General features: G+C 41.7%; 1 protein-coding gene and 1 long non-coding RNA gene across 3 annotated transcripts; one reads left to right on the top strand and one right to left on the bottom strand.

The window, feature by feature from the left end:
* The first annotated feature begins 15720 nt into the window (after nt 1-15720).
* On the top strand, nt 15721-28695 carry LOC101125473 (uncharacterized). Its single transcript, XR_002004210.3, has 3 exons — nt 15721-15939; nt 16299-16374; nt 28196-28695. It is a non-coding gene; the product is annotated as an uncharacterized lncRNA (long non-coding RNA).
* A 23772-nt stretch (nt 28696-52467) lies between these two features.
* MXRA5 (matrix remodeling associated 5) lies at nt 52468-90999 on the bottom strand. Of its 2 annotated transcripts, none has more exons than XM_004063743.5 (7): nt 90297-90999; nt 87453-87668; nt 74389-74518; nt 73753-74143; nt 64009-68970; nt 61104-62004; nt 52468-55526 (listed from the first exon to the last, which is right to left on the bottom strand). In XM_004063743.5, the coding sequence occupies exons 1-7, from the start codon at nt 90341-90343 to the stop codon at nt 53618-53620; spliced, it is 8556 nt and encodes a 2851-aa protein (XP_004063791.4). In that variant the 5' UTR covers nt 90344-90999; the 3' UTR covers nt 52468-53617. The 2 variants fall into 2 exon arrangements, with proteins under 2 accessions (XP_004063791.4, XP_063559230.1); XM_063703160.1 differs by lacking the exon at nt 90297-90999 and adding an exon at nt 89543-89677.
* Between the last annotated feature and the right edge of the window lie 53180 nt (nt 91000-144179).

Here is a 144179-nt window from a genome sequence, read left to right on the forward strand (position 1 = left end):
AGAGCAGCACAGAAAAGCGAGTCCCCGCACTAAGACAAAGAGTGAAGACTGGGTGGCCAGCATGGTGGAGCTGAGGTGGGTAGGGGGACGATCAAATTGATGAGATGAATGTCAGGTCAGAGCAGCTTTGTGGGACATCAAGGGAAGGCTCAGAGTTAGGGTGTGTTTCTATGTGGGAAGGTGTTGACTGGGTGTGCTGAGGTGGGAGTTTCAGATCATCTCCATGTTGTGGATGATGTAACAGATGTAGAGGACAGAGACAGAGAAAGAGAGAGAGAGAGAAAGAAAGAAAGAGAGAAAGAGAAAGAGAGACAGAGAGAAAGAGATGATAGAGACAGAGACAGAGAGAAAGATAGAGAGACACAGAAAGAAGAAAGAGAGAGAGAAAGACTGAGGACAAAAGAGAGAAAGACTGAGAGAGAAAGAAAAAGAGGGAGAGCAAGAGAAAGAAAGAAAGACAGAGAGAAGTCAGAAGGCATATGTGTGTGAGAAAAAGAGAGAGAGACAGAGTCAGTGCCAGAGAGAAAGAATGAGGAAAACAAATAGAAAGGGAGAAAGAAAGAAAAACAGAAAGAAACAGTGAGAGACAGAGAGAGAGAGAGGGAAAGAAAAAAGACAGAAAAAGACAGAAACAGTGAGTGTGTATGTGAGACAGAGAGAGAGAGAGAGAGAGAGAGAGAGAGAGAGAGAAACAGAGACAGACGGAGTTATAGGGCATTGGGGCACTAGCTGTCTGGAAGCTATTACAAGCTATTTATTCTTTCTTTATTTTTCCAGAATGACCAGCATGTTATTGATGAGATTGACATTATGTAAGGGAATTCTTTGTCTGTTCATTCTTTTTATTTTTTTTGTGACAGAGTCTCGGTCTGTTGCCCAGGCTGGAGTGCAGTGGTGTGATCTCTGTTCACTGCAACCTCTGCCTCCTGGGTTCATGCCATTCTCCTGCCTCAGCCTCCCGAGTAGCTGGGATTACAGGCACCTGCCATCACACCTGGCTAATTTTTGTATTTTTAGTAGAGATGGGGTTTCACCATGTTGGCCAGGCTGGTCTCAAACTCCTGGCCTTAGGCAATCTGCCCACCTCGGCCTCCCAGAGTGCTGGGATTACAGGTGTGAGCCACCACGCTGTCTGTTCATTCCTATGTCTTTTACTATCTCCTTCTAAAATGCAAGTGTCTGCAATTTCCTCACCTTTTTTTACACACGTAAACATCAAATTTACTATTGGAATCATTTTAAAATGGCATTAAGTCCATCCAGAAATTTGTCCAAGCATCAGCACTCTCTAGTTCCCGACTTTTTCATCATCTCAAATACATAGCCGCTGTATTTACAATAGCCAGAAAGTGAAAACCATCCAGATGTCTATCAGCAGAGGAGTGAATTAAGAAAAGATGGTCCGTCTATAGAATGAAATCTTATTCAGCCTATATTAGGCTGTTCTCCCACTGCTATAAAGAAATATCTGAGACTGGGTAATTTATAATGAAAAGAGGTTGAATTGGCTCACGGTTCTGCAGGCTGCACAGGAAGCATGATGGCTTCTGCTTGGCTTCTGGGGAGTCCCCAGGAAAATTTCAATCGTTGTAAAAGGTGAAGGGGAAGCAGGAACTCTTGAACGTCTTACACGGCTGGGGCAGGAGCAAGAGAGAGAGCAGGGTAGTGCCACACACTTTTAAACAACCAGATCTTGTGAGAACTCATTCACTACACAGTACCAAGGGGGATAGTGTTAGACCATTCATGAAAGATTCACTCCCATGATCCAGCCATCTCCCATTGAGGATTACAATTCAACATGAGATTTGGGTGGGAACACAGATCCAAAGCATATCACAGCCATAAAAAGAAATGCAATTCTCACATGGCTACAATATGGATGAGTCTTGCAAATATCCTGCTCAGTAAAAGAACCGCATCTCCTATGACTTCACTTATATTAAAAGTCCTCCATTATTTTCTATGACTATCTATACATTGATTGGAGCTTTTATACATATTGATCTATACGTTGGTAGTTGCAGAGATAATTGAACAAAGATGCAAAAAACTGTCCAGGTGCGGTGGCTCACACCTGTAATCCCAGTACTTTGGGAGGCTGATGGGGGAAGATCACTTGAGGTCAGGAGTTCGAGACCAACCTGGCCAACATGGTGAAACCCCATCTCTACTAAAAATACAAAAATTAGCCAGGCATGATGGTGCACGCCTGTATTCCCAGCTACCCAGGAGGGTGAGGCAGGAGAATCGTTTGAACCCGGGAGGTGAAATCGCACCACTGCACTCCAGCCTGGGTGACAGAGCAAGACTGTCTCAAAATAAAAGGTGCAAAGAACCAAGGAGATCTCTGAGGAGTACATTTCCTACAGAGGGAAATGTACGACCTTCCCTTTAATGGCTGAATTCTCTTCCACTTTAGGTTGAAGTCTTCAGAGTGTTCCTGTTTCCTTTCGCCTTTGAAATGGCAGTGTCTGGGATAGATGATGTCCGACTTGCTATGCCAAATGGGGTAAGCATTATTTTTCAGGAGGGTAGATTAGGCAACTCTATTAAAGAGGCTGCACTACATTCTGTAAATGATGTGAGGCTAAGAGGACATGTCCTTTGGGCACCATCCAAGCCAGAATAGAAGCCAATTCCACCATCGCCTTCACTCTGGTCTTTCTTTCTCCTGCCTATTCAATAGTCTCCCCAAGCTCTTCTTTTTCATAGAACTCAATTATTTTCCTTTGATGAACTTATACAAATTTTAAGTACAAATTTTCTATGGTTTTCTTAAACAAATCTCTCTTTTGCTGCTCTGTAAAATCCATAAGGTCTCTGTTGTTATGACCAAGTGACCAGGAAAATGCTGGGCATGTGAAGACCTTTGGGTAGGCATCTGTTGAATGGGTGAATTGATGAATGAATGAATGAATGAATGATGTAATTAATTGCTAATAAGACCCAAGCACACAGTATCAATCATCTATAAAGCTGGCATATCAGAACTTTGTTATATCCCAAAAGAGTTAACCCAGCACACAAGGAGGGAAACACAACATTTTATTTCATTTTATTTCACCTGTGCCAATTATTCAGCTAACCTCTAAAAACTGTTTAACATTCACAATGTAGCCAAATAAACAGATGCTGGTAAACTTAACTCCATAAACAGTTTCACTCAGGAGACAGAGGCACATTGTTTTATCAGAGTTTCAGGATACGCGTTGGGAATCACTGAATCCTAGAGCGGCCAAGGGCTGTGTGTCTCAGCCCTTTCAGATGTGGGGTGCTCTGTCTCTGGAGACCCCTGGCTTCCACAGTCCTGGGACTTGTAGCTGACTGAGCCTTGGCTGATTTCTCTGGTAGTTCTTCCTGGATGTGGCCAAATGACCCCTGTATAGATGGATTAGTCAGGGTTTGCTGCAGAGACAGAACTAATAGGATAGATATACATATGAAAGGGAGTTTATTAAGGAGTACTGACTTACACAATCACAAAATGAAGTCCCACAACAGGTCTTCTGCAAGCTGAGGAGCAAGGAAACCAGTCTGAGTCCCAAAACCTCAGAAGTAGGGAAGCCAACAGTGCAGCTGTCTGTCTGTGGCCGAAGGCCCGAGAGGCTCTGGCAAACCACTGGTGTAAGTCCAAGAACTTGGAGTCTGATGTTCGAGGGCAGGAAGCATTCAGCACAGGAGAAAGATAAAGGCCAGAAGACTAAGCAAGTCTGCTTTTCCATCTTCTCCTACCTGCTTTATCCTACCTGTGCTGGCAGCTGATGAGACAGTGCCCACTCAGATTGAGGGTGGGTCTGCCTCTCCCAGTTCACTGACTCAAATGTTCATCTCCTTTGGCAACACCCTCACGGGCACACCCAGGAACAGTACTTTGCATCCTTCAATCAGTCCAGTTGACACTCAGTGTTAACCATCACAGTAGATTTTGTTTGTGCCCAAGTTCCTGAAGGCTGTGTGTATCCAGACCCGCACATAGATCAGCAGGATACTTGATGATCTCAACTGGATAATGGAATCTTTTCACGCCTCCTCCACTTTCTTTTGAAACCCATTTTTAAGACACCTCAAATTCTTCTATTTGAAACACTTTTCTCAAAATCCCATCACCAACAGTGAAAAGGATTCTGGCACCAACAACACTGGAATTTGAATTGTTTGTGCTAAGTGGCTGTCTTTTTGGAATGTCCCCTCTCTTTAACCACTTCCCCTCTCTGTGGCTTTCTGTCTGCTTTCTTAAACCCTGGGTTTTGGAATTTGATCATTTTGCTCAGGACATCTGAGCAGTTTCCTTCTACGAAGAATCTGAGGATGAAAGGAGACCACAGACTCCTCCAGAAGAAAGAAATAAGGCATTGCATTAATTCTTAAAACTGGTTTCAAAGACAAACTGGTATTTATAATCATCTCCGGTAGGGTTCATCTCCCATCCCGCGTCCCATATAAAAATTAGTGAGACTGCCAAAGTCCTTATCTTTCATGTTCCTTCTTTTCCTGTGAAAAAGACAAGTGCCAAATCTTGTTAACTCAGCACGCTATATATGCCTCTTTTCTCCCTGGGACTTCGTGTGCCTACGTCCCTTCTGATTCAGGGATAAGAGATTCTGCTTTCAGGGTGAAGTGCAACTGAACGTGTTTTTGGTGTCTCGTGAGCAAAGCCCTAGTGAGCATGCTTTGTAAGCTGAAATATGCCTTTGATATATGACAGTGTTTATATGTATAGTTAAGCTTTTTCAGCTTTAACAACTCTGAGAGTAGTCTTTGAGAAGTTTTAGGGGTTATATAATGAAGACAAAGAAGTTACTTTATGAAAGCCACGTACTAAAATAATTCATGTTGGTTTGCATGAACTATTTATGTCTGGTGTGCATTGGAAATGCTTTCTTTTTCAGCGAGAATCAGTTTTCTTAGCCTTGGCTCCTCAGAAAAGAAGATCACTCCTTATGTTACAGTTCTGTGCCCATTGTAAGGTATTGCTGTGGCGTTTTATCAACTGAGGAGGGTCTCCCACGGGTCTGCGAAGCCTCTGAGTACTTTTCTGTGCTTTTTGCTTCCTCTGTGTCTACAAGGCATGTGTGCAAGTCTCCATCTTGTTGGAAGAATAATCCCCTTCCTCTCCCATGAGAGGTATATGGAAGTTACTGTAGGAGCACACACACAGAGTGTTGTGTTTGAGTTTTCTGGGGCTGCTGTAGCAAAAGTGCCACAGACCGGGAGGCTTAAACAACAGAAATTTATTCTCTACCATTTCTGGGCACCAGAAATCTGAAATCAAGGTGTCTCCGGGTGGTGCTCCCTTTGGAGGCTCTAGGGGAGAGTTCTTCCTGCCTCTCCCAGTTTCTGGTGGACTTCAGGCTTCCCTGGGCTTGTGGCCGCATCACTCCAGTCCTGCCTCCATCTCCATGAGGACTTCTCTTCTTTATCTGTGTCTCCTCTTCTGTCTCTTACAGGAACACCTGTCATTGGATTTAAGAGACCCCTCTAAATCTAGCCATAATCTCATCAATAGATTAATTTAATTGCAGCTGCAAAAGTCCTATTTCCAAATAAGGTCCCATCCCTCTATACCTGGTGTTAGGATGTGGACATATATTTTGGGGGCCACTGTGCCACCCACTACCATATGGACACTTCCTAACTGATGTCAGAATACATGCACTTCCCAATAGTTATATGCTGCCCGGTGGTTTGATGAACTGTTGACTTTTGGTTTGGAGAAAACCCACATGTCTAGAGCTCTAGCTATTCCACAGAACTTAACTCTTACTGGGCTCTCTCCTTTTATGTTCTTGTAAGACATGCTTAAACTGCTTGAGTGTTATGGTTCATGTTTCTTTTCTTTTTCTTACAGTGTAAAGCCTGTTAATTCACGGCCAGTTCACCAAGAAGTATCAAATTCAATTATATTAACACTGCTTTTTCCCCAAACAAATGCCCTTGCGTTAAAACCACACACAGCAATAGCAATGGCAACTGCAACAATTGCCCCCAGCTCTACTTAAATCACTTGCATCCCCCTATTACCAATGTCAATCACCTATGGCCACTGGAAGGCTAAGGCAGTGCATGCATAGCTATTAATAAAAGTTTTTGCTAAGGATTGACACATTGGTAGTACCAGCTATGAGCTCACAGTACAACACAGTTCAAACAAGACCATGGATCTAAATTTCAGAGCTTGAAAGAAGCAAATCTTTGCCCAGTTAACATTAGGAGTCTTAACTTTTTCCAAGGTAAGAAAGAGAGAAAAATTTTGGCTCATATGGACACTGTTCACTGGATGTACTATGTTCAGTGAGCAGATGTGTTTGTGTATGCATGAGCTTTGGTGGGGTTGTAATGTTACTTCTTAATAATAATTCTGCCCTCATCCATTTCCTAGGAGACAGAAGAAAAATGAACCTTACACTTTTGCTGGAGCACAACATCTAGATTTAGTTGCCTTGGATGTGAAGGTTCTATGTCCTATTTATCCACACCTCTCAGCGGTGCCCAGAATGGCACCGGCATATCATGAATACATTGTCAACATCTGTTAAGTGAATGAATTGGTCAATGAATGAATGCGTTTGGCGTCATGTAAATAAGATTCTTCAGGGCATCAGAAAGCTACCTCCTTGCCTTCTGTCATGACACCTTTTGCATGGTGACTATGTAGTATTAATGAAGCCAGTCTCCTCCTTACTCACCTGATGTATAAATCTAATGTTAATCAAATGCCTGTTATTAGCCCAGCATTGGAACAGTCATCAGCAATGCAGCAATGAGAAAACCCAACAGGCTCCTGGGTTGATTGAGGTAATCTTTCAGCAGAAATAAAGATTGAAATTACATTCAATTCTCTGTATTTGTGATAGTTGTGTTCTATAAAGTCAACATAAACACTGAATTAGCAAATTGTAAACTATTGCTCCCAGGGGAAATACAAGATTAGGATTCTATGATGTCTGGTCACAACATTTTCATCAACCAGTCAATACATAATCTTGTTTTATGCATGTTTCTGTTTAAGAAAATCTTTCTGAGTAGATATTTTTGACTCATTCACACTGAACTCATGTCCAGCAGCACCATGACTCATGCCTGAGTAATGCTTCTCTAACACAGAGATTTTCTCTGTGAGGCACATTGCAGTCCTTTTGTACTAGGGACCCCAGACAGCACTTCAGCTCTGTTCTTCAGGCCGTTTTAAACAGCAAAATCACCAACGAAAAGCACAAACATGCAAAACACATGGTACTCAATGGACCGCAATAATTCTACTTGTTTAAAGTATGAGAGCTGAAACAAGAAGGTAGGGCATGGCCTTGTTCCACTGTAGCTGGGAATGTGCACTTTGAGCAATTTACATTTTTTCCAGCTTTGTGTGTGTGTCTGCAAATGACTGCAAAAGTGCTGTATTGATTTCAAGGTTACAAAGTTTTAGTGAGCAGGCAAGTTCAGAAAGACAAAATTTATAAATAAGGAAAATCAACTATACTTAGAAAACAAACAGAATATTCATAAATCTCAAGTGTGTAAACTTTTATAATTACACATGGCTAACTCTCCAGGCCATTAGTCAACTCCATGCCTTCAAATTTTTGTTGTATTTGGCTATTTTCTAATGAGCATTTTGGATGATAGCCATTGGACTAAGCATTTTTTTTTTTAAAGCATGGTTTTTTTGAGTTTACTCCATGCACACTACTCTGAATAGTTGCTACTTTTGTGCAAACAACTGTAAAAACAAACAACAAAAATAAATAAAAGATGAGACTTAAGATGAATTGAGAAAGTTGCCCAAGCTTGAAAGTGGTTGCTCTGGAACTTGATCCCAGGCCAGACAAACACAAAGATTTATTAACAAAGTTATAGAGAGGTCAATGACCTCTGCTTTTCCAAGTTCCCTTCTCCTCTAGACTCAGTTCTGCTTTCCCTTTTGGTTCTATCCTTTTGCTTTCCTTATCTCCTCCCATCCTCTCTGACCTCACTCTCATTTTCCTCCCTGGCCCCATCTCTATATGCTGAATGGCCACACATTGGAAGTCCCAGCTCAAAAGTCATTTTGTTCCTGAAACCTCACCAAGTTCCTTTAACTGAATTAACACCTCCTCTCCTTTTTCTTTCTATATGATTTATTCACTTTTTTTTTCTTTTTGAGACAGAATCTCACTCTGTCGCCTAGGCTGGAGTGCAGTGGCACGATCTCAGCTGACTGCAATCTCCACCTCCCGGATTCAAGCGGTTTTCCTGCCTCAGCCTCCTGAGTAGCTGGGACTAGAGGTGCGTGCCACCACGCCCGGCTAATTTTTGTATTTTTAGTATAGATGGGGTTTCACCATGTTGGCCAGGATGGTCTCAATAATCTCCTGACCTCGTGATCCAACCGCCTCGGCCTCCCAAAGTGCTGGGATTACAGGTGTGAGCCACTGTGCCCAGCCTTTTTTTTTTTTTTTTTTTTTTTTTTTTGGTGTCTCGCTTTGTTGCTCAGGCTGGAGTGTAGTGGCTGGATCTTGGCTCATTGTAACCTCCGCCTCCCGGGCTCAAGTGATTCTCCTGCTCAGCCTCCTGAGTAGCTGGGACCACAGGCACGTGCCACCATGCCCGACCAAGTTTTGTATTTTTAGTAGAGACGGGGTTTCACCATGTTAATGAGGCTGGTCTTGAACTCCTGACCTCAAGCGATCTGCCCACTTCAGCCTCCCAAAGTGCTGGGATTACAGGTGTGAGCCACTGCACCCAGCCTCACTAATTTTTTATATTGTTCTTCTGCTATGGTGTGAATGTTTGTGTTCCTCCAAAATTTCTGTGTGAAAATCTTAACACCCAAGGTGATGGTGTTGGGAGGTGGAGCCTTTGAGAGATAATGAGGTCGTGAAGGTGTAGCCTCATGAATGGGATCAGTGCCCTTATAAAAGGGACCCCAGAGAGCTCCCTTGCCCCTTCCACCGTGTGAGGACACAGCAAGAAAGCACCGTCTATGAATCAGGAAGCAGGTTATCACCAGATTATTGCATCTGACACGCTTTGATCTTGGACTTCCAGCTCCCAGAACTGTGAGACATAAATGCCTGCTGTTGAGAAGCCTCGAGTCTATGGTGTTTTGTTATAGCAGCCCCAATGAAAGAAGACAACTTCCCAAACTCCCTTTGTTTCCATTACCTGTATATCTTTGTCTACAGTAGCTTCATTTCCCTCCACAAAGTTTAGTCCGCGCAGGCAGTAACAGTGTTGTCTACATGTCTATAGCCTTGACATGCACAATGATGTGTTTTAAGTCAATACATAGGTATTGGATTGATTTAAATGTAATGTGATAAAGACAGAAATACATAAGATGGGCTCAAAAATACGTAACTCCAGGTTGCACATGTGTGAAATCATCTAATACATGAGGAAGAAGAGTGTGATAATGCATCCTGTGAAGACACCAAGAAATGGCTGTTTTTCACCTGTGCAGAGACCAGGAAGCTGGCAAGAGTTTTTAGGCACTTGTGGCAAGCTAATTGGGTTTGAATCCTGAAGGCACATTTTCTAACTGGGTGACCAGTGGCTAGTACCAGACACCTAGGCTGTAAAACAGAGATAACAATGGACCGTTACCAATACTGATGGTGCAGATTAAATACAAATACGTAGACCTCAAACTCCCAAGACTCCCATCTACATTCAGAGGGCTCCACCCACATTGGCCGATGCAATTGTTAGTAATATATCCAAGACTTGCTTGCCTGGGGTCACATATCTTAAAGCCTTCCTTTTGAGAAAGCGTGTTCCTTCGACTTAAACTGCTAGGTAAAAAGAAATGACCATGGTTTTTAAGAATGGATTTCTGGCCAGGCACGGTGGCTCATGCCTGTAATCCCAGCACTTTGGGAGGCTGAGGCGGGTGGATCACGAGGTCAGGAGATCAAGACCATCCCGGCTAACACGGTGAAACCTTGTCTCTACTAAAAAGACAAAAAATTAGCCAGGCATGGTGGCAGGCACCTGTAGTCCCAGCTACTCGGGAGGCTGAGGCAGGAGAATGGCGTGAACCCGGGAGGCAGAGCTTGCAGTGAGCCAAGATTGCGCCACTGCACTCCAGCCTGGGCAACAGAGCAAGACTCCATCTCAAAAAAAAAAAAAAAAAAAAAAAGAATGGATTTCTGCTAACGTCTCTTTAATAGAACATCCATGGTGACAGGTAAATGGGTAAATGAGATCTAGGTGTGGCCTTCTCCTTGGCATGGCCTGTGATATCAATCAGCTACAGTCTGCATCTCCTCTACTTTGATATAGGCACGTGGTTATTTTCTTCGCTTCTCATTGAACCAGCAGGAGGGACTTGAAATCATTTAGCAAGCCATCTTGCAAGCGACTTTAGAGTAAAATGTATGCATTGACGTATGTCTACCATTACCCTGAGAGGAGGAAATAACCATTTTTTTGGTACTGTATGTTTTAAAAATTGTGTGAAAATACACCTAACACGAAAGTTATCACCTTCACCATTAAGTGTACCCTGAAGTAGTGTTAAATACATTCGCATTATTGTGCAACCATAACCATCCATCTTCAGAACTTGTTTTCGTCTTGCAAAACTAAAACTTTCTACCCATATGTGCCATTTGTTTTAAAATTAGTGTTTGGTGCACCCATCACCCAAGCAGTATACACTGTACCCAATTTGTGATCTTTCACCCCTCACCCCTTCCCACCCTTTCCCTCAGTCCCCAAAGTCCACTGTATCATTCTTATGCCTTTGCATCCTCATAGCTTAGCTCCCACTTATGAGTGAGAACATACGATGTTTGGTTTTCCATTCCTGAGTTACTTCACTTAGAATAATGGTCTCCAGTTCCATCCAGGCTGCTGCAAATGACATTATTTTGTTCCTTTTTATGGGTGAGTAGTATTGCTGAGTAGTATTCCATATATATCTCACATTTCCTTTATCCATTCATTGTTTGATGGGTATTTAGGCTGGTTTCATAGTTTGCAATTGTAAATATACACTCATTTTGAGGTGCTTAAAATCACCATAAACACTGAATTAATGAATATTGAACCCTGAAACTCATGGCCAACAGTGCTATAATTCATGCCTGAATGAAGCTTCCCTAACAAAAGTATTTTCCGTGTAAGGCACATCATAGCTTTCTTTCTTGCACTTAGGAAGACTGGACAACACTCAGCACTATGCTTGGAAGCCATTTTATTTTCATTTTGTTTATTTATTTATTTTTTTCCAGAGATGGGTTCTCACTCTGTCACCTAGGCTGAAGTGCAGTGGTGTGACCATAGCTCACTCTAACCTCAGCTGACTGTAACCTCAGCTTACTGGGAACCTCAAACTCCTAGGTTCAAGTGATCTTCGTTCCTTAGCCTCCCAAGTAGCTGAGACTACAGGCACATGCCACCACACCTGGCCCATTTTTAAAAACTTTTTGTGGTGATAAGATCTCAATATATGGCCCAGGCTGGTCTCAAACTCCTGACTTCAAGCGATCCTCCTGCCTCAGCCCCCCAAAGTGCTGGAATTAAAGGCATGAGCCACCGCACCCAGCCAGGGTCCATTTTAAACAGTAAAAGTCACAGACAAAAAGCACAAAAATGCAAAAAAACATAGCACTAAAAAGATCATGATAACGGCACTATCTCCCTGTGTGCGTGTGTGTGTGTGTGTGTGTGTGTGCACGCACGCATATGTGTGTGTGTTGTGTACTTTCTGGGAAGAAGAGTCTGGCTTTCATTAGATTCTCAGAGAGGCTTATCACCTTCTAAAGGCTAGGAACTGCTGATAAGCCACCCCCCTTGTTTTAAAGGCTAGAAAATCAATTCCTGAAATCTGAAATAATTTTGCAATGTCACAGACGGATACAATTTTGCAATGTCACACAGCTTGGGACAAAGCGAGGCCCCCAGGTTTCCTCACTCTATTTTATCAGAGCACTGAGAGTGGAAACCTGAAATATTCAAGCTAGCATTCTCTCTCTTCCATGTTTTCTAATTTACCACTGCATTTATAACGTGGGAAGCTAACCTCATATGATAGAATTACTCTCCATCCTCATATTTTTTTCCCAATCCATATAAATAAGAAAGAGTCAGTATAGGAGCTAGGATATTGAGATACGGTGAACAAAAAGTCACTGGGGACTGTCCTATAAATTGGAGGCGTCTGCAGCTGCTGGTAGAACATGCTTTGAAAAGTCAGGAAAGACCTTTTTCACTATAAATAGCTCCACAAAGATTTTTCATTGTCAATATGAGAGTTTTCTTTAAGGATCTTATGCAGACAATGGATAAGAATCATACTGGCAGACAATGAGAATTAAGTGAAATAATGTATATGAAACAGCAAAGGCTTAATAGATTTCCATTGACTCTCCCTCTCTCTCTCTTTCACTAATTTCCATGGAGTTTGTCATTAATCATAAAATCTATTTGTGATTAGCATTTTTCCTCCTTAAACCAAAATTACTTATTGAACCTGCTGAATAATGTTAAGAACATCTAAGGTTACATATTTGTTTAACTGAGCCAAAATTCACCAAAAAGCTCACCATTTTAAGGGTACGATTCGGTTATGTTCAAGACCTTTGCAAGGTTGTACAACCATCATCTCTATTCAGTTCGAAAAATTTTCACTTGATCTTAGCCAAAAGGCCTAGAAGCGATAGATCAAAACATTTTCATCACTCCAAATGGAAATCTGTCAAGCAGTTATGCTTCATCCTGCTTCCCTGCAGCAGCCCCTCCCTGCAGGGAAAGCAACTGAAAATCTGCTTTCTGTCTCTGTGGATTTCTCTATCTGTACATTTCATATAAACGAAATCATGGAGTATGTGACCTTCTGTGTCTGGCTTCTTTCACCTACAGTATAATGTTTTCAAGGCTCATCTCTGTCATTGCATACATCATTACTATTTATCCTTATAGCTGAATAATATCCCATTGTATGGATGTACCACATTTTATTTATTTATTCTCACTGGTTGATGGACATTTTGATTGTTTCCACATTGTAGATTTTGTGAATCATGCTGCCATAAACATGCATGTGCAAGTATTTGTTGAATACTTATTCGTTCTATTTTCAAGCCTGACTCATCTTCTGAATTCCAGAACTGTCATCCCAACATGTTTTATATTTTTCTTTGGCCTTCCTCTGCACTTGAATATAATTCAAACTCCTTGGATATCCAATGAGTTTCTGCATTTTCAGGCTTCTGCCCCCAAAATGCGGCTGCTCCTTGTGCCTGTAATGTAATTGGCCAACAGGTCAACTGCTTTTCAAACTCTGGGTCTCTGCTCTTGCAGATTCCTCTCCCGGGAATCATTTCAACTGGTTCTTGTCATGTTTACCTGATTCTCAGCCTTCAAAGATCAGCTCAGATATCACCTTCTTAGAGACACCTTCCTATGGGACCCACGTGGCAGGACAGTTTCTCTTCCTGATTCCTCCATTTACTTATTTCATAACTCCCATAACATCTGTGATTTTCTACATAGATTCTTTATTTACTGTCTGCCTCTCCTCAAAAGAGTGTTAGCTTCATGAAAGCAGAGATGTGGCTTTGCACCTTGCCTGGTACATAGTATATGTTCAACAAATGTTAGTGAAATAAATAATTCTCTTACGGTTACTCTAACTTCAACACTTCCATGTCTAGACTCGATAGTTTCTCTCCAAAAGTCATGTAGTTAATACCAATGGGTAGAAACCAATTGAACTGATTCCTGAAGAAATAGAGCACTCGTCAATTAGCTTTAGATGCATACGCTTGGGGTTTTGAGAGATGCAGATAGAGCATCTCAGCTTGGACCCTGACTCATGAGGGTGCTTCGTGCATAATTTAGGAGGTCCGAAATGATGATGAAGATGAGGAAGGAAAAAGTAAAGAAAGAACAACATAAGAAGGATTGAGAAGCTCCTATAATTACCTAACAAGTCTGAGAAGATCAAATTTTAATATTTTCCCCAATGCAGTATGTTTTCCAATATGACAGATACACAGAGCGGAATCTGCACAGTAGAACAAATCTTTACTTTAGCAGATGTACTAATTGGATCTGTTTACGTGATTCCTCCTCCTCCTTCTTCTTCCTCTTCCTCCTCCTCCTCTTCTTCCTCCTCCTTCTTCTTTCTTCAAGACAGGGTCTTGCTCTGTCACCCAGGCTGAAGTGCAGTGGCAAGATGATAGCTCACTGCACTGTCGACCTTCTGAACAAAAGCGATCCTCCCACCTCAGTCTCCCAAATAGAATGTATGTCTTTTTTTTTTCATTTTCATAAAAAAAATAGAGATGAAGTCTCACTATGTTGCCCAGGCTGGTCTTGAACTCCTGGGCTCAAGCAATCCTTCCACCTCAGCCTCCCAAGTAGCTAGGACCACAGGCATGTGCCACCACACCTGGATAATTTTTTTTTTTTTTTTTTTGTAGAGATGGGGCCTTGCTATGTTGCCCAAGCTGGTCTTGAACTCCTAGGTTCAAGGGATCCTCCCACCTTGGCTTCCAAAACTATTGGGATTACAGGCATGAACCGAACCACTGTGCCTAGCCAGTTTGTGTGATTTTTACGTCTGTTTAGCATCGCAGAGTCCTGCAAACTGCAAACAGACTAGTTCTATAAGAACAAAGACTCCTTGTCCTCATTCAAAATATCAGATTCTATGGTAGCTTCGGGAGATGTGGGGCCTGTCGTACTCACAGTTCCCCTCCCAACTTGTCTAAAAGCACAGCATTAAAGTAACAGGGTCTTTGCATCAGAGCACTTTCCTTTTTAGGATGGAAATTCCTCTTTAGATGTAACAGCCAAGTTCATCTCTGCGCCTGAACTCAGGCTTTTAGGATACACTGTATATTTTCTTCTTTTATTCATTGTGATGCTTTTGTACCAAACAGAGTCTGTTTCATGAAAACAAATGGATAAATTAAATAATCAATTGAGTCGTCTTATTTTCCACCAAATAAACATGTAGATCGACTCTGCAGTCGCAAATATTACCATAATACCTTCTGAGCAGTAAAGAAAGAGTGCGTGAGCTGCCCCTTTTCAAACTTTGTAACCCCCAGTCTCTGCAGTGCCAACATTTTGCAGAGACAACTTTCTTTTTACTAGGTCTTTCATTCGTGCCAGTAGCAGTGGGCTTATACTGGAAGCCCAGAGAGATCACATTTCTAATAGAACTGTTCGTGCCGAAAGAGAAATTATCCTTGTCACTTAGAGCTTGCTAGAGTAGCAGTAAAACCCCCGAGATGAATTACAGATCTAATAATGAGCTTACTCTTCCTGTCCCAGTCTGTCTGGGGAATGGGGGGAGTTGACAATGTCCGCTGTGCCTACAGACATCCCTCGCATTGATAAATCTGCTTCCCCCTGCAGCTCTTTCCAACATAGCATGTCTTTAATTTATTACCCCTTTGGCTTAGCTCAGGGATCACTGAGTTCTGCCAGCTAGCATGATGTTAAATCCATGCCAAGTTTATGCGTCCAGTATTTCCAGGTGGCTTTTGAGAGGGGTCGTGGAGACAGGCAAGAAAACACACAAGGCAGCATTGTGCAAATTCAGTGTCAACTCCTTACATCTGCCCCACATGCCTTTCTAATTCAAGGCCACTCAGCTGATTCCTGCAGAGACTTTCGTTCCACGGTGGCTTTCCACCATCCAGTGGTACCTCTGTAGCTGCCCTGAATCACTGCGCCATCAAAAATCTCCTTCAATCAAACCAGCCTCTGAACGCACTCGACAAGGTCCTGCATGTTGAAGCCTGCAATCTGCAAATCTGCACCATCTTTCTAAAGCTGCCTGGTGCTTACATTTTGAGAGGAGGATGAGGTTAATTATTGGAGGTGGAAAATAAATATCACAGAGCAGCTGGACATGGGGGAGCTTGCAGCGTCAGCAAACCATGGACACTCACCCTGCTACCCAAAGAGAAAAGAGACCCCTGGAGACTTGAGCAAAAGGTTGAGTATTTATAAGAAATGCCTGTGTGGCACTCCGGGGCCACCGGTAAATATTTCAGAGGCAGGCATATTTTCCATAACGGATGTCTGTTTGGGTGGGCAGGAAGTGGAGTTGCTATGAGTAGTCAGAATAACATTCCAGGACTGTAAATGCTTAATGAGCGTGTGTGTGTGTGTGCACGCACACACACACACAGACACAGAAAGCACCACCTCCCTCAAAGAGAGGAAGTCCTTCATTGTTGAAGAAACCAAAATAAAATGACTTGTGGTTTTCCCCATGTCCTCTTGCGTTGTAAGTAAACACCTTCATAGAGATTCCATTTCTCCAAACCCTATTTATTCCCCATTCTTTGCAGAAAAATGCTGGTACATTTTTACCCCAGAAGGCACAGCCACCCCAGAGCCACACAGCAATGGATACTTAAGAATAAGGTAAGGTTGAGTATTTTTACTTTTATTTTTATTTTTTGAGACAGGTTCTCCCTCTGTTGCCCAGGCTGAAGTGCAGTGGTGTGATCTTGGCTCACTGCATCGATCTCCTGGGTACAAGAAATACTCCCACCTCAGGCTCCCAAGTAGCTGGGACTACAGGCATGCACCACCTGCCTGGCTAATCTTTTTGTATTTTTTTGTAGAGATGGGGTTTTGCCGTGTTACCTGGGCTGCTCTCGAACTCCTGAACTCAAGCAATCCACTAGCCTCAGCCTCCCAAAGTGCTGGGGTTACAGGCATGAGCCACCACACCTGGCCTCTTATTTGTAATTTTTAAACTTTTTTTATTTTTATAGATTTAGGGGATACCAGTGCAGTTTTGTTACATAGAGAGATTGCAGAGTGCTGAAGTCTGGGCTTTTACTGTAACTATCACTCAAATAGTGTACATTGTATCCACTGGCTAATTTCTCATCCCTCACCTTCCTCTCCCCTCCCTCCTTTCCCAGTCTCCAATGTCTCTTATTCCACTGTCTATGTCCATGTCTACACAGTGTTTAGCTCCCACTTATAAGTGAGAACATGGGGTGTTTGTCTTCCTGTTTTGGAGTTGTTTCACTTAGGATAATGTCCTCCAGTTCTATCCATGTTTCTGCAAAAGTCATGATTTCATTCTTTTGGGGGGCTGTGTAATATTCCATGGTGACATGGTTTGGCTGTGTCCCCACACAAATATCATCTTGAATTGCAGCTTCCATAATTCCCACGTGTTGTGGGAGGGACCCAGTGGGAGATAACTGAATCATGGGGGCGGTCTCCGTCATAATGTTCATATGGTAGTGAATAAGTCTCACGAGATCTGATTTTTTTTAAATTATACTTTAAGTTCTAGGGTACATGTGCACAATGTGCAGGCTTGATACATAGGTATACATGTGCAGGTTTGATACATAGGTATACATGTTGGTTTGCTGCATCCATCAACTCATCATTTACATTAGGTATTTCTCCTAATGCTATCCCCCTGCCAGACCCCCACCCCCCGACAGGTCCCGGTATGTGATGTTCCCCGCCCTGTATCCAAGTGTTCTTATTGTTCAATTCCCACCTATGAGTGAGAACATGTGCTGTTTGGTTTTCTGTCCTTGTGATAGCTTGCTGAGAGTGATGGTTTCTAGCTTCATCCATGTCCCTGCAAAGGACATGAACTCATTCTTTTTTATGGCTGCATAGTGTTCCATGGTGTACATGTGCCACATTTTCTTAATCCAGTCTATCACTGATGGACGTTTGGGTTGGTTCCAAGTCTTTGCTGTTGTGAATAGTGCCACAATAAACATACTTGCGCATGTGTCTTTATAGTAGCATGATTTATAATCCTTTGGATATATACCCAGTAATGGGATTGCTGAGTCAAACAGTTATTTTAGTTCTAGATCTTTGAGGAATCACCACACTGTCTTCCACAATGGTTGAACTAATTTACACTCCCACCAACAGGGTAAAAGCATTCCTATTTCTCCACATCCTCTCCAGCATCTGTTGTTTCCTGACTTTTTAATGATTACCAGTCTAACTGGTGTGAGATGGTATCTCATTGTGGTTTTGATTTGCATTTCTCTGATGACCAGTGATGATGAGCATTTTTTCATGTGTCTGTTGGCTGCATTGATGTCTTCTTTTGAGAAGTGTCTGTTCATATCCTTTGCCCAGTTTTTGATGGGGTTGTTTTTTTCTCATAAATTTGTTTGAGTTCTTTGTAGATTCCGGATATTAGCCCTTTGTCAGATGGGTAGATTGCAAAAATTTTCTCCCATTCGGTAGGTTGCCTGTTCACTCTGACGGTAGTTTCTTTTGCCGTGCCAAAGCTCTTTAGTTTAGTTAGATCCCATTTGTCTATTTTGGCTTTTGTTGCCATTGCTTTTGGTATTTTAGTCTTGAAGTCCTTGCCCATGCCTATGACCTGAATGGTATTGCCTAGGTTTTCTTCTAGGGTTTTTATGGTTTTAGGTATAACATTTAAGTCTTTAATCCATCTTGAATTAATTTTCATATAAGGTGTAAGGAAGGGATCGAGTTTCAGCTTTCTACATATGGCTAGCCAGTTTTCCCAGCACCATTTATTAAATAGGGAATCCCTTCCCCATTGCTTGTTTTTCTCAGGTTTGTCAAAGATCAGATGGTTGTAGATGTGTGGTGTTATTTCTGGGGTCTCTGTTCTGTTCCATTGGTCTATATCTCAGTTTTGGTACCAGTACCATGCTGTTTTGGTTACTGTAGCCTTGTAGTATAGTTTGAAGTCAGGTAGTGTGATGTCTCCAGCTTTGTTCTTTTTACTTAGGATTGTCTTAGCAATGCGAGCTCTTTTTTGGTTCCATGTGAACTTTAAAGTAGTTTTTTCCAATTCTGTGAAGAAAGTCATTGGTAGCTTGATGGGGGTGGCATTGAATCTATAAATGACTTTGGGCGGTATGGCCATTTTCACGATATTGATTCTTCCTATCCACGAGCATGGAATATTCTTCCATTTGTTTGTGTCCTCTTTTATTTCCTTGAGCAGTGGTTTGTAGTTCTCCTTGAAGAGGTCCTTCACATCCCTTGTAAGTTGGATTCCTAGGCATTTTATTCTCTTAGTAGCAATTGTGAATGGGAGTTCACTCATGATTTACCTCTCTGTTTGTTAAAGGTGTATAGGAATGCTTGTGATTTTTGCAGAATTGATTTTGTATCCTGAGACTTTGACAAAAACTGGAAGCATTCCCTTTGAAAACCAGCACAAGACAATGATGCCCTCTCTCCTATTCAACATAGTGTTGGAAGTTCTGGCCAGGGCGATCAGGCAAGAGAAAGAAATAAAGGGTATTCAGTTAGGAAATGAGGAAATCAAATTGTCCCTGTTTGCAGATGACATGATTGTATATTTAGAAAACCCCATCGTCTCAGCCCAAAATCTCCTTAAGCTGATAAGCAACTTCAGCAAGATCTGATGGTTTTATAAGGGGTTTCACCTTTTGCTTGGTTCTCATTCTCTTCTTGTCTGCCACCATGTAAGATGTGCCCTGCTCTTCTGCCATGATTGTGAGGCCTCCCCAGCCACATGGAACTGTGAGTCCATTAAAACCTCTTTTATAAATTACCGAGTCTTGGGTTTGTCTTTATCAGCAGCATGAGAACAGATTAATACACATGGTGTATATATATACCACATTTTCTTTATCCATTCATGTGCTGATGGACACTTAGGTTGATTCCATATCTTTGCTATTGTGAATAGTGCTACAATAAGCATATGAGTGCAGGTATCTTTTTGATAGAATGATTTGTTTTCCTTTGGGTAGATATCCAGTAAGTGGGATTGCCGGATGAGATGGTAGTTCTGATGAGCAGACTTTCTAAACCCAATAAAACCAAGTTTTTCCCAAGAAAGCAGTCCCATTGCTACAGATGGCAGGATCCCCCCCTTCCTGTGTACATGGCCCAGTTCTGGTCTTCTTTCCAAATATCTGAGAGATGGAAAGCTTTTCTCTACCCACTCAGTGATGTCGAGAGTCAAATCCCTAGGTAAAATGAGCTGCCAGTGAATTGTGTTGATGAGCATTGTAGGAATCTGCAATGGTGCAGTGGCATCAGGAGCCTGCCAAATGGGGAATGAGAAGGTTTCTTCCCAGAAGAATTTCCAATCAGCTGGGTATTGACAGGCCAGAGAATTTAGTCCCATGGATGGCTTGAGTTGCTTCATCCAAAGAAATGTTGGAGAGAAGTTCATTCTCATCTGTTGTGTAGAAGATCACTCTCCACCTCCAAGTCTCTGGTTGTCATTAAAGACTCATTAAGTCTGCTGTGTGCCTCAGAGCCAGATTCCAAAATGCCCTCAAGCTGTCTTCAAGCTTTCTGCCCACAGCTCTGTAGCCAATTTGGGGCACTTGTACCGTCCACACCCAGCAAGTGAAAATGCCAGTTAAATAGGCAGGCGTCTGAATTCAATAGGCATGCATTCTCTTTCCACAAGGCAGATAGGGGATGCAGTGGAATGAATGTCTATGTCACCTTCCCCAAATTTATGTGTTTTGGAATCCCAATCTTCACTATCATGGTGCTATGATCTGAACGTCTGTGTCTTCCAAATTTCTTGTGTTGAAATGTTCACCTCCAAGGTGATGGTGTTAGGAGGTGGTGCCTTTGGGAGGTAATGAGGTCATGAGGGTGGAGCCTCATGAATGGGATGAGCACGCTTATAAAAGGGGACCCAGAGAGCTCCCTTGCCCCTTCTACCATGTGAGGGCACAGCAAGAACATAGTGTCGTCTATGAACCGAGATGGGCATAGTACCATGTATGAACCAGGAAGCCGGTCCTCACCAGACACTAAATCTGCCACAACTTGATCTTGGACTTCCAGCCTCCAGAACTGGAAGGAATAAATTTATGTTGTTTATAAGCAACCCACTTTACTGTGTATTCATTATAGCAGCCTGTAGGGCTAAGACAGATGGTATTTGAAGATGGGGACTTTGAAAAACAGGTCATGAGAATGGAGCCCTCATGATGGGATTAGTGCCCTTATAATTAGAGACACAAGAGAGCTCATTCCCCACCCTCTCTCTCTCACCACCATTTGCAGACACAAGAAGGTAGCCACCTGCAAACCAAAAGGAGAGTCCTTTCCAGACCCTGGTTCTGCTGGCACCCAGATCTTGGACTTCCAGCCTCCAGAAACATGAGAAATTGATTATCATTGCTTTAGCCACTCAGTGTATGCTGTTTTATTATAGAATCCCAAGTGGACAAAGGTAGGGAGGAATATTATCCTGTTTCTCCAATGGTTGTCATTAAAGACCCATCAAGCCTGCTGTGTGCCTCAGAGCCAGATTCCAAAATGCCCTCAAGTTGACTTCAAGTTTTCTGCCCACAGCTCTGTAGCCAATTTGGGGCATGTGTACCGTCCACACCATTCCATGCCCTGGAAGTTGGCATGGAAAACAAAAATTGCATAATCTCCCTCATACGTGGAATCTAAAAAAGTCAAACTCATAGAAATAGAGAGTAGAATGGTGGGTGCCGGAGGATGGGGGCATGCGGTGTATGTTGGTCAAAGGGTACAAAGTTTCGGTTAGACAGGAAGGATAAGTTCTGGTGATCTATTGCATAACAAGGTGAGTGTATTTGTTTGTTCTGGCATTGCTATAAAGAACTATGTGAGACTGGGTAATTTATAAAGAAAAGAGGTGTAATTGGCTCATGGTTCTGCAGGCTGTACAGGAGGCATGGCTGGGGAGGCCTCAGGAAACATACAATCATGATAGAAGATGAAGGAGAAGCAAGCATATCTTACCATGGTGATGGAGGAGAGAAAGAAGGAGCGAGTGGGGAGGTGCCACACACTTTTAAACCATCAGATCTCATGAGAACTCCCTGATTATCACAAGAGGAGCAAGAAGGAAGTCCACTCCCATGATTTAATCACCTCTCACCAGGCCCCTCCTCCAACACTGGGGATTACAATTTGACATGATATTTGGGTGGAGACACAGAGCCAAACCATATCAGTGACTGTAGTTAATAATATATTGTATATTTTTAAATTGCTCTAAAAATTGGATTTCAAATGTTCTCACCATAAAGACATGACAAATATGTGAAGAGATGATTATTTTAATTAGCCTGATTTGTTAATGCCACAATGTATAAATGTATAAAAATCACGTTTTAACCCATAAATACATGTAATTGTTATTTGTCAATTAAAAATAAAAAGAAACTGAAAACTAAAAATAGTAAAGGGAGTTCCCTCCATGAAGGATCAATGAGTACATGCCATAGATTTAATTTTGACAGCAAGAAACAAGAAGGTTGCAACAGTCCAAACATTGTGTGATAAATGGTTTCTCTTAAAAATATTTTTATAGTTTGCCTCAATAAGCTAGGACATAAGTTATAATATAATATAAGTTATATTAGGTAGGAGTATATTCATTCAGTGGCTTACTGTTATACTCATAAACAGCTTCATTCTACTTACCCAAGGTTAGTTTTCATGAAGACTGCTCATCTGAATAAATTTGGTTGCAAATACTAATTATTGAAATTAATGGATACCTACTGTGGATATCTATTGTTCTACTACTGTGGATATCTATTGTTCTAAGTATTCAACACATATTCAAGTGGGTTTCATCAATGACTAAAGCAAGGCTCTATTAATCTATTTACAATCAAGATGGCAGCCCACTGTGAGACTCATGATGGTGGCCCACTGTGAGACTTCTCTCCCCAGCCTCTGGTAACCATCATTCTACACTGTATCTCCGTGAGATCCACTTTTTTGAGTTCCCACACAGGAGTGAGAATATGCACTGTCTTCCAGTGGCTGGCTTACTTCACTTAACATCATGACCTCCAGTTTCATCCACGTTTGAACAGTTTTAATCAACATGAAATTCACAAGAAAGCAAAACAGTGGAAACAGAGGACTGCAGTCAATTGCCTTGATCAGAACCTGATCAAGAACTAGTCACCACTTTGGAAAACACCGTCTATGGAAATCCTCCTGCTGCTATTTGAGTTGCCAACACAACACACCAGTGTTGGCAGTTCTGGTATCTATCTCAATGATTACATCTAGAGCAAACCTGTGGGTCTTTTGTTCCATCCCTACCTTATCATTTACCTATTAAAATGCCATGGTGTTTTAAAATAAGAGTTGCTTTCCTGTTACATTTCTGTTTTACATTGCAGTTACAGCCTCAAATACATGTTTGAAAATTATTTGTGCAGGTGTGTTCATTATCAGTGGTTTTCATTACATTTTTGTAAAAGGAATGCTATAAAACATTCACCATGAAAGAGAGTCCAAGTCTGAGAAAATGATCCTTGGAGGCATTAACCTATTTACAACCAAGATGGCGGCCCACTGTGAGACTCATGAGACTCAAAGTGGGCTGCTTCCTTGGTTGTAAATAGGTTAATGGAGCCTTGCTTTAGTCATTGATGCAACTCCCTTGACTCTGATTTACAGGTGTATGTTGTTATTTGCAGCTTGCTGAATGGGAAGACATACAGAGGTTTAGAAAGTAGTCTGTGGACTATTACCTCTTCTTTATATAGTTATAGCTTGCCCAAGTTATATTCTGATACCATTCTTTCAATTTTCTTAGATCTTCCCTTTCGTTCTTTTTAAAATTTTATTATTATTATTATTATTATTATTATTATTTTAGAGACAGGATCTTGCTCTGTTCCTCTAGCTGGAGAGCAGTTGTGCAATCATGGCTCACTACAGCCTCAAACTCCTGGGCTCAAGTCATCCTCCTGCCTCAGCCTCCCAAGTAGCTGGGACTAGAGGCACATGCCATCACACCTAGCTAAATGTTTTAGTTTTTTTGTAGACACAGGGTTGCACTATGTTGCCCAGGCTAGCCTCAAACTCCTGGCCTCATGCAATCCTTCCACCTTAGCCTCCCAAAGTGCTAGGATTTATAGGCATGAGCCACTGTGTTCAGCCTTAGATTTTCTTAAAGCCTGGAAATGTTTGATATCTGTGTCTTATATTGTAATGTTTCAATTTTTTTAAGTCCCTGTGTGGATTTAATCTGCAACCCCACCATAATATGTTAAATCTTCACAGTGTCCTCATAAACTGGCTGCTCCTTTCTGAATTCCACCCATTTAGTCAGCTGAAACAGAAAGTTTTAGTATATATAAAGAAAAAAAGGCAGGTTGGTCCAGGAATGACTCACAGTCTTGTTTGCTAATTAGGTCATGATCTGAATGAGATTTGATGAGAGAGATTGCAGTCCTAACCAGTGGTTCTCAATGTCGAGGGAGCATTAGAAGGTTATGGAGGGCTTGTCAAAACACAGAATGCTAGGTCCCACTCCTTCTCATTTGGTGGGTCTAGGGAAGGATTCTAGAATTTGCATTTCTAACAAATTCCCAGGTGATGAGGCTGGTCCAGGTACCACACTTTGAGAACCACTGGGAAGACTGAAGAAAGAAACATGGGAGTTTTTCTAAGACATTTTATTTGTAGCCAATGAAGAAATCTTATAGCCTTCTCCCTTTTGAAACTTTGTGTGCAGGCAAGCAGGGCCTGAAAGACTTACCCAACAACAGCTGTCTTGGACTATGTGTTATAGGACCACTGAGTCTGTATGCCCACTGTGCAGTAACAAACCAATACACTGAGACAGCAGGGTTTGCAGCAGAGAAAGAGCTTAATTATTGCAGCACACTGAGTGAGAAAACACTGACTCCACTCTCCCTGTGGAGTCCTGAGCTGTAGTTTTTAAAGGGATTGCAGAGGATAAGGGGCTGGAAAATTGGGGTCATTGACTGCTTTGGGTAAGGAGGATGAAGTCATCAGGATATGGAAACTGCATTCTTTGGTGAGTTAGCTTCTTGTGGTGTCCTTCAGACCAGCTGGCATCAGTAGTTTCATCAGTATGCAGGACCTGAAAGAATATCTCAAAGGGAAAACTTGTTTCATAATGTTGAAGTTGTTATCTAGAAAGCAGTTAAGGGAACTCTAATCTAGGGTCTATATGATTCTAGGACAAGAGGCACCAAACAACTATGACAAAGCAGGACAGGGAGCAAGCTGACCTCAGGATGAGTGTTGAGTGTGCTGTGAGCTTGGTTTATTTTCATTTCTCCCCTTTGTTTTTCCCCTGCTAAATTTTATGAAGTTTATAGGGATGATTTCACATGTGTGTTGATAGTTCAAGATGTAGCTCTGCCCTCCTATGAAAAGTGCAGAAATCCTTCTCACAAAGATCATAGAATAAGTAAAGGTTTGGAAAAGTAGTTTCAAGGGAAGTTATCTTTCAAGAATAAAACTAGGTGGTCAGCAAGACAAGACCATATAACAGGTCCATATAACCACATGTGGGCTAAGGAACATGATATATTACCTGTTCTTGATTCTTGTATCACCAGGACATAATTTAGGGACCAAGCTTTAGAAAACTTAGCACAAAAATTCATGGAGGGAGGAAGGGAGTAATATATTAACAAATTGGAAATAAACTGAAATTTTATCTTTCAGAGAGATGTGCAGAAATGATGGATTCCAGGGTAGAGACCAGATATGGCCAACAATTTGGGAGTGAGCACATGAAGAGAGCACATTAGTTAATTATGAGAAAATTGCTATTAATTGCACACAGAATGCTGAGCTAAAATGATGGTAACCTGTGTTTAAAATGTATAAAAATTAGTGTACAGGCACTGATTTGAAGCATGCTAAATGAAACTTTCCTTCCCTACAACTTGGCCTGAGATCCCACCTTGCTTGATTTTTGTTTCCCCCCTCCCCTGCCCCGGATTGTTCCACCAACATTCCTACAGGTTTCCTGGGAGCCCTTCCTCTCAAGGTCTACTTCTGAGGAATCAGACATAAATTACATGGATATAACAAGGCTTACAAATAAAATGAGAGGGAATCTGAGTATTTAAAAAAATATAATTGTGTTTTTAATTCTTTTAAAGAATGAAATTTAAAACTGATGAAAATTGGGTTTTGCTTTTTCTTTTAAGATGGATGTATTGAATACCCAGATTCCTGTTTTTCTCTGGGAATTTTACCCGTGGCAGGCATCTAATGCTGGCCATGCACCAGCAAGAACTGCACATTTGTTCTAATTTTAGTCCAGGATCTGCAGAAGCACAAGCCTTGCCATGGTGCTTCCTCAGAGGATGTCAACTGAATAAACAGAAAAGTTTGACTCAACATTGCACCTTTCCACTGTACAAAGCATTTTTCACTCCACCATGGCTCCAATAGCAGGAGAAAGAACTGATACTCAATTCAAGAACCTTGCTCTTTCTTTTGTCCAGCCACATGGCCCATTGATGGAGGAAGCCAGGCACCCAAAGTTCTGCTTATACAGAAGGAACAGACAAAGAAGTTTTAGAGACCTAAAGAGGAGAGTCTTCATACCCATACTTCTTAGGAAATAATTAATGTTTCCCCTTTGTCTCAGCAAAGGAGATAACATTATACTTTTTTTTTAAGAAATGAAATATTTTGGATTTGACAAAATTTAGTTTTTCATAGTTTAGCTTGATTAGTGCATATTTTTTAATAGACTTTATTTTCTAGAGCAGTTTTAAGTTCATAGCAAAACTGAACACGAGGTACAGAGAGTTCCCCAGACCCCCTGTCCCTATAAATGTATAGCCTTCCTCAACATCAATTTATCAACAATGGAATATTATTCAGTGCTAAAAATAAATGAACTATTGAGCCATGAAAAGTTATGTATCTTTGTTGTACCAGTATCTGTATCTATCTTGAAACATATGAAACATATCTAGAAATATGTTGAAGTTATATATATATAATATTAGAATGGAATATATATTGGAATGAAATATTTTCTATATATTTATGTATAAATATATAAAATATATGCATATAAATGTTTACATAAATATATATTTACATATAATATAAATTTATATGAATATATAATATAAATATCATATATAACCTATATTTGTATATTTTGTATAATATATTTACTTACTAAATATGAATATCATATAAATATATATATGTATAACCTATATTTGCCTAATGGAATACATGAATATAGGTTTAAAAAGTTTGTTATGAGTATCTGCTATGGTTTAAATGTGTCTGCTAAAAAGCATGTGTTGGAAACTTAATTCTTAATGCAACAGTGTTGGGAGGTGGAGTCTTTTGGGAGGTGTTTAGGTGATGAGAACCCCACTTTCATGAATGGATTATAAAAGGCTTTGAGGTTGTGAGTTTGATCTCCTGTTGTCTCTCACCATGTGATGCCTTCCCCATGTGAGGAGACAGCAAGAAGGCCCTCACCAGATGCAGCCCCTTGATTTTGGACTTCCCAGACTCCAGAACCATGACTGAAATAAATTTCTGTTCATTTTCAATTATCCAGTCTGTGGTATTCTGTTATAGCAGCACAGAACAGACAAAAATGTTATCTCTTGGTTGACATACCCCTTAATCATGGTTCTCCTCTTTTCCAGCCAGGCAAAATGACACTTTCAGCCATGAAGAAATGTTCCCTATCTTTTCATTTTCTCAATTCAAGGACCTCACTTTTCCTGCTAATTATTCTAGTAGATTTTCAATGCCTTCTCAGCAAAAGCAATACATTTTGTGGCCCTATATTTTGCAGAAATCACCTCATAAATTGTTCAATGCACAATTAAACAAAAACTTTATTTCTGCATTGCTCAATATATATATATGTATATATTGAGCCAGTTAAAATTGTGCAGAGTACATTGTCTGGAAGGCCATCATGTTGTTGCTTTTCATTATGACTGACACGCCAGGAACCACATCAGAAATCCTAAATGTGATAATAATTATCATTCACTATGCAACAAACCCAAAACATCGTTGAGATTTGTTGTTTACAGGCAAGAGTGCAAAACTCAGCTTCATCTCTTCCTAGAAGTGCCACATAAAACTAGTTCTCTTCTCTCCCTCAACTTGGGCTTGAGGCCAAGTAGTGCATGCACACCTCTGGGGATTTCTGAAAGACTGTAGACTTCAGTGCAAAATGCCCAGCCCAGTGCCTAGCTCAAGATACTCAGTCAAGAGTCATTGATATTGTAAGTAACGTTAAGGAAAATATCAGAAAATACACATTAAAATATGGTTATTAAGGAAAATTCCAGAATGGAGCCACTTTATGTGACCCAACAGAGACATGGCATGTTTAGAAGCCTTCTGTTTGCATGAACTATTGGGAAAGCAGCTACAAGTTGATGTTAGATCCCGGTTAAATGCTGAAGTACATATACTAATTCTCCTGTTTCTGTGTCAGACTCTCTGCAGGAGGATCAAGGAGTAATAAAAAAAGCAGAATATCTGCAGCTGCCAAGACCTCGGCTCTAATTCTAGATTTGCAGCCCATGGCTGCAAAATAGGCACAAGAATGAACCAATGTCACCACCAAGGAAAGTGGCACAGCTGAGCTGCACCCACGTCTGACTCCAAGGGACCAGCTATTGACAGCTATTCACCATTTGGTTTCCGTGTGTCCCAGTCCGCACGTGGAAAATGGGCAAATATTATCTGCTTCATCAGGTATTCCTGGGAACCTAGAGGAAGCACTAGCCAATATCATTCACTTAGCATACCGGAGTTATCTTTCCATTTTCTTAATTCAAGAGCCTTGCTCTTTTTGCCAATTATCTTAGTAGTTTTTCAGTGACCTCTCAGTAAAAGCAATGTATTTTGTAGCCTTGTCTTTTGCAGAAATCGCCTTATAAATTGTTTGATATACAATTAAACAAAAACTTTATTTCTGCATTGCTCAAAGAATATATATTTCTTTTGTCATAAAATATTATAGCATTCAGCTAAGTCTCATACATTTATTTATTTATTTTTATTTACTTTTTCTCTCCAACTTCTATTTTATGTTCAGAGAGTTCATGTACAGGTTTGTTAAATGGATAAATTGCACATCATGGGGGTTTGGTGTACAGATTATTTCATCACCCAGGTAATAAGTGTAGTATCCCACAGGTAGTTTTTTGATCCCCACCCTCCACCCTCAAGTAGGCGTTGGTGTATATTGTTCTCACCTTTGTGTCCATGTGTACTCAATGCTTAGCTCCCACTGATAAGTGAGAACTTGTGGTATTTTGTTTTCTGTTCCGTTCCTCTGTTAATTCGCTTAGAATAATGGCTTCCAGCTCCATCCATGTAGTCGCAAAGAACATAATCTCATTCTTTTTATGGCTTCATAGTATTCCATGGTGTATATGCACCACATTTTCTTTATTCAGTCTGCTCTTAATAGGCATCTAAGTTGATTCCTTACCTTTGCTATTGTGAATAGTGCTGCCATGAACATACACGTGCATGTGTCTTTATGGTAGAACAATGTATATTCCTTCGAGCATATACTGAGTAATGGGATTGATGGGTCGAATGGTAGCTCTGTTTTTGTTTTTTGAGAAATCTCCAAACTGCTTTCCACAGTAGCTGGTCTAATTTACATTTCCACTAACCGTGTATAAGTGTTCCCTTTTCTCTGCAATCTTGGGAGCATCTGTTGTTTTTGACTTTTTAATCATAGCCATTCTGACTGGTGTGAGATGGTATCTCATTGTGATTTTAATTTGCATTTCTCTGATGATTAGTAATATGGAGTATTTTTTCATGTTTGTTGGCTGTGTGTTATGTCTTTTTTTTAGATATGTCTGTTCACATCCTTTGCCCATTTTTTCTTTTTCTTTTTTTTCTTTTTTTTTTCGGAAACAGTATCTTGCTCTGTTACTCAGTCTGGAGTGCAGAGGCATGATATTAGCTCACTGGAACCTCTGCCTCCCGGATTCAAGCAATTCTCCTGCCTTAGCCTCCCATGTAGCTGGGATTACAGGCATGTGTCACCATGCCTGGCTAATTTTTGTATTTTTAATAGAGACAGGGTCTCGCCACGTTGGCCAGGCTGGTCTCAAACTGCTGGCCTCAAGTGATCTGTCTGCCTCAGCCTCCCAAAGTGCTGGGATTACAGGCATGAGCCACTGTGCCTGGCTGTTTGCCCATTTTTTAATGTGGTTGTCCAACATTTCTTTGACATCAACACTGTACACTGCAACAATATTGGTAAGTGTTTATATATATTATTTTGATTATTTTTTGCCTTAATAATGCTCTATTATCACTTCCATCGTAGGATTCCCTTCTGTCTGTCTGAATGTTTTCTTATCTAGGCTTCATCTGGTCCTGTGTTGTTGCATGACTTTTGTTAAATCTTTTAGTATCCTTGGTCTACGTGGCTTCCGTTATTACACATCTTCTAATAAAATGAGAAAATTATAATGAAGGGTTTTTCAAATCTTATGGCAGTACTTCTTGTTCTGCCTGACCTTCCTTTGTGCTCCCATGGTTACAGTTACCGAAAAATAAAATAAAAAATCTGATGGACTGCAACGGCATACAAGTATATAATTCATCTCGACCTCTTACTTTACTAGTGCACTTACTAGAGATTTCAGCTCCAGCATGATTCATTCTATAGGCATGTGGAAAGAGCTTTAAAGAGATTTGGGAGACGTGCAAGCTTTTGTGAGCTCCACCCTTAACACTGAAGCCATGCACCAGGCTTGAACGAGCCCAGCTTGCTTTATTTATCCTGGCAAATTAACTGGCAGTGGGCGGTTGTTTTGTGGGCATAAGGCTGCACCAAGATCAATTAAACCTTTCAACTAATGAGAATTTCCTTCATCTTATTGAACGTATACCATTTGTGATGATGAAAACTGAACACATTGAGTCTCCCCTCTCTTGCAAAGCAAATGTGATTTTCTTCAACCCTTCCTAATTTTTCTTATGCTGATTTTGTGGCTGACAGCGGGAGAAGCAGAGTCTGAGTCATGTCCACGGACTCAGCAAAAGCTGCACCCTGAGGTTGTCTCCATCCCTCTGTGAGTCTTTGTCGTGAATACCCGCAGGGAGCCATGATTTCTGGGCTTTCCTTGCAGTGGGCTGTGGTGCCCCCAATTCCTGCTGGATGACCCCATGGGCCATGAATCACAGTGGGGTCTCAGCAGTAAAGTGTGCAGTTCTGCAGACCAGCTAGGACTGTTCCTCCAGCCTGTGGTTCTCTAAGCTGATTTGAGTGCACTTTTTGACAAAGGCAGATTTTCTTGTTTGAAGCTGCATTGCCTCAGTTGGGGCTAATTAAGGAAGGTTTTATAGGAAGCTAATAAACCTTTCAGCAATCTGCAATCAGTTCACACTTGGGATTATAATAATTGGATCTCAAAACCCAAATAAAAATTCCCAGTGTACTTCCTTCAACACTTTGCTCTGTGTCTCCAAATCCTTTTTGTACCTGGCTACAGTTTCATTTTTGTCCTCGTAGTCTAAGCTTTCTTCTCTTTGTGTCTTTGGCTTCAAACATACTAATAAATATTGAACAGTCAAAGAAACTGAACTTTAAAATAATGGAAAAGAAAAAACCTCTTAATGTGATTGTTTCTGGATCTGGTGATGTTGAATGGATATCTGTCTTTTGTTATTTTTAATTATTTGCATGATACCCTCAATTCATTATCTAGAAAAACAGTCCCCCTTTCAATCTCCCCACCCTGGTTGAATGAGACACGTTACTCATAGTCACTCAGGTTCAAACATTTTTTTGAAACTTATATTTCCTTTTTTACATGCAGACAATCACCAAATTCTAGAGGAGCTCGCTTATATTTTGCAACTATTTTTCCTAATTTCTGTTTTCTCTAGAACCACTTTATATCAAACTTTCATTAATCCTTGTCTAAATCATGACAATCACCTCCTAACTAATTTTGACCAGGTGGTCAATTAATTTTGCCTAATGGAAATCAATCCAACACAATCTCCTATTAATTTTCCTGAAATTTCTCACTGATCTGACAATCACAGCCTAACTAATTTTTACGAGGAAGCCAATTAATTTTTTTCTAATGCAAATCAACCTAAGTTGCCATGCCTCTTTTAATGTTGTTTAAATTACTTACTGATTACATACTCCAAAGTATCTCGCTAAACCAAACAAAAATCCCACAACTGTTCCATATTGACTATCCAATTCATTCCAATACGGAACATGCTTTAAAATGCAGTACAGGGGCTGGGAACAGTGGCTGACAGCTATAATGCCAGCCCTTTGGGAAGCCAAGGTGGGAGAATCTCTTGAGGCTAGGAGTTTGAGACCAGTCTGGGCAACATAGTAAAACCCTGTATCTACAAAAAATTTAAAAAGTTAGCCAAGCATGGTGGTGTGCACCTGTAGTCCCAACTACTTGGGAGGCTGAGATTGGAGGATCACTAGAGCCAAGGAGGTCAAGGATGCAGTGAGCTATGATCACACCACTGAACTCCAGCCTGAGTGAGAGCGAGAGTCTGTCTCTAAAAATAAATAAGTAAAATAAAAGAGTAAATAAAATGCAGCACAAGACGTCCAGCATTTTCTTCCACCCCAAACCCCATACAACCCATCTTTAAGCCAAACTAAACCACTCATTCTTTCCCAAAATAACCCTAAAGAACCACATCCCTGGGTCTGGCTCAAGCTGACAATTCTCTGCTAAAGGGGCTTGTACAAATCATAGCCATCCTTGACTGACTTTTCTTCTAAGACCTCGTTTCTAACTCAAATTTATTCCCTTTATAGTTCCCTCATCTACCTTTGCTAATGAGCATATAGGAGGTCATCTAGCCTGTCAACACTCACTGAGGCGTCTGTCTCATTTCTTCCATCAAATGGTGAATCATGTTCAATGGTAGGTATTCAGTCAATATGGAAAAGTGTAAATGACTGAAGCTAAAATATATGGAACAACACTGAATTATCACATTCCTTTTTGTTCTAACTGTCATGCAAGGTCAACTATACTTGGAATTCTGTCGCTAAGAACTAAAGTTTGAGTTCAATTAAAAAACAACTCATTCATAAACATGTTGTCCTGATATTTCATCAGCTATCTTAACAGCAAATACAATAGAAAAATGGTGCTTCTATTGCATAAAGGTAACATAAATAATGCTTTGTAAAGTAAACCCTGTTGGCACCTTGAGTTATTGACAAACTCAAAGCAAAAAAGGCAGTCGTGGAGGGGGGAAAATTCCAAGAATCTACTTAAATATGTATGTAGAATTTGGCTGGGAAGTTAGAGAATATGAATTACTCCAAGTTATACTTTTATTTCATTTCTTTTCAAACCATGTGAAATTCATTAATTTTTTTAACTTGTATTTTAGGTTTGAGGGTACATGTGAAGGTTTATTGCAATAGTAAACTTGTGTCAGGGGTACATGTTGTGCAGATTATTTCATTACTCACATATTAAACCCAGTACCCAAGAGCTATCTTTTCTGCTCCTCTCCCTCCCTCCCTCCCTCCCTCTCTCATCTCCTTCCTCCTACCCTCCCCGCTCAAGTATACCCCAGTGTCTGTTGTTTCTTTCTTTGTGTTCATAATTTCTTATCATTTACCTCCCATTTGTAAGTGAGAACATGCAGTATTTGGTTTTCTGTTCCTGTGTTAGTTTGCTAAGGATAATAGCCTCCAGCTCCATCCATGTTCCTGCAAAAGACATGATCTCATTCTTTTTTATGGCTGCATAGTAAGCAGAAATTCCCTTTGACCCAGCAATCCCATTACTGGGTATATACCCAGAGGAATATAAATCATTCTTACATAAAAACACATGCATGTGAATGTTCACTGCAGCACTATTTACAATGGCAAAGTCATGGAATCAACCTAAATGCCCATCAATGACAGATTGGATAAAGCAAATGTGGTCCACATACACAATGGAATTCATTCTTTTTATTTTCTGGGGAGCAGTCTGCCACACAGAGAGAATTATGTATCTGAACACCAAATGGCCAGACTTGGTGGTCACTTTATTTGTGAGAAAGCAAACCTGGGAAGTCTTGAAATAGCAAACCTTTCAGAAGAGATGGCAGAGACTCTCCTACACATTCTACTCTCAATGCTCTATCTTGTTCTTTCCATCCCAGATCTCCCTCCCGTCAGTCTTTTACTACTCAATCCTGAGGCCTGGACGTACCCACAGAAGTGAGTTCTATTGATTGTGGAAAGCTGTTAAAATAAAATATGCTTTCCCTGAATGTGATGCAGGTAAATCCAGTTAGGAAACAACTGTTTATGTATTTATGGGATAGACCAAGAGTCTTGCAAAGTGGCCTGGTCAAAGTCGACACATCATTTCCTTGGGGAAATCTTGCATCAGATTTCACCACACATCTGTTTTATAAACTCTGACAGCATCTGACATTTATAGTACTGATCATAACTGTTTTATCAATTGGTTATTGGGATAATTATTCATTGAAACTTTGCCTTCATTACTGAAATTTTTATTAACTCTTTTTACCTTGTTTGGCATATAGAATATGCACCTTATTAAATAAAGGCATGGATGAGATTATCTATATAATAGGTGGTGTGCTAAGCAAACCATCTCTCAAAATACACACACACACTTGTTAGTGGTGTTTGCCAATTCCCATGGTGTAAATTCTCCCACTACGGTTCATTTCAAGCTACATACGGTTGGACAGATGGCTCACACAATTCCTGGATGTTTCATGGTTAGCTCCCGAAAGTCAGAATGAGCCCATTCCAGAGCATTGCTCATGCATAAAGGTGTGAGGATGCCTTTGCTCAATTTCAACAACCTTTCTCAAAAACAGAGTACACTTAGTAATCTAGACTTGGGAAGATTCTTCTTAAATGTGATGGACATTTTCTTTTGGCTCTGGGGTGCATATTTTCTTGAACAGAGAAGTCCTTTTTTAGACAATCTGATAAAATCAGAACCAGAGTTCTGAGCATTACCTACAAAAGGCTGTCCTAGGGACATTTTTCTTCTCTAAAAATCAGAAACATTGCCAACCACAGCTTTGGAAAGTGGCCAGTAAAATAAAACAAGAAAAAGAAGCCAGAGATATAACTATGGGAAGAGAGGGAAAGCTATATTTTTCCACAGGCAATATGACCAATTAAATAGCTCAGCTGAAAATGATGCAAATAAACAAGACCTTCCCAAGAAAGTTTAGCAAAAATGTTCAAGGCTTCTACAAATATGCTGAAAACCTGGAAATATATATGTCCTTGCATGGGAAAACACAATGTTATAAATAATACATACTAAAAATTTGATTCATCTTTTAAAAGAAATCCAATTAAAATCTCAATGACTTTTGGTGACAAATATTTAGTAAATGAAATTTATCTAAAGACAAAAATTAGTATGAACACATATGACAATATGGAAAATATAAGAATGCATGGGTTCATATTAAAATATGTTGTAAGACACCCTACAATAAAACAGAGAACAGAAACTCACATGGGTATTTAATGTGAGTGACATTTATGGTCACTGAGGAAATAATAAATTACTTAATACGTGATGCTATATGGTTTGGCTGTGTCCCCACCCAAATCTCATCTTGAATTGCAGTTCCCATAATCTCCACATATCATGGGAGGGCCCCAGTGGGAGGTAATTGAATCATTGGGGGTGATAGTCTTATAAGGAGTTTTTACCCCTTTGCTTGGCTCTCATTCTCTCTCCTCCCGCCCTGTGAAGATGTGCCTTCCACCATGATTGTAAATTTCCTGAGGCCTCTCCAGCCATGTGGAACTGTGAGTCAATTAAACCTCCTTTCTTTATAAATTATCCAGTCTTGGGTATTTCTTCATAGCAGCATGAGAACAAACTAATACATGATGTTAGAAAAATTGGTTTAATATTCAGGTAAAACAAATTTAGATCTTGATTTCACACCATATAGTCAAGTGAGTTCCAAATGCTTTAAGTTTTTATATATATATATACTTATATATATATACACACATATATACGTATATATATGTACTTATATATATATACACACATATATACGTATATATATATACTTATATATATTTTAGAGGCAAGGTCTTGCTTTATCGTCCAGGCTAGAGTGCAGTGGCACAATCATAACTCAATGCAGCCTCCAACTTCTGGACTCAAGCAATCCTCCTGCCTCTGTTTCCCAAGTAGCAGGGACTACAGGCATGTGCCACCACGCCCACCTAATTTTTTAAAAAAGCTTTTGTAGAGACAGTTTCACTGTATTGTCCAGGCTGGTCTGAACTCTCGGCCTCAAGCAATCCTCCCACCTTAGCCTCCCAAACTGCTAGGATTACAGGTGTGAGCCACTGCACCTGGCCAAATTCTAATATTTAAAGATGAAAAATATTATAAAAGTATGTGAGCAATATCTTATGTCAGAAAGAAGAGTGACCTATTAAACACAAAGAAGAGTGAATAACAAAGGAAAAAATGAAAGATACAGCTACAAATAATTTAACACTACTGTACCTTCCAAAAATGCAGTTCCATAAACAAAATAGAAAGAAAAATGGTAACTGTGAACAAAGTATTTTTTATATTTAGAGCAATATTAATGCCTTCTTATGTATTTGCTATATTTAAGGCTCGCTATGTAGATTAATTCTTACTGCTCAGCAAACCAAGGCTGAGCAGCTCAGTAGATAAAGGATACAAAATTACAGCTAGATAGGAAGAATAAGTTATAGTGTTCTATATCCTTGTAGGGTGACTATAGCAACACAAATATATAGTTTCCAATAGCTAGAAAGAGGGAACTGAATGTTTCCCACACAAAGAAATGATATATGTTTGAGATGATGAATATGCTAATTACCCTAATGTGATCAGTATTCATCATATGTATCAAAACATCACTACGTACCCCCTAAATTATCCTATGTCAGTTAAAACTTTAAAAAATGAAATGTAAGGACAAAACAAAAAATAAAATTCTTCCAAGAGATGGCCAAATTAGGTAGTTTGGCAAAGAAGAAGGGGGTCGGGAGGAGGAGGAGTAAAAAGAGGAGGGGGAGAAGGAAAGAAGAAAGGAAGAAGAAGGAAGAAGAAGGAGGAGGAGGAAGAGGAGGAGGAGGTCATTGAGACAGGTGACTTTGCAAAAGGTGAGGTGTGTCTCAGTGCTGGTGTGCATAAAAGAAGTTGAGGCGAAGTAGGGATGTTGATGACTCAACTCAGCATAGTGATTGGAACTTGGAGGTTTACTGCTACCATTTGGGGCAATGAGAGGTTGGAGTTAAGATCGCATCTAAAGATTCAGTCTAAGATTTCATCTTGTAATAAAAGTAAGGAGATATAGTGAAGTCTACAGAGACACAAGCTAGAACAGCAGTTCTCAATATTGGCTGAACATTAGAATTGCCAGGGAGTTTGCACAAATATCAACACCCAAACAAAAAATAACCAAGATTTCTTTTTAATTATTATTTGTGCTCCTGCAAGAAGAGGAGGAGGAGGAGGAGGCAGGAGGAGGAGAATGAGGAGAGTGAAGAGGAAAGAGAAGAGGAGAGGGAGGAGACAGGAAGAGCATACCGCTTTGTGGCTATCAAATTACAAGTTGTTAAAATGATAGTAATTCTTGGGAAGCATGGTGGTAAAATGTGCACTCTCATAGGCTGGCATGGTGACAATATAAATTGGAAAAATCTGTTTGAAAGGCATTTTGGAAATGTTTTGCAAGAGCCTTAAATATGCTCGTGCACTTCACTGTGGCCATTCCATATCTCAGAATTGCAGAGACTATGGGGATTCTTTGCAGAGGTGGGCAAAGTTGTGAAACAGTCTAGATATCCCCCAAGACAGGATTAAATACTGAGTGACACATCTATACATCCCTAGGATGAGGCTGACTGATGTTGAGCTATGCAAATCAAATATTGGGGTTTTGGGGGCGGAGGTGAACTTTAAACCACATGATCTGATTTATAATCCAAACTGCAATTACATAGTATGCATACACACTAACCAAAATCTGGGCATGTTCAGAATATTTATCTTTGAGGAATAAGATTGCAAATAATTTTTATTTACTCATTCTTTTCTATTCAAATATATATTATATTATATAGAATATCATATTCTAATATATTTCTATGTCTTGTTATTTATAACAGTTACACTATGAAATAAAGGCTTTTCACAAAGACAGAGGCTAGTTCCAGCTATGTGTGTGAAAATGCTGGAAACTTGTTTTTCCTCTCCAAACAGGGGCTGATTTTCCTTCCTAAATGCCCTTAAAAGAGTTTTTTTCAATTTATATTGTCACTACGCCAGCCTATGAGAGTGCACATTTTACCTCCACGCTTCCCAAGAATTGCTGTCATTTTAACAACTCCTAATTTGATAGCCACAAAGGGATATGCTCTTCCTGTCTCCTCCCTCTCCTCTTCCGTTTCCTCTTCCCTCCCCTTCTCCCCCTCTTTCTCCTCCTCCTCTTCTTCTTCCTCCTTTTCCTCCTTCTCTCCTTCTCCTCCTTCTTTCTCCTTCTCCTTCTCCTCCTATTCTTCCTCTTCCTTTCCTCCTCTTCCTCCTCCTCCTCCTCCTACTCCCCCTTGTCCTCCAGCCATCTGGCTCCAGGGTGGATTTTTGTGCCTGCTCTTGTTTCAGCAAGGAGGATATCAAGACAGATTATCTTTCTCTGTTTGAGAATGTATTAAATGCAGTATTTTCTGTAGAAAAATATCGGTGGTTATTTTTTTTCCTATTAGTTTAAATACTTGCCTAATAAAAGTCTCACTTTTCCAGAATCAACAATAAAAAACTAAAACTGCAGTGGGTTTTAATCCAGTCATCTGAAAATCATTTTTTATCTCTTCCTTTAAGTAGTTACTTAAAATGAACCTCAACCTCCTACCATCATCCAGAAAGGAAGATAGAAAATGTTTATACACATAAGCTATTTTTATAATGATTCAAAGCCAAATCTTGAGGAAAAACTATAAACTTCAACCCCTCAGCCAGGCCCAGAAAATGTATGATTGCATTATGTTGACATATTTCACAAAAGCTTATATAACATAAAATAATGAAAAAAGACTGTGTGAGCCTTCTGTTTTACATGGAAACTCTTAGATTTTTCGTTTGCTTGTTTTTTCTTATTGTCTTAAAATTCACGTTGCTGGACATTAATGAAAAATAGCTTTGCTTTTTTTCTTCCAAAAGCCACATGTCCATATTTCTTTTTTGTAACAGAAAGTTGAAGCTAGATTCCACTAACAATGCTTCACTATTCCCCAACCTCTTTATGGCTTTTTTAAAACATAAAATATACTTGTTTAGAAATCTCTTAAATGATAAAGAGGGCTAAGAGTCTTAAGATTGTGAATAGGGACTTGTAGAAAATAGTAATGTATGCTATGATTACTAATCCAACTAAATTGTATCAGGGACACTTGCCTGGGCTGCAGACGACATTTCTCTATCACTTACTTGTGGGGAGAACTTCAGTTGGTACATAATCCCATGAACCCTAGTACCCTAATCTGGAATAAAGAAATAATGTTCAGCCTACAGTATTGTTATACACTTTAAATGGCAGTATAAGGGAATGCTTTTACAAAATTATAATTCATTGTGTAAATTGGAGTTATGCTATTAATACCATTGCATCAAAGAAATAATAATCATCATCCTCAAAACAATAATAGATGGTATTTATGTATCATTTCTAGGGGAGCCTTTCACAAATATTATTTCATTTAAACATGACAATATTTTGTGGCTTTGTGGAAATATACTATGGGTAAAATAAACCTCAGTCTAACAGAGGCATACCTTGATAAATATTGCTTTCTGATGTCAAGAGCAAGAGTGTTTCTCAAGAGGTATGGCAGCAGTGAGGATAAGAAGATAAGGTATAGTATGATAATAGCCTTTGTGGACACCCACTGAAGGTGCTCTGAATTCATTCAAGAACTCAAGTTCTTCCCACCTTGACTTCCCCATCTCCTAGTGCCTTATAATCCCTTTATTGAGTGGGGAATGAGAACAGAGAGGTAGAAAAGCATCCTTGCTTCTTTACTCCTGAGCCTAGAAAGGATACACACCATTGATGGGAATTCATCACATCACCCCATTGGCGGGAATCCATCACATGACTCCACCTCAGAGCAAGGGAGCATGGGAAATGTAGTCTTTGCCTCGGGCTCTACATTCAATATGGCAGGCAGTGCGTGGCGCTTGGTGGACAGGTAGCCACTTCTGCCTAAGGGCAGTTGCATCACCATCAATGTTGCAGGTCAAGGAACTGGGCAATTCAATTACTGGGAGTCAGATGTAGGTCCAGGCTACATTATGGCAGAACTGCTTCTTTAACACGTTTTCTTTTGCACTCAAAAGGGAGGAATGTGTCAAACAAAAAATAACCAAGATTTCTTTTTAATTTATTATTTGTGCTTGAAAATGTCCCCCAAATTATGTTTTCCCTCCTACATGTGACTGTTTGGATTATCCATCTCTCCACTTGGAATCCCATCTCTTCATTTCTCCATCCGTTATTCCATAACTTCCAAAGAGAAATAGAAAAAGACTTTTAAAATAAGAATGAACAATTCAGGCCACATTAAGATGTGTCCAAGAAGTTGGATAATATTCACGAGTGTGAATATTATCTTTTACACATAGGAAGCTTTTTATAAACAGATGACAGACACGCTCAAATGAAATTCTTTAACTGGGTTTAATGAATCCTAAAGGTGCAAGGTATGCTATTTTTATGGTGTGGACTAAAACAGGCAGCAGTAATTACAGTGTGAGATTTGGGTAAGTGTTTTGTGTAATAAAGGAGTTAGCAGGTTATTTTTAAATTGATTTAATAGTAGTCTCAAAAATGAGTCCCTCAATCTTGAATCTATTCATACACACACATACTCATACACATACATGTAATTTTATACTTATATTTTATATTTATATATGTTTTATATTATATACTATATATTCTATCTATCTACTTATCCCAGACTAATAATTATTTTTAAAATGGCTCAAATAACATATATTCTGAGGCTAGTTTCTCTTTAGAAGGAAAAAATACTATTTAAACCAGTGCACTAAGGTGCCAAATAATTCCATTTGGAAAGAAAATTGTTCTTTTGGGGGAGTAAACTAAAATGTCAATGAGACTTTTTGACTTTGCAAAGGTTGGAGTGTGTCCCAGTGCTGGTGTGCACGGAGCAGCTTCAGGCAAAGTAAGGATGTTGATGGCTCAGCTCAGCATAGTGATTGGAATTTGAAGGTTTACTGCTACCATTAGGGGGAACAAAATTTTGGAGCTTCAAGCAAGATTGGATTTAAAGTTCTTAGAATGAAAGTAAGGAGGTAGAGTGAAGTCTACAGAGACGCAAGCTAGAACAGAAGTTCTCAATCTTGGCTGATCATTAGAATCACAGGGAGCTTGCACAAATACCAACACCCAAAACATTCCCTAAACTAATTAAATCTGAATTGCTAACAGTGGGGTAAGGGGAAGAGAGAGATGTTATCAGACATCAGATTTATTCAACTGTTAGGATGATTTCAAAGTGCATAGAAAATTAAGAACCACTGATGAGGAGATTTATCAGGATTTGATATTTCCATTGCTTTAAGGAGTGGTGATATTTGAAGTTTTATTGTCCCCATATGCCCCGTCCTGTATGATATTGCCTTTCATTATCTTCTATCCCATGTTCATGTGACAAGGTTGTACAGAGGTTAAGACGATGGAATGTAGAGCAGAAACTTCCTAGGTTCTGAAGTTCTCATAGAACAGAAGAGTAACATGAATATAAAGCACAGACTTTCTAGATTTAAAGTTCTCATTAAGAAGGTAGGAAGATGGAATAGTAATTGTACCATCTTAGAACTGAATGACCAAAGGCAAGCTGTTCAAACTCACTGTGCCTCAACTTCCTGCTATGTAAAATGGGAGCAGTGGTATTGGCACCAACTTTGCAGGGTGGTTGTGATAATCATATAAGTAATATATGGAAACTGGCCAAGACTGTCAAGACTCTACATAGATACCAATTATTATCATCAGTATTGAATTTGGAAGATGAAGGAGAGAAGATGAATTTGAGATTGGGACAAATTTAGCCAGTCATTGAGACAGAAGGCTTCCAAGGTCATACGTTGGCAGGTAGAGTTGATGGAGAATTTTGCCGGAAGCTGGAGATTGAAGCAAGAGGAGGCACATTGCAACCCAGTGGCTATGAGAACAATTATTCACCTTTCTCCCGCTGAAGCACCTCAGAATAAGACGTAGCTATGGGCTTTCTGTAGTCTTTGGGAGAGTACCAAAATCATTCTACCGGCATGTTTAAGTGAAGGGCAGAGGGAGGACCCAAGTCATTTGGGTGACATATATAATGAGCAAAGGCAGTTTTTGAGAATTCTAGAGGCAGTAAAAGTTAGGAATGTAGGAGAAAGTGGTATAACAGGGAATATTAGTTTTTAAATTACCATCATAGAAAGGTCAAAGGCCATAAATGTGTGAAGGGATAAAGACAGGAGATAGAAAATGATACACCTGAGATTTATACACATAGCTGCTCACCGAGCCTGGAAGACCCTCCCCATACCCAGCTTCTGAAAAAAATATATTAATAAAATAAACTTTCAAAAAAAGAAAATTAACCAGTACCATTATTTTTACATTTATCAACAACTGATAATTCTCATCTAATTGTTTTCATAATCTTTGTCCTTTGTACATACATCATTTGATGCTTATCTTATCATGTTACAATTAATGTTTGAATCTACAACTTGTGTTGTAAGTTCACTGGGATACAGGAATCCCATGCAATTCACTTTTCATTTCACTGTCTGACTCAGTGCTTTTCCCATGCTATGTCTCAGTAAATGTTGACTGAATTCTGAGAGCACAGTGAGAGTAAGAAAGACAAAGAAATCTTTTACAAGGTGTATGATTTTCATTTCTAGTTTACCAAGCATGTTTCAAAAAGGCAAAGCTTTATTTCCAAAGGGAAGCTTTTGCAAAATTTTACCTCTGCTGATGTCCAGTCTAAGCCTGCATGGTCTGAAAGTGCAATGGCCAAAGGGAGAGAGGAGTAAGAGGAGTGGCCTTGCAGTTGATAAACAGGATGATGATGATGATATCAATGATGATGGTGAAGATAGTGATGGTTGTGATGGTTGTGATGATGATGATGATGATGATAGTGATGGTGAGAAAAGTCTGTGATAGAAGGTCACAAATGTTTGGGTGACAGTAAGAATCCTTCTTGTGTTAAAAGATGGAGTAAAAAATGAAATGGAAGACTTGAAAGGTAGCTGAAGCCCTTGTTTACTAATCCAAAGTAATGGAGTTTATTATGTAAATTTGAAGATCCAATCTGAGGATTTTTGACTGAAGTAGCACGACTGGAACTCTAGAGCAGAAGACTAGCTTAGTGGTATTGTGTGTTGAATGCATTAAGGTGAAGACTTTAGTAGGCAACATCAGCAATAATCCAAGTGAGATCTCAAACTTGGTATCAGCACCAGAGCAGTGATAGACCAGGAATAGGGAGAAATAGAAGGATAAAATCTATGTTACAAAGGTATCTCAACATAGCTTGGTGAGTGATTGAAAGGAAAGCAAGAGAGAGTAAGTGTCATAAAACCTTCTAGGTTTATGAACTAAAAGAGGTGGTGGCATTAACAGAAATAGCAAAGGAGGAAAAGCTAAATTTGGAAGAAAGATGGTGTATACGTCAGCTTCTGCTGCAGTAACAAATACTCCAATTCAAAAATAAATGTGCTTGTGTGATAGGAAGGCTGCAGGTCAGCTACAGCTCATTTGGGTTCTGCTGGGTTCAGCCGGGCTGGCTTCCTATTTTAGAACCAAAATAAACATTTCCTGCTGCCCTCATGGTGGAAAGCAGGAGGTACAGGGTTAAGGAATGTCTTGAGTCCTCCGCTTGGATAAAATTTACATCATATCCACTTACATTTCACTGGTCTAAACATGTCATATGGTCATGAGTGAATCTGTATAATTTCCTTCTTATCTGAGGAAGCAGCTCATTGGGAACATGATCTAATTTGTCCCAGATGGTGAATGCAGTTTGGAACACAGTGGAAGATTCTAGTGAGTAGAGAGAGAGAGAGAGAGGCAGCAAGTTGCAGAAAAACAAGGAGAAACGGAACTCAGGAAAAAGTTAGAAACATAAGTAAAATCCCTTAATATACAAAAGTTATGGTTGAAGCTAGTGAGATTCAAGAAGGAAGAGAGAAAAGACTGGACTGAAGATAGAAAAAGAAGAAAATTGGGTAAATAAAAGTTGAGGAAGAAAAAAAGACATTGGAGTATAAAGAAAATCAACAGTGACAGTTATGGTGGGACCCTACCATAGAACAGATATAAAGAGTAAAGGAATACGTAGAATTTCCACACTGTTCTCAAAGGTCCCTTGGTCGTAAAAAGCTTAGACAATATCATGGATGTTTGCATCATGGTTCTACTCACTTTCCCACATGTGCACAGAATTGGGCTACTATGAAAAGCTCGTATGAAGATCACCCTTGCTTTTCTTACATGCTGTAGTTCATTTTAGTGGGTTTCAGGTGGGAAGGGAGAGATAATAAGGGCAGGAATCATTTCCTATCCTTATGGCATTCTACAAGCATCACAAAAACCTAAAAAATTGTATCCCTGAAGATACCCAGCAGATAAGCATAACATTGGGTTAAATGGCAGTGGATGTCTTCCTGGAATCAAAGAAAAGATGATAGTGGGAAAGGAGCATCCTTATTTTTGAGAACCCATGATGTGGCAGATGTGAGATAAGAGTTTTATACCCCAATCTAAGGATTTCCAGTTTTGCCAGCCTTCCAGGGACTATCCTTAATTAAATGACGGCATACACTGAGTCAAGTTGAGTGTCAAGCAGATTTGCGTCTTTCCCAGTACTTCAAATTGTCCACAGGCACTGTTTACCTTCTTCATCTGGATTTTGATAATCTCTCAGATCTTTATATTACGTTTATTCAGGTTGTTGTTTTTCCCTCTCAAAGTCTTCATCAACAGAAGAGAAAGCAGCCATCTTTCTTCATGTCCCAACACACCACCAACCCAAGGTTGCTTTGTGTCACAGAACTTTACCAAAGTTATGCAAATATTGGAGAATGAAAATTGTGCATAAGTGGGAAGAAATTAAGAAGGAATTTTCCACGTGATCCTTATTACTGCCATAAATCTCAGAATTCAAGTCTTTCCCCAGAGGAAGACAAAATAAAGTCAACTTCATAATCATCTCCCAGCCAAAGAGAAAATTCAAATACCTTTATTATAGCCACTCAAGACATTTTTTAGTACCTACCATGTTCCAGGCACTGACCAGGTCAATGTGCACACATCACTGAAGAAACTAGACAAATGTCTTCAACCAGGCATTGTGAGTAGTGGTTCTCTTCTATACCAGCTTTCCTGTCACCCGTTTCCCTGGTCTACTTCCTGTATATCTTCAGCTCTGCATGGCAAGGAGGACATCCCCAACAGAGCTTCTATTAGCCGGCTTGTTACTGAAGTCAGCAACGGGACAGGTTAGCAGGAGTTTGGAGGAGAAGTGGGAGGAATGGAAGGTGGGTGCATCTCCTCTGTTTCAGCCTTGGGCAGCAACGTTGCAGCCACAACTGATATATCTTCACTCTGCAACTCACTCTCTGGGGTGCCTACTGCTCTAGTTGGGCTCCTCAGCCCTTCCTTTCCCTCTGCAGACAACACCATATAGTAATTCCCCTTGACTGAAAATACTCTGACTATTTAGCCCCTGAAGTTTTTTCTATTTACCTAATTAGAAAGCATCATAGAGTGTTTTCTAAATCAAAAAAGGTGCGTTTTTCTTTCAGATAATTTATGCTACCCTACCAGGGAGTGGACACAGCTTCAGTGTTTTTCTTCTTCTTTTTAATGGAACTTTCAAGTATTGTCCCACCAGCTATATGCAGTGGTTTTCCCAATGGCCCAGTAAAGTGAGTGGTGTCATCCCCATTTGACACACACAAAGAAACAGAAGTTTAAGTAGATGACATCTACACTACCACAGCTATTAAAGAACAGGACCTAAATTCAAGCTTGTGTCTCATTCACTTGAAATCTTATTGGGTCAGCCATGTTTTCCCAAAGCTCCCTATCCACCCAAAGCCTTGTTTGATTGGCCATGTTTTCCCAAGGCTCTTCATTCACTCAAAGTTTTGTTTCAGGGACCATGTTTTTCCAAGGCTCCTAATCCACTCAAAGCTTTGTTTGATTGGCCATGTTTTCCCAAGGCTTTTCATCCTCTCAAAGCCTTGTTTGGTTAACCATGTTTTCCCAAGTCTCCCATCCACCCAAAGCCTTGTTTGATCAGCTATGTTTTCCCAAGACTTTCCATCCACCCAAAGCCTTGTTGATCGGCCATGCTTTTCCAAGGCTCCTCATCCACTCAAAGCCTTGTTTAATTGGCCATGTTTTCCCAAGTGTCCCATCCACTCAAAACCTTGTTTGATCGGCCATGTTTTCCCAAAGCTCCATGGTTAGGCACAACACAGCACAGCACACACGTTGGTTCTAGTTTTGGTTTCTAGTTTTGGTTCTGCTACATGGCTTAGGATGCATAAGCTGCAGCTGAAGTTGGATGGTGTAGGATTGGACCTATACCAGTGCTCCTATCCTACACTATTACAGTGGTCATATCTAAGCACGCTTCTTCAGAATTCAACTCTCCCAAGAGTGGTTGTGATGCTTAACTTGAACACACTTTGGAAACCATTGCTCTTCAAAGTACTGGAGAAATGACAGCAATAAATATGAAAATAACCAACATATACTGAGTACTTGTGATTGGACAGGATTTGTTCTGAGAATTTCATCTTCTATTTTCACAATGGCCTTATGAGGTAAGTGTCCTATAAGTTTCCTCTTTTCCACAAATTTGAAAACAGAAGCATGAAGAATTTCAACACCACACCAAGGTTCTAATGTCTTCATGGGGGGAGGCACCACACAATGTGGCACAAATTAGCACAATAGGTTGCCTCACAGAGGGTTAAATCATAAGAAATATGTGATGAATCACAGCATAGTTTTGCCAAACCACTTCAGGAACAAATGAGTTCCAGCGCTAAAGATGCCGCTTCCTCATCACATTCTTGCTGCACTTTGTACTCACCCAGGCTTCTCTCTCAGAGATTCTGATTTGTAGGTCAGAGTCTGGTGTAACAGGTGGAATGGTGGCCCCCAAAGACATGTCTATGTCATAACCTCTGGAACTTATAAATGTGAACTTATTTAGATAAGATATAATTGACTGAAGTATCTCAAAATGAGATCATCCTGGATTAGATGAGCCCTAAATCTATGGACACATGTCCTTATAAGAGACAGAGGACTGGGAGGCTGAGGCAGGAGAATTGCCTGAACCTGGGAGGTGGAGGTTGCAGTGAAAAGAAATTGCGCCACTGCACTGCAGCCTGGGCAACCAGAGCGAAACTCCGTCTCAAAAAAAAAAAAAAAAAAAGAGAGAGAGAGAGAGACAGAAGAGGAGACATAGAGGAGAAGGCCACATGGAGATGGAGGCAGAGACTGGAGTGATGTGGCTACAAGCCCAAGGATGCTTGGAGCCCACAGGAGCTGGGAGAGGCAGGAAGGGTCCTCCCTTAAAGCCTCCAGAAGGAACTGGATACAAATGGATTGAACCATAGTCTCCCAAAAAGATATGTCCACATCCTAACCCCAGAACCTGTCAATGGAACCTTATTTGGAAATAAAGGCTTTGCAGGTATACTTAAATCAAGGATCTCAAGAAGAGATCATCCTGGATTAGTGTGGCCCTAGATCAAATGACAGGTGTCCTTCTAAGATACAGAACAGGAGACACGGAGAGGAGTAGGCCACATGGAGATGGAGGCAGACAGTGAATTGATGCGGCCTCAAGCCTAGGGATTCCTGGAGCCTCCAGGAGCTGGGAGAGGCAGGAAGGATCCTCCCCTAGAACCTCCAGAGGGAGTGCAGCTCTGCCCACACTTTGACCTCAGACTGCTGGTCTCCAGAACTGTGAGATAATCAATTCCTGTTGTTTTAAGCCACCAGTTCTGTGGTCATTTGCAATCTCAGTCCCAGGAAATGAAGACACTTGGACATGAGGATGTTTAAATCAATCCAGGAGATGATAACATAAAGCCAACAAGAACCAAAGGTTTCTTGTGTTCTAACAATTAGAACACACACAAAAAAAAATACTGCTAAAAAGGAAGCTGAACAGCCTCTCAGGATGAAGGTAAACCAACGTTTGTTTTTTTTTCCAAAACAGAGTCAGTTTGTGCTGGCCATCCAGGAACTCACTAACACTACCCCTCTTAGTTTCATCATTAATCTGTTACTGAACTTCCACCTCCAAAAGACTTGGATCCTTTTCTTATTTTTGGAGACCGTCTTGCTCTGTCACCCAGGCTGGAGTGCAGTGGTGCGATCTTGGCTTACTACAGCCTCAACCTCTCGAGCTCAAGTGATTCTCCTACCTCAGTCTCCAGAGTAGTTGGGACTACAGGCGTGCACCACCACGCCCAGCTAATTTTTGTATTCTCTGTAGAGATGGGATCTTGCTATGTTTCCCAGGCTGGTCTTGAACTCCTGGACTCAAGCAATCTGCAGGCCTTGGTCTCCCAAAGTTCTGGGATTACAGGTGAGACTTGAGTCTTAAATGACAAAAGTGCAGAAAAGGATCTTGTGGGGTTCAGTGTCTTGCAGATTGAATTCAGCAGCAGGGTTGGGGTCTTCCTCACCTTGTCCCACATTCAGCCAAGCTTCATTGAAACAAGAGCTGCCTTTGCAATTACAAACCAGACTTCAAGGACTAGAGCCTGGTTGAAGTTTTGTTTTTCTGTGAGGGCCTGAGAGTAATTAAATGGTGACAATGGACTGTTAGCTAGGGATTTTGCTTGCGTCCACAGATTTACAAGCACATATACCAGATGTTAGAACTTATCCATTTAGGGAGAAAAACAACAACTATCTTCTAGTTATTATAGTATTTACAAACAATGATACAGCCATATGTGATTCTGTTTAATGATCCGCTCAAATCACACACCTTCGTGTTCTGGACAAACTGGTTTAAATGGCTCTTATTTTACCTAAGTCATGAGGTGCTAAGTACCTCTCATTATAACCATCCCTACAAGAAAATTTTAAATATTTGCATTTATTTCTTAGGGCGTCTGTAACCAATCACCTCAAAATAGGGGCTTAAAAGAAATGAACTCTCTCCCAGCTCTGGAGACCAGAAGTCTGAGATCAAGGTGTCTCAGGGCCATGCTCCCTCTGGAGGCTCTAGAGGAGGATCCTTCCTGCCTCTCCCAGCTCCTGGTGGCTCCAGGCATCCCTGGGCATCACTGTAGTCTCTGCCTCCATCTCCACGTGGCCTTCTCCTGTGTCTGTGCCTCCTCTTTTGTCTCTTAAACAGACACCTGTCATTGGATTTAAGGCCCATCTAATCCAGGATGATCTCATCTCAAGAGCTTTACCTTAATTATACCTGCAAAGACCGTATTTCCCAAATAAGGTCCCATTTCCCAGTTCTGGGAGTCAGAATATGGGCATATATTTTGGGGGCCACTGCTCAATACACTACAATTGTATGCAGTTCCCTCTGGATGTTCTAGGGGAGGATCCTTCCTGCCTCTTCCAGCTCCTGGGGACTCCAGGAATCCCTGGGCTTGTGGCCATGTTACTCCAGTCTCTGTCTCTGTCTCCACGTGACCTCCCCCTCTGTGTCTGTGTCCCCTCATCTGTCTCTTATAGTGACACTTATGGCATTTAGGACCCATCCTTATTCAGAATAATCTCATTTCCAGATCCTTCACGTGATCACATCTGCAGACTCTTTCCAAATAAGGTTGCACTGACAGGTTCCAGGTAGAGATGATTCTTTTGCAGAATGTTATTCAGCCAATTACAATATCCTACCACGTTCAACCCCAAATGAAACACATTTTAGACTCTAGTCCAAATATGTCTATTGTTTTTAAAAAATTATTACTTTTTAATGTTCAGAAACAGGGTCTCTTTATCACCCAGGCTGTAGTGCAGTGGTGTGATCATAGCTCACAGCAGCCTCAAACTCTTGGGCTCAAGTGATCCTCCTACCTCAGCCTCTTGAGTAGCTGTGACTATGGGCCTGCACCACTATTACGTTTTATCTATCACTAGACCCAAGGTCTCCTTGCTTGAGGCTCAAACTTTCTTCATGATGTTTTTGCCGCCAGGAGAACACGTCCTCCCATTTGTCCATATCATTCTGCCCAGCCATTCTTCTATTCTTGACTCCGTAAAAATGTTATCTCAGTCATCAAAATGTAGCTCTTTCTTAATGGGACTACAATCCCACCTGGTTTTTTAATCCTCTAGAATCTGAATGCCCTCTGAACCACTTTTAATGTTTTCAAACGCCTCTTCAGCCCATCACGTCATGTGAACGCAGAAGTTTGGGTTGAGAGGATGTTTTTACCATTTTTTTCCAGGTAAAATTGCACCAAGGTATGTCCTGCAGAAACATTATCTACACCTAGGAGAATTTACCTCCTCAGATCTCAGTTTCCACATCATGCGCTGAAGCAGGCTGTCCAAATGAACGTGTTTCTAAAACCCTTTGCTGCATGTATTTACCTAGCACAGTGTTTTCCAACCAGGGACGGTACAGCCTCATGGGGAGAATGTGGCTATGTCTAGAGACATTTTTTATTATCACACTGGGGTGGGGGATGCTCCTGGCATCTGGTGGGTGGAGCCCAGGGATGCTGCTCAACACCCTACAGTGCACAGGACAGTCCCACCACAGAGAATTCTCCAGCCCCAGATGTCCATAGTGCTGAGGCTGAGAAATCCTCAGTATGAGAAACTCTATTACCCATCCAGTCATCCATCATCTATGTATCTATGTATCTATGTATGTATCTATCTATCTATCTATATCTATCTATCTATCATCTATCATCTATCTATATCTATCTATCATCTATCTATATCTATCTATCATCTATGTATGTATGTATCTATCTATCTATCATCTATCTATCATCTATCTATCTATCTATCTATCTATCTATCTATCTATCTATCTATCTATCTCTATGTATCTATCTATGTATCTATGTATCTATCTATCTATGTATCTATGTATCTATCTATCTATCTATCTATTATCCATCCATCTATCACCCATCCAACCAGCCATCATCTATTTTTCTATCTACCCCTCTGTCATCTACCCAATTACCTATCTAATTCACCCAACCTTCTATCATCAGTCTATGTATCTATCCATCTATTGATCATCCATTCAACCATTTATTATCTGTCATCTATCTATAATTCATCCAAACATCCATCATCTATTTATCTATATACCTATCTATCATCCACCCAACTATCCATCCTTTATCTATCTGTGTATCTATCATCCATCCAACCATCCATCATTTATCTATCTATCTATCATCCATCCAACCATCCATCATTTATCTATCTATCTATCTATCATCCATCCAACCATCTATTATCTATCTATCTACCTATCTTACTCCTTTCCACATCTATTATCTATTTATATCTATAAATCATCTATCTGTATCAATCCTTATCTATTTATGTCTCCTATCCATATCTATTATCAACCTATCATCTATCACTTTATATCTATCAATCATTTATCTATCTGTCATCTATCTACCATCTATGTATCACTTATCTATCTATATCAGTCATCTGTCAGTTATCTATCTACCAATCTAATCTATCCTTTATGTCAGTGGCTCTCAGCTAGGAGCAAGTTTGCACCCCCTAAAGGGGCATTTGGCAATGTCCAGAGACATTTTTGGTCATCACAATTTTGGGGGGGTGGGAGGGTACTAGTATCTGGCGGGTAGAGCCCAGGGATGCTGCTCAACACCCTACACAGGACACCCCAGCCCAGAGAATCATCCAGCCCCAAATGTCATTCACGTGCATTTTGAGAGACCCTGCACCATCTGAAGAGCCTGTCTATTGAGGATAAACACTCCAAGCACCACCTCCTCCTCCACCTCTTTGCCTCCTCAGGCCTCTCTTGATATCCAGCACACAGTAAGGGCTGTGCAGACATATTTAAGCAAATAAGTGGATTCATGAATGAGAGACAGGCTCTATGCCTCCCACAGAGTTAAAAAAAAATGCATTCTTTAGTTTCAATGACCAACATTCTTTAACAATTGGCGACAGTGCATTTCTTGAAATGCTGACAGTCATATTTTTCCCATATGTTTATCTTGTTTGCCTTTTTCCTTCCTCTCAGGGGAAGCAAAAGAAGGACAGTTTTGCATATTTGTGGAACACCAGTACATGTATTTCCAGATGTCACTTTGACAAAAATTAAAAAAGAAAAATCCTGAAGGATTTCCTAGAGCACTGCTTCTCAGTCCCCACACTGTCTTGCTGCATACTGAAATTGTCACTACATGCAAGTGACACTCAAACCCTGCCTTCCTGCCTGCCAAATCTGTCATCAGAAGCATTGCCTTTGACTCAGTTTCCTTGCCTGTTAAAAATGTGTAGAGAAGCTAATCATTGAGAGAAAGTGAATGAAAGCAGTTTTTTCAACTGCTCTGATGGAAACCCAAATTCATGTGACCCTCTTTTGTCCTTGAAAATAGCATTGTCATCACTGCCCGGTTTTTGGGAGAATATTATTTTATTATCAAATGTACAGTATATTGACCTTAAAAATACAGTAAAGCAGTCATGGAAATAACAGGTCTTGTATTATTCATGGGCACAAACTGACTCATGGCTGGGGAAGAAGCAGCCACCTTAGACCAGATGGACAAGTCACATACTGCAGAGAAGTTTCTGGGCTTTTCGGGGAAGACTCTAGATTCAGTTCTGTAAAGTTATGATGCAGTTTTCTCCTTCCTCTCCTCTCACCTCCTCTGAGCACAGCTTTCAACAAAAACTTTGCATACAAGTAAATCTAATATCACAGCCTTCCCCACTGCAGGGTTCCTGGAGAAGGTAATATAACAGTGGTGACTGAATTTGAAGGAGGTTGGAGAGAAATTTTTTAAAATTGTATTTCCATGTCTGCTGTAATGTATCCAAGTCTTGTAAAGACCAATAATTTATTAATTTTAATAAGACAGAAAGTATTTCTCCTTCTAGTCTCATCGTCTGATTTGAAAGGAAAAAAAATATATAAAACATTATATAAAAAGTGAGTTCCAGGAAGAAATGTTTTTCTTTTTTCATATAAAATGGTAGGTGTATGTATGTAACTCTGAATTAAAATATATATATATATATCAGTCACTCTGGTTCTAAATCCTTATTGGGCAAGCTGGAGTTTTGAAGTGACAGAGGAAATAACTGAAAGATGACTTGTCAATCTGGAACAAGGTCTATCATGTAAAAACTGCAGCAGGTTAACTAGGTGATGCATCTTCAATGGGGTAGTGAGGTGTTGTTCATGTCTATGGCTTATTTTTGATGAATGTTCCTCAGATATCCTATGGACGCTTATGAAGGCAGTCGAGTGGCATTTGCAAAAAAATAAAAATTGCAGTCAGAGCACAGATACCCTGAATGAAGCCTCTGGCATGATGTAAACACAAAAGAAAGTTCCCAGCAAGGCTGAGCCCTCCTTCTCGTGTCTGCATTGCTTCCTTTTCTCGACAATTGTAGATCAAGATCAACCTCAACTTGAAACCCACCGGGGGCCACCATGCACTGTGACACATTATTTAAGAGCTCCGATTCCCCAACCTGGCTTCCCTTACAAACCCCGCTTTGTTGTCAGTTCCTAAGCAATCATTCTGGAATCCACATTTCAGAAGACGTGGATGTAAGTTGTCTTGGAGTCACTGCCGAGAATGTTTTTTGCCATGCACTTGTAGAAGCCGGCGTCTCTCTGTGTGGCATGCTGGATGGTCAGTGATCCCTGGGGGTGAAGAAATCTGTTTCCATACAGACGAGCCTGAACCCCTGCCTTCAGATGCGACTTATCCGGTAACTCCCACGTGATGTCAGCTTTGGGAATCCCCATAGCCATGCAGTTCAGTTTCACGGTGTTCCCGGGCCGGGTGTAGATGACTGGGGTGGGCTCGCTGGTGATCCGGGGAGGATAGGCGATCACAATCACGGGGATGCTGGTGACCGAAGGGCCGTACTCCGTCTCCATCCTGCATACATAGGTACCCCTGTCAAACACCGAGGCCTCACGAACCGTGAGGGTGCCATTGTCCAGAAGAGAAATGCGTCCCAGGGTTTGGGGGCCTTCCAGATGCATGCCATTGGGGAGCGTCCAGGAGAAACGTCCTTGCCCAGCCCCGGGAGGGGTGCAGGGGAGCTTCAGGGTCTCACCATTGATGATGCTGACCAGGTTATGATACTGCTTGTTTGCTTCCGGCTTCAGTCCCACCTTCAGGGAGACCAGCCTCTCCGTGTGGCCAGCGGCATTGTGGGCCACGCAGCGGTAGGCCCCAGCATCCACCGAGGAGAGACCGCTAATGTGTAGCATGCCGTCAGCCTTGTGGTAGAAGCGCTGCAGCTGCTGTCCACTCTGCAGATCGGTGCCATTGGGAAGGACCCACACCAGGCTGGGTGTCGGGGTCCCCGCGGCAGAGCAGTTGAGGCTGATGGTGTGGCCCGCCATGGCTGTGATCTTCTCGCTGATCGGGTCGTGGAAGATGGGTTTCTCCATGGGCTCCAGGACAGTGAGCTGCACGATCAACCTGGCCTCCCCTCCCTCGTTGCGTGCCATGCATACCAGCTGGACGGAGTCGCTCTTCCTCAGACTCCTGATGTCGAGGGAACCGTTGCCATGGACAGTGACCCGGTTTCCATAGTATGGAGCTGGCAGAACCACACCCTCGGGAAAAGCCCATAACACCCTCGGGGTGGGGATGCCTTCAGCTTTGCAGTCAATCAGTTTCCGACTGCCCCCGGCTGCTATCTCCCGCACGGTGGTGATGGGGTTGGGGTTACCGTTGATCTTGGGTGGCTGGACGTTGACGTGAATCCACACCGTCTTCCTATCCTCTCCCGCGCTGTTCCTGACCAAGCAGGTGTAGTTGCCGCTGTCAGAACGCTGGGCTTTCTGAATAAGGAGAGTGCCATCTTGGTATATCTGATACTTCTCAGAGGAGGTGGGGATCACCTTGTTGGTTGGGGACAACCAAGTCACCTTGGGCATGGGTTCTCCTTTGGCCTCACAGGCTACAGTGACCACGTCTCCATAGGGCACCTGAACCGCCAAGTAAGTCTTGTTCCGGATGGTGGCGGGCGCTGTCACCACCTTGACTCTGACTCTCATCTCGTCCTTCCCGACCTGATTTTCAGCAAAGCAGGTGTAGTCTCCTTCCTCCCTCATCCCCACTTCGTTAAAGTAGAGTGTCCCATTGTTGAAGACGACATAGCGCTTGGTGCGTCCACCGCTGTCATCCGACTGCATGAAGGAGTTCACCAGACTCCCGTCTGGGAGGCTCCAGGAGATCTCGGGATTGGGAAGCCCGGTGGCCACACAGTCCACTTTCAGGTCACCCCCGTAGAAGACTTTGTGGTCGTTCTCCTCCTTGTGTTCAATCTTGGCCGGTTTCATCACCACATCCACCTTGAGCACCACGTAGTCATCACCAACCTTATTTCGAGCTATGCACAGGTAATCTCCAGCATCTTTGTCCGTCACTGATTTCACCACCAGGGTCCCATTGGCAAACACCTTGATTCTGCTATCAAAACTACAGAAAAAAAAGAAAAACAATTAAGATGTCAGTTTCCCAAATGCTCTAGTGTGGCATTAGGTCACTGCAATAACACAAAAATAGGTGTTTCTGTGATGCATCAGCTCAGGTGGCTACTATTGCAGAATGCCCAGTGGTTTTTACAGCCTGGAGAAGGTTGTGGAAAGTGATTGACTGCAAATAAGAACTCCCTGTTGAATCTGATGTTAGGCTGGCCTGACCATGGGTTCAAGGACATGAAATGTAGTCAAAGACGTCAATCCCATTCCTGCAAGTGTGTGTGGATGAAGTATTTGCATGGTGGTCATTACAGAGGTCATTGTAACAACAAAATCAGATAAAATGCTACAGTCATGGAGATGGTGATGAATCTGGGTCAACCTTATAAAGATGTTAAATTATTCCTGGAGAAAATGCTTTAGACACAGTTTCTACTCTTGGCAATTTCTTTTTTTAAAGCTGTTGTATCCCAGTTTTGGGCAAGAGTCAGAAAAGCAACTCTAATAAGGTCATGTAATTATGGTTATGCCCAGAGTTTCAAGGTGAGTTTTAAGGCTAAAATAGGGATCTTCAGAAGCTGGCCCTATTGGTATAACAGGTTTTCTAGAATTTGTAATTAAAGCTGAATAACACTCACTAGCTAAAACCTTAAGGCTGGTGTGTCATTCTTCCCCATGAAGTCCAAGCACTGCCGAGTTAATAATTACAAAAAGGTTTAACAGAGGCAAACTAGAAAGGATGATAGGAAAATCTTCATTATGTATGTAAGAGTTTTATAAATACTGAAGTATCCTTTAGTTATTTGGAACTAATATGTTGAATAATCCAGTGAAAAGATTGAGAAAGTTCTCACTTTTAAAATTGTCCCTATTGAATTCTCAATTACACATACATTATAATGGGAGCCTTAATATTTCCTAAATACCACACTTTCTTTTTTTTTTTTTTTTTTTAAGAACTGAGATCTTGTTTGTCACCCAGGCTGGAGTGCAGTGGTGCAATCATAGCTAACTGTAGTCTCGATCTCCTGGACTCAAGGGACACTTCCATCTCAGCCTCCTGAGTAGCTTGGACTACAACAATACACCAATATGCCTGGATGGAGTTTTTTTTATTTTTTATTTTGTAGAGAAGGGATCTTGCTATGTTGTCCAGACTGAGTTTGAACTCCTGGACTTAAGTGATCCTTCTGCCTTGGTCTCCCAAAGTGCTGGGATTACAGGCATGAGCCACCATACCTGGCAAGACTCCATTTTTCTAATGGCATGTCTAAGACAGTGTCATAGATCTTTTAAAATAAGCCCAGTTGTGATTACATTCAACCTAATCATTGTAATAAAATCAATGATTAACGATGACCATATACACTGTTTTGTGGGCCATGAGTGAGAATCAAGTCAATGTAACTTGGTAAGGAATTTAACAGGTGTGGGACAGGCAAGGACATTTAAATGTGCCTTGGAATTTGAATCCAAAAATGAGTATGGTAGCATGTGTCTGTAAACATTCTGAGGCTTCCATTAACAGTGACCCCTAGCCCAGTTGTCATCAGAATCAACTGAGCAAATCTCAAAGCCACAGATGCCTGTGCGTCGTGAGAGATTCAGCTTCAAGAAACGAGGCTCTGATATTTGTTTTTGTTTTTGTTTTTTGAGATGGAGTCTCGCTCTGTCACCCAGGCTGGAGTGCAGTGGCCTGATCTCGGCTCACTGCAACCTCCGCCTCCCAGGTTCAAATGATTCTCCTGCCTCAGCCTTCTGAGTAGCTGGGTCTACAGGCATAGGCCACCACGCCCTGCTAATTTTTGTATTTTGAGTAGAGACGGGGTTTCACCATATTGGTCAGGCTGGTCTTGAACTCCTGACCTCAAGCAATCCACCCACCTCGGCCTCCCAAAGTGCTGGGATTACAGGCATGAGCCACTGCGCCTGGCTCAATATTTGTATTTTTAAATAGCAGGGCAGAGCCTGCTCTTTGACAAAATGCACATGGTTTGTTCAATTACACTTTACTAAGAATATAGTCAGAATTTACTAAGAATGAAGTGACAGAAATAATGGTTTATAATTTATTTAGGATTTATATGGAGACATTAATGGAATGACTCAAAAATCTTACTGGAACTGCATTCTTATACTGTTATCCATTCAAAATTGCCTCCACCATGCCAAACTCAATGGAAAACAGTTCTCTATGTGGCAGCACATTTGCTAAGCTGGAAGGCATTCCTGGGTAAATTGGGTACATGGTTCTTCTGGATTGATTGTGCAAGCTCTTCAGGGCACCACCCAGACATCTAAAGTATAAAATACAGGCAGGGAAAAGGCATCTCAGCCCTTTTCCTGAATTGAAAAGAGTCCTGGGAGGCCAGACACAACTGTGCAGAAGAAAACCTTGGACGCTGATTTTGCTCCTACCCTGGGGAGGGACCCACGGTGAGAGGCTTTCCTGCTCGAGCTACTGAGTGCTGAAGACAGCACAATCCAGGGGTTCTCCACCATTGCACTGTGAATTTAGTTGGACTCCATTTTACCTTTCTTCTACTATCTGGGTCCTCTATTTTTTGAAACGCTTATTAAAGAGATATTAGCCCTTTTTTGAACCTAGCTCAGGGTTTCTCAACCTTGGCACTAGGGACATTTGCGGCTAGAAGATTCTCTGTGATGGGGCCATCCTGTGAACTGTAGGGTGTTGAGCAGTGTTCCCAGACTCCACCCACCAGATGCCAGTAGCATCCATCCCATCTGTGATAACCACAAAATGTTGCCAGACACAGCCAAATGTCTCCTGGGAGTAAAATCTCCTTGGTTGCAAACAACTACCATAGCTAGCTAGCTAGATAGATGAGTAGACAGATAGACAGATAGATACGGATGGATAAATGGATGGATAGATGGATGGATGGATGAATAGATGGATACATAAGAGATAAGAATGAATGGATGGATAGGTTAGGTAGATAGACATGGATGGATGGATAAGCAGGTATATAGATAGACCAACATTTTCATACTAAGATAGGGTTTCTTGGCTTCAGTACTAGGGACATTTAAGGCTGGATGGAGGATTCTCTGTGGTGAGTCTGTCCCGTGCACTGTAGGGTGTTGAGCAGCATCTCCGGGCTCCACCCACCAGATGCCAGTAACATTCATCCCATTTGTGACAACCAAAAAAATGTTGCCAGACATAGCCAAATATCTCCTTGGAATAAAATCTCCCTGGTTGTAAACAACTGCCATAGGTAGGTAGGCAGATAAATAGATAGATAGATAGATAGATAGATATGGGTGGATGCATGAATGAATAGATACATAAGAGATAAGGATGGATGGATAGGTTAGGTATACAGGAATGAATGAATGGATAAATAGATAGGTAAATGGATAGGCAAAATCTTACATGCTAAGACAGGGTTACTTGACCTCAGCAGTAGTAACATTTAAGGCAAGATGAAAGCTAATCTGTGGTGGGGTGTCCTGTGCACTGTAGGGTGTTGAGCAGCATCCCGGGGCTGCAGCCACCATATACCAGAAGCACACCCTCCACCCCAGAGTCATCATGACCTAAAATATCTCCATACATCACCAACTGTCCCTTGGGGACTAAGGAACACCTGATGCCTGGTTGCAAACCACTGCCGTAGATTATGGATGGATAGACAGACAGACAGACAGACAGATGATAGATAGATATAGATAGATAGATGATAGATAGATAGATAGATAGATAGATAGATAGATAGATGATAGATGAAATAGGTAGAAGGACGGATAGATGATGGATAGATAGATAGATAGATAGATAGATAGATAGGTAGATAGGTAGGTAGATAGATAGAATATTTCATGCTAAGACAGAGTTACCTGACCTCGGCACTATGGACATTGAAGGTAGGATGGATGACTACCTGTGATGGGCCATCCTGTGCACTGCAGGGTGTTGAGCACTGTCCCTGGCCTCCACCCACCAGATACCAGAAGCACCCACTGCCCCATTTGTGATAATCAAAGGTGTCTTCGGATATTGCCAAGGGTTGTCTTGGGGCAAAATCACCCTTGGTTGAAAAGCACTGCCATAAACCTGTATATCTGGGAACAGATGGCACTTGATTAGAAGGTGGCTTGGCTTTCTTCATAGCCCAAGTACATTTTTATCATTTCAAGTGCACTATGTTGGTGTGGTAATGATGCTTTTAAAACAATGTGTACACTTTGACTGTATCAATAATGCCATATTAAAATAAAGCCTAACACATCTATGTATTTTGTTGAAATCAATAATGGAAATAGAGGCAAGCTGAATTGTTTGTCCTAACATTATAGTTAAACATATAATCATTAAAACAAGAATTTCTTGGTTCATTTATCCTTTTTTCCTTTTTTTTTTTTTTATGGGGCAAGAGAGGAGGAAGTTAAGTATTTGTTAAGAAGTTAAGTATTTGTTTTGGATCTGAGTTTAGAGGGACAAAATTTCATTGCATAAAAATCACACACTGGGGCTGGGTGCGGTGGCTCACGCCTGTAATCCCAGCATTTTGGGAGGTCCAGGTGGGCGGATCAGGAGGTCAGGAGATTGAGACCATCCTGGCTAACACGGTGAAACCCTGTCTCTACTAAAAATACAAAAAATTAGCCGGGTGTGGTGGTGGGCGCCCGTAGTCCCAGCTACTCGGGAGGCTGAGGCAGGAGAATGGTGTGAACCTGTAGGGGGAACTTGCAGTGAGCCGAGATCGTGCCACTGCACTCCAGCCTAGGCCACAGAGCGAGATTCCGTCTCAAGAATAAATAAATAAATAAATAAATAAATAAATAAATAAATAAATAAATCACACACCGGGCCAGGCACAGGAGCTCAAGCCTGTCATCCCAGCACTTTGGGAGGTCAGGGCGGGAAGATTGCTTGAGGTGAAGTGTTCGAGATCATCCTTGGGAACATAGCAGAACCCATCTCCACAAAAAGTTAATAATAATAATAATAATAATAACAAGCCATGCCTCATGGTGCCCACCTGTAGTCCCAGCTACTCAGGAGGCTGAGGCTGGACAATCGCTTGAACCCAGAAGTTTGAGGCTGCAGTGAGCTATGATCGCACCACTGCACTCCAGCCTGGGCAACAGAGTGACACCCTGTCTCTAATGAATTTATTATTATTATTATTATTATTTGAGATGGAATGTCACTCTGTCGTCCAGGGTGGAGTGAAGTGGTGTGATCTTGGCTCACTGCAACCTCCACCTCCCGGGTTCAAGCAATTCTCCTGCCTCAGACTCCAGAGTAGCTGGGACTACAGACGCTCGCCACAATGCCCGGCAAATTTTTGTATGTTTATTAGAGACAGTGTTTCACCATGTCGGCCAGGCTGGTCTCGAACTCCTGACCTCAAGTGATCCGCCCGCCTCGGCCTCCCAAAGTGCTGGGATTACAGGCGTGAGCCACCGTGCCCTGCTAATTAATTTCATTTAATTTTATCGGACGCAGGGAGCAACGTGTGTGCATATTCATCCTGAAAAACGACTCATATTTGTTGGGGCCACCAGCCCAGCGATTTACAGGAAGCCACGCAGAGCTGCCTACCTGAAGAGCGCGTCGATCATCCTCTTGGACGGCAGCCTCCAGAGGATGCGCGGCCAGGGGTCCCCTGAGGCGCTGCAGTCCAGCTTGAGGGTCCCTCCGTACCTGACGTCCGTCCTCCGCGGGGAGGTGCCCGTGATGCGCGCGTTGGCTGCTGCACGCTGCACGTTCAGCTGCACCATCCTGCGCGCGGAGCCTACCAGGTTGGCGGCCACGCACTCATAGCGTCCGCTGTCCTTGGGCGCGAGGTTGCGGATGTAGAGCGTCCCGTTGGGGAAAACAAACAAGTTCCCGTGGAGGAACTGCGAGGGGCGGATCTGGGTACCGTCCCCGAGCACCCAGCGCACGCTGGGCAGGGGCGCAGCCTTGGCAGTGCAGTGAATGTGAATGCTGAGCCCCGGGGGCAGCGAGATGTTCTCCAGCTTCTCCTGGTGGATAACGGGGGGCAGTGCCGCCACGTGCAGGCGGATGGCCAGGCTGTCCGCCCCGGCTGCATTGCTGGCCACGCACTTATAGACGCCTCTGTCTGAGAAGGACGCCTCCTTGATGGAAAGGGTCCGGTTTTCGTGCAGGGTGATGCGGCCCTCCACGGGGGACACAGTTTGCCACACCCTCCTGTCAGGGAAAATCCAGGAAATTTGGGGGGCTGGGGTCCCTTTGGCCAGACACTCCATTGCAATGGTGTCTCCCAGGTAGACAGTGACGTCCTGGTAGTGGGAGGCTAGGATTTGAGGTTGCTGCACGGTGACCGAAAGCAAGACCACCATCCTGTCCAGGCCGTGCAGGTTGCTGGCGGTGCACATATACTGGCCTCGATCTTGTACTTGAACCTTCCGTATCACTAAGGTACCGTTCTTGAGAACCTCAAACCGTTGTATCCTGGTATTCGGAGTCATAAGAGCTCCTGGAGAAAATTAACACAGTCAGCTTTGGCATAAACTGTGCCCTTTTGATAATGCTCAAACAAGCAGTATTAGTTAATCTAATTCTCCACTTTAACACCCAGGCAGCAAAAGCAAATGTAGTAGGTAGAATGTTTTAGTGTTTTTAAAAGTTTTTTTTATATTTATTTTATTCGTTAGAGATAGGGTCTTGCTCTGTCTCCCAGGCGAGAGTGCAGTGGTACAATCATAGCTCACTGCAGTCTCAACCTCCTGGACTCAGCCTTCTAAGTAGCTGGGGCTACAGGTGCAGGCCACCACTCCTGGATAATTTAAATTTTTGCTTTTTGTAGAGACATGGTCTTGCTGTGTTGTCCAGGCTGGTCTTGAACTCCTGACCTCAAGTGATTCTCTTGTCTTGGCTACCCAGAGTGCTGGGATTACAAGTGTGAGCCACCACACCCAGCCTGTTTTGGTCCTAACCATGAAAGAAATGTAAAACTGAGATATCATCTCATGCCTGCTGGAATGGCTATTATCAAAAAGACCAAAAACACAGACACTGGTGAAGATGTGGAGAAAAGGGCACCCTCGTACACTGTTGGTGGGAATGTAATTTGGTACAACCACTGTGGAAAACAGTATGGAGATTCCTCATAAAACTAACAATAGAGCTGCCTATGGTCTAGCAATCCCACTACTGGGTATTTATCCAAAGGAAATGACGTCAGTATGTTGACAAGACATCTGCACTCCCGTGTTTACCACAGTGCTATTCACAATAGCCAAGATATGGAATTCAGCTAAGTGTCCATCAATGAATGAATGGATAAAGAGAATGTGGTATATATGCACAATGAAATGCCATTCTGTCTTTTCTTTTTCTTTTTTTAAAAAAAAAAACAACGAAATTCTGTCATTTGCCACAACATAAATGAACCTGGAGGACATTAGATTAAGTGAAATAAACCAGGCACAGACAGACAAATACTGCATGATCTCACTTATATGTGCAATGTAAGAAAGTTGAACTCACAGAAGCTGAAGCAGATAGTGGAATGGTGGTTACCAGGGGCTGGGGGTGGGAGTAAAGGGAAGATATTAATTAAAGAGTATGAAGTTCAGTTAGGAGGAATATGCTTAAGTGATATTATACTCATGGCAACTATAGTTAATAACAATTTAGCTTATACTTGAAAATTGTTGAGAGTAGATTTTGTGTTGTCATCACACACATACGAAATAAGTATGCTGTAAAAAAAGGATAGAGAAAAAGAATGTTTTGTTTCTCTTTTTCATCTTTACACTAATCCCAGAAACCGGGCCATCTTCAGGCAAAGGACAGCAAATGTGGGTTTAATAGAGAATTCTGGAAGCAGGCATGAGTCCCAGCCACTTCCAAGGTGAGCTAAGATGCCACAAGCTCAATTACTAGAGACACAGCCTCTCCCTTATTTATTTATGCTCATGCTGTTCTCCTGAACTCCTCGGGCTAGCTGGCTGCATGGGCATCCCAGGCTTGCAGTGGCCAGCCACCCCTGCCCAGAGAGGCCCTCGAGTCCATAAGAAAGGTAAATTAATCCTAAAGTAAGACTCCAGTAACTTTCTCCTACACAAACTCTGGTTAAAGTGTAGATTGGGTACACATGGACATAAAGATAGGACAAACAGACACCTGGGACTACTATAGGAGAGAGGGAGGGGTGGCACGGGCTGAAAAATGTACCTATTGGATGCTACGCTTGCTACCTGGGTAATGGGATCATTTGTGCCCCAAACCTCAGCATCACACAATATACCCGTGTGACAAGCCTGCACATGTTCCCCCTGTGTCTAAAATAAAAGCTGAAATTATAAAAATAAAAATAAACACTTATTCGAGTAAAAAAATTCTCCAAATGTGTTATAAAAATTTCTCCTAATGTGTTTATGCTGTTCACCATATACTGCTTTAATGTATTATATTGCTAGCCAATAAAATAAAAATTGACCAAAAAAAAAAAAAAGTAGATGCTTAAACATCTTACCTGTGGAAACCTTTGTCCAAGTAACGAAAGGCTTTGGCTTTCCTGTTGCCTCACAGGGGAACACAGTGTCTGTCTCAGCGGTGACGGACACAGTCTGTGGGGACTTGGTGAGGATTTGGGGCTTTTCCCCAAGAGACCAGAATTTGGATGCAGGAGGTCCTCCTGCAAAGAACTTTGAGCTGCTCTGGTGGAAGCTTCCTGAGGACTGGACAGAAGATGTTATAAAGGAGACAGAACTCTGGGTGGAAGAGACCATAGGGATATTCTGTAAGTTAGTTGAGGGTGATCCCGTGGTCTGCGGAGTGTGCAACAACGGAGGTGCCGGAGGGCCAAAGTCCAGGTGGAAGGTGCTATGGGAATGTATCCTGTTGTAGGAACCTGGAATAACTTTTCTCTCTCTCATTACTGGGGCAGGAGAAGTGGGTATCTGGGGTCTCCGGGTGACTCCCAACTGTGGAAAAGAAAGAGTCTTGTTGGTAAAGAAAGGGAGTCTTCCATTGGAATAATGAGGAATTCTTGGACTGGGAGGCTTTCCAACTGGGTTTCTTGCCTCAGGGATGTTGTTATTTCCAAACACTTTGGAGTAGCCATTGAATTGGTCAGTTCTTCCGTCAGTAAACTTACTAGGAATGCTGGGTTTGGACATGTGCAATGGGAGAGGAGTTGTTGTACTTGATAATCTTGGAGTTGTAAACTGTTTGTTCTCTGGCAAAGCCCTAGAAGGATATGTAGTTATTTCTGGTTTGTTGGTCCAGTGACGAGGTGACTGGGAAGATACAAAGTATCTGGAAGTGCTTTGTGTGGACATTTCAGGCAGCCTCACTGTTGCTGTTGGTAGGATGGGTTTGGCAGGGACTCTGGTTAGTTGATGAGAAGCATGAACTCTTCCATCCTGGTGGTGGCTATCTGGGCCACGTGGTAGACTCCTACTATCAAATACTTGCTTTTCCAATTCCAGCTTTGTAGACAAGTTAAATGCATCCTGGTCGGAAGAGGGTGTTGATAATTCATTTGGCCCTGACATATGCTGTGTTCCTTCATTGTTCACTGGGGTTGCTTCTGTTTCTGGATTCCCCACATAATTCAAGAAAACATTTTCCTTGGAATCTCTAGATGCTTGAGATATTCTTGGACTGGGAAGTGCTGGCTTAGTGGTGGTGGTTTGTCCCAAAGACATGAGAATTGTGGATGGGGAGGAGGATGCTGGCTCCTTCATCCGGGCAGCAGTAGGGGTGTGATTCTGTGGTCTAGTTTCAGAAAGGAGAATAGCCACAGTGGTTTCATGATGATCTTGATCAAGGGTGGTGGTTTCTGCCTGACTTGAAGCCACCTCCACTTTTATGCTTGAGAGAGTTGTGGAAGAACCAGCTTCTTCCTGGTGAAATGGTGTGGAGACTGTCACAGAGGACGAAAACTCGGAAGTGAAATCCACATCCTCAAGCTCTTTAAGAAGGGGAGGGTCTGTAAGATTTTCCCCAGAAGTGGTAACAGGTATGTCTGTCTGTAGCCTCCCAGGCTGGGCCGTCCTTGAGGGATTCCAGGTTGGAGTTCCTGGAAAGCCTACAGGAGAGGATTCTTCCTTAAATTCTCCCATAGTGGAGACCAAGGAGCGAGAAGTTGGTATGACATTAGTAATTGATTCACCAGTGACTAAAATGTCACTTTTATGTTTGTCAACATTTGTGGCAACATCATCCTTAATTTCTTTTCCATCTGATGTGGGTTTATATGTGACTGGAAGTGTCTCTTGGACTTTAGGGTAAGATGAATATATTTTTCTGGTGGTTGTCATGTAATCTAAGGAATCATAAGGGCCCTCAGTTTTCAGAGAAACAGTTCTAGGCAAAAGTATAGTTTCTGAACTGGGAGTAACAATGTTTCTATGTTTATTTTCTGGAGAAGGGCTGGGCTTGGATCCAGACGCTCTTGAGCTCACTGTAGAAGGGGTATATCGATGTTTGTTTGGCCTCTTCCCGTGTTTTCTCCGTGGTGTTCCCTTGGATGTGGGTTCTGCATTCTTCTCCATTTCCAACTGTTGGGGGGTATTAACTGTGTTATCCACCCAAGCTGTAGGAACCAGAGAACTCTCCACTTGACTTGAAATCTTAATGTCAGGTGCTTGAGTTGGTTGAGTAGAAAAAGTCTCTGATGGGGCAAAAGTTGTGGGTGGGGTTTGCTTGTGCCGGTGGCGGAATTTGTTGGGGCGTAATCTCCTTCTCCCGTTGGGTCTCCTTCGAGAAGGGTGAGTGCTCATGGTGGATGACGGAGCAACTTTTTGCCTTGGTGTTGTTGTTGCTGTTGTGGTGTCTTTGTCTAGAAGGGTACCAACTGTGGTTTCTGCAGGCTTCTTAACTGGAGACATACTGCTCATTATACCCGGTGTGGAGTCAGGCAAAGTGATGGATTTGCTCTCTTGGCCCTCACTCTCAGAACTTCTGGAGTGTGTGGGGTCTCCCTCTAGCATATTTCCTCCCTGTAGTGTCTGAGACATCTCTTTCATACCCTTTTTAATCAGTAAGGTGTCTTGAGTGCTTAGACTACTTTTCACAAGGTGGATGTTGTCTGTCAGTCCTTGTAGATGTGATTGGCCTGGGACACCTGGTTCCCCTATAGTAGAATCCTCAAATAACTGTGATGTACCGAAGTCATTAACCCAGATGGTGGGGGTTGGAGTAAGGTGTGCAAAGGTGTCTTCTTTCATCTTATCCTCATCTGGTTGTGACTTAGTCTCCAAATCTGGGTCAAAGTATTGCACGGGCTCAGACAAGGAGACAGCATCCAATGGAGGCTCATACTCACTGGATGTGGGCTCTGGTGAGGATCCAACATCTGCTGCAGACCAACCCTCTGTTGCCGTCTCTTCATGGGTGGGCTTTTCATAGACTGTGTCTAAGGTGTGCAGAGTAGGAGATGGTTCATAAGGCTCAGATATAAGTGTAGGGGCTGCTGTCCCCTTCAGGTCTCCTTCAGTGGAAGTTATCTCCTCAGTCTTCTCGGAAAGGTCATCAACAACTTCCTCCAGAGGTGTGCTTGTTACTTCAGGTTCAACAAGAATAACTCCATTGTGGTTGTGTTCTAGCCCCATGCTGGCTGAGGAAATGGTACCCAAAACGTGCTCTTCTTCACCAAGTAGAGGTACATCTGCTGAGGATTCTTCAGCACTGGTTACTGTCTGCACAGGAGATGCTGAGGGGGGAGAAACAGCAGAAAAAGGTGGTGTGACTTCTAGACTCGAGGATGGAGGACTTGTGGTTTTAATCAACGGGGGTACTTCTGTGCCCTTAGGGAGATTTTTCCCACGGACTTTGGCTAAAATATCAGCCCAGCGCTCCGGATTAATCTGTTTGTTTGCCATGTTTATCCTTCGTCTAGATTCAAACACTCTGCGACCTTCTGCAACATTGGTCTCTGGTTCTTTTTCCGAATGCTTCCAGAGTTTCAGCTTTCTTCTCCCTTTCTTGGCTTTCTTATCTCCACTGATGGCATCATCCTTTGTTTTGAGGAACACTTCTTGGTCCTTTGGATGCAGAAGTCTCCTTGAAGTGTTCTCTTCATCTCCCATGCCCGAGCCCCCTTCATCCTCCACGATGTCTTCTCTGACTCTGGAAAGAGCCTTTGCACCTGGGCGTCTGTCTCTTTTGGATGGCAAGCCAGACCCTTTCTTGGTCACTGTGATTCCCACCGTAAAATGGTCTGCCCCTTGCTGGTTGACAGCCACACATCTGTAGTAACCACTATCACTGACTTGGACCTTTGGGATGGAAAGAGTTCCGTTTGGCAATATGTATACATGTGATGTGTTAGCCAAATCATTAATTATCCTTCTGTTTGGAAGAATCCAGCTAAGGTGGGCTTCGGGTACTGCTAAAGCATTGCAAGGCAACATCACCGACTCCCCTGGGTTCTTGCCAATTGTCACTGTGTCTTTCTCGGTTGGCTGAGTGGAGGGAGACTGCACAAGTACCCTATATACCATGCGGTCCATTTCATCCCTCACTTGAGCAATGCACTGGTACAAGCCCGAGTCAGATGGCTCCATGGACTTGATCCTCAGCCAGCCACTGCTGAGAATGGAGAACTTGCTGTCTGGGTCATCCATGGGCGCTTTCAGGATGGAGCCATCTGGAAGCACCCAGAAGATAGATGGACTCTCAGAAGCTTTCACGTTGCAGCTCAACTGGCATGGACCCCCTTCCAGGACAGTCTGATCTCTTTGCACAGCTCCACTAGGCTCAATCATTACCCAGCTTCTGCCCCGAGCCTGCCTTGTATCTTTGGTGGATATTGTTTGAGAATACTGAGTGTAGTAGGAAAGTAGCACCTTCTTGGCTGTACTCTGACGTCGGTTCAGCTGGATATCTATGGATGGCTGCATGACCCATTCTGGTTCTGCAAGAATCTGGGCTCTCACACCTGTGTAGTAAAGAGCTTCCTCATCAGCATCCTGCCTGTACTGGTAGCTGACTCTGGAGTCTTTGCTGAGCATGAGCTCTCTGTGTAGCTTCACGGGAACTTCACTGTAGTATGCTATCAATTTCCATAGCTTTTCATAGTTTTCCCGGATCATTGGACACTCAAAGTCCAAGGCAACTGTTGCATTTATGTCAATATCTGGAGGATCCGTTTGGTTCAAGTGAATTTTGTACACATCCATTGGTTTCTTGATGTCACAGACCAAGTTCACCATGTTCCCGTGCTCGTCGGTCATATTCAAAGAGATGCTCCACTGGGGCAGTTGGAATTTCTCCAGGATGAGCTGGCTGTCACCATCCTCTTCCTGTTCTTGCTCCTCCTCAATACTCCTGCTCCTGTTCTGTCTCAGAGGGGACTCTATTGAAGGCTTCAGACAAGTCATGTCCTTCAGCTTGTGTATCTCATGTTTGTACAACTTCTTTGGACTGAAGCACATTGCACACAACTGACCGCCTTCATAAGCTTTGTCCTTTTTACACTTCAGAATTCCTAAAACAAATAAGCAAATAGACAATAGGGTAAGGAGCCAAAGAATGGCATGCCTTGCACATGGCCAGAGGATAAAGCCTATGTTTGCATCTTTATCACCCAGCTGTAATCCCATAAACAAGGAATCCTATACATGAGTTGCCTTTGAGGCTTCATGTTAAACCACAGTTTTAGCACACTGTGTGGTAACTAACGGGTGCTTTATAACTGCTTAACCATTAATAATAATTTTTACTTAAAAATGTCTTAAAATACTTACTAACGGGTATTTAAAAAACATTTCTAAGTTAAAGAAAACAACTTCATTCACATACATTTTACAATGTACCTTCTGTGAAAGTTTAGGAGAATCTATATAAATATACTGCAAACTGGGGAAGCATTTCTTGGTAAAAGGATGAATCTTTGCACGTACCACATCATATCTACTTTTTGTTGTTTTTCATCTTGATATATATACCAATATATATCTCAATATATCTATCTCAATATATACAAATATGTATCTATCTTAATAGATATATAGATAGATCATATATAGATATATAATACATATATATTTATATAATATATAGATATATATCTATCATGATATATAAACATATATTGATATATTAATAAATATATATTAATATGTAGATATATTGACATATAATCAATGTATATTTATATCTAAGTATATATAAATAATATGTAAATTAAATATGGATATAAATATATAAACCCCGTGAAAGTATTTTCAGGTAAAAGGAAGAATCTTTGGCATGTATCACATCATATTTACTTTTTTAAATCATGATATAACAATATATAAATTTATAGATGTATATATGTTTATAAATAAATATATAATAATATATTTATTCATAAATAATGTATAATTATAATTTATAATATATAATTTATAATTATAAATTTATAATATATAATTTATATATTTATATATAAATATATATAGTCAATATGTATGTATCTAGGTAACTATATCTATATTTATAATTCTATATATTCATAAATGTACAATATATAATTTATATATAATCAATATGTATCTATCTAGGAACTATATATTTATAACTCTGTATATTTATAATTTATAATATATAATTTATATATAATCAATATGTATCTAGGGACTATATATTTATAACTCTCTGTATATTTATAAATTTATAATATATAATTTATATATAATCAATATGTATGTATCTAGATAACTATATCTATATTTATAACTATATTTATAAATTTATAATATATAATGTATATATAATCAATACGTATGTATCTAGGTAACTATATCTATATTTATAACTCTCTCTATATTTGTAGTAAACACTTCACAGAGTGTTTGCTTTTGAGTTCACGTTGTCCTCTTGGTCTCCTGGATATGAAATCCTCTGGAATTTTCTCTGTCCTTTCTGGCCACAACTTGGTCTCAGTCACTACTTCCTCCTCCTCCTCTGCCTGAATCTTTGCTGACTGGGTCCTCCTTGACTTGAGCCTAAGCCCCTTTCCTTTCTGGTTGGCTTCAGTGTCAATGGCCTCTCCCATATGTGTGGTTCCAATTACCATCCACCCGCCAGTGATGACTACCATATGTGCTTCTCTAGTCCAAACACATTCCGTGAGTTCCACACCCCATTGCCTCTTTGACATGTCTATTTAGATAGCAAGAAGAGTCCTCAAACTGACATCTATGAAACAAACTTATATTCTCTCCCTGACCTAAATGTAGAATCTCGTGCCTGTTCTATCTCAGTAAGTGATGCCATACTCTCTCTGCCTGGGGAAACTGGAAGACTAGGAGTTTTTCATGGCAGTCCTCTGCCTACTTCTGCCCCTTCCCATTGGGAAGAAGCCAGTCATACTGCTTCATCTATGACTTGGAGAATTATAAAGCTCCTAACTGGCTTTGCCATCTTTCCTTTTTCCCTCCTGACTTTGGTTTTCTGCGTGACTTTCAAAGCAAACACCTCAACATGCGAATAGGATTGTTTTGCACATCTCCCCCCAACACACATACACATACTCACACTCACACTCATACCCACACACATACATGCTGTGAGACAAGGCAGCAAACACAAGCAGGAGCATTTCACAAAATCCCTTGGCCAGCTGAATTTCACAGCTCAGCGAATGAGCGCAGCCTCTACATGAATGCCCTGAAGATGATGAGCAGGATGGAGCACAGGTCCACGTGTCTCTTGCCTGAATCACTGCACTTTTAGAAAAGATGAGTTCAATGCTCCTAGCCCCTGCCTCTTTCTACACATAAGATAATGTCTGGCAGGATTAAGGACTATGCCTCTGTAATCTATAACCAGATGTCCCCTGGCACCCAAACTTTGATGAGAATCAGCTCTAATATAACTTCTGAGCACAACTGATGTGAATTCTGACCACATTTGGTGTGACTTCTGAGCACCTGCAGAAGCTCCACCATCTGTGTATAAGCTGTGGGCTGAAACCTTGCTATGCAGCAGTCTAACAGAAACTCTCTGAAAGATCCTGGGATTGCAATCTTCAGAAATGCTCACTGTATAAAACTAACTTTAATACTTTACAATCTTGAGTTTCTTTCACATACATGCAAATCTACACATACACAGATGTACACACATGTGCACAGACAAATACATGCATAGACATGCACACACAAAGACATGCATGCATATCTCCAGACAGTAGCAGAGATGGTTCTCTGCCCAGCAAAGTTTTGTGGGTCCACATCCATAATGCAGTGTTGCTGCTACAAAATAGCCATCCAAATGCATTTTCAGGCCCCCTTACATCCACTGGGGTGTGAGGACTGGTTCCCACCAATGAAATATGAGTGGAGGAGGCGTGTGTCTTTTCTGGTTAAGACCATTCACAAGTGGGTGTACCTCTGTCTTTCCCACATCCATTGCTTGATGGCCTCTTGGAATGAAGCTCTAAAAGCTAAGAAAAAGCAAGCCTCTTGAATGTCTAGCAGTAAAGACTCCCAAGTAGGCAACTGAGCAAATCCAATGATGTTGAGTTGGAAATAAGTTTAAAAGCTGCAAGGAACAGACGGGAAGACTGTGTGGCTAGAAATAAATGAATAAGAAGAGCAATGGGACCACCATGCTAGAGGATAGTGGGGACAGGTGGAGCGACCTTTGTGTGGAGACTTCTTGGAGGGAATGTGCAAATGTGTATCTTATCCTAAAAGCAATGGAAATCAGTTACGCAGAGGTGTGGGTGCACATCCTGTAAAAATGTTCTCACTGCTTTGTAGAGAGTGGATGGAAAACAGGGCTGACAAGGACATGGGGACACTTGTTTAGAATGCTCCCCCTTCCTACCAGAGAGAGGAAAGGAGCTTGATCCAGGCCAGCAGCTGTGAGGATGGAGTTGAGGAAATAGATCCAGGATATGGTAAACACAATGCAATCTAAGGATGGGGATAGGTTGCAAGGTAGGGCTTAGAGAAGGGGGAGAAAGGAAGGAAGGAAGGGAAGATAGGGAGGGAGGGAGGGTGAAGGGGGGGAGGAATGGAGGAAGGAAGAGAGGGATGAAAGGAAGGATGGAAAGAAGAAAGGAAGGCAGGAGAGAAGGCAGGAGGAAGGAAGGAAGAGAAGGAAGGAATGAAGGAAGGGAGGGAGGGAAGGAAGGAAAGGAAGGAAGGAGCGAGGGAAGGAAGGAAGGAACGAAGGAAGGAAAGAAGGAGCGAGGGAGGGAAGGTGGGAAGCAGGGAGGGAAGGAGGGAAGGAAGGAGGGAAGGAAGAAAAGAAAGAAGGAAGGAAGGAGAGAACGAAGGAAGGAAGGAAGGAGAGGAGGAGAGAATGAAGGAAGAAGACAAGGAAGGAGTAAAGGAGGGAAGGTGGAACCAGGGAAGGAAGGAGAGAAGGAAGGAATGAAGGAAGGAAAAAACGAAAGAAGGAACGAGAGAAGGAGGGAAGGAAGGAGAGCAGGAAGGAGTAAAGGAGGGAAGGTGGGAAGCAGGGAAGGAAGGAGAGAAGGAAGGAAGCAAGGAAAAAAGAAGGAAGGAAGGAAGGAAGGAAAAAAGAAGGAAGGAATGAAGGAAAAAAGGAAGGAAGGAGAGATGGAAGAAAGGAAAGAAGGAGGGAAGGAAAGAAGGAGGGAAGGAAGGAGAGAAGAAGGAAGGAAGGAGAGAAAGAAGGAAGGAAGGAGGGAAGGAAGGAAGGAGGGAAGGAAGGAAGATGAAGGAAGGGGAGAGAAGGAAGGAAGGCAGATGAAGGAAGGGAGAGAAGGAAGGAAGGCAGAAAGGAATCACAGTCTACTTTGTTGCAACTGCAACACATAAGTCCTGGTTGTTGTCATAGCTCTCTAGATCAATAGTGAGCATCGCTTCCGTGTCCGTAAAATAATGACCTTGTAGCCACTCCTCTCACCAGCCTGCTCTTTTCCAAGCATCCTTTGTGAATTTCTCATGGAACATGCATTCACAGCCCCTTCCCAGTCCCAGTTTCCCACATTAAGCTGCAGTCCAAGGCTGGCATGATCCTCCAGATACCCATTCCATGGCAACCCACATCACCTGTATGTAACTGATTACATGAGCACTACATTTCACTAAGGGATAACTGCCTTTGCGTTGGGGAATGGAGATGTCTTAACATTTAAGTGGTAACGTTTAAAGTCTGAGTTCCTGTCTAGCTGATTGGGTGCTCAGATTTCATCGAAGCTCAGATTTCATTGAATAAGTCAATATAAGAACCTTGGAGAATGGAACGTCTCCAAAAAGATAAAAGAATGTGCAGCTAGGAGTGGTCTGCTCTCCTCTCTTCTTACCTCTGGATTTTGCATCCCATTCCAAAAACCATCTCATCTCACAATCGCAGGTCCACGGATTTCCCTGCAAGTAAAGATTCTCCAGAAGCGGCATGTTCCGAAGCATGCTGGCAGGAAGAGTTCTAACCATGTTCTCTGCTAAGTAGAGGTGTCTTATGGTGGAGAGTCTGAAATAATCCAGAAATGTGAACGTGGAGAAGGTGCTGGGGTGCAGCTGGTGGAGGAGATTTCCTTCCAAATGGAGTAGCCTCAGAGACGTTAAGCCGTTGAAAGCTTGAGGGTGGATAAACTCGATCTTGTTGTGGTCAATGTGCAGCCTCATTAAGTTAGAGAGACCCTGGAGGGTCTGTCCTGTGATCACTCTCAGCTTGTTGTAGCTGAACTTGAAAACCTACAGGGACAGGGGAAAACAAAACAAAACAAAACAAAACAAAACGATCCTGTTTATAGTTTAAAAAGCCACAACCACAAACAGAAACCAGTACAAAGGGCTGGAGAGTAATGACATGAAGCTTGTCTTTCATGTCAAACAATAGCCGTTTTATTGATCATTAAGGAGAGTGACATAGTTTCTATTCTTTATTACTGGTCTTAGAGGATGCAATTTAGTGACGCTTATAAATGCCGTGGGTTTACCTGAAGAGAGCTGAGGTCTCTTAAAGCTCCATCGGGGATGCTTGGGATCTCATTGCCGTGAATCATAAGTAGCTCCAACTTGGTCAGTCCTGCAAATGAGGTTTCTGACAGGGCCTGTATGCTATTAAACCTAAAGAATAGTAATAATAATAATAATAATTAAGAAAATAAATAGCGAATACTTAACTCCCATATGGGAAACATTCCCTAGCCTGCCCAAGAGCAAATTAGTAAAATGGTGAGTCTTTTTGTCTATTTATTTATTTATTAGAGACAATCTTACTCCGTCACCCAGGCTGGAATGCAGTGGTGCAATCGTAGCTCACTGTAGCCTCCACCTCCCAGGCTCCAGCAATCCTCCCACATCAGCCTCCCAAGTAGCTGGAACTACAGGCACAGGCCACTATCCCTGGCTAATTTTTTATTTTTCATTTTTGTAGAGACAGGGTCTTGATATGTGCCCAGGCTGATCTGGAACTCCTGGCCTCATGTGATCCTCCTGCCTGGGCTCCCAAAGTGCTGGGATTACAAGCAAGAGTCACTGCACCTGGTCATGAAGTAGTGATTCTGAGGTGACAGGGGTGCCATTCCCAAAGACGTTTATCCCTTCATGTCCCTATCTCTGGGGTCAAGAAGAAAGTGACACATATTTATTTGTCTTCATTCTGCTAAGGAACATTCATGGAGAACTTTGACTTGGAATATGCTGTTGTGGTCAGGAGGCTATTTGGTGTGTCCATCAGTAGGATTTAGAATTCAACATGAGGCTGTTCCATGTGTCTCTTTCTTGGAAACTCTGTGCTGAAGCGACAGTAATAAAGAGGGACACGTGGCTAGCAGGGCCGGGAAAATCCACAGCATTGGAATTTGCTTTGCATATGGTAAGACAGGAGACAGCTCCATGCTAAGGGCCAAATAGAAAGGTTGACCACAGCACCAACACTCTTATTTCCCATGGACAGGCTGCCATGTCTGACGGATGATCAAAGTTACTCGTAGACATGCTAGGTTTCTTGTTTGTTTTGTTTCTTCCTGTAACCTGTCCTCAAGATGAGTTCTTTTTGTTTTAAATTTTTGGTTTTTTGTTGTTGTGTATATAATTGTCAAGATGCTTTCTTGACCAATTTAGAAATTTCTCAGTGCCATATTGGTAATAGCATACAACAATGCTTAAACTTGATCCCTGGATAAGCAATTTGAAAAATGAATAGAGAAGCCTGCACGCTGTTACCATAAATCACTGTTTCTGCTGAGACATAACACATCTAACCTGATATCATTGATTGCTTCTCCTTATCACTTAAATAAAAGGAAATCAATTAACAGGCAACATAAGTGAACAGCTCATAGCTAAATGCAGCAGATGCTAGCATGGTCCAATTTTCTCACACTCATATGTGCCCAAGCCTGGACTACAATTCCAAAGTCAACAGAAACGCCAGGTTAGGTGTGACTCCCCTAAGACCCAGCCTTAGGAAGCACCTTTCAGCTACAAATTTTTGAGTGCAGGAAATTTATAAGCTCTACCCTCAAAAACCATTCACCTTGATTACATCAAACTCTTCAAAGACCTCCTTTCATAATTGCATTCTTCTTCTTTTTTTTTTTTTTTTGAGATGGAGTCTTGCTCTGTCGCCCAGGCTGGAGTGCAGTGGCATGATCTCGGCTCACTGCAAGCTCTGCCTCCCAGGTTCACGCCATTCTCCTGCCTCAGCCTCCCGAGTAGCTGGGACCACAGGTGCCCGCCACCACACGCGGCTAATTTTTTGTATTTTTAGTAGAGATGGGGTTTCATCATGTTAGCCAGGATGGTCTCGATCTCCTGACCTTGTGATCCGCCCACCTCGGCCTCCCAAAGTGCTGGGATTACAGGAGTGAGCCACCGCGCCCGGCCGCATTATTCTTTTTAAGATAAATTTATGCAAAGAAAACATCAGATGGAATTAAATGCATCCCACCTTATTGAAATAATGTTGTATAGATTCAATATGGTGTATGGGGAAAATATAGTAGAAGATGATCCTATTTCCTGTTCATGATTTTGACTCATGTAGTCAATGAACAATCATATATAGTGGTTCTCTCTTCTTGATTACATGATATTTTTCACTCTTCTTTTTAGCGCATTACTCCAGTGTCTCGTCAGCTAAGCTCTGCTTTATTTAACACTGGCGAGAGGTAAAATATTAAAAGAATTGGGCTCATAGCTATATGTGTACCTTATGAACATGCTTTGGATTCCATAGAAGGTGGGAAACTTAGCTGGAATTGAGCCTTGTCCTCTTTGTATTACTTTTTGCCCTTTATCACCTAAACCCCATGAAGCAGGCTAACTTTCCACAGCAGAAACTGAGATTCAAGAAAGTTTCCAGGCTGGGCATGGCAGCTAATGCCTATAATCCCAGCACTTTGGGAGGCTGAGGCGAGAGGATCACTTGAGCCCAGGAGTTCAAGACCAGCCTGGGCAACATAGTGAGACCTAATCTCTACAAAAAATACAAAAATTAGTTGGGTGTGATGGTGCATGCCTGTGGTCCCAGCTACTCAGGAGGCTAAGCAGGGAAGACCACTTGAACCCAGGAGGTCGAGGCTGCAGAGAGCTGTGATTGTGCCACTGTACTCCAGCCTGGGCAACAGAGCAATACCCCATCTCAAAAAAAAAAAAAAAAAAAAAAAGTAAGAAAGAAAGAAAAAAAGAAACTTTCCAAAATTTTCAAGGAATAGGAAAAAAGAGGTTAAACCATGCAATGTTCCATTCCAAAGTTTTTTTCCTATTACCTAGTGCTACTTTGGTCTTATTAAAACAAGATGGGAACTTAAATATTCCACAAGCAAACACAGTGACAACAACAATAATGTCCCCATTACAAAGAAGAGGAGACTCACAGAAGACATTGAATGCATTCAAGAATACAGTCAGTGAGAGTAAAATCCAGGTATCTTGAGACCAAAGCTTCAACCTGCATTCAGACACTGTTAACTGAGGTGGGAGAAGCTGTCAATATCTACTTGACATTGTATTTTATTTAGTGAGTTCAAATTCATGGATACATGGTGCAAAACTTCCCGAAATATAATGCTGCAAAGATAAGTGAAATTCAAGGGCATGAAGCTTTATTTCATGTTAAGGACCATGAACCTCCTCAGTGGGTAAAATTCCAAGTAAGAGAAGAAAGAGGTGCATTTTTTCCAATCATGAGCTCAGCAGTTTCCTGCAGAGTATAATAAAAGGGAAGGAAGGTGTTGACTACTGCAAGCTGGGTGGGGAAAGGAGGTCCCAGTGTGTAGACGTGAGATCCTTAGAGGTGAGATAGAAGCATAGAAAGGTCTCTCTCTCTCTCTCTCTCTCTCAAGACAGGGTCTGGCTCTGTTGTCCAGGCCAGAGTGTGGTGGCACAATCTCGGCTCACTGCAACCTCTGTGTCCTGGGCTCAAGCCATCCTCCTACTTCAGCCTTCTAAGTAGCTGTGACTACAAGCACACACCACCACACCTGGCTAATTTTTGTATTTTTAGAAGAGATAGGGTTTCACCATGTTGCCCGAGCTGGTTTTGACCTTCTGAGCTCAACTGATCTACCCGCCTCGGCCTCCCAAAGTGCTGGGATTACAGATGTCAGCCACCACACCCTCTAGGCCTCATGTTTTGAGGTCAGGCACACTTCACGTTGCCCGCTGGCTATCCCAGAGAAGTTACCAAGCTTTTTGGAAGCTCAAACTCTTCATTAGTAATGCTACTGAGGATTCTTTTTTCAGAGAGCCCTGTGTGGGTTAAAGGACATAATGTCTGCAGCCACTCAGACATTGCTCTGTGTCAAGGACTGCTACAGAGTTTCTGGAGGGAATAGGTACACCAAGGCTGATACCAGGGAGATCAAAGGGAAAGTCACAGCCAAGCAAGACACAAAAAGAGACATGCTAAGAATTCGTGAGTTAAAAATGGCAACTAAAATGTAGTTAGGCAGGGGAATAATGAGCAATATGTTATATGAATAAAGACATTCAATGAAAACATATTCAGATGTTCAAAAATTTATACATAATATGAATAATGTAAAAATCATACAAGAATCATAATATTCGTAAACATGTCCATTCAATGATTCTTCTCAGAGACACTCAAATGACCTATTTCAGACCTGATTTCAGCTGACTCCAGAGTAGAAATCTACCTGATACATTTCTAATTCATTCTTTGCTACGTTATCTTTCCAGGAACTTTGCACCCTGATTCCATATGTTTCAACTCACTAAATAAAATAAAGTGTCAAGTAGATATTGCTAGCCTCTCCCGCCTCAGTTAATGGTCCCTGAATGCAAGGTAAAGCTTTGGTCTCAAGATCCTTGTATTTTACCATAGTGACTGTGTATTCTTGGATGTATTCAGCATCGTGCAGAGTCTCCTCTCCTCTATAATGGGGACATTATTGTTGTTGCTGTGTTTGCAGGGTTTTCAAGTTCCCATCTTGTGGGTAAATGAAGTGTCAATCATGGATAATGACCATATTTTTTATTTTTTTATTTTTATTTTACTTATTTATTCATTTGAGATGGAGTCTCCCTCTGTCGCCCAGGCTGAAGTACAGTGGCGCCATCTCGGCTGACTGCAACCTCTGCCTCTCGGATTCAAGCAATTCTCTGGCCTCAGCCTCCCGAGTAGCTGGGACTACAGGCGTGTGCCACCGCGCCCGGCTAATTTTTGTATTTTTAGTAGAGACAGGGTTTCACCATGTTGGCCAGGCTGGTCTCAAACTCCTGACCTCAGGTGATCTGCCCGCCTCGGCCTCCCAAAGTGCTGGGATTACAGGCGTGAGTCACTGCGCCTGGCCGCCATTTTTATTTTTAAAAGAATACCTTATTTCTTCTTATTTAAACACAAGCACAGATGATTTAGCACACAAGAGAGGGCCAAGAAAGTCTTACAGGGTATGTTTGCAGACGGCATCCTCAGAATTGTTCAGAGGTTTTTGTTTGACTGAAATAACAGCCATGAGGAAAAATGCAATGCACGTGAGTGAGAAGCAAAGAGAGTCTAAATGTACATTTCAGAAATGCCGACTACAGAGTAGAAGTCTACATGGCACATATTCTCATTCACTCTTTAAATTGATTTTCTGCAAAATCACTATGCAGTGGCAGTAATCATTGCTCAAGATGCACACTACAAAAAGGAATGAAGCTCTGACACAGGCTACCATGTGGGTGACCCTTGAACCATGTTGTTCACTGCAAGAAGCCTTACAGGTCACCTATTGCAGTGGTCCTCAAACCCCAGGCCACAGGGCAGTACCGGACCAGTTAGGAACCAGGCTGCACAGCAGGAGGTGAGTGGTGGGTGAGCCAGCAAAGTTTCATCTGTATTTACAGCCATTCCCCATTGCTGGCATTACTGCCTGAGCTCCACCTCCTGTCAGATGAGCGATGGCATTGATTCTCACTGGAGCACAAATCCTATTCTGAACTGTGCATGCGAGGGATCTAGGTTGCACACTCCTTATGAGAATCTAATGCCTGATGATCTGTCACTGTCTCCTGTCACCCCCAGATGGAACTGTCTAGTTGAAGGAAAATAAGCTCAGGGCTCCCACTGATTCTACATTATGGTGAGTTGTAGAATTATTTCATTATATTATTACAATGTAATAATAATAGAAATAAAGTGCACAAAAATGTGATATGCTTGAGTCATCCCAAAACTACTCCCTCCCCAATCCTGTCTGTGGAAAAATTGTCTTCCATGAAAACTGGTCCCTGGTGCCAAAAAGACTGGGGACCGCTGATCTATTGTATGATTCTATGTATATGAAATGTTCAGAATAGTCAAATTCATAGAGACAGAAAACAAAGCAGTGGTTCCCAAAGGCTGGAGGAGGAGAGGGAGTAGAGAATGTCTGCTTAATGGATATGAGGTCTCCTTTTGGGGTGGTGAAAATGTTTGGAGCAAGATAGAGATGATGGATACACAATAGTTTGAATGTACTAAATGGCACTGAATTGTAGAGGCTACGAGGGTGAATGCCATGTCATTTGAATTTTACTTTAAAAAATTGCAAAAACTTTGTACAGATCAGCTTCGTATGTGCCTTCAGGATGTAGTGGGCTCTGAAAACAAGTTCTAATGCTTTTAGAGATGGAGAAATCAAAGGGAAAATAAGGCAGGTGCTGTTTGAACTTCGCTCAATATGAAACGATGTCTGCTACAGATTCTACATGCATGGATTCATTCTGCAACGCAGTCACAGCTATAATTTGAGCTTTGCGTGTCTGCAAGTTACTATTCTGGGTGGGTCAACCAAATAGGCAAGGGCTCAGCTCTCTTAGCAAGAAGGATGACTAGAAAGGTAAAAATAATGAAAAAGATCATTTCAGATAGTTGTAAATTTCATAAGGAAATAATTAAAGCACAGGAAGGAGAGTAGAAGGGGTTTGGTTGGCCGATGTCTAAGGCAGGGCTCTCTGGGGAGCTGAGATTTGAACTAGGGCTTAAGAAACAAAGGGACGTTTGGGCATGGCCTCATCATTTTAGAAGAATATTCCGTGGTGGACAACTAGTTAGCTCTCTGGTATTTTGCTGTTGGCCATAAAGTTCAGAGTTATTGGCCATCTTTCTGTTCCTTAGACTCACCAAGCTTGCCCATTTTATGGCACGGCCATTGATTTGTTCTCTATAGAGATGCTGCTCAACATCCTGTAATGCACACGATTGCCCCTACAACCCACATTGATTCAGTCCTAAACATCAAGATTGCAGAAATTTGGTAACCTTGCCTTAGCATGTGCAAATTTGTCTGTCTCTCTGTCTGTATCTATCTACCTAACTACCTACCTACCTACCTATCATCTATCAATCTATCTATAATCCTCTCTATCTATCAATCCATCTATCATCATCCTATCATCTATCAAGCATCTATCTGTTATCATCTATATGTCAATTATATATCTATTCATCCATGAACTGAAGTATGTGTTAAAACAGCAATGTTGGCCACTACCTGGAGAACGTGTCAGAGCTGGGCAAGAGAGGGAGGCAGAAATGAGGTGAATCCTGCAGAGATATTGAGGGATGTTGGATCCATGACCAGGTGTGGCAGTAAACGTGAAGGCACACAGAACATTTCCAAATGTATTTAGAGGAAGAGCCAGCAGGCATTGCTGAGTGGTGGGAGTGAGAATGAGGACAAACTTGGGGGAAGGACTTCTACTTTGAGGGGAGTAAGTGGGTGGATTCTATCATTTGCTGGACAGCAAAGGCTGGGAGAGACAGGTGTTGGGGAAAGAATTCAAAGCTGTATTTGCCATGGGATGTTTGAGAATTTTGTAAGAATCTAAGGGGAGAATAGGGCTCAAGACCAAGATGGAGACCCATGATGCACGTTCAGGGGAGACTGGCCAACCGATCAATGGAATAGAGCCCTGGGAGTAAATAATATCACCTGAACAGAGCCCAGAAGAAGGAGGCAGATCTTCAGACAGAGGAGATAGGGCTCTGAGGCTCTGTCTCTGAAATGGGTCAGAAACAGCTGGATGTTCCTCAGCACATTTTACTTCAAGGGTGTGATATGTTCTCCTTCCATAGTTGTGGTCACCAAAAAGGTCTCCAGATGTTGCCAAATGTTTTCCAGGGGCAAACTCATCCATTGTTGATAACTACTGTCATAGATAGATGATAGATAGATAGATAGGCAGACAGATGATAGATAGATAGATACATAGATAGACAGCCAGACAGATGATAGATAGGTACATAGATACATAGATAATATATACCTAGACAGATGATAAAGATAGATGACAGGTACATAGGTGATAGATAGATGATAGATGATAGGTAGATAGATAGACAGAATACATGATAGACAGAGATAGATTGATTGATAGAGATGATAGGTAGGTACATAGATTATTGATAAATAGATGATAGAGAATAGATAGGTAGATTAATAGATGATAGACAGATAGATAGAATAGATACATCAATAGATAATGATAGAGATTGATGATAGGTAGGTGATAGGCAGACAGATGATACATAGATAGATTGATAGATAGATGATAGGTAGGTAGAGAGATAGATTGGCCGATTGATGATGATAGGCAGGTAGATAGGTGATAGGCAGATGCATGACAGATAGATGATAGATACATAGATAGGTAGGTAGATAGATATAGACAGGTAAAGAGATAGATTTGTTGATTGATGATAGAGATAGATGACAGGTAGGTAGACAAGTAATAGGCAGATGATAAATAATAGATAGATAGATAGATAGATAGATAGATAGATAGATAGATAGATAGATATTGAGAAAAACAGAATGGCTTATACTAAAGCTATGGATAGCTGAATGTCAAATTTAACCTGAGAATTTTGATCACAACTATCAAGGTGGAGAAGAAGGGAAAATAGAAACAAAGGATAATACTGGTTGATTTCCCTTCACATCTGAATAAATTCCCCTGTTCGGGAAGGCACCCAAAGTCTGGGATGGGCTCCACATCAGCTCAGAAACCTGCCTGACCCTGTCATCTTGCCCCTGCTTGTTTTGTTATTGTTGTTGTTGTTTTGTTTTTTTGTTTTTTGAGACGGCGTCTGGCTCTGTCGCCCAGGCTGGAGTACAGTGGCGCGATCTTGGCTCACTGCAAGCTCTGCCTCCCAGGTTCATGCCATTCTCCTGCCTCAGCCTCCCAAGTAGCTGGGACTACAGGCGCCCACCACCACGCCCCGCTAATGTTTTTGAATTTTTTAGTAGAGACGGGCTTTCACCGTGTTAGCCAGGATGGTCTCGATCTCCTGACTTCGTGATCCACCCGCCTCAGCCTCCCAAAGTGCTGGGATTACAGGCGTGAGCCACCGTGCCCGGACCCCCCTGCTTGTTTTTAAGGGGCATTAGAGAGCTTGCAGATGCAGATGCCAATGGTGCCAGATGTGAGAATGGGGCGGATATTCTGGAACATACAGAAGCCCGGGGAATCACTTGAGTACCCCCTCTCAGAACCCAAGGGTATACATGTCCCCTTCTTGCATCCTTCTAAAAATCAGCAGAGTCTGGGAAATTAGCACGACACTCAGGGAACAGAATCTAACTGGAGACTGGGATGACCCTGCATAAAGTGCAGTTCTATGGCTTATTAGCCCCTTGGCTTACATTCCAGACTATCTTCATCGCCTATTGATTGGCAATCACTGAATATATAACCAACTCTGTGAATTGTTTATGGCAGACAATATTTGCAAAATTATGTCTTCGGTTCCGGTTAATATCACAAGGCAGAACTTAAAATAAAATAGGCAAGTATGGGCATTGTTGAAGTTGCAGAAAGGCATCATCAAAACCAGTCTTTTAATCGAGGGAAAAAAATATTTAAGAGTCTGTAAATCCATCTCTAGGTGGATGCTATGTTGTTGGTTCCTGAAAAAAAATATTTGGAAAGCAATTTTCAGAAATGCTTTTAGTTTGTCCAAGCAGGAAACAGCAATGCTGACAAAGAACCCTAAAAACAGCTGTGTGGGAATAGAAGGTTTCATTAGCACTTGGCCAACAACTCCTCATTCCTTGAGAGTCTTATATTTTCTCCAGACTGTTAAAACACAAATCAATCTCTGAGTTTTATCTGTTAGACATTGCTCTTGTTTCAGTTTTTTCCCCAACAAAATGCAAGATGCCAGACTCGTTACCTAATTTGAGATTGATTTTTCTGAAACAATGCTATTATGATATTATTAGTAATTTTTTTCAAGTAGTATATTAGTTCCTGTTACAAATTAAACCAGATGGAAGTAATAGATGTTGATGCAGTGAAGTGATTCTCTAGGGTTTTAAACTTTTTCTTTTCTTTTTAATATTACAGAAAACTATCTCTAGATATTACTGGCAGCAATAGGAAAAAGAAACTTTAACATGTCGGTATGTCTGTTTTATTCCTACGTTAAAGTCAATCTTTATCGTGAGTTGTTTAAAATGAAACCGTCAGAAATGGTGTTGTAATTTAGAGGTTAGTTATGTTTTGCACTTACAAAGTACTTCAGTTTAAAAATGAACGGGAAGAAAAGCATCCCAGAAACTGTAAATGAGATGCAAACAACTTCAGAAGTAATAGTCTTGTTGGTGCCGTAAGTCTCAAGCCATTAAACAAATCACCTCTTTGGGGAGGGTGCATGCAGGGACTGTCTCCACCCTCATTTCCAGCCTGATATCCCCCTTCCCAACACACAACACAAACACACAAACCTGCTGTGCAAGAAGCACTGCAAATAGATATATATATTATACATAATATATATTATATATTATACATAATATATATTATATATTATACATAATATATATTATATATTATACATAATATATATTATATATTATACATAATATATATTATATATTATACATAATATATATTATATATTATACATAATATATAATATATATTATACATAATATATATTATATATTATACATAATATATATTATATATTATACATAATATATATTATATATTATACATAATATATATTATATATTATACATAATATATATTATATATTATACATAATATATATTATATATTATACATAATATATATTATATATTATACATAATATATATTATACATATATTATATAATAATATATAATATATAATTATTATATATAATATATTATATATAATATATAATAGAATTATATATGTTATATATAATTTATATATAATATACATATTATATATTATATATAACATGTATATTTACATTATATATATTATTACTATATATATTATTGTATATGTAATATATAATTATTATTATACATAATATATCTATTATATAATATATATTATATATTATACATATATTATATATTATATACTATACATATATTATATATTATATAGAATATATTATACATATATTATATATTATATAGAATATATTATACATATATTATATATTATATAGAATATATTATACATATATTATATATTATATATTATATATTATACATATATTATGTATTATATATTATATATAATACATATATAATATGTATTATAGAATATGTATATTTACATTATATATTATATATTATATATATTATAAATATAATATATATAATATATATATTCTGTATCAACCCCAAGCTTTTTAGAGGGCTCCACCAAGGCCTGGCTGATGGTACCCCCAGCATGGGACCTGCCAAGGTGCTGGGTTTGAGAGATGAGGTGGCTAATCCCAGCAAGTTAGACCATGTGTTAAAATGGTTCATGTATAAAAAACAATTCCTAGACAGAGCCATTTTGCACACCAAGGGTGGAGGAAAAAGAAGTTACAGTTAAAGCCCCACTTTCTGTTCTGCAAATATCACACGCACCTTCCCCCAGGATTCAAATGGGCTTTAGCAGACATGGAACCAACCCATATGCCCAGCAATGATAGACTGGATAAAGAAAATGTGGTACATATACACCATGGAATACTATGCAGCCATAAAAAGGAACGAAATCTTGTCCTTTCCAGGGATATAGATGAAGCTGGAAGCCATCATCCTCAGCGAACTAACAAGGGAAAGAGAAAACCAAACGCTGCATGTTCTCACTCATAAATGGGAGTTGGACATTGAGAACACATGGGCACAGGGAGGGGAACAACGCACACCACGGCCTGCTGAGGGGTGGGGGTTGAGGGGAGGGACCATAGAGGATAGGTCAATAGGTGCAGCAAACCACCAGGGCACACATATACCTATGTAACAAACTTGTACACTCTGCACATGTATCTTGGAACTTAAAGTTAAGTAAATAAATAAATAAATAAAACGGGCTTTAGCACCTCTTCCCTTTTTCTTACTTCCATTACACAAGAAATGTGTCCGATAAATTACAAGATTGTAAAAAGGGAAGCTGGCTTATGTGTTGCTATTCCCTCCTCTGGCAACGCCAAGCTGTTTTCCCCAATGAGCTATCATTGTTGTGGTTGGATGTTCAGATGGTCAACTCATAAAGTCTAACAGCATTTCATTGAGAAACCTATTTAATGGTCTGTTGACATGGGTTAGGGAAATTATCATCTTATTCCCTCAGCGTTTCGTTCTCTTATTCTACCACTGTCAATAGGGAAGTTTCCATCTTACTCCCTCAAAGCTTCATTCTCTGACTCTACCACTGTCGATAGAGAAATTTCCATCTTATTATCTCAATGTTTCATTCTCTTCTTCTACCACTGTCAATAGAGGAGAGTTTTTTCTTTTAACTTTGTTCTATAAGATGTCCAGGTACATTTACAGTTATTTTGCATTGGCTCAAATCTGGCCATTTTATTTTTACTAAAACATCTCCATGGTGGATATTTCACAAACATTAATTTAATCAGTTGTTCTGGGGATAGATGCTAAAAAGTAGCTAATATATTTTGTTGATGAACTCCAAATGATTGTTGACTATTAAAATTGCAGTTGAGTACCTGTAGTTCATAGCACCTAACACTTATGTCCACAAAACCTTCGTGCGTATAAAATGAAACCAATATATTAAAAGTCTGTCTGGCAAGCCACATCAAAATAGGTTTTTAAAAACACATTGATATTTTTAACAGGCAAAATCTGCAGGAACTCTTTTATTGCCTCAAAGTCACAATTCTATCATCTACATGACTTATAAAATGGCACAGATGTTCTGCTTATTTTTATTATTCTTAAATCGTTGCTGAAGTCTACTTAAATCATCTTCATATGTTTAAGTGTGTGTCTCATGCATTCACCTCAACAATGTATTAAAGAAATGCTATCAAGGGAATTTCTCAACAAACTCTAAAGTTGTTCATGCTGCTCGTTAATAGACCTTACAGCAGTGGCAGCTGATGGATATATTGAGATAATCATCGAAAAAGCTGCGTTTAGCATAACTAAAACTTTTTCTCTCTATTCTGCCCATCTGCAGCTCCATAATTCTCGACAGAGCTACAGAGAGGAAATGCACATATGAAGTTAAGTAAATGCACGTACACACATGCAAAACCAGATCAAGACGCACGCACTGACAGTGGGAAGGTTCGGGAAGAAAGTGGTACAAACCCCAAATTGATCCTTTCCACGTGTTTAGCAATGCCAGCGGGCACGGAAGCCAGGGATCGGAACGTGCAGTGGACCTCGCTGGGGACGTAGCAGGCACAAGGATGCGGGCAGGCCAGCGCCACTCGCGGATGGCCCCAAAGCAGGATCAGCACCACGGAGAGGGCCCCCCAGTGCGCGCGCTTGGGCATCTTGTCGGGGTGCCTGATTCTCGGATACCTGAGGTAGAACAACGAAGAGATGCGCTTATTCACAGGTAGCACCGACTAACTGTGGGCAATTTTTAAATTTCAATTGTGCATCAGGGTTTCAAGCTTCCCAGGACTTCACACGATGTGTTGTAGTGACGCTTAAACCATGGGAATTGAGAAAGATGAAACATGGTTTTTTTCTAAACTTTTCACCATTCACTTTAATCATGACTATAGAATATAGTCTTCATCCTTGGCTTGGATACTATGATTTGGAAATCTGTCTTGCATTCTGTAATTGTGGGTATGAAATAGAGAGAGACGAGAGAGAGAGAGAAGAAAGAGGTTTATATTTATGTATCCATAATTAAAAAATAATAAAATATTGTGTTTCTGCCTCCAACAAGAAGACTGAGCCATTATATATTGCATATATTTGAATTTAAAACTTCCCAAGAAAAGTGTTTATTCGTATTCTTTCCTTTAATGATATTTCTCAAATCTTTAATTCTAGCTTCTTGAAGAGCTTAAAGAGGTATTTGCTAGAAGGATATTCATCCTGTTATTTCTGGGTTTATTTACTATCCTTATTTTTTTGTCTTGGAAAAGCCAGAGAGTTTTTTTGATGATATAGAGTTGCTGTTAATCGGGGAGGAAGTTTGGGGGAACCTCTGATCATTCAATAAACAGGAAGGGACTGCTTATGAAATATATTCAGGCAAACAGAAAAAAATGGAGTCACTAAAAAATGGAAAAGCTCGGGTAAAGCTAGATTGCATCAGCTACTTCATTTAGAATGGCGGTGATCATTTTCTTCGTGTCCTGGCAATGCCTATGTCATCTAACATTTTTGTCATCTCTTGAATGGCGTTCACTTAAAAATAGTGACACACATGGAAAGTAAATAGGGATACACAACAAACACGCGCCTGCCCATTCGCCCGGGTTCTGAACGAGCGCGAACTGCTGATTAAAACTTCTAAAACCCGGGCCGGACTCGGTAGCTCACGTCTGTCATCCAACACTTTGGGAGGCCGAGGCGGGCGGATCACCTGAGGTCAGGAGTTCGAGACCAGCCTGACCAACATGGAGAAACCCCGTCTCTACTAAAAATACAAACAAACAAACAAAACAAAATTAGCCAGGCGTGGTGGCGCATGCCTATAATCTCAGCTGCTCGGGAGGCTGAGGCAGGAGATTCGCTTGAATCCGGGAGGCAGAGGTTGCGGTGAACCGAGATCGAGCCATTGCACCCCCGCCTGGGCAACAAGAGCGAAACTCCGTTTCAAAAAATAAAAATAAAATTCTAAAATCCTTCCTATAAGAGAGGAACATCCCAAACCTGTAGCTTTTCCTGCCTTTAAGTGACCTAGAAAAGGTTATTCTCTTAAGCCCGGGGGCGCGTCTCCCTTCAGCTGCCCATAAAGAACTGATGGCGCACAGGTAGCTTTGCAAAAAAGCAAGTCCGGGCTCCGCCTCTGGGCGCTGGAACAAACCTGCTCCTGCAGCTCTGCAAAAGTCCTCGGAGTTTTCTCCCTCGCCAGAGCCCGGGCTTTCTCCTCCCCTGCCTGCGCGCCTGACCTCGGCGCTGGGCTGCTTCCAAGGGCAGCCGCGCCAGTCCCCAGCGTCCTGTGCCTGCGGGCGGACTTGGCCCGGGCGTTCCATAGGACTCTTCAGCCCCAACTCCCTGTCCGGCCTCCCACCCCGGCACCAACCTCCGGGAGACCCAGGAAACTCGCCCCCAGAAAACCCTAATCCCGGGGACTCGGGGTCGGATCTCTCCGCCGCGGAGAAAGCGGCCCGGCGCCAGCTAGGCCGCCAGAGACGGTCTGCGAACCCCGCCGGGAAGCAGGGGTGGGGGCGTGAGGCCGTCTGCTTTCGTCTTGGCCCTGGGCGGACAACCTGGAGTGGCCGGGCGGGCAGCCCTGAGCCCCTGGCCGGCTTCCAGAGTCCGCTGGGTCGCGTCGAGCTGGCTGCGGGATGAATTACGAGCTTTCCCGGAACGCGGCTGGGGTGGCCCTGCGAGTCCCCGCCGCCCGGGACTCGGACATCAAACCCCTTCTATCTGCGTGATGACTGTCCCGGGTTTTTTTGCATGGCTCGGATCATTCTAGGCGTTGGGCTGTCCCCTTTCCAGGGAAAGCCTGGGTAAAAGTAGGAGGAAAGAGGCGGGGAAGAGAGGAGGGAGAGGAGACTTGAAGTAGCCACAGTCTGAGCAACTTGGAAAGAGCCTCCTCAAGCGTCCTTTCCCCCACCGATTGCAAGAGCAGAGTGGGCTTCACTTAGGAATTCCGTTGGCAGCTTCCTAGAAACGCGGGATGGCGGGGTTGAAGGTCTCCAGAGAGAGCCAGGGATGGGGAGCGCTTTCGGGAGAGGGAGGAAAGGAGGCATGGGATGTCTGGGCTTAATTAGACCTATTCAGTGCATCCTCCTTCAAGATCCGGCTCTCCTCCCTATCTGATCCTTAGCTACTTAAAATTGCAGGAATTCAGGTATCCTGATTTCTTAGCAACTTCAAACAGTGCTGGGGAACGGTGCAATCTGCCTGCATGCAGGCCCTTTACCCCCAGTGTTTCCCTTGGGTGTCTCAAATCCCTTCACCCCCTGCAGGCAGACACGGCAGCCCTGGGGCGCCCTGGCCACCCTGGGTCCTCACCTGTCCTTGGGAAGCCGCCGCACACGGGAGCGGTGCGCCGGGAGCATCCACCAAGCCGGGGCGCGCGAGTCACGGCCGGGAGTTTGCCGGGGCCATGCCCTTCCCGGGGCCGGGGGTGAGGTAGCTCGGCTTCCCAGCGCGGCACAGCAAGCCGGCGCCCTTTTATTCCCGGCGCTGCGAGGCTTCCCCAAGTCCACGCCTCGGCACACCCCCACCCTGCCCCACCCCGGGGAGACGGGGCGCGGGCCCGAGCCAAGGGACCCTGGCCGCGCCGCTCTGCGCTCAGCCTTCCTCTCGCGTCTTCATTGCGCCTGGGCCCGGGTGGGCATGCCTCGCCCACTCCAGCTGCAAGAACCGCAGGCGGCTCGGGGAAGGAGGGCTCTTTGTCAGAGAGAAGTCCAGGACCCCAGGAGGGAAGGGCGAGATGCAGGGAGCGCGGTGGGAGCCGCAGTAGAGTCCGCGCTTGGAGAGCGCCTAAGCAGCGCTGGGAACGTTTCCGTTCCTTTGAGGAGAGAGAGAAGGAACAGGGTTTGCGCTTCTCCGGGCCAGACGGCGTTTTCTCTGGCAGCTCTTCCCAGACCGTGTGCAGGCAGGAGCGGGCTGGCCCCGCCGGCATCCCACTAGCTGCAGGCAGGGCTGCAACGTGAGAGCCGCCGCCACGCCCTCCCGCCTCTCCAGGACTCCCCGGCGCCCGCCTCCCTCCCCTTGCCAGAGTCTTCCTGCCAGAAAGGTGGAACGGCTCCCCTCCGGCTTGGGGAGCCTTCGAGGGGCAAGACGAGGGTTGGGACGTTCGGAGAGTCTGGTGGTATTGTCTGGGGAGGGGGCGGTGGGAGGGTGGGAGCGACCTGGCGACAAGGCAAAAAGTAGAGGGTGCAGAGGGTAGGTCCCTATTCCAGGAGGCAGAGGAGGAGGAGGAGGCGGCTGCCTGGCTTCCTGGATAAGTCAGACCTGGAATGGTGGTGAGAGGTCAGGCGAGTATCTTCAGTCAGCAGAGCCAACCTGGGGTAAAAACATGGAGCTCAGACAGGTGTGCAGGGCCCGGAAAGGCACCATTGCACCAGCTTGTTGTAGGGTGCACCAGCGACTGCTTTTCGCTGTACCTCTGGTTAGCCGTATTCCTCTTCCTGAACCAGCATTTTGACGTGTCCTTAGGGTCAGTGTTTGCCTGTTGTGTTCTTTGATCTACAAAAGACATCTGTGAGTATAAAAAAAATTTTTTTTACAAGCCCAGTGGTACCATGTACTTGTACAATGAATCCTGTCTGCTGAGATGCCCCTGAAGCAGGCTGATGGCGTGCGGCATTTATGTATGTATGTATGTATGTATATATGTATCTATGTATTTGAGACAGAGTCTTGCTCTGTTGCCCAGGCTGGAGTGCCAGTGGTGCGATCTCGGCTTACTGTAACCTCTGCCTCCGAGGCGCAAGAGATTCTCCACCTCCGTCCCCCATGCAGCTGGTACTAGAGGCTTGCGCCACCACGCTGGGCTAATTTTTTGTGTGTGTGCGGACAGGGTCTCACTATGTTGCTCAGGCTGGACTCGAATTCCTAGCCTCAAGTGATCCATCCACCTCGGCCTCCCAAAGTGCTGGGATTACAGGCGTGAGCCGCCCAGCCCAGCAGGCATGCAGCTTTTAAAAGGCAATGCATGGAGAAAGTATAATTGAGAAGTGCCTGCTCTTTAGATTCAGAAGTCCTGCCCTACGTCCAGCACTCTGTCAGGGGGCTTTCAGGAGGAAGGAAGGAATAAGCCTAAGAAATAAGTTGCTTCCCCTGCATGAAGCGTGGTCCATCTTAGCTCCTCCTAAGAAACACAGCGTCTAGGAATTCCTCACCACCTGCCTCCTGCGCCTAGGGTGGCTTCCACAGAGTTGATAGTCAGGAAATACTGGTTTATAAATGGGAATTCATTCCTTCTCTAGCTTTAGTTTTCAGTGTGTGTTGACATAGTTCCAGGGATTAGTCAAATAATGCCCTTAGGTAGCCTCTTTCTGGGCATGCCCCAAACCCATTGATTAAATCACAAAACAAAACAAAACAAAAAACAACTGTCTCTTGAACATCTCTTTACCCTTGTTAATGATGTTGCCACCCATCTCATCAGCTAAACTAGAAACTCAAGCCATCCTTGCCTTCTGCCTCTCCTTCATGTCTTCCTCATAGTCAACTGGTTGCCAAGTTTAGATCCTGATGCCTAAGAATCTCTGGGCCTAACGTGTTCTTCTCTCCACCTCTCTCACTGCAGTTGCATGGATATGTCTTAGATTTTGACAACTTCTTCCTCCACCAACACCTTCTCATTCATCCCTTCCAGCCCATCACTGAGACTTAGAGGGGTGCCATCATCCTCAAATCCAAGGCTGAAGTTTTCCATGGGTGGCCTGTGCCATGCCCTGTGCTTCCCAGCCTGTCCCTGGGATCTTCCTTTTGGTGATAGATCTGGCTTGTCAAGAACAAGTAGCACATCCCTGATTTTTGTTGTTGTTGGTTCACGCCACTGTTTTGACAAAGTTCTCCTCAATCTCCATTGTATAGTATTTCCTTACCTCCATGCCCATTGCTAAAGTGGGCTTTTTTCCTGCATTGTGGACAATCACTCACCTTCTTTTTATGCCGTCATAGCTTCTTGACACCTGGAGTATAGCACAGAGCTTAGCATACACTAAGCGTTCAATTGAATGAATGAATGAATGAATGAATGAATGTGTGCATGACTGAGGTTGAATTCTATTAAGAAATGTCTAGATTTGGCCAGGCGCAGTGGCTCACACCTGTAATCCCAGCACTGTGGGAAGCCAAGGCGGGAGGATTGCTTGAGTCCAGGAGTTTGAGACCAGCCTAGGCAACCTGGCAAAACCCTATCTCTACAAAAAAAAAAAAAAAAAAAAAAAAAAAAAAATTAGCCAGGCATAGTGGCATATGCCTGTAGTTCCAGCTACATACTGGGGGCTGACATGGGAGAATTGCTTGAGCCTGAGAGGCAGAGTTTGCAGTGAGCCAAGTTCGCACCACTGCACTCCAGCCACAGTGACAGAGCAAGACCCTGCCTCAAAAAAAAAACATTTAAAAAAGTCTGGATTTCTCTGCAGTAAGGAAATCTGTTTATACTACCTTATCCAGGGGGATTATTATTGGCACATTTAATAGATAATATCTATCAATACCTCTAAATACTTGTGTTACCTGTACAATCTGCACCCCAAAAATGATTTATCGAAGTCTAGTTAAAGGCACAGGTTTACGGAAATGAGATGGTTAACTCAAACATAATGGTTTTAATTCCTTACAAGTGTGAAGTAAATAAAATATCAAGTCAACTAATTCAATTCTGCTTTGCAAATTTCATGCATGGGATGAAGGGGAGTGAGCAGTGGAAAGAGACCGCTGAATGGGAGCAGGGTTTTAGCTTAGGGTGACAGAAACGTTTTGGAACTACATGTAGGTGATGGTTGCACAATATTGAGGATGTACGAAATGCCATGACATTGTTACTTTAACATGGTTTACTTTACGATGTGAATTTCACCTCAATAAATTATTTTTAATAACACACATACTAATAAAAATAAATGCCTATATTAGAAAAGTCCCAGGGCGTAACTTGTACAATAAATCCACAAATAAAGCATTATGGAATCTCGTCATTCTGTACTTTTTTAAAATAAAATGCATAGTTTGCTGCATTTAGTCTTTTTTGTTTTGATGTTTGTCCTGCTAATGTTGCCTGCTTGCTTGGTGATGTGTTCCCAGAGCAGGGACCATGTTTGATTAATTGTTGAATCCCTTGAAGTGCCAAGAGAGTTCCTTAAATACAAGAGGTTTGGAGTACATGTTGGTTAAATTAAATTCATCTGCTTGCTAATAATTCCACCATGTGGAGGGTGAGGAGGGATGATCAAATGAAGGGCAGGTCAGTTCTTGTAGCTACAGAATGTACTTCAAGCAAAAGCTCAGTGATTAACAAAAGGCCGGAGCCCTCCTAATCGCCAGATGCCATGGAACCTGAAGGATTGCAGCTTGTCGCAGGATGCACAGTGACTTTTACCAGCCACTGCTTTTCACTGTTCCTCTGGTTAGCTGCATTTCTCTTCCTGAACCAGCATTTTGACAACATGTCCTTATTATCAACATTTGCCTGTTTTGTCTTTGATCTACAAAAGACATCTGTGAATATATACATATATATACAAAAAATAGAGCATTCAGAAGGAAATCCAAACAGGTTTGCTAGCTCACTTCCCATCACCCAACCCTGATCCTCCATCGAGACCCCCTTTCCTCTAGAAATGTGGAGATAGGGAAACTTGCAGCCCAGGAGACCCAGGAGGCCCTTACCACTGGGGAGCCATCATCCCTCTGCCTCCGTCATAAGATCTTTAAAATCCACTTTTCTTGCAAGGCTTTAACCAACAGCAGAGCCATAGGTGATCGAGTCAGACAGATAGTAGAGCTCAAACCACCTCCTCCTACTACTCGCTATTTCTTGGCCAGAGGGCCTAGAACACACTATTCTCCCTTCCTAAAACCAGATTTCTCAAGGGTACAATAAGGGTAATTTTACCTCTTGGAGGTGTCGTAAAGACAGAATGCAATGCTGTATAGAGAGAACTGAACATACTACCTGCACCACATCTGTAGTTAATATTTATATATAGGATCCAGCGAATCTACAGTCATTTTTTTCAACTTTATTGCTGTGTCTTTCATCTTCCTATCCAGGTTTTACCCCAACGCAGAGTCTCTGGAGGCGCACTGGCTGTTTTGTGTATGAACTGCAGTTCCTGGTGATTCTGATTTCAATATGAAAGTCTAATATTCTAAAGGACTCTGTGGATCACTATGTAATTTTCTTAACAGGGGTTGTAAAAGTAACTTTCTTAGTCACATGACTGCAAACCCCACTGCTTCCCAAACTCTGTAATCAGGAGAAGGGCTGACCTAGTGAATACCCTTGGATGACTGGAGGGAAAAAAAAAAATCGACACAGGAAATCTCTACTTCAAACTCATGGGCTTGCATAGCTCAGAAATCCCAGGGGCAGACTAACAGCTAGTGGGGTTGTATCTTTATTTGAGCAGAAACAGACTTTTAGGAATTTTCCATGGGAACTTGCCCTCATCTGTCTAGGGTAAACCTTCAATGAAAATACGGGCTACTGGCCACCTCAATGAAAATGAGGGGGTATTTTTGTTTTGCTTCTTATCCTCATAGCAGAGTCAGTAGGAATACCCTGTTCTGTTGCATGTACTAAAATGCTTCCAGATTTTCTCAACAGCATACTTTAAAATAGAACAGCAGCGTGGAAAATAAGTAAATAAATACAAAGAACACGTCAGAGAAACCCTCTAGCTCTCCTGAGCACAGTTGAGTTATCTCTGCAGATTAGGCTGGAGAAAATTCTGCTTAGCATGGTGCACGTCAACCTACAGAGAAAACACATCGTGGAGAAGTGAACGAGCCTGACCCAGCTTGGGCAGATGTGCTGATGGGGATTTCTGGGCAAAATGAAAGCTGTTTATCTACTACTGTGTCTTACCGGGACCAGCGGCACCTAGAACGGTGGAACTCACAGACACAGGCTTCTCTGCTCTGGATCCCTACAATTTCAGTCGGTAGAAAACCAGCTGCAGAAGATGAGATCATGGAAGGTTATCCCCTTCCTCCCCAACCCAGACCACACAGGCCAGTGAATTGCAGACAGGGAAAGGCAAGGGAATGTCAGCAATTATTAATGAATCCCTTCAAAGACCTCAATCCTGGATGGGTAATTCAGCAGAAATCGCAGAAATCGAAACCTAGCTCACTTTTTTTGTGGGGGGATGAAGTCTCACTCTGTTGTCCAGGCTGGAGTGCAGTGATGGAATCCTGGCACGCTGCAACCTCCACCTCCCGGGTTCAAGCGATTCTCCTGCCTCAGACTCCTGAGTAGCTGGCACTGCAGGTGCGCACCACCACGCCTTGCTAATTTTTGTATTTTTAGTAGAGATGGGGTTTCACTATGTTAGCCAGGCTGATCTCAAATTCCTGACTTCAGGTCATCCATCCATCTCGCCCTCCCAAAGTGCTGGGATGACAGGCGTGAGCCACCACACTCGGCCCATCTCACTTTTCAAAATAAAAATGGCACATTTTCAACATGAAACTATTCATTTCAGAAAGATGTTCTATAAATGATGAATACTCACGATTCTGAAGTTCACATCAAGAGGGAACCCTAATGAAAACTACGGACTTTGGGTGACTTTGATGTCTCCGTGTGAGTTCATCTGTTGTAACAAATGTCTCACTCTGCTGAGAGCTATTGATCATGGAAGAGGGTGTGTGTGTGTGTAGGAAAGGGATATATAAAAATTTCTGTGCCTTCTGCTCAATTTTGCAGCTCAGACTGCTCTAAAAATAAAGTCTAGTTTTAAAAATTCTATATTTAAAGAGTCAAGACTCTTTTTTTTCCTCTCATCTGTTTTGGCTTACATTTTTGCTGACTTGTCTTCTTTCAGACAAGCGGCCTCTTGGAATAAAAACCAAATGGCTTCTAGGGGATTCCACATGGAAGCTGCCCTAGAAGCTTGTGAGGAAGAAGGATAGAATGTCACTGAAACTAGTTCTGAGCAATACTGGCTGGTGGAGACCTTGCCCTCAAGTGGCATGGTCTAGAAATCTCCTAGGGCAGCGGTCCCTAATCTTTTTGGCACCAGGGACCAATTTCATGGAAGACAGTTTTTCCGTAGAGCAGGATGGGGGTGGGACATATGGTTTCGGGATGATTCAAGCACATTACATTTATTGTGCCCTTTATGTATATTATTATTCCACTGTAATATATAATGAAATAATTCTACAACTCACCATGATGTAGAATCCATGGGAGCCCCATGCTTGTTTTGTGCAGCTAGACAGTCCCATCTGGGGGTGATGGGAGAGACTGACAAATCATCAGGCATTAGATTCTCATAAGGAGCCTGCAGCCTAGATCCCTCGTATGTGCAGCTCACAATAGGGTTTCTGCTCCAGTAAGAATCTAATGCTGCTGCTGATCTGACAGGAGGTAGAGCTCAGGATGGGAAGCAGCTGTAAATACAGATGAAGCCTCACTCACTGGCCTGCTGCTCACCTCCTGCTGTGCAACCTGGTTTCTAACAGGCTGGTAGCAGTCCATGGCCCATGAGGTTGCAAACCCCTGTCCTACAACATTCTTCTTACATGTGGATGAATTCCAAGATCCATCTCACTTTTCAAAATAAAAATGGCAAATGGTCTCTCCTTCAGCATGAAACTATTAATTTCAGAAAGACTTCCTATAAGTGATGAATACTCAAAATTCTATAGGACACCACGTGAAGTGCTTTCCTTTTGGGTAAGATGTCTCTTTCATGAATTAGAAGAAGCCGCCTTAGTTAGCAGACCAGGGGTGACTCATGGAACAAGTTTTAAGTTATTCTTAAAATACAGAAGAGGAAATTAGTTCTTAAACACAGTGACCTTTGATTCCCTGCATAATCATGAGATTGAAACATACTGAGATTTACTCGATTATAAATATAGGTGTGTGTTTGTAAGTGGACAAGCTTAGAGATTCACTAAAACTCAAACTAAATTCAAAGGAGCACTAATGTATTTTAAAGAAGTATCAAAACACTTTGGAACACGCTCTTTAAAGATATAAATATAACTCTCTTATGAATAAAGTGAAAGAAACAAATAACTCAAAGCTGTTAGAAAGCCTGGATGAGAAAATTTGGCTTCTAAATGTTGCCCTGAATACCTTACAAAGAAGAAAAAGGCGAAGAAAATATCTAGCTTAAACAGAAACTGTGGTTTTGTAATGATTCCTAATTAGCCTTCAAACGTGGGCACAATCTGTATGCACTTCCCAGGACTGCCGCACAAATCGCCACTAACTGAGTGTCTTAAAACAACAGAATTTTATGCTCTCCCAGTTCTGGAGGCCAGAAGTCTGAGATCAAGGTGTGGGCAGGGCTGCACTCTCTCTGGAGGCTCTAGGGGAGGATCCTTCCTGCCTCTCCCAGCTCCTGGGGGCTCCAGGCATTCCTGAGCTTGTGGCCGCATCACTCCAGTCTCTGCCTCTGTCTCCACGTGGCCTTCTCCTTTGTGTGTGTACCATCTCCTCTTCCGTCTCTTAGAAGGACACCTGTCACTGCATTTAGGGTTGACTCTACTCCAGGATGATCTCATCTCAAGATCCTTAACTAAATGTTTTTACATCCTCTTTCCCAGAAGCTATAAAAATGTTACCTTATAGGGCAATAGGGGAATCAAAGTTGGAGGGAAAATGAAGTTTGCACATCAGCTGATCCTAAAATGAGGAGATTATTCTGGGTTATCCAAGTGGACCCCATGTAATTGCAAGGGCTCTTAAAAGTAGAAGAGGGAGGAAGAAATGGAGGTTAGAATGATGAGATGTGAGACGATCTCTGCTGGTTGTTGCTGGTTTTGAAGATGAAGGAAGAAACCACATGCCGAGGAATGCAGGCAGCCTCTGGGAGGTAAAAATTGCAAGGAAATGGATTCTTTCCTGCATCCTCCAGAAGGAACCAACCTGGCCGACACTTTGATTTTAGCCCCAGGAGACTCATTTAGGACTTCTGATTTCTAGAACTGCACACGAATAAATGTGCATTGTTTTCACCCAGCATTTTTGGTATTTGTTTTAGCAGCCACAGGAAACTCATACAGAGCTCTTGCACAGGGTCTACCATCTGTTCTTATAACTGATGCGTGATTTGTGAGCTGACTCCCTGGACAGGCATGTGGTTGCTGAAGGGAAGATTTGACACTTCTTAAATTACCAAATCCACTACTCCTCTGGTAAGGAACTAGAGGAAAGAAGCAAGAACCAACACATGAAGGTAGGTTTTGCTTTGTTTTTATTATTATGTTATATTGTATTTTTATTACAAGGGAGAGTATTTTACCCATGGACTTTTATTGTGAAAATTATTAGATATGATTAATTATTAATATTATCTTTAATAATATTATAATTATTAATTATTAATACCTAATAATATAATATCATCTTGTCTAATGATATTAGATAAGACTAAATTATTATAAGATAATTGTTTATGATAAGTCTTTCCTCATTTATTTCTCAGGCATAACCATTATAAAGATAGGCATAAGTATGAGTGTTATTCATTCATTATGTAAAATATTTTAAATGGCACACATCCATATGTATTAATACATGATTCACTATATATAAAAATTCAGAGAAGTTAAAAGAAATTCCTAAAGGCCACTTTGTGTTTAAGACTCTGGAAGAAGAGATTGGGGATAGACAAAAAGACTTAGTATTGAATTTTTTTTCTTTTTTTTTTACTCTACGCATTTTTGGTTTTATACCCAAAAGGGGGATTTGTTTGGTTTAGAAAGAATGTCTTCTGATTTTTATGTTTAAAAAGACCACTGGATGTTTTATTGCCTTGACATTTAAACTTAAAGCCATTAAGGAATATGAGGTTAACCTAGTTAAACTCCTAAAAGACCCAAGTCACATAGTGCTTTTCATCTTCTGGTTTTTCTTTTTTTCTTCTTTTACTCTGAAATAATCTTTTTTTGGCGGGGGATGGAGTCTTGCTCTATTGCCCAGGCTGGAGTGCGGTGGTGCGATCTTGGCTCACTGCAACCTCCGCCTCCCGGGTGCAAGCTATTCTCCTGCCTCAGCCTCCCAAGTAGCTAGGATTATAGGCACACACCACCATGCCTGGCTAATTTTTGTATTTTTATTAGAGACGGGATTTCACCATATTGGTCAGGCTGGTCTTGAACTCCTGACCTCATGATCCGTCCGCCTCGGCCTCCCAAAGTGCTGGGATTACAGGTGTGAGTGACCGCGCCTGGTCAAAATAATCTTTTAAAAAGAAATATTACTCATTTAAATAAAATGTGTCTGAGGTTTAGTAATTCCATGAGTTTCGCTTTCTATTTTGGGGTAAAACTCTCATATAACATAAAATGGACTATTTTAATCATTGTAAAGTATGATTCAGTGGCATTTGGTGAAGGGGTCCCCAACCTTTTTGGCACCAGGGACTGGTTTAGTGGAAGACAATTGTTCCACGGATGGTGGTGGTGGGGTTGAGGAGGTTGGTTCCAGGATAATTCGAGTACATTACATTTACTATGCACTTTATTCCTGTTATTATTCCATTGTAATATATAAGGAAATAATTCTACAACTCACCATAATGTGGAATAGGTGGGAGCCCTGAGCTTGTTTTCCTGCAACTAGACAGTCCCATCCGGGGTGATGGGAGACAGTGACAGATCATCAAGCATTAGATTCTCATAAGGAGTCTGCAGCCTAGATCCCTCGTATGTGCAGTTCACAATAGGGTTTCTGCTCCAGTAAGAATCTAATGCTGCTGCTGATCTGACAGGAGGTGGGGCTCAGGTGGTAGTGTGAGCCATGGGGAACAGCTGTAAATACGCATGAAGCTTTGCTCACTCACCTGCCTCTCACCTCCTGCTGTGTGGCCTGGTTCCTAATAAGCCATGGACAGGAGCCAGTCCATGGCCTAGGGGTTAAAAACCCCTGATATAGTGCATTCACAATATTGCACAATTATCATCACTATCTAGTTCCTAAACATTTTAAACATTCCAAAAGGAAACCCTATATCCATTAAGCAGTCACTCTCCATTCTCCTTTTCTCCTAGTTCCTGGAAACCGCTTATTTTCTGTTTTCTGTCCATAGATTTAGCTATTCTTGAAATTTAATATAAATGCAATGATATAAGTGGTCTTTTGTGACTGGCTTCTTTTACTGAGCATGGTGTTTTCAAGGTTCACATATATAGTAGTCTGTATTAGACCTTCATTCCATTTCATGAATGAATCATATTAGACTGTAGGAATTGAACATATTGAACATATTTTGTTTATTCCTTGATCCTTGGATGGATAGGTAAAATTATATGTAACGCTTTTTTTTTTTTTTTTTTTTTTTTTTTTGAGACAGAGTCTCACTCTGTCGCCCAGGCTGGAGTGCAATGGTGCCATCTCGGCTCACTGCAACCTCCACCTCCCAGGCTCAAGCGATTCTCCTGCCTCAGCCTCCTGAGTAGCTGGGACTATAGGTGCCTGCCACCATGCCTGGCTAATTTTTGTATTTTTAGTAGAGACGGGGTTTTAGCATGTTGGCCAGGCTGGTCTTAAACTCATGACCTCAAGTGATCCTCCCATCTCAGCCTCCCAAAGTGCTGGGATTACAGGCATGAGCCACCACACCCAGCCTGTAATGCTTTTTAGAAAAGAACCAAATACATCAGCATTCATTTTCGATCTAGTGAAATAGGCACAGAATCTGCACATCATGAAATGAGCACCCATTAATATGACGTGCAGAACATCTGAAAGCCACCGTGAAACCACACTTCCCATGTTTCTCCAGGGGTGTTATGATAGAAACCTTATATAGACAATATTTGCAAGGCAAGCACAGACTTCTTATTTACAAACTCTCAGCATACTCTATTTTTTTCTTAATGAGTAAACTTATCTATCCATCCTCCATGTATCCATCTATATTTCTATCAACCTATAGATTGTCTATGTATACCTATGTGTCTAACCTCTATCAGTTGTCTAATTTATCACCTATTGATTGTTTATCCTATATCTTAGGGGTCCCCAACCCCCAGGCCATGGACTGGTACCAGTCGGTGGCCTGTTAGGAACTGGCATACACAGCAGGAAGTGAGCAGCAGGTGAGAGAGCGAAGCTTCATCTGTATTGACAGCTGCTCCCCATCGCTTGCATTACCGCTTGAGCTCCACCTCCTGTCAGATTAGTGGCCCCATTAGATTCTCACAGGAGAAAGAACTCTATTGTGAACTGTGCATGTGAGGGATCTAGAGTTTGCTGCGTGCTCCTTATGAGAATCTAATGCCTGATGATCTGTCACTGTCTCCCATCACCCCCAGATGGGACCATCTAGTTGCAGGAAAACAAGCTCAGGGCTCCACTGATTCTACAAGATGGTGAGTTGTATAATTATTTCATTATATATTATAATGTAATCATAATAGAAATAAAGTATACAATAAATGCAATGCCCTTGAATCATCCTAAAACCACCTCCCCACCAAGTCCATGGAAAAATTGTCTTCCGTGAAACTGGTTCCTCATGCCAAAAAGGTTGAGGACTGCTGGTCTATCCATCATCTACCATCTCTATTGTCTATCTTTCTATCTATTTTCTATCTTTATATCCACCTACCTATACTTGAGGTAAGTTTAAACGTTCATTTTTTATTAGTTTCATTAAAAATATAGCCTTCTTCAAAGGTTAGCTTAGAATCATGTTTGATCATTTTTTTCCTTCCATAGAATAAAATGCAGTTGTAATAAAATACAGTCTAAATTCTTTAAAAAGTGACTTTACTGTAATCCTTTCATTTATTTTTTTTCTCTTGGCAAGTGTGTAAGATTTTCCTAAAACTCTATATAAACTTTTTGCATGTACGTTTGTCTGGTTTGTTGTTGTTGTTGTTGTTTGTGCTGCAGTGTGGGTAATCAAAGAACAAAAATATTTGTTTCGTTCTCATCATGCAGTCTTTATATAATTCTTGGGACTTAATTGATGAGTGACGTATTGGAGATGTCTAGAAAAATGGTGATTTCCAGTTCTTTCTTTTAGTCAATCCTTCAAAGTCCGTACATTCTCCTGTTTCCTAAGGGGCAGGGTGTTAAGAAAAATAAAAAACTTGACTTGAAAGTGCTTGTACAATTGAAATACTGTGTTTGTTTGGCAGAAATAGTGTTTTAACAAGAGCACCATTTGTTTCTCCCTCATTTATAAGAATTCTCGAGATGGAAAACCCAGGGATGAAGTTCTGGGATGCCGGCACCTTCTTCCCTTAGCATGTGGACTCCCACGTTTAACAAAAGCTGCTGACCAGGAGCGGTGACTCACGCCTGTCATCCCAGCACTTCAGGAAGCCAACACAGGCAGATCAGTTGAGGTCAGGAGTTCGAGACCAGCCTGGCCAACATGGCGAAATTCCATCTCTACTAAAAATACATCACTGCTGCATCACTGCAGTCCCTGCCTCCATCTCCATGTGGCCTTCTCCTCTGTGTCTGTGTATCCTCTTCCGTCTCCTAGAAGGACACCTGCCATTGCATTTAGGGCCCAACCTAATCCAGGATGATCTCATTTTGAGATCCTTGACTTAGGTATATCTGCAAAGACCCTATTTGCAAATGAGGTCCCATTCACAGGATCCGGGCATTAAGACATAGATATATCTTTCCAAGACCACAGTTTAAGCCACTACAGGTGTCCTTAGTTCCCTCTGGAGGCTCTAGGGGCGGGTCCTTCCTGCCTCTCCCAGCTCCTGGGGGCTCCAGGCATCCCTGGGCTTGTGGCTGCATCAATCCAGTCTCTGCCTCTGTCTCCACGTGGCCTTCACCTCTGTATCTGTATCTCCTCTTCTGTCTCTTACAAGTACACCTGTCATTGCATTTAGGGTCCTGAATCCAGCATGACTTCATCTTGACATCCCGTACTAATTACATTTACAAAGACTCAATTTCCAAATAAGGTCCTATTCAAAGGTTTCGAGTAGACATGGAATTTTTTTAGTGGGCAAGGTGGGGAGAAGACACAGAATACCTGTTGTGTTCCCCGCATCCTCGGGCTCTCGCTGCTTTCTCCTAGCCAGTGGGATCCTGGTCTCTCACATCTAGCCATTACCTGGAATCTTGCCTGCAGGGAGCTACCCCAAACCCCTGCCCTGACTGGCTCCGATTGGGTTATGTATTCCCCGTCCAATTGTATCACCACAATTATCACAGCGTGTATCTCATGATCATCATCCCCAGTTTAGGGACTTTACCTTCAACCATCCTTTCATTAAAATGGTTTATTAAGGTGCTTACTGCAAGTTAGACTATGTAAGTGGATACATTTTAAAAATACCTGAATTGAACAACATAATTTGACCTCCTACTCTCTGTTTGTCCTAGAAAAAAGCAGTAAGTACACATGAATTAGTCTTAAAATATGAGAGCTTTTCAGCTTGGGCGCGTTGGCTCACGCCTGTGATCCCAACACTTGGGGAGGCCAAGGCAGGAGGAGCACTTGAGCCCAGGATTTCAAGACCAGGTGGGCAACATGATGAGACCCCTGTCTCTACAAAAAATACAAAAAAATTAGCCGGTGTGGTAGCACACACCTGTACTTCCAGCTACTCAGGAGGCTAAGGTGGAAGGATCACTTGAGCTCAGGAGGTGGAGGCTGCAGTGAACTATAATCAGACAACTGCATTCCAGCCTGGGCAATAGAGCAAGACCCTGCCTCAAAATAAAATAAAGTAAAATAAAATAAAATAAAATAAAAAGAATTGAACAACGTAATTTGATCTGCCCTGTGTCCATCCTAGAAAAAAGCACTAGTGCCCTTGAATTCGAATCTTAAAATATGAGACTTTTGTTCTAAATGAACCACGCACAATCTCCACACTTGTTGTGAAGAAGTAACTAAAATGCCCTGATTTTGTTTACTTAGCAGAATCCCCTATATCCCTAAGTGACTCATAGCCTGTTGCTGTTATGTAACAGCTTGCTAGAGAGACTAAACATTTCAGGATTGTTAAGGGAACAAAATGCAAGTAAGGTGTTCCTACAGAAACATTGCCCCGGCTATGAACACCTATGAGACACTTGGAAAATGATGTCGTTTTGTTTTGTTTTGTGGGAAGACAGATACACTGCATATTGTCCACATATGGAAACCATAGTCTGAGTATATAACCTGGGTGGCCAAATTAGTTGCAGACAAAGATACAGTAGCAATAATAGAGTGTAACCCTGATAGAAGGAGAATGAACAGATCCACAATAGGTCAGAAGATCTGAAGTTGCATCCACCTTTATTCATTAGGAAGCCTCCAAAAAGCAGGAAACAGTAGCTAATGTGCTTAATTCATGTTTAAAGAGTAATTGAAGTAACAGGTATCAGTGTGTTTTCAAAAGAAATAAAATTCAATGGCTGCAGTTTCCTATCTGGTTATATAATTGCCACGTAGTTGTATCACCCAATTGATGACTAAATTAAACCCACAACACCCTTGCCAAGGCCTGCCCAGCCTCCAGTGATAGGCAGTGATATTTCAATTCGTTTAGGGGTAGGTTTGTTCCACATTCCACCAGCTCTATTGTGTGGGTTTTCCTTTTAGGGAGACAAAAATCCACCTCTAGCTTAAGTTTCATGGATCACAGGTACACCGCTAGGGACCCTGTAGAATGTCTGTGATACTTTGACTACACAGCAGCCCTTCAAATCTTAAATGGCACACGCACAAAAATAATCATGCTTCCTGTGTCTTAATTTGGTTTAGAATAAATATGCACTCATGCATTGTTGAGGTTAAGAGTCTGCTATGGTCTGCATGTCTATGTCCCACCCCAAATTCATATACTGAAATCCTCACTCAAAAGCTGATGGTATTGGGAGGTACGGCCTTTGGGAGGCGATGAGGTCATAAGGTAGAGCCTCATGAGTGGAATCAGTGCCCTCAGAAAAAGGGCCCCAGAGAATTCTCTCGCCCCTTCCACCATGTTAGGACACAGCGAGAAGGCTCCATCTTAATCCAGGAAGCAGGTCCTAACAAGACACTGAATCTGCCCCGCCTTGACCTTGGACTCCCAGCCTCCAGAAATGTGAGCAGTAAATGTCTGCTGTTTGTGAGCCCCCCAGGCTATGGTATTTTGCTAGAGAAGTCTGAGTAGACTAGAATACGGTTCCTTACACCAACTTTCGCTTTTCTATATTGCCTGAAATTCAAGCACTCAGTGCCAGGAGTATCTGGATGAGACCAGGTTGCGAGTCCTCACTAGACACTGAATCTGCCATTCCTTGATATTAGACTCCCAGCCCCAGGACTATGGGAAATCAATGTCTGCTGTTTGTAAGCCATGCAATCTAAGGTATTTTGTTGCAGAAGTCTGAATTGACTGGGATACAGTTTTTTATAGCAGCATTCACTCTACTATATCCCTTCAAAATGGAGCACTCAGCACTGTGGGTATCCAGAGAGACCAGGCTGGTATGACTGTTGGTGCCTACACTTCAGCTGATTAGAGCTGAATATCACAGCACATTGTTTGATTTAGACAGGTGTTTGTCAGTCTTGGTTTACATTCAACCAGTTGTAGACATTCCTAAAAGTTTTTCAAGCCACTCAGTCATCTCTGCTCATCAGGTATGGTGTGGAGAGGTTCAGAACACCTGCCTTATCCAGGTGGGTCTGCTATCATCACAGGGATCCTTACAAAAGGGAAGTGGGAGAAACAAAGCTACAGAAAAGACACAGGCTGCAGGCTGCAGGTTGGCATGATATAATTTGAAGATATAGGAAGGGGTCATGAGCCAAGGAATGCAGACAGCCTCTAGAAGCTGGAAACAGAAAGAAATCGTTTTTCTCCTAAAATACTCAAAACACAGCTCTGCAGACATCTTTATTTTATTCTGATGTCCAAAAGTGTAACAGAATAAATGGGTGTTGTTTTAAGCAATGACATGGGTGATAATTTGTGACAGCAGCCACAGACTTGCACACTCATCATCCTGCTGGTCAACCTTCCCTACAAGAGAAATGCACCCCAGGTCCTTTGCACCTGCTGGCCCCTCTGCTTGGAAGCTTCTTTCTCCAAATGCTGAATGATTTATTCCAACACCACCTTCTCTGAGTGGCTTTTCACCTGTCCCTTTCCAAAATAATCTTCTCCTTTCCTTTTACCCTGATTCACTTTTGGAAACAGTTCCTATGTGAGTTTAGAGTTTATTTTACTGCATTTGATTCTCTCACTAGAATGTGAGCTCAATGGAAGCTTCAGTGTTCTCACCCATGGCCCTGTCTAGGGTTAGGGTTAGGGTTAGGCAATCTGGAGCCATCAATAGCTATTGAATGAACAAGCATGGCCAGGTCTATGTTTAGAGGGTCAACTTCTGGACAGGGACATAATATCTTCTTAAGCAGTGAGGAAGTCAGCAAGAGCCATATATCTGCCATAGGGAAAGAGTAGAAGCACACATATTGCAAGTGGAAATCAGAGTTAGGGGACACTCCATGGGTCTCTCTGATTCTGAGACACCCGACTGCATGGTGAGACATTGTATTAGTCCATTTTCACACTGCTGATAAAGACATACCTGAGACTGGGAAATTTATAAAAGAAAGAGGTTTAATGGAATTACAGTTCCACTTGGCTGGGGAGGCCTCAGAATCATGGCAGAAAGCAAGGAAGAGCAAGTCACGTCTTACATGGATGGCAGCAGGCAAAGAGAGAGCTTGTGCAGGGAAACTCCCCTTTATAAAACCATCAGATCTCATGAGATTTATTCACTATCACAAGAACAGCATAAGAAAGACCTGCCCCCATGATTCAATTATCTCCCACCAGGCCCCTCCCACAACACGTGGGAATTCAAGATGAGATTTGGGTGGGGACACAACCAAACCATATCAGACTTCTTCCATAAGTGGTTTTGGCTCCAGATACACAGTGAAGTCACCTGTGATGATCGTTAAGGTGACTTTGGAAGTCACCTGTGAGTTTCCAAAAACACCTGCACCTATGGTTCTAACTACATAGATTTGACTTCACTGGACCTGGATGTAGTCTGAATTCTGGGAGTGCAAATGTTCTTCTTGTGAGTCTAACAACCTCTAAATGGATATGATAATGCCTAGATCCCAAGACAGAAACAAATGTATAGTGAGCATCAAATTGGTTTGGGATGTGGGAGACAGAGGATGCCATGGGTCAGGGAAAATGGGAGATCCTGAATTTGCCAATCTTTCTTATAAAGAAGGTTATATTTTCCTCAGAAGAGTAAATCAAACCCAATTTTAAACTTGATTTAGACAAAACATGTGTCTGCACATGGGTGTCTATCCCTTAAGGATGTAAGAGTCGTTGTACTATCCATTTATATTTATGACATATAGTTCTCTACAGGGAGAAAAATGCTGTAATTTTCTTTTATTTGAGGCCAACTCTGTTTTTTGGCCATGTGTTCAGCCATAAGTGGAACTGGCTGACTTTTAATTTTCCACGAGTATCATAAAGAATAGAAATGGAAAGTAATAAAGAGAAAGTGATTGAGTGGGCAATATTTTCCTTTTAGCTCCCAAAGAGAATGGCCAATATTTTTCAACCCTAAGGAATGCCTGTCATTTATTCTCAGAAGCAATGTAGGAATTCATGGGCTACCTCAAGAGATGCCATGAGAACAAAAGTGTAGACCCAAAACAAAGGTAGCTAGTGTCAGCACGTGATGTATGATGCAATTTGAGGACCAGGGAGAATTTGAAGGGATAAAAGGAGGGACATTGTGTCTCGCATATAGAATCACATAAGGGAAAAGATGTGCAGTGTGCCAAGTGAGTGTTTTCCAATTGGCAGTAGACATCAACTCTTCTACTGAGAAATAGTATGGGGGGAAAGAGAAAGAGAAGGCTAGAGATATGTTGCCTCTCTATTGGAACAACTCTTTGAAAAATGTGTATAGAAAACTTCTAAGTGTCCCAAGACCACAGACATATAGGATGTAGATTTGGCCATGGACCTTTGGCAATGGAACATTTGCACTCCCAGAATCCAGACTACACCCAGGACCAACGAAGTCCAATCCCTATAGGCAGAACCATTGGTGCAGGTGTTTCTGGATGCTCACAGGTGACTTCCAAAGTAAACTTAAAGGCCATCACAGGTAGCTGGGGCCCAGACCACTCAAGGAAGGAGGCTCACAATGCAGTCCAGTGTCTCAGAATCAGAGAGACCCATGCAGTGTCCCCTAACTCTGATTTCCACTGGCAATAGGTGCACTTCTACTCTTTCCCTATGACAGCCTGATGGCTCTTGCTGTCCTCCTCACTGCTTAAGAAGATATTATGTCCCTGTCCAGAGGTCGACCCTCTAAACATAGACCTGGCCATGCTCATTCATTCTTTCAATAGCTATTGATGGCTCCAGGATGCCTAACCCTAACCTAACCCTACTGCTAACCCTAACCCTACCCCACCCCTAACCCTAGACAGGGCCATGAGTGAGAACACTGACGTTTCCATTGAGTTCACATTCTAGACAAAGAGTCAGACACAGTACAATAAACACTAACCTCACATAGGAACTGTTTCCAAAAGTGAATCAGGGCAAACAGGAAGGAGAAGGTAATTTTGGAAAGGGACAGGTGAAAAGCTATTCTGAGGAGGTGGTGTTGGAATAAATAATTCAGTTTTTGGAGAAAGAAGATTCCATGAAGAGGGGCCAGCAGGTGCAAAGGGCCTGGGGTGCATTTGTCTTGTGGGAAATTTGAACAGCAGGATGATGAGTGTGTGAGTCTCCTGTGGTTGCTGTTACATGGGTCTGTAGGGTGATAAAATGAGAACATTTTAGTCAAATATTTCAGTGCCCAGTTTGAGGACAGTAGGTTGATAAACCAGCCAGGAATATTCCAGGCTTTCTCTCATCCATTTGCAAGACTGAAACTGGCCTTGTCTGTACCATGTTTCAATAACAGGCTGCCTTATTAACACGTACTCCTGTAGGATAGGAAAAACGCTGACTCAATAATAACGCTGCCTGAAAAAAATGCAACAAAATATGTTTTTCCTCTTTCTCCCTCTCTTCTTATTCCTCCTCTCTCTCCTCTAATTGTATAAAGTGATGTCTTATTATCTTCATTTTTATTTCTCATTACATTTTGATTTTGGCATCTCCTCGTACTCATTGAATGAGTTTTCTAGGGATGCTGCAATGCACTCCCACAAGTTCAGTGGCTTAAAACAACACACATTGAGTGTCTTCCAGTTCTGAAAGTCAGAGTCCAAAATGAGTCTCCCTGGGATAAAATTGACATATTGGCAGGACCCCGTTCCTTCTGGAGGCTCTACACAGGGAGGATCTATTTTCTTGCGATTTCTAGCTTTTAGGAGTGTCAACTAAAAATAAAATCCTAACACCCCCTCCCCACCCCCGCACCCCCGCTCCCTGGTTATCTGAACTGATCCCTCCTCTCAGCCAAGGGCACTCCAAAGTTAACCTCAAAAACTGGTTCAGGCCATGATGGGAAGTGGAAGCTGGACATGCCTCATCATGCCCTCCTCCCTTTTGGAATCACTGATAGAACAGACTCTCTAACTCTGATAAGAAACATTTACAATCTATTCTCTCTGGAGCCTGCTACCTGGAGGCTTCATCTTCATCATAAAACCTTGGTCTCTACAACCCCTTATCATAACCCAGACATTCCTTTCTACTGATAATAACTCTTTCAACCAATTGGAAGCCCCTCTGCCTGCCACTTTGAGTTGTCCTGCCTTTCTGGACCAAACCAATGTACATCCTACATGTATTGATTGATGTGTCATGTCTCCCTAAAATACATAAAACCAAGCTGTACTCCAGCCAGCTTAGGCAGATGTCATCAGGACCTCCTGAGGCTGTGTCAAGGGCACACCCTTAACCTTGGCAAAATAAACTTTCTAAACTGATTGAAATCTGTCTCAGTTACTTTTGGTTTAATGGGAGCTACCGATGTTTCTTGACTCGCAGCCCCTTTCTCCATCTGCAAAGCCAGCCATAGCCACCAGGTCTAGTCTTTCTCAAGTTGCCATCTCTCCAGTTCTCCCTCCCTCCAACATTTTAAGGATCTTAGTGGTCACAAGGGGACACCTGTGTTACTCAGGATACTCTCCTTATTTTAAAATCAACTGATGAGAGAAAACTTAATTCCATATACAACCTGAATTTCCTATTGCCATGGTGCATAACACTTGTATAGGCTCTGGGAAGTAGGACATGGCATCTTTGGGATGGGAGAGATCACCCTGTCTGCTATATGCATTCAAACTATTCGAGTTTCTTCTTGTAAGAATTATCATTCCTACCCATTTTGCCTTTCCTCGTGGGTTTTATTTTCATCTTAATAGGCATACTGGCCAGGAGCAGTGCCTCATGCCTGTAATCCCAGCACTTTGGGAGACTGAGGTAGGAGGATCGCTTGAGCCCAGGAGTTTGAGACCAGCCTGGCCAACATGGCGAAACCCCATCTCTGCTAAAAATACAAAAAATTAGCTGGGCGTGGTGGTGCACGCCTGTAATCCCAGCTACTCAGGAGGCTGAGGCACAAGAATCGCTTGAACCCAGGAGGCGGAAGTTGCAGTGGGCTGAGATAGCACCACTGCACTCCAGCCTAGGTGACAGAGTGAGGCTCTGTCTCAAAAAAAAAAAAAGTAGAAAGATTATTTTAAAAAATAATAATAATAGGCATACTTTGTATAGTTTAGGTATTAACCCCTCATCAGTTTGATACTGTGTGTGTGTGTGTGCATGTGTGTATGTGCGTGTGTCTGTGAGTGCACGTATGTGTATGTGCATGTGTGTATGTGTGTGTGCAAGTGTGTGCATGTGTAAGTGTGCATGTGTATGTGCATGTGTGTGTATGTGTGCGTGTGTGTATGTGTGTGTGCGTGTGTATGTGTGTCCTGTATGTGTGCATGTGTGCACGCGTGTGCACATGGGTGCATGCATGTGTGTGCACGTGTATGTGCATGTATGTGCATGTGTGCACGTGTGTGTGTGCGTGTGTGTATGTGCATGTGTGTATGTGCGTGTGTGTGTTTATGCGTGTGTGTGTATGTGCGTGTGTGTGAGCACTTTTCTGTGAGGTATTTCTAAAATATTTTTCTTTCTTCTCGCAATTCAAATACTTAACCAGAATACTTCTAGTTGCTATTTTTCTTTCCATAACTTTCATCTGGGACTAATTAAGAACCAGATAGCCAGAAAGGTCCTATGAATTATTATTTTAAGAATAAAGACAATGTTATTTTGTAGATGTTACAAAAATACAATGAATTGATTTCCAAGAACACCGTGCACTCTTTTTTGTTTGTTTTTAGTGTCTCCAATAATTTATCTTGTAGGTAACCTATCCTCACAGAAGCACTCAGGGCAGAAGAGGAGACCGAGGTTTCTGTGCAATTATTTATTTGGAAATGGAGCCCATTCCCTCCCTGGAGCAGGAGCTCAGGAAGTGGAGGGAAGGACGTGAAACAGGAAAAGAGGAAAAGCCCATGTGAGGATTTATGACTGGATTTGCTGCCAAAGTGGCAACTACAGTTTTTTAGGATAACTGTAAGGCTGCACTGGGGAGATGAAAGAGGAAGCTATTTCTCCATCTCCTTCCGTCCTCTACGGGTGAAGGATGGCTCCTTCTCTCTTCTGATCCTGAGTGCTGGAAAGCTCAAGAAATTCTTCTGAGGATTGAGTGAGTTCAGCCAGCCTTGATTCCCTGGAATTCTGGTGAAGCCTGACTGGGGTAAGAACAAAGATTGAGAAGGTTCGACTTGGTAGACAACCAGTACCTCATGAATAGATATCCTGTAACATAAAATAATGGTAATACTAATAATAATTATCATTATTATTAGCAATAATGCTGCAGGTTTGTCATTACTGCCTATGTATATTTTTTCCAGGATGAAAAAACTTCCTCCACATTCTAGGACAGAATTTCGCTCCATGAGTAGGTAGTCCTCAGAATCCTAACCTCACAGGATGGTTCATTCAAAACAGATTCAATGATAAAACACACTTTAGAAAGGTTAAATATATATTATCCTTGGTAGTGACTCATAACCCTGTTAGTTATGGCTGTGTAACAAATTAACCCCAACACTGAGCCATTTAAAGCCACACACAACACACATGTATTGTCTTGGTTTCTGTGGGCTTGGGATCTGAGGATGAGCCGGCATGGTTAGCTGGGTCTCACAGCTGAGGGTCTCTTAGGAGTTTGCAGTTGAGGTGGAGGTGGGGGCTACAGCATCTCAGGGCTTGACTGCAGAGGGATTTGCTTCCAAGCTCACTCACATTGCTGTTGGTGGGATTCAGTTCCTCACTGGCTGTTGTCCAGAAGGTTCCTTTCATTCTGAGTCACGTGGACTTCTCCATTGGGAAGCTTACGACGCAAAGGCTGACTTCCCTCACAGCAAGCACCGAATCAAGCCAGTGAGGGGGATGAGGAATATGGAAGCCACAGCCTTTGTGTAACCTAATTTTGGTAATTGCATTCCATCGCAGTCAACACATTGTGTTCATTAGAAGCAAGTCGTGCATCCTGCCTACACTCAGGGAAAATGATTATACAAGGGAGTGAAAGCCAGGAGTGGGGGGTTCTTGAAGTTTCTCTTAGAGTGAGCCTTCCTATGTTGGCAACATATGCAGAATCTCTAGTATATCAGGTTCAATCAGGAAGAGATAACCTGCAAAATGGGACAAAATATTTGCAAACTCTGCATCCAACTAATATTCAGAATCTACAGGGAACTCAACAATAACGAAAAAAATCCGTATAACCCTATTAAAATGTGGTTAAAGAACATGAACACACAGTCTTCAAAAGAAGACATATCAATGGCCAAAAAGCATATGAAAATTTGCTCAACATGACCAATCATCAGAGAAAAGCAAATTGAAATCATAATGAGATATCTTCTTATTTCAATCAGACTAGCTATTTTTTTTTTTTTTTGAGACAGAGTCCCACTCTGTCACCCAGGCTGTAGATAATTTGATTATTACTGCCATGCCTTGGTATTTGTGTTTCAAGAGCTGCCAGCAACTGCTATTAAAGGATGCATTTATAAACATCCCTGTGAAATTGATCACTGAGTCAGCTCCTGAAATATCTGGAAAGACTGTGTCCACTTTATGTATCTCTCCTCTATATATAGGAAGTCCCAAGAAAATGGGAGTCCAGGATCAAAAAAGGATTTGCTTCTTAAATAGCACCACACTTTCTTCTATTTAATATTGAAAACTGTCAAGGACTATGTTCTTTGTTTATTTAGACTGCCAGAAAGTACAGACACATCACCATCTGTGTTCATCCTCGTGGTTTCATTGTCAGCCCTCACTATCATATCACCCTGGTTTTCTATCACTCATTTATAATCTGTATTCTTTATATCCTATTTTTAGTTGCATTTTGTATATCTTATATTATTCTGTTTCTTCTTTCCTGAAGCCTCCTCCTTCTTTTCAAAGGACAAGGCAAGGCCAGACATGATTGTTCATGCCTGTAGTTCTAGCATTTTGGGAGGCTGGGGTGGGGGGATCGCTTGAGCCCAGGAGTTAAAGATTAGTCTGGGCAACATGGCAAGACCTTGTCTATAAAAAATAAAAAAATTAGCCCAACATGGTGGTGCACACCTGTATTCCCAGCTACCTGGGAGTGGGAGGTGGGAGAATCACTTGATCCCAGGAGGTCAAGGCGGTAGTGAGCTATGATTGCACCACTGCACTCCAGCCTGGGAGACAGAGCAAGACCCTGTCTCCAAAGAAAGAAAGAAAAAAGGACAAGGCATGGCCTGTAAGTTGACAATCAACAAAAGAATCACTACAATTACAAACTGCCCTCCAATTTGGAGCAGTTCTGGTGGCTCAGACCACGTGGTTAAATACCCTGGTTTCTAGTGACTTTGAGGGTGTGAGGTTTCCCATACACATACACAGCACAGCTTCTCAGAGGTCTGAAAATGGTTTCCTTTTCCGGTTTGCACTCTCCGCTCGTAGGTTTTACAACAGACGTAAATGTTCATGTCCTATGTAGCATGTTCAACAATTGTGCAATGTATAATTTCACCATTTGCAAGGATACTAAGTGAGTAGAAAACTGAATTTATAATATTGATGTACATTACACCTGTTGCCTGATGTATTAGTCAGGATAAAAGAGAACTAATAGAATGTGTTTGTGTGTGCATGTAGTTGACCCTTGAAGAACACAGCTTTCAACTTATACGTGAATTTTCTTCTACCTTTGCCATCCCTGAGACAGCAAGACCAACCCCTCCTTTTCCTCCTCCTGCTCCTCAACGTGAAGACAGTGAGAATGGAGACCTTTAGGATGATCCATTGAAAATGAAAGTTTAAAAAAAGAATATATTGGCTGGGCATGGTGGCTCACGCCTGTAATCCCAGCACTTTGGGAGGCCGAGGTGGGCAGATCACGAGGTCAGGAGATCGAGACCATCCTGGCTAACACGGTGAAACCCCGTCTCTACTAAAAATACAAAAAAAATTAGCCAGGCATGGTGGTGAGCGCCTGTAGTCCCAGCTACTCAGGAGGCTGAGGCAGGAGAGTGGCGTGAACCTAGGAGGCAGAGCTTGCAGCAAGCTGAGATCATGCCACTGCACTCCAGCCTGGGTGACAGAGTGAGACTCCATCTCAAAAAAAAAAAAGAACATATTTGCTAGCATCATAAATAAATAAATAAATAGCAAATCTATTTTCTCTTCCTTATGATTTTCTTTCATGACATTTTCTTTTCTCTAGCTTACTGTATTGTAAGAATACAGTATTGAGGCCGGGCGTGGGGGCTCATGCCTGTAATCCCAGCACTTTGGGAGGCCAAGGCAGATGGATCACTTGACGTCAGGAATTCGAGAGCAGCCTGGCCAACATGGCGAAACTGCATCTCCACTAAAAATACAAAATTAGCTGGGCATGGTGGCGTGTGCCTTTAATACCAGCTACTTGGGAGGCTAAGGCAGAAGAATCACTTGAACCTGGGAGGTGGAGGTTGCACTGAGCCAAGGTCATGCCACTCCAGCCTAGGTGACAGGGCAAGACTCCATCTCAAAAAAAAAAAAAAAAAAAAGAACACAGTATTGAATACATATAATGCACAAAATTTGTGTTAATCAACTGTTTATATTACCAGTAAAGCGTCTGGTGAACAGTAGGCTGTTAGTAGTTAAGTTGTGGAGAAGTCAAAAGTTATAGGTGGATTTTTTCTTTTTTTGAGAAAGGTTCTCACTGTGTGACCCAGGCTGGAATGCAGTGGCCTGATCTCAGCTCACTGCAGCCTCTGCCTCCCCAGCTCAAGCGATTCTCCTGCCTCAGCCTCCCGAATAGCTGGCATCATGGATGTGCACCACCACATCTGGCTAATTTTGTACTTTTAGTAAAGACAAAGTTTCACCATCTTGCCCTAGTTGGTTTTGAATTGCTGAGCTCAAGAGATCTGCCCGCCTCAGCCTCCCAAAGGCTGGGATTACAGGCGTGAGCCACCATGCCCGACTGAGTTATAGGTGGATTTTTTACTGTGTTGGGGGGAGTCAGTGCCTCTAACGTCTGTGTTGTTCAAAGATCAACTGTATATATAGTTATATATACTTTTATATAGGTACACATATACATATGCCAACATGTTTATATTTATATACATATTTTACATATGTATATGTTTATATGTATTACTATATAAACAGTTACATATATAAATATATATGTATTGTGTATATATGTATATAAATAAGTATATATGTATTTGTGTATATGAATAAATACACATGCATGTAAATATAAATATGTGTATATATACATATATTTATTTACATATACATACACTTACATACATTTACATATACATACACATATACACTATATGTAATACATACATACATATACTTTATATACACTCACACAAATGCACACATATATATATTTTTTATACGCACACACATATATATTTCTTTACATACACACATACACAGAGTTTTGAAGAAATTGGCTTATGTGATTGAAGAGACTTGGCAAGCCCGATGTCTGCAGGGTAGACCAGCAGGCTGGAGACCCAGGGAAGAGCTGATGCTGCAGCTCAAGCCCAAAGTCCTCTGTGTGGAGGCAGAATTTCTTCCTCCTCCAGGGCCCACAGTCTTTTCTTCTCTTACAGTCTTCAGCTGATTGGACAAGGCCCATGTACCTCATGGCGGGCAATCTGCTTTACTCAAAGTCTATGGATTTCGGCATTAATCTCATCTAGAAAATACCTGCATGACAATGCCTAGGCTAGTGCTTGACCAAATACTTGGGTTCCATGAGCTCACCAAGCTGTCACATCAATTTGACCCTTGTTCTAAATTTTAAAATGTTTTGTACTGCAAACTTGCAATTTCTTTGCTTGTACACACCCCTCTATGTAGGACACTTGTGCTCCACAGTCAATCCTGCCAACTGCACCTCTTACTCCAGTCAATGCCACCATGGCCAGTTGCCTGCAGCTTTTGCCGTGTTCCCCAGGTGTCTCGTGGCTGGCTTGTCTCAGGTGTGCGGTGGCACCTTCCCCTCCTGCCACCTTCCTTCTCTGCAAATAGTTTGACTTTTGCAACCAAGCAAGCAAGACACAGGAGAGAAGAGCCTGAGATGGAGCAAGGACTCCCCTCTTTGGAGCCTGTGGGATTCCCCACACATGGAAATAAAGGAAAATCTTGAGTTCCTTGGAGGGAAATTCCAGGCATCTAGCTGGCTCTAAGAAGTCAATGAGCAGCCTGATAAGCAAGAAGGTAATCGTAGCTTAAAACAATTGCCAAGGAAGAAGTTAGAGTCACGAGATGCTTGGCTCCCCTACAAGAACTAAACATAACATCTTAGCATGTGTCCCTGAGTTGTGCTTGCAGAAACTCAGACCTCCACCCAATAAATCTACTACCCTCTCCCCTGACTGCAGATAAGGGGGACTGGGGGTTACACTCTGAGCACCATTCCTTGTTCTCAATTTCTTCCCAAGGGGCCTGGATGTCACGGCCCTGGGTCAGAATGAACCTTCTTTCCTGCTGATCCCAAATTTTAAGACAAAGCTTTGCCTGCTTCACTGATTACAAATCAGAGGGACTTTGAATCCACCTAGACCCGTAGGCCTCTGCTTTGGGGTTTCTCGCTGTTTTAGGTCAAACCAATGTATAACCTCCATGCATTGATTTATGACTTTGCCTGTAACCTCTGCCTCCATGAATTAAAGAATTCATACCAAGAAGTCATCATGAAGGCCAGGGTTTAACCATGAGCTGCCCAATTCTCCTTGTTTGGTTTCCTGCAAATAAACACCTTCCTTTCTCCCACTGCAAACCTCACTGTAGACATCTGGTCTTACTGCACTGGGTGAGCAGACCCCAGTTCAGCTCCAAAACAAGATGATGCAGCCTCTGCACCTTGAGAATTGCAGGCTGCTGGACAAATGCCTTTGCTTGCAGCCCTTGGGAGGACAGTTCTGAGACACATTTCTCAAGTCGAGGTTAGATAAGACCCCCGTTGTCTGTAACAGGGATGAAGACCACAACCCAATCTTGTTTGCCTTTCTCTCTTTCCAGTTTCACACTTGACCCATAAACCACTTGGCAAGGAAACATCCTGCACACAGCCCTGCCCAGGCAATGATACCCTTGAGTGAGCATCTGATAAGCCAAAACAATTAAGAATGAAAGAATGCAATGACTTGCACAGTGAAGAATGCGAGATCCAAAGTAAGGTCTTAGCTGTGAGACCAGCCATGACATGAGTGTGAAATATTGGAGTCTGTGGCCTGCACTCAACAGAGGGGGTTTGCAGCTTATATGGAAATAAAATTCATAATACTGTAGGGTCAGAATAGGTAGACGGTTTTGGATCGTGGGGTGTATGTGTGTGTATGTATGTGTATTTGTGTATATATGCACATACGTGTATATGTGTGTGTGTGTATATATATATATGTATATATATGAATTAGCATGTGTATCTCTACCTTACTCCTTGAGGCAAAATTCATCTTCTCATATACTGGGCAGAAATATTGTTCTCCTCCTACAAAGTCATGTTCAAATATTGTGACCCTACCTTATCCAATTTTATTATTCACATAAGTTAGTTCACACACTTCTATAAGGCAGTTCAAATCCTTGATGAATATCTACATCTACATATAGCCATACATACACACACACATACATACATGCATCTACATCTAGACAGGCATAAATGCATGCACATACATCACAGATAGATGATAGATAAGTAATAGGTACATAGATAATAGATAGATAAATGAATAATAGGTGATTGATAGACTGATGATATAATAGATACATAATACCTATATGAATGCATGATAGATAAATAGGTGATAGCTAGGTAGATAGGTAGAGAATAGATAGATGAATGGATAGATAGATGATGGATAATATATAGATAGAAAGATAGATAATAGATGAATGGGTGGATGGAAGATAGATGAATAGATGGAATAAATATATAACAGATAGCTTGATAGATGGATGAGATAGATAGATACATAGATGATAAGTGGATAGATAACAGATAAAGAAATACATGATAGAAGAGATACACAATAGCTAGATGGATAGATGATAGATAGTAGATAGATAAATAGATGATTGGTAAATAGGCACATAATAGGCAGATAAGAAGAGAATAGATAAATGGATGGATAGATGAATAGATGATACATAGAAAGATAGCAGATGAATGGATGGATGAAAGATGGGTAGGTAGATAGAATAAATATATAATAGCTTGATAGATGAATGATAATAGGTAGATAGATGATAGGTAGATAGACAGATGATAGATAGATAAATGGTAGATAATAGATGAACGAATGGATGATAGAACAGTTACATAATAGCTAGATGGATGGATGATAGATAGCAGATACATAAATAAATGATAAGTAAGCAGATAGATAGATGATAGGCAGTTAGGTAGAGAATAGATTAATGGATAGATAGATGAATGAATAATACCTAGAAAGATAGACAGATAGATAATAGATGAATGGATGATAAAAGGTAGATAGATAAATAATAGATGAGACATAGATAGATAGATGATAGATAGATATCCATTAAAATAAAATGCAATGTCATGTGCCAAATACTTAATGCAAAGCAGTTAAGGAGACAAAAGCATCTTCTTATTGGACTTCTGGGCTCTGTGTATATCAGAGATTCTCTAAATTATGGGAGGAGGTGACTCAATTTCATACTAACTCCTCATACGCTGATGCCTCCAACTTTCCACTCAAATTCATCTACCTATCTGCCTATCATCTACCTAACTACTTATCATCTATCTATTTATCTATCTACTCTCTATCATCCACCATCCGTCTAGCCATTAGGTTTCTATTCTGTCTATCTATCATTCATTTAGATATGTGAGACAAGGGAAAAGGGAAGAAGACAGCAATGGTAAGCCCAACAAAGCTCAATGAGAGCATGTTTGCAACAGTGGATGCCATTTATAAGTAATTTTTTACTTTATTTTACTAAATAAGTGAATGCATGAAGAGCACAGGTTGCTGAGGGAAGGCAAGTGACAGAAGGAAACGGTGGCCTGCTCAGAAAGAAAAGGTAGACAGAAAAAAAGGGGGGCTGCAGGACACCCAGAGATAAACTGGTCAAGATGTACTTGTCCTTAGGAACCAAGAAACACTCATTAATTCATTCCATGGCGACTGTTTCTCCAGCAAGTGGAGAGACAGTAATCTGATCCCCTGAACATGGCCCCAGTAGCAAGGTCAGCTCTGGGCCAAGTTACCAGTTGGGCAAAAGTTCCCAGAATATCTACCTCGTCCTTTTTGGGGACAGCTGGTTCCTCCATGCCAAGCCTATTCTTGCAGTTCTAAGTCTCTAAGTAGCCATTCATCTCTCCTCCCAGGCACGTGTCATCCTATACACACCTGCTGTCTTTCTTTTTTCTTTTTGAGACAGAGTCTAGCTGTGTCATCAGGCTGGAGTGCAGTGGTACGATCTTGACTCACTGTGGCCTCTGCCATCCGGATTCAAGCGATTCTCCTGCCTCAGCCCCCTGAGTAGCTGGGATTACAGGTGCGCGCCACCACACCAGGCTAATTTTTGGGGGAGAGTTTTAATAGAGACAGAGTTTCACCATGTTGGCCAGGCTGGTCTTGAACTCCTGACCTCGGGTGATCCACCCATCCAGGCCTCCCAAAGTACTGGAATGACAGGCATGAGCCACCACGTCGGCCCACACCTGCCTTCTGAGGCATTGAAGATGCACCATTCCCTGTATGTATTAGGGTTGCAGGATTAAATATAAGACTTCGATTTAACTTGGGTTTGAAGATAAACAATTATTTTAAAATATATATTGTAAGTATATCCTACATATTTAATAAGTCATACTAAAAATGATCCATCATTAATCTGAAACTCACTTTTAATTGGACATTTTGTATTTTCATTTGCTAGACCTGACAATCCTAATACAGAGCATTTTCATTTTGAGAAGTAAAAGATACGTGGATTCCTATGACTCCAAATGTCTGCCCCTTTAGCATCTATATGTGTGTGTGTGTGTGTATGTATGTGTGTATATATGTGTGTGTGTATGTATGTGTGTATATATACGTGTGTGTATGTATGTGTGTATATGTGTGTGTTTGTATGTGTGTATGTGTGTGTGTGTATGTATGTGTGTATATATGTGTGTGTATGTATGTGTGTATATATATGTGTGTGTGTATGTATGTGTGTATATATATGTGTGTGTATGTATGTGTGTATATATGTGTGTGTGTATGTATGTGTGTATATACATATGTGTGTGTGTTTCTATACATCTAGCTTTTGTGTATCTATTCTATCATGTATTTCTTTATCTACTATCTACCTATCATCTATCTATCCATTATCTGTCTACCTATCATCTGTCTATGTATCTATCTATCACATCCATCTATCAGGCTGTTATATATTTATTCCATCTATTCATCTATCTTCCATCCATCCAATTCATCTGTTATCCATCTTTCTATTTATATATCATCCATCATCTATTTATCCATTCATCTATCTATTCTCTACCTATCTACCTATCATCTATTTTTCTATCATGCATTCATATAGCTATTATGTATCTGTTATATCATCTGTGTATCTATCTGTCATCTATTATGCGTTTATTTATCTATTATCTATATACCTATTACTTATCTATCATCTATCTTTTATGTATGTGCATGCATTCATGCCTGTCTAGATATAGATGCATGTATGTATGTGTGTGTGTATGTAGATGTAGATATTCATTAAAGATTTGAACTGCTTTATAAAAGTTTGTGAACCAACTTATGTGAATAACAAAATTGGATAAGGTAGGGTCACAATATTTGAACAGTATATATTACTGGGACGATTTTCCTGTTTTCTTCAAATCCCACCTTGTTAACAAGTTAATAATAAGGTTGATAAGGTCAAGTCAGGTTCCTGAGCTTTAGCCATGAGCTGCATCTTCCTTCTTCCCTGGGTCAGAAGACTCACAGATGATCCCTTATGCCCACAGGCAACAGAAGCTTTTATTTGAAAGTAGCAATGCAGACAGAATGTATTTTTAGAAATTCATTAACATATGGGATGCTAAAGTATTAATCTAATCCTCCTTTGATCACTTTCAGCCTCATGCTTTCTGGGTGTTTTTATAATACATTTCTTCGCATTTGCAAACTATTACATGACTCACATTTGGGAAATAAAAGTGACATTAGTTCAAAAGATTCAAACTTCATTTTGACTCTGAAGTCAGAAGTAACCTTTGATGATCTATAAACCCTTTGGATCTTTAATCCAACTATACAGCAAAGGGGAAAAAAATTGGCATTTTTAAAGATGTTTTTATTTGAACTCTTCTTACAGAAGAAAACTCAGCAGTTATTTTACTATAACAGAATATACCATCAGTCCAAAGCATAAAGCATTTTAACTGAGTATGCAAATGCTACATGGTTATTCCAAAGGGAAGAGAGGTGAATGGAAAAGAAGATAAGCATGATTTATAGTATGTCAGTGCCTAAGACTGTTACCTTCTTAAAGTAACCAATAAAGAAGAGCAACCGTATCTACTTACATAATTTTAGCAAAGACCTTGAAAACTGCAACAATTTAGAGCAAATGCATATTTGAGCTGTCATTAAGCAGGTAGATTAAAAGAAGAAAATAGTGGTAGTTAAACACAAATATTATGATCAGAAGCGTTTAAAATTGAATGAAGCACATGGCAAGCAGCCATCATTCTGCTGCTCCACATCTAGGAAGAAAAATGCCAAAATAAGGAAGCCAATTTCCAAAATAAAAAAATAAAGCCTTCGCTGGAAGAACGTCTCCATTTTTCTTTATTCTTTGTGAGTTATGCCTACTCTTCCAGTTACTGGTCATCTGGGAATCTGTGGTTGCAAATTGTTAACATATAATTTCTTTCTAAGATACCACATGGTGCCCCTGGAATTAGAGTAGATGTTCTTTGGGGGCTTAGCTTTGGTTTAGAATTAACAAAAGATGAGCAGGCGGAGGATTTACTTTAAAAGAGGTTTAAGATTCCTTCTTGGCTCCAAATTTATCCAGCATTAAATTAAAGGCCTATGAGAGCAAGTAGCCACTAAATAAATCTTTTTTCAAACATTAAGTGTGTATGTCATATTTAGGCACACGAAGGGTTTCTGAGGTGAATGTGTTTCATGGATGGATTGCCTGGGAAGGGAGTCCTAATACAAAATTGGTACTTTCTAATTTGGGTATGTATGGCTTTATTCATAAAGAAAAAGCAAACTAGAAAGATATGAGACATCACCCACAACCAGTGCTTCAGAAACTTCAATGTACATATGGATCCTGTTAAAATGAAGATTCTGGTGTGGCAGGCTGGGGCTGGGACCCAAAATTCTGCATTTCCAACAGCTCCCAGGTGATGCTGATGCTATGAGCCCATGGACCACACTGAGGGGCCGTGCCCCAGCCCGCCACATGTAAGTCACAATCTCCAGGAGCAGAACCTGGCACTGGATTCTTTTTTAAACTCCCAGGCCGGGGGATGCTACCATGCAATCAGAATTCAAAAGCGTGAATGTACACTCATAGATGGGTTTTCCAGAAGAGAATAAAACCTAAAATCCCTTAGAGTTGTCCAAGTTCATGTTACAAGACAGCAGCATCGTGAAGACTACAGGCTACTTCCCTGACCTCTAGGTCTTGGTAGCTGACACTTTATTACTCTAATGCGGGGGACCCCAAACCCCCAGGCCATGGAACAGTAGTGGTCTCTCCATCATAGTTCCTCCTTTTACTAACATCACGGCTGCAGGATGCCCTCTTACCATTTAAAAAGTGACATCAAACCAAAGGAGGGGGCCGGGCACGGTGGCTCATGCCTGTAATCCCAGCACTTTGAGTGGCCAAGTGGACCAGTCCTGGTCCATGGCCTGTTAGGAACTGGGCTGCACAGCAGGAGGTGAGCAGCAGGTAAGCGAACTTTCGTCTGTATTTACAGCCATTTCCTATTGCTCCTTACTGCCTGAGCTCCGCCTCCTGTCAGATAAGCGGCGGCATTTGATTCTCATAGCTGTGTGAACCCGATAGCGAACTGTGCATGCGAGGGATCAAGGCTGCGTGCTCCTTATGAGAATCTAATGCCTGATGATCTGTCACTGTGTCCCATCACCTCCAGGTACAACCATCTAGTTGCAGGAAAACAAGCTCCGGGCTCCCACTGATCCTACATGATGGTGAGTTGTAGAATTATTTCATTATATGTTACAATGTAATTATTATAAAACTAAAGTGCACAATAAATGTAATGCATTTGAATCATCGCAAAACCACCCCTCCCCAATGTCAGTGGAAAAGTTTTCCTCCATGAAATCAGTCCCTGGTGCCAAAAAGATTGGGGACCACTGCTCTAGTATATATGGTATGAAGAACTTTAATTGATTAAAAACAATTAAGTGCTAACAGTGAAGAGGTATGAATACAAGAGTAAAGGGAAACTGAATTACAAAAAATATTTTTCCATTCCTCCTTTGGTTTTGGGGATTTTGGGTTTTGCTTTGTTTTCTGAGACAAGGTCTTGCTCCACTGCCCAGGCTGGAGTGCAGTGGTGCAATCTCGGCTCACTGCAACCTCTGCCTCCTGGGCTGAAGCAATTCTCCTGCCTCAGCCTCCAGAGTAGCTGGGACTATAGGCATGCGCCACCACACCCAGCTAATTTTTGTATTTTTGGTAGGGTTTCACCATGTTACCTAAACTGGTCTGGAACTCCTGAGGTCAAGCAATCTGCCCACCTTGGCCTCTCGAAGTGCTGGGATTATAGGCATGAGCCACCACGCCCGGCTCCCTCCTTTGGTTTGATGTCACTTTTTAAATGGCAAGAGGGTATATTGCAGCTGTGATGTTAGCAAAATGAGGAACGATGATGGAGAGGCAGAAAGTGACAGGGAAAGTGGATGAGGAGAGAAGAGAGACAGATCAGATGGGGAAGATTTGGTCAGGAATTCCTTGGGCTTGAGTTTGTAAAACAGACTCCTTTGGCAAAGCCAGATTGCCATGGTGTCGATATCTCACATTCTTTCTCCCGCCCACTGGCTTTTCCTGACATGCCCACTCAACTTCATTAAAAGGTGCGGCGGCTCACGCCTGTAATCCCAGCACTTTGGGAGGCCGAGGTGGGCGGATCACCTGAGGTTGGGAGTTTAAGACCAGCCTGACCAACATGGAGAAACCCCGTCTCTACTAAAAATGCAAAATTAGCTGGATATGGTGGCACATGCCTGTTAATCCCAGCTATTTGGGAGGCTGAGGCAGGAGAATCACTTGAAACTGGGAGGTGGAGGTTGCGGTGAGCTGAGATCGCACCATTGCACTCCAGCCTGGGTAACAAGAGCAGAACTCCGTCTCAAAAAAAAAAAAAAAAAAAAAAGGCCCTATCGGTGTTAAATGTTGCCCACACCACAAAAGCACTTTCTTAAAGAGCCATTGACACGTTGCCTGAAGTCCTATTGACAGAAAGCAGACAATACAGTCAGCCTGAACAATTATTCCTTTTGAAGGCAGCTCCAAAAGACAGGCTCTTCTCTCTGCTCAGAGCATTGGAAAGAAAAAATCCCAGCCAGGGCTAAAGAGAAAAATGCTTGCAAGATCAACCTGCATTGTCCTGTCACGAATAAGCACAGCAGGGAATATACAGGAACGTCCAAATTGCTGCCTTTCTGAGATTTTTATTTCTTCAAAATGACAAGGCATTCAGCAAAACATGAGAAACAGGTTTGCACAGATTGTCTTTTGGGGAGATCTTACATTGAGGCATAACCTTTTGGCAACTTTGTGGAAACCATCAATGAAACATGTCTGGAGGGAAGTCATCGATTCTACATTGAGAAGGTGCTGTGCAGTGGAACCTCCTACAACCCCACTTCTGGTTTCAGTTGGCATAAAATAGCAAGCATTGTTCATATATTTCTCACCCTAATATGCTTTAGAGTATTTCTTATTTGAAGGGATCATCATTTTACTTTAGTTATATTTTTCTGATAGAAGAAAGATTAAATAGAACAAATGTTAAATTCACAAGAGCAAAGACATGGAATCGGCCTAGGTGCCCATCCACAGTAGACTGGCTAAAGAAAATGCACATATACACCATGGTGCATATATACCATGTAATACTATGCAGCCATAAAAAAGAAGAAAATCGTGTCCTTTGCAGCAACACGGATGCAGCCATTATCCTAAGTAAATTAACGCAGAAACAGAAAATGAAATACTGCATGTTCTCATTTATAAGTAGAAGCTAAACATTGGGTACTCATGGATATAAAGATGAGAACAACAGATACTGGGAACTACTAGAACAGGGAGGGAGGTGGAGGGAAAGGGTTGAAAAACTACCTATTGGGTGCTATGCTCACTATCTCAGTGAGGTGATCAATCATACCCCAAACCTCAGCATTGCACAATACACCCATGCAACAAACCTGCACGTGTACCCCCTGAATCTCAAATAAAAGTTGAAATTAGTACAAAAATAAAAATTTTAAAAAGGAAACACTAAAAAAGAAAAAAACTGTAGCAAAAATGTTTCTGTTTTACAGAAAAAAAAAACATTTATTTATGTTTTGAAAGGACTCCAAGATCCTGAATGAAGAAGGAAAAAAGAAAAAAACCACCCACATATAATGATCATACTGTGTCCTGAAATATGCTGTTGGGTAGAGTAGTAGTTAAGAACTCACACTCATAGCCAGATCCCTGCATCTAGAGTCCAGCTCCCACTTGGATAATTATATGAGCTCTGACTCACTGGTTTAAGAAAGATAATGTCTGCAAATCAATTAGCAATCAGCCCAGCACACAGAAAGCATTCAGTAAATACTATCATGATGATTATATATACTTTTCATTTCTTTACAACAGAGAAGTTCGTTCACTGCTGCGTTTCTCATTACTTTACACGTTAGCTGTTGGTTTTACTTTGCTCTATTCCAGACATACCATCCACTGACAAGGTGCCAAAGCCATAAGATAATTTAAGACTCATGTGAGGAGGAAGGTAGGGGCATCCGGAGGTGAAAATACCCCCAGTGCATTGTAAGATAACACGTGCAAATAATAATAGTTGTTGTTATTACAGCAATGTGAAGACTAGGAAATAATGATTTATGATTATCCATTGGTCCTGCCAAGAATGATCTCAGCAAGCAGTATTTTAGGTAAATAATGTGTGGGAGGTTCTTAGGTTAATATAGCCATTGAAATTTGAAAAACCCAATTCATGAGGCAGGAGTTCATTTCCCTTGTTATACAACAGAGCTGTGCGTTGGCTTTGTGGTCAAAGACTTTCAGTAAGCTACGCCAGCCTGCGCTATCTGCATGAACGTGGCGAATTCCCTGCCAGTCTTAACTCCCCGTCTAGACATGGAGATAGTCTCCTGATTAGATATCCAGTAGGGAAGCTTTGTAAGAATGCCAGCAGCAGACCTAGGGCACCAGAGGATGCCTGCCATATCTTGCCTCCAATAAACATTGTAGACTAACTCTGAAGCAGAAAACATCATTACATTACAGAGACATTTCATTTGGCATCTAAAATGTCACACCTCCTTGAAACATTGAGGTGTGTGTGTGTCTGTGTGTGTGTTTGTGTGTGTGTTGTCCCATTAGCGTGTTCTGTTGGTCTGGCCCTAATAATCACTTCACTATATATTGATCATTGAGCATATTTTTACAAAATGTAACCATATGTAGGGATTGAACCTGATTGATTGAGTTTGCTTTTTTTTCAGATGCTCTAAAAACACTATCCTTTTTGTATTCCATTTCCCTTGTGTTTTAAAAGGGCTCCTGACTTAGGAGTTTCTGTAACCATAACCATGGATTCTCCCTTCCCTTTCCACCAGCCTTTGATTGCTATGGCTGGAGTATTTGTCCTCTCCAAAACTCAAGTGGAGATGGGCACAGTGGCTTATGCCTGGAATCCCGGCAATTTGGGAGGCTGAGGTGGGAGGATTGCTTGAGACCAGGAGTTTGAGACCAGCCTGGCCAACATAGCGAGCCCTCATCTCTACAAAAACTAAAATAAAAAATTAATGAAGTGTGGTGGTGTGCACCTATAGTCCCAGCTAGTCAGTAGGCTGAGGTGAGAGGTTGGCTTGAACCCAGGAGTTCAAGGCTGCAGTGAGCTGTGATTCACCACTGCACTCCAGCCTGGGTCACGGAGCAAGACCTTGTCTCTATTAAGAAACAAAACACCAAAACAAACAAACAAACAAAAAAACTCATGTTGAAACTTAATCGCCAATGTGGCAGTATTGAGAGGTGGAATCTTTAACAGGTAATTGAGTCATGAGGACTTTGCCCTCCTAAATAGATTAAACCATCCATGTATTAATGGGTTAATAGATTAACGGGTTTTCCCAGGGGTGGGACTGGTGGCTTTTTAAGAAAAGGAAGAGAGACCTGAACTAGCACCCTCAGTCCTCTCACCATATTATGCCCTGTGCTGCCCCAAGGACTCTGTGGAGAGTCCCCACCAGCAAGAAGGCCCTCAACAGATGCCCCTCCTCAACCTTGGACTTCACAGCCCCATAACTTTAAGATGTAAATTCCTTTTTCTTATAAATTACACAGTTTCAGGTATTCTGTTATAAGTAACAGAAAATGGACTAAGACACCAATAGAAATCAAATTTTTCATAATTTTTATACTTATTTCTTTTTAACACAGTTGTTATCATGTGAATCCATCTGTGTCACCCTGAGCCAACATTCTCTGTAATGTTATTGTCCACACTCTTATTGGACCTTTTTTTTCTTAACAGAGATGGGAATCTCAGTCTGTCGCCCAGGCTGGAGTGCAGTGGCACAAACATAGCTCACTGCAACCTCAAACTACTGCACTCAAACGGTCCTCTCGCATCAGCCTCCTGAGGCTCTAGGACTACAGGTACATGCCAACACACCTGGCTAAGTTTTTAACATTCTTTTTAATTTTTGTGCAGACAAAGTCTTTCTGTGTTGCCCAAGCTGGTCTTAAACTACTGGCATCAAGCAATCCTTCCACCTCAGCCTCCCAAAGTACTGGGATTACAGGCATGAGCCACTGTCCAAACCTATTGCATCTTTCTGGATGTACTCTTGAATTCTTTAAGTGACTAGATATTATTTCTAAGAATTGGCTCAATACATATTTTGTATGAATTACCAGTTCTCTCTTCCACACAGACTGCATCTCGCCCAGGAGGAAAAGTTTATGTCTTCTTTGTAAATTCTGAGCATGGTAATGATCCGAATTGCATTGGTATGTTTTGTATCTTACAGTAGTGACTCATTTGAACTGAGATAGAAGAGTCTTATTCTTACATCAGGTCTTAATACATTTTAGAGTTGCAAAGATGAACTTGCATTTATGGCAGAGCCTTTAACACAACTTTTAGGAGCTCCGCCCGCTTCCATTTATAATGAAAATCACACTTCTTGCCAGTGTTAACCTAAGCAACATGCAACAACACCCAATGATGTTATTATCTTCTCATGAAAGGACAGAGACATGAATTGGTCCTTGAGTTTTCTAATGGAAAGACCTTAGAATAGACTCAAGTTCTGCTAGGCAGTGTGAGAACTACACTGTATTAGTCTGTTCTTACACTGCCATAAAGAACTACCTGAGACTGGGTAATTTATAAAGAAAAGAGGTTTAATTGGCTCATGGTTCTGCAGGCTGTACAGGAAGCATGTTGTCTTCTACTTCCAAGGAGGCCTCAGGAAACTTACAATCATGGTGGAAGATGAAGGGGAAGCAGGCAAGTTTCACATGGCTGGAGCAGGAGGGCGAGAGAGAGAAAGAGATGGGGGAGATGCTACATAATTTTAAACAACCAGATCTTGTGAGAACCATATCAGCACTAGAGGGATGGTGATAAACCATTAGAAACCATCCTCATGATCCAATTGCCTCCCACCAGGCCCCACCTCCAACACTAGGGATTACAATTCAACAAGAGATTTGAATGGGGGACATAGATCCAAACCATATCATACACCAAAACTCTTCTCCAGATAGATAGCTACAAGGAAAATGCCAACGAGAAAGCTTCTTTCACCAGGTAGAAGCTTCTTTCACCAGGCAGAAGCTGACTTGCTTGCATTTGGAAGAATTTTCTTTTCTCTGTGTAAGTTTTTGTAATACAGTGATATTTTAGGAAAAAGCATCTAACTATCTTTACAAAAAGAAACCAACTAAAATACAATACTGTTGGTTTATTTTGCCTTTGTAATTTTTAAAATTCAGGTGGTGCATGTTCAGGTTTGTTTTATGGATATATTATGTAATGGTGAGCTTGGGTTTCTAGTGACCTCATCACCCAAATAGCAAACATTGTACCCAACAGGTAGTTTTTCAACCCTCACTTGCTTCCCACCTTCCCACCTTTTGGAGTCCCCAGTATCTATTATCTATTATTTTCATCTTCATGTCCATGTGTACACATTGTTTAGCTCCCACTTATTAGAGAGATCGTGCAGTATTTGACTTTCTGTTTCTGAGTTATTTCACTTACAGATAGTGGCCTCTAATTCCATCTGTGTTGCTGCAAAAGACATGATTTCATTCTTTTTTGTGGCTGAATAGTATTCCACAATATATGTGTACCACATTTTCTTTATTCAGTCCTACAGTGATGGACACTTAGGTTGATTCCATGACTTTGCTATTGTCAATAGTGCTGTGATAAACATATGAGTGCAGGTATCTTTTTGATATAATGATCTGTTTTCCTTTGGGTAGATACCCAGTAGAAAGATTGCTGGATGGAATGGTAGTTCTATTTTTACTTCTCTGAGAAATCTCCATATTGTTTTCCACAGAGATTGTATTAATTTACATTCCCACCAAGAGTATATAAGTGTTTGGAAGAAATTGATTAGTGATGTAGTAAAAGCTAACATATATTGAACATTTGTTAATATCCAGGAATTTTCCAAACAGTTCTATGGAGTTAAATTGATTGCCATGAGTAACCTCATTTTACAAATAAGGAAAAAGGGGCTTTGAGAATGTACAAAATGAACTAGGGCCGCAGAGCTTTGGAGGTACTGAGCTGGCATTAGTCCACTGCTATGGGCTGAATTGAGTCCCTCCAAAATTTATATGTTGAAGCCCTAACCCCTAGTTACTCAAAATGTAACTATATCTGAAAATGGGGTTTCCAAAGAGGTAATTAAGGTAAAATGAGGTTATTAGGGTGGGCTCTAATTCAATATGACTGGGGTCCTTATAAGAAGAGGAGATAAGGACACAGACACACACAGAAGGACAACCCTTGGAGGACGCAGGGAGAAGATGGTGTCTCCAAGTCCAGGAGAGAAGCCTCAGGAGTAACCAGCCCTGCCCACACCTTGATCTGGGACTTCCAGCCTCCAGGACTATGAGAGAATCAATGTCTGTTGTTTACAAGCCACCTAGTCTATGGTATTCTGTTATAGCAGCCTGAAATGGACTAAGACATCTCATAAGAGGAGGAGATGAGGACACAGACACACACAGAGGAATGACTCTGTGAGGACACAGGGAGAAGATGATGTCTACAAGCCAAGGAGAGAGGCCTCAGGAGGAACCAGCCCTGTCCACACCTTCATCTGGGACTTCCAGGCTCCAAGACCCTGACAAAATAAATTCCTTTTGTTTAAGCCACCCATTCTGTGGGACTTCATTATGGCAGCCCCAGAAGACTAACACATACATGAACATTGGAGTTCACAGCCATGTCTTAAAGCAATAAGGTCTGTTGCCTTAGATTAAAGGTTCATAGAATTGAAGCTCTCAAAGCTATGACTCGGACTTGAAATGCATTCATCCTCTAATCCTCCTCACCTTTGACCGACCTGAAGAAGTGCTGATATTCATCTCGACGTAAAAATCTGTTCAACATTACTCAGGGTCTCACAGAGCCAGCCCCAAGTCTCAGGGCAATTCGGGGGCCACTTGTTCTGGCTCCTTTAAGCTGCCCAGAAACATTTCCTAAGTCCACACAACCTCTCTCCTCAGCTGTGAAATCTTGACACTTCACTAAGTATGACTCTGTCAGAGATGTGTGAAGCAGAGCAACTCCATCTTGAATAGGAGCTAGGTAAAATGAGGCTGAAACCTACTGGGCTGCATTCCCAGACTTAGAAGTCACAGGATGAGACAGGAGGTCGGTATAAGATACAGGTCACAAAGACTTTGCTGATAAAACAGGTTGCTGTAAAGAAGCCAGCCAAATCCCACCAAACTCAAGATGGCCACGAGAGTGACCTCTAGTTGTCCTCACTGCTACACTCCCACCAGCACCGTGACAGTTTACAAATGCCACGGCAACCTCAGGAAGTTACCCTACATGGTCTAAAAAGGGGAGGCATGAATAATCCACCCCTCGTTTAGCATATCCATAGAAATAACCATAAAAAGCGGCAACCAGCAGCCCTCGGGGCTGCTTTATCAAGTAGCCATTCTTCTATTCCTTTACTTTGCTAATAAACTTGGTTTCACTTTACTCTATGAACTTGTCCCGAATTCTTTCTTGCATGAGATCCAAGAACCCTCTCTTGGGGTCTGGATGAGGACCCTTTTCCTGCAACAAATCTTCCAAGATTTAACAGTCCTGTATTTAAAGAAAATATCCTCCCAGAAAGGACACAGGGATAAAGCAGAATGAGTGATCCGCTGAACGCAATGTGTTTCTCTGAGAAAGCAAGGCAAGGACGATGGATAGATTGTTGAGCAAGCGATGTGGGAGAAGAGGGCATGGGAGGGAAAGATGGGAAATGACAAGGCAGAGAGGCTTTGGGGCCAAGGAGGTGATAGAACGAGAGTAGGAAGAGAGAGAAGATCGGGGAGAAACCAACTGCAATTCTGACCGCAGATTTCCTGCCCTGCTGTTAGAGTTCTTCCTCCTCAGCCAGCCCCTGGGGCTTCTGATACACTTCCTTCCGTCCTTTATCCCCCACATGGGAGGGCAATTTCCTCTCCAGAAACTTGCTCCCTCCAGCAGCAGCCAAATTCTCACCTACAACATTTCCGGTGGCCTCCGAGAAACCAACCGACCACTAGGTAAAAATCTCAGCCTAGCTGTGTTCCTTCAGGAAAAAAGAGCCTGTCACCACCTTCTGTGGGACTCCTCCCTGCTCTCACCTGGCTAGTTCACACTGTCTGTCTCCTTTCCCTCGCCCAGGAGGATTGACTGTTGACCACACACTGAACACCCAGGACGGTGGCGGGAGTATCTGGAGGAGATGTCCTTCAACGTGGTCTGGCCCTTTCATCCAGCTGAGGGCGGAAATGGCTTTTGCAGCTAGGCCTATGTGCAGAGAAATGCTGACATCCAGAGAAACAAAACTGCTTCCCACATGCAAGCTGGACAGCTGAACAGGCTTGTTTGGGTGGCAGGGGATTCTTCTGACTTCTTCTGGAATCTATTATAATTCTTTTTCCAACATTTTGAATATGTATTTTCAGGAATGGTTCTGCTTTTCATAGGCTTGGTGACTTTTGGAAATTCTTAGAAAATGGACGTTATCTATCTTTGCGTATTAATTATCTCTGTTCCAGGCTTTCAAGGACAAGAACAAAAAAAAACTCTTTTGGGGGGAGATAAGAGATATCTAGATTGTACTTCAGTCGGTGAAATGTAATGCACAATTTCTTACTGAATTGAAACCGTATTGAGGACAAAACTCTGAACTTTTTTCTTCTCTTGCCAAAATTCCTATCTAAGGGGTCTCGGGAGTCATGCCCTACAAATCATAAAGTCTCCTGAGAGGGGTTTTATTTAACCCTGTATAATGTGCTTACTTTCCAACCTGACTCTGGCATAATATCATATGACAGTTAAGAAAGGAAATCAAAATATTTTAACACCAAATATGTTTCTTTGCCATATCTTGAAATAGCCCTGCAAAGCTGTCTCTTGTGAGGGAAAATCTACATTCTGTAGAGAATCTCTTTCTCTTTTCCAGGACTCCTTATCTTAACCCAGACATTTCCTTTCTATTGATTCCAGGTCTTTAGATGAACTCTTTCAACCAATTGCCAATCAGAAAACCTTTGAATCTTCCTGCTATAACCTCGAAGCCACCACTTCCAGTTGTCCCACCTTTCCAAACAAAATAAATGTACATCTTACATGTATTGATTGATGTCTCATATCTCTCTAAAATGTATAAAACCAAGCTGTAGCCTGACCACCTTGGGCAATGTTCTCAGGATCTCCTGGGGCTGTGTCACTGGCCATTGGCCACTCATATTTGGCTCAGAATAAATCTCTTCAAATATTTTACAGAGTTTGACTCTTTTCATCAATAATATACATACAGGTAAGAAAAATAATAAGAAGCAAGCAGTTTCTTTCTGATGATATAAGATATGAGATACCAAATGCAAATGACATAAGATGATGGGGAAACATAGAAGAAATGAACATTAGCAATATTCTTTGAGTTGTGGATACTTGAAGTCTCCATTCCCTTTACTTTTGGCTCACTCTAATCTTGTAACTGCCCAATGGGTTCACCTTGCCCACTGCCTAGACAGAGACGATTTATTAAGACAGGGGAATTGCAATGGAGAAAGAGTAATTCATGCAGAGCCGGCCATGTGGGAGACCAGAGTTTTATTATTACTCAAATCAGTCTCCCTGAGCATTTGGGGATCAGAGTTGTTTATTTAAAAAAAAAATTTGAGGTATAATGGACATATAAGAAACTGCATATATTTAAAATGTACAATTAGATAATTTTTGCACCCATTAAATCATCACCACAATCAAGGTCATGAACATATCTGTATCCCAAAATGCTTCCTCTATCCCCTTTTTTTTTTCTTGAGAGAGAGTCTCACTCTGTTGCCTAGACTGCAGTGCAGTGGCGCAATCTCAGCTCACTGCAACCTCGGGATCAGAGTTTTTAAAGATAATTTGGTGAGCTGGGCCTTGGGAAGTGGAGAGTGCTTATTGGTCAGGAGATGGAATTGTAGTGGGTCAAAGTGAGGTTTTCTTCCTGTTTTCTGTTCCTGGGTGGGATGGCAGAACTGGTTGAGCCAGATTACTAGTCTGGGTGGTGTCAGCCGATGCATCAAGTGTAGGGTCTGCAAAATATCTCAAGCACTGATCTCAGGTTTTACAATAGTGATGTTATCCCCAGAGGCAATGTGGGGAGGTTCAGACTCTTGGAGCCAGAAGCTGCATGACCCCTAAACTGTAATTTCTAATCTTGTAGCTAATTTGTTAGTCCTGCAAAGGCAGACTGGTCCCCAATCAAGAAGGGGGTCTTTGGGGGAAAGGGCTATTTTCAATTTTATTTCAGATTCAAACCATGAACTGAATTCCTTCCCAAAGTTAGTTCAGTCTATGCCCAGAAATGAACAAGGACAATTTAAAGGTTAGAAGCAAGATGGAGTCATTTAGGTCTGATCTCTTTCATTGTCATAATTTCCTCAGTTATAATGTTGCGAAGCCAATTTCAGTCTGAAATTTATCCTATGACTTAATCACAGCTCTCTGCAAGCTCACCATAATTCAATTAAATCACTCAATCCACTGGATGCAATTGACCTTCACAATTCAACAGACAATTTAATGTTGGAGCACCTCAAAACTTTCTCCTGGACTATTTCCTCTTATTTTATTGACCTTTTGTAAGTTTTTCCATCTCTGCCCCTGACTTCTATCAACGTGTGTAGATCAGTCACTCCAAATGTATGTTTCCAGTTCAGATCTTGTCTACATACTCCAGACCCATATATCCAAGTCCTTTCAACATTTCCTCTCAGATATCTCAAAGGTCATTACACTTATCAATGCCTGATATTCTTTGGGTATTTTTCCCTTCCAAATCTATGTTGAAATTTCATCTCCAATGTTGGAGGCTGAGTGAGAGGTATTTGGGTCACAAGGGTGGATTCCTCATAAATGCCTTAGTGCCATTCCCTGGTAATGAGTGAGTTTTGGCTCTGTTGGTTCATGTGAGAGCTGGTTGTTTAAGGGAGCCTGGTATCTGTATCTGGCTTCCTGTCTTGCCATGTGTTCTATACACACACCAGCTCCCCTTGCCTTCCGTCACGATGGGAAGACGCCTGAAGTTCTCACCAGAAGTAGATGTCAGTGCCAAGCTTCTTGTAGTCTGCAGAACTGTGAGCCAAATAAACCTCTTTTCTTTAAACCACCCAGCCTCAGGTATTCCTCCACAGTAATGCAAAACAGACTAACACAAGAACAAAGAACAAACTTGTGTCCCAGCCTTTCACGTCCAGTTCCACAAGTCAAGAATCTAGAAGTCTTCATTTTCTCCTTGCAATCAATCTATCTCCAATCCTCATAGATGTTTCTCATTTGTCTGCATTTCTCCTTTTCTATCACCAACCATCTGGTGGAAACTACCTTGGCCTCTGACCTGGACACTTCATCTGCTTCCTAAGTGGCCACCTGTAGACCTGGTATTCCTCCTTCCTTCATCCTTTTATTTATTTATTTATTTATTTATTTATTTATTTATCTATTTTACATCTCAAAGAGTTTGCACTCTTGTTGCCCAGGCTGGAGTGCAGTGGCACGATCTCTGCTCACTGCAACCTCCACCTCCCAGGTTCAAGTGATTCTCCTGTCTCAGCCTCCCAAGTGGCTGGGATTACAGGCACATGCCACCACACCCAGCTAATTTTTTTTTGTATTTTTAGTAGAGACGAAGTTTCACAATGTTGGCCAGGCTGGTCTCGAACTCCTGACCTTAGGTGATCCACCTGCCTTGGCCTCTCAAAGTGCTGGGATTACAGGTGTGCCTTCATCCTTTTAACTGCTTGCCATTGCTCTTACAATGGATGTCATTCTTGATGGCCCTCAAGATGCTCTGCTTTGCCTGGTTTTGGCTCTCACTTCTCTCTACTTTTCACCTTCCCTGAAAACCTAGATTTTCTCTAGCCCTACCTACCCCTGCTGCAGACCCTTTGCCATGCTGTGTCTTCTACTTGGAGCATGCAGAATTTATCTGTGACCTCCTGAACTAGTTCATTCCCTTTGTTACAATTTCTCCTGGCATCATATTTATTTCCCTCATAGTACCTACCACAGTCTATAATAATACAGCTATTTGTCTGATTTTTTTAATTACTGTCTGCCTCCACTAAACCATGCATTCCAGGAGCATGCTTTGTTCATTTTGTTCACTCCCTTATTGCCTCCATTGAGTATTCTGCCTGGAAGAGCATCGGCACATCACCCCTACCCATGAACAAATGGATATGAGCACCACAACTGCTGAGCTATCTACAGACTTAGCAGCTAGGAAGCTTGTCTTGGATGAGAATGTTAAATAGGAAACTCTATCCCTCAGGAGTTTCCATTCTGGCTTCTCCTACTGATTCTGAAAAGCAAAGCATGTGCTTGAGTGACTCACACAGCACAGTGCATGAGTATGTCTGAAGAGGTTCCTTATGTAGCTCATGGGACCATGTTTAATTGAATAATGTTCTACTACTCAGGTTTTTATCACTTCTGTACACTGAAAGTCTGAGAGTAAATGATTCTTCTCAATGCATTTCTTACCTCCAATTACATTCACCCTAATAATTGTGTTATTCATTGTATGACCTCAGCCTGTGAAGCAAGCTGTCATGTTTTTCCTCAAGCCACCAAGACTTGGGGTCAAGATGCTTGGCAGGGAATGGGGCAGTTGGAAAACACTAAGGAGCATTTCTTCTCTGCTCAAGGGCAATGATTAATTTGGAAATGGGAGATACTTTGATCAACCGATGCTACTGTTGATCTCCTTAAATTATGCGTGTTAATTATTCTATTTTCCCAATTGCAGCAATGACAGAGTCATAGAGAAATTCCTGTAAGACAGAGTACCTAAAAAGGAGAGTGGTGTCTGTGTGTGTGTGTGTGCATGCATGTGCACATTTGTATGTAGAATTCCACCAACACTAGGATAAATGTTTGTCTCTGTATTTAGCTTGGCTATAACTCCATGACATGAAAGTAGACTCATTTAAGTCATCAGTGAACACCATGTTAAACCCTAAGACAGACGGATATAAGGATAATATGTATGCATACATGGGCCAAGGTTGCAGCATACAGCATATTAATGAATCCTGTCCCAAACTCAGCAAGTTCCTTAGATGTTTAAAAAAAATTATTCAAATTGAAGTCAATATCCAACTACAAGTAGCTTAAACTTTGCAAAAGAAATGTCTTATTAGATGCTAGAGTGACTTAGAAACATTGAATTCCATGTCTGAAGCTTTTTTCTTAACTCTAAAGCTTTTTAATGTTATGAGTTGACTCCAGGGTAAAATTTAGAATATGTATATAGAGAGACTGAGTATCCCTCATACAATCCTTCATTACTAATGTAGCTTACCTTAGAGTCTAAAGAAGATTGAAGAGTAGAAATTTCAAAGTTAGCATCTTCAGCAAGAACCTAGTCCAGATATTGACGACAACTAAGACAGCAAAAGTTAGCATTGTGTCTTCTCATGAAAATGGAATTCTCTAGCAAAATGTTGCATCTAATGGATACCACCACACAACCTTGCAAGAAAAGGGACTGGGGATACCTCTGGTGGGGAAAAAATTTCCCCAGAGAATAATTCTGCATTGGTTTCAGTGAACATATGGTTGTTGAAGACTTACTAACAGGAACATTGACAAATAATGATGTTTCTGGATTAATTTATTAACTCATTTACATTTTAAAAAATCATTTATTAACTCACTTATTGGTACCATGTGCCAATCTTCCACTTTGCCCAAAGGGGATGCCAAATTCATTTACCACATCAGTTAACATTGAAAACAAACAAACAAAAACTTGTTTTTCATTAAAAGCAAATTCAGTGTTCCAAAATGGTTGATTTGAATGATCTATGTCTCTGTAAAGAAAATCTCTTTTTGACAAAAGAGAAAACTACTTGGCCCCTTCCCATCCCACCCACAAGGACTGAAAGAGATATTCTGCAGTTTTCCCTAAAATAGGCCTGTGGCTTTAATGTTAACTGTTGGTACAACTTTTGTTGTTGTACTGTGCTGGGAAAAAGCGGGTAGAATAATAAATCTACCTTTTATTGGTCTTACAACGGAAAACTGCACGTAAAAGGATTTCGATAGGACTTTTCAATAAAAGAGAAAAATGAACTTTCTGTCTTCCAAGAATACCAAAAATAGAGTCTGCAGGAATATCAGGCAGGAGCTATTAAATGCCCTATAGATCGCATAAACAAATAATAAGTTCCTGGGATCCTTTATGGTCATTTATAATATCATTGAACTGAAAAAGCAACCAATAAACAGATAAACAGATAGCTTACTTTCCTTGCTCTCAAGGAAAGAGTCAAAGAAATGGAGATTTTAGAGATAATCCATTGGTATACCAGCAAGACCAAGTATCTCTGGGCTCAGTAGGGGTGTATGCAGAGCCACGTGGATAGAAAAATCTGTGCCATAAATATGTGTTTTCCCACAAGCCCGCCCACATCACATAGAGGTCACCTTTGGGGAAGATTTTGTTATTTTAACTAAAATTGATCTGTTTCTTTTAACTTTAAAATATTTCATTTATACTAAACAATGTAGAAGAATGTTCTTTAAATTTGATTCAGTATAATTTTTATGTATAAAAATTGGGCAATATTTTGGAATATACCCTTTATGTTATATGTATACACACACACATAAGCACATACACATATACATAACATTTATTTCATATGTCTATAAGATGTGAATACACATATATACATATAAACATATATATTTGTTTATGTGGGTACATGCTATGGACTGAATGTATCTCCCCAAAATTCATGTGTTGAACCCTCATCTCCAAGGTGATGGTGTTGGGAGGTGGGGCCTTTGGAAGGTGATGAGGTCGTGAGGGTGGGGCTTCATGAATGGGATAAGTGCCCTCATTAAAGGGATCCCAGATAGCTCCCTCGCCCCTTCCACCATGTGAGAACACAGCAAGAAGGCTCCATCTAGGAACCAGGAAGCCCTCACTAGACACTGAATCTACCACACCTTGATCTGGGACTTCCAGCCTCCAAAAATGTAAGCAATAAGTGTCTTTTGTTTATAAGCCTCTCAGTCTGTGATATTTTGTTATAGTAGCTCAGACAACATAAGACAGTATATATTAGTATTTGTATAATTCCATTTCCTGAGCAGTTTTGAGTAAAGTAAATCACGAATCTTTGAATTTATGCCTTTTCTTATCTGCTTTATCTTTAATCCTTATTTTTCTTCTTATAGAATATTGAGACATAAATATTTAAGTGTAAAATTTTCATCATAAAAAAGGCAGAAGTTTGAAAATACGTCGCAAATTGAAATTACACTGTAACAAAGTGTATTGTTAAGGATAACAATAAAAAATATTTTACTCCGCATGCTAGTAATATCTGGAAGCTCAAACATCAAACAGTATTTATAGTATTCATCCTGATCCCTTCGTTAATGGCAAGTGAGACTGAGCATAGCAACTGATGGCCTAGGACCATACATTTTCATTTTTCAGTAAATATTAACTTCATAAATGAAATTATTGGCTCCCCACGTTTCCCATGTAAAGTATCATATGGCATGTACGTTTGAATATCCAGCTTCAAAAGTTACTAATCAATAAAATTGAAAGTAGCAATGTTGCAATAGAAGCATCAATTCAGTGAGTTTTCAAAGAAGCTCACAGAATTATTTACTGTTTGTGAAACTAACATTTTCCATCTGTTTTCTAGGAAAAAGTTATCCCAGACAGACAAATTAGATCCTGGTAGCTGAAATGATCTTAAAGCTGTCAACTATTATAAGCAGTATGTTCCAAATGGTGGGTGAAGGGTGGTACAGTATCCTGATATATATCAAAGCTATCTCTAATTTATTTTTTTATGTGCAATGAGGAATGCCACTTAATCTTGGAACACATTTTTCTTGTTTTTCTCCATTACATATAAATAACATTGCATTTGGAAAATAGCTCAATTATCCAGTTGTAAGAATACAATTGAACTATAGATTCTCTCTCCTTACATCTCTTCTTCTGTCAGCTTTTGCTTTTTTCTCAATTATTCCTGCTTCCCTCCTTTTCCTCCCATTCATCCTCTTTATCCCTCTTTGGAAACTGTGCCTCCTATAAAAGATGGGGCCAAAATGCTAAAGAAAACACGGTTTGTCTAAATCTGCATGCCACTAATATCCAGAAGCTGAAACATCAAACAATATTTATCGTATTCATCCTCCTGATTCCTTCATTAATAGCAAGATCATTGCCATCAGTATTTTGTGTCACAAAAACCATCTGCTTTGTATTACTTTGCTCAGGCTTACATAACAAAGAACCATAAACTGGGAAGCTTAAAAAACAGACATTTATTTCTCACAGTCCTGGAGTCTGGAAGTCCCAGAGGAAGGTGTGGGCGGGGCTGGCTCCTCCTGAGGCCTCTCTCCTGGGCTTGCCTACACTGTCTTCTCCCTGTGTCCTCACAGGGTCAACCCTCTGTGTGTGTCTGTGTCCTCATCTCCTCTTCTTATGAGATGTCTTAGTCCATTTCAGGCTGCTATCACAGAATACCATAGACCGGGTGGATTATAAACAACAGACATTTATTCTCTCACAGTTCTGGAGGCTGGAAGTCTGAGATAAAAGTGTGAGCAAGACTGGCTCCTCCTGATGCCTTTGTCCTGAGCTTGTAGACGCCATCTTCTCCCTGTGTCCTCACCAGGTCGTCTCTGTGTGTGTCTGTGTCCTCATCTTCTCTTCTCATAAGGTGTATTAGTCCATTTCAGGCTGCTACAACAGAATACTGTGGACTGGGAGGCTTATAAACAACAGACATTTATTGCTTGCCATTCTTGAGGCTTGAAATCCAAGTTAAAAGCATGGCGGATTCAGCGTCTGGTGAGGCCCCACTTCCTGGTTCATAGACGGCGCCTTCTCATGGGTCCTCACATGGTGGAAGGGGCGAGGGAGCTCTCCGAGGTCCCTTTTGTAAGGGTACTCATTCCATTCATGAGGCTCTTCTTAAACCTTGGGAGTAAGAATTCCAACGTTGAATCTTAGGGGGACACAAACATTTAGACGATACCATAAGGCCACGAGTTGTATTAAATTAGGGTCCGGCCTAATGACCTCATGCAACTTAATTACCTCGTGAAAGACCCAATCCCCAAATACAACCATCTTCCATGGCACTAGGCATTAGGACTTCAGCATATGAATTTCTAGGGAGAGAATTCAGCCCATAATAAGTTCCTTCACCAACCATGTTATCGTCCTTGCTCCCTAGAACTCAGACATACATCTACCCACCCACACCCATACACACACACACACACACACACACACACACACACACACACACACAGATCCAAATGTCCATTGGGATACATAGGACCTCTCAAGTTAGTGATATTCTTTTTTAGGTTTGGAGATTCTACCTGCATTCACAATTGAAGCTCACTCCATCCTCTGGGATATCTTGATTTAAGATGGTCACCAAACCAGTAACACTACAGAGACTGTTGTGACATTTGCAAATGCTTGTAGACACCTAACGGCCAGTTCCTCTTTTTGTTTTATTTTTCTAAGTAGTTTATTATTTCTAAGTATCATATGGTATATACATTTGAATATCAAGCTTCAAAAGTAACTAATCGGCTAGGCACAGTGGTTCATGCCTGTAATCCTAGCACTTTGGGAGGACGAGGTGGGCAGATCACTTGAGGTCAGGAGTTTGAGAGCAGTCTGGCCAACATGGCGAAATCCCGTCTCTACTAAAAATACAAAAATTATCCAGGCGTGGTGGCGTGCGCCTGTAATCACAGCTACACAGGAGGCTGAGGCAGGAGAATCACTTGAACCTGAGAAGCAGAGGTTGCAGTGAGCAAAGATCATGCCAATGCACTCCAGCCTGGGCAACAGAGAAAGACTCTGTCTCAAAAAAAAAAAAAAAAAAAAGTAACTAATTGATAAAATTAAAGGTGGTAATGTTGCAACAGATGCAGCCATTCAGTTATTTTTCAAAATAACCTCACAGAATTCTTTGTCTATTCAACTCACATTTTCCACCTTTGTTTCTAGGGAAAGGTTATCCACATGAAAACCAAATAGCAAATGTTCTCATTTAAAATTCCTTAAATAAATTTGATTGTGTATATGTGAGGTTTACAACATGCTGTTATGGGATACATATAGATATTATTAAAACAGAAATGTAATATATCCATCGTCTCACATGGTTTTTTCCATGTGACGAGATTGCATTAGGGATCTCTGTGCCTTATGGTTTATGGTGGTGAAGTTAAAGTCACGTGGGCTCTCCATGAATTCCAGGTGGAACCAGAGCAGCCATGAAGAAGTCACAGTCGATGAAAAATTACACTGCTACAGGCACCTGTTTTCCAGAAGTCAGTCATTCTGCTTCCTCCACTCTTGGGTAATACTTTTCAAAAGGATAACATTCCATAAGAATGAAAATACATGTGGGCTTTCTGTATTTTTAGAGTCCTGCTGAGAAGGTTAGGAAGTCTGGAAAGCTAATTCTCTGTCTGATCAGCTAATGATTGTGTAGGATGTGAGCATGGACACAACTACGCATTTGTAACTCTCATCCCTCCCACATTCCAGAAGGCAATCCATGTTTTGGACAGAAATTTAAGCAAAATATTTGCCGCTAATTCAAGGGCACTCTAAG

The sequence above is a fragment of the Gorilla gorilla genome, chromosome X (genome assembly GCF_029281585.2).
Source record: "Gorilla gorilla gorilla isolate KB3781 chromosome X, NHGRI_mGorGor1-v2.1_pri, whole genome shotgun sequence".
Classification (NCBI taxonomy): Eukaryota; Metazoa; Chordata; class Mammalia; order Primates; family Hominidae; genus Gorilla; species Gorilla gorilla.

Excerpts from the sequence above, each read along its gene's own strand:
- MXRA5 (XM_004063743.5), bottom strand. The coding sequence starts at position 90,343 with ATGCTCCCGGCGCACCGCTCCCGTGTGCGGCGGCTTCCCAAGGACAG. Across the intron at positions 87,669-90,296 it reads CGGCGGCTTCCCAAGGACAG|GTATCCGAGAATCAGGCACC; the intron begins GTGAGGACCCAG and ends GTTCTACCTCAG. Across the intron at positions 62,005-64,008 it reads TTGGACAAAGGTTTCCACAG|GAGCTCTTATGACTCCGAAT; the intron begins GTAAGATGTTTA and ends AATTTTCTCCAG.